At 36.9% G+C, this 144,179-nt stretch overlaps 2 protein-coding genes across 5 annotated transcripts; one reads left to right on the top strand and one right to left on the bottom strand.

Moving 5' to 3' along the window:
• Positions 1 to 51,598: 51,598 nt before the first annotated feature.
• Positions 51,599 to 138,030, bottom strand: SLC16A7 (solute carrier family 16 member 7). 4 transcript variants are annotated; one of them, XM_040552070.1, is made up of 6 exons: positions 137,804 to 138,026; positions 102,659 to 102,843; positions 89,543 to 89,785; positions 64,333 to 64,476; positions 61,950 to 62,762; positions 51,599 to 59,369 (listed from the first exon to the last, which is right to left on the bottom strand). In XM_040552070.1, exons 3-6 carry the CDS (start codon positions 89,754 to 89,756, stop codon positions 59,098 to 59,100), a joined length of 1,443 nt encoding a protein of 480 aa, XP_040408004.1. In that variant the 5' UTR covers positions 89,757 to 89,785; positions 102,659 to 102,843; positions 137,804 to 138,026; the 3' UTR covers positions 51,599 to 59,097. The 4 variants fall into 4 exon arrangements, with proteins under 4 accessions (XP_040408004.1, XP_040408022.1, XP_040407993.1 ...); XM_040552088.1 differs by lacking the exons at positions 102,659 to 102,843; positions 137,804 to 138,026 and adding exons at positions 81,205 to 81,303; positions 82,474 to 82,476 and having other exon boundaries at positions 89,543 to 89,673; XM_040552059.1 differs by lacking the exon at positions 102,659 to 102,843.
• Positions 135,630 to 140,449, top strand: LOC121067505 (basic salivary proline-rich protein 2-like). Its single transcript, XM_040552103.1, has 2 exons — positions 135,630 to 137,789; positions 139,114 to 140,449. Exons 1-2 carry the CDS (start codon positions 137,187 to 137,189, stop codon positions 139,126 to 139,128), a joined length of 618 nt encoding a protein of 205 aa, XP_040408037.1. The 5' UTR covers positions 135,630 to 137,186; the 3' UTR covers positions 139,129 to 140,449.
• Positions 140,450 to 144,179: the final 3,730 nt, after the last annotated feature.

The following is a 144,179-nucleotide window of genomic DNA, read 5'->3' as shown; positions in this document are numbered from 1 at the left end:
AACTGAAATATTTCTTCAGCTTGTAGCTGAATTCTGAAAATACAGTAATTAAGAACTCTTGAAAAGAATACAGTATAGTCAAAGCAGCCTTCTAGATACTTAAATGTAATTTTCATCATGTAGGATGTAATATACCTAAATGTAATTTTATCAGCAGATAACATGAATACTGCTGATTCAAGCAAAAATGGATTTTAGTACACAGAGGCAGTGACCATTGTTTTTCTGCAGTCTCTCTGTATGTATTACTTTTCCATGCTATTTCTATTTAAACTGATGCCTCTGTCATACAGTTCTCTGTCTTCAAAGTGCATTATGAAGATTAATGTAATTACTGATTAGATATAGGAACTGTCTTTCAACCAATTTTTAGATTGTTAGTGATACAGCTTCTAACATAGGTCCCCTTATTGGTTCTTCAGACAAAAATAAAAATGAAAGCAAAAAAAGTCCATTTGAACATTCTTCATTAGAAGCAGAAAGGTCCTTTCATAAGTTTTATTGAAAAATTGACATATAGATAAACACTGAGCTGCATAGTTATGTCTTTGAAGTTCTCATCTTTGATCCAATTTAACACATTCATCTAATTCCATTGCATCACTCATTTTAATAGCAGTGCTCAAACCATAAAACAATATATCCAAGTTTTCAGAGTTACTTTGGCACCGACAGATTTTTTCTTCTTTTTATTTAAGATGACAGATTGAAGTAAAAACTTGTTTTGGCAGCAGACATTGGGTATCTTAGCAGTAAATAAATAAAAGCCACAAGCAAGTGAGCATCATGACACTGAGGATTTTGCAGGAGATTTTTTTTTTTTTTTTTTTTAATAAAATTGTACAGACAGGTTTTCATTTTAAGATTTTGCTTTACCAGGTTAGGTCAACATGTATGGCTATCTTATGGGATTCTGTGCTAGACAGCTGTTGCAATGTTCACTGGTATAACTGAAGAGAAATTCATGAAGTCTTCAACTTTTTTTTTTTTTTAACTAGAAGTAATGTTACTTCGTGTTGTCATATAAGTGATTACATGAAATACAACTGAAAATATTTTCATTAATTGTAAAATCTTTGTAGAAATGTTTTAGTAAGAAGCAAAAATAAGTAATGGGTTATCCTGCCTAATTTTGTACTTGTTTTCTGTTGGTTAGTTATCATAGAATCGTAGAATTATTAAGGTTGGAAAAGACCTCCAAAATCATCTAGTCCACCCATCCCCCTATCACCAATATTACCCACTAAACCATGTCCCTAAGTACCACACACAACCTCTCCTTAAACATCCCCAGGGACGGTGACTCCACCACCTCCCTGGGCAACCCGTTCTAATGCCTAACCACTCTTTCTGAGAAGAAATGTCTCCTAATTTCTAACCTGAACCTCCCCTAGCACAACTTGAGGCCATTCCCTCTCGTCCTATCACTAGTTATCTGCGAGAAGAGGCTGACCCCCAGCTCCCCACACCTTCCTTTCAGGTAGTTGTAGAGAGCAATGTTCTTAAGTTCTTACACTGAATACCTGTTCTTAAGTTTTTACATTGAGAGAAATGTTTCTTTACAGATCATTCCTGGGGCTTTGACAATGCCTAGAATCTGAATAGGGTGCACTGGGCCAAGGGATGCAGAAGGAAGTTAGGCAATTTGGACTTCATCCTACATATCATTATATATAAAACAGTCTTTTGCTATCATATTTAGTTTGCTGACATGAATTTTATTGTTATTTTTACAATTTTATTAACCTGTTCCTGTGTAACTTTCCAAAGTGACAAAAGTAAAAATAAATTAAATAGAATATATCGACAAAAGTAAAAATAAATTAAATAGAATATATCTTTCTCTTTCTCATTAAATCAAGATAACTATGCTAGTGACCTTAATTTAAATAGCATTCCACAGTTTTTTCAAATCACAGTTTTTCCATCAATGTCATTCATCATATAACATAAGTATTCTTTTACCATTGTTTGTTAGTATTTCATGAAAGAACGGTCTTCTACTAATATTTAGCTTTATTAATAATTTTTCTTGCTAATTTTCAACATCAATAGCATACATATTTGAACATACATATTTATTTGCATTATAAGCTGCAGGCATAAAAGTGCTATACTACTACTAAAATATCTGAAAGCTGAAGTCTTCATTAAATTCTTTAATAAAGGAGTATTTGTAAGTTCCCAGTTGCATTCTTTCAAGGATTCTAGCTTCTGCTACTGCAGCAGGTGACTCTTACTCAAAGGGATAGCTATGCACGATCTATTTATTTAGGACATGGACAAGACAACTGATGCAGAGATAGCAGGTATTGCAAGTCTACCAGCCCTGGAAGTAACATATATCCTTCCCTTATGTTGTGGGTCTCTTTACTACTCCCCCAAGTAGGGAAATGGCAGTCACATAAAACTGAATAATTCTGACTTGAGAATGGATTTGAAAAATGCACCATTTGTGCATGATGGTGACTTCTCTACAGTTGTGTTGTCTCCTGAGGATGCTCCTGGAGCTGCCAGACTCATTGCCTGCCAAGTTTGGTTCTGTTTTATTAGTCTAACACATTGCCTGATGACAGTCTCAAGCCTTGTGTGTCTGAATTCTGTCTTTCAACATATTGCTTCAGGCCTGCGGTTTCTAACTTCCCATCAGGTGCTGTCATTTTCCAGTAGTCAGCTGTGGCGAAGTACCCTCTATGCTTACCTAGCTCCTGTTTACATTAAAGCAATCTGCACCACCTAGAATGTTGACCCACCCTCTTGGCAGAGTTTTATTTGATAACATATAAAAGTCAACTGTATAAATAAAAGCCTGCTCTGGAATGAAGCAGAGATTACATTAGGGTTTGTCCCAGAGAATTTTTTTCAATGAACTTAAATATGTGCTACTTTTCACAGTAAATGAATGTCTAGTTTATGCCTTGACTAATTTCCTGTCTCCAGAGATGGATATTACAATATAGCGTTGTGTAGGACAACTCACTTACTTCACCTAAATTAAGAGAAAGTTATCTACTTAGATTTGAAAAAAACGAATACATAAACACCAAAAACTGAAAAATACTGCATCACAACATGTTCTGAGATCATTTATTTTTTTATGTTGTTCACGTAACTGTAGTATTTCATAATTTACTAGTAAATGCAGCCAAGAAATGTTTGTAAATATTGTAAGTTCTGAATAATATGATTTTACATTGACACTTTCCCATGAGATCTTCCATTCTTATGGAGCAATGACTTTGTTTTACAGCTAGGCATTAGTTTTCAAAAGCTACTAGCTTTCATCTCATTTTGCCTAAGTTTCAAAAGTTAAAATTTCAGCTTTTAAGAGAGAGATGGTAGGATGGCTAGTATTTTACCCCTGCTTAATTACTATTGTTTTCTTGATTTCTTAGTCATCTGATGAGGAAGTGGATATATGCAAAAGTATGAATGAATTCAAGAAAGTATCAGAGATCTGCCATTAAGTGTCTATAAAATCCAATGTCTAGATGCAGCCTCCAGGTGAGTTTTACCAGAAGAGAGATAAATCAACACCTGTCTAGCTCTGGAAAATTAAAATTTAGTGAGGGGATTCCTTAAGCTACAGCATATTTTGTGTATGGATACTTTGTATTCCTGAACCTGTTCAGTCAAGAAAACAATGCCATCTTTCATATCACATCTTTATCAGCCATAGTGGTAAGCTCCACACCTAGCTTAACTAGACTAGTTAGGAGTTTGGTCTGACATCCAGTTGCATTCATTTTCTTCTTCTATGTTCTGCATTCCTCTCTCTGAAAGGTTTGAAAACACAGGATGGTTTCAAAATATCTTTTTTGTACGTTCATATTTAAGAGGTTGGTTCATCTACCTAAGACATTTTAAAGATTTACTGAGGCTTCTTGTGTAAATTGCAACAATGATTAAGTCTAATCTGAAAAAGTCCTCTGCTGGAAGGAGTGATCCTCAGGCTAAGTGGGACAGGACAGCCCATACTTACACTTCTGTGGGCTGCTCCTCTGGAGCAGGTCAGCTGCACCCGTGCTACACAGTGCTCTGGCCTGGGTATCCTCTGGGTTTTCCAAATCAATACTCTGTTTGGAAAACGCAGAGAATGCACCATCTACTATCTGAGTCTCATTGAAAAATATATTGTTAGTCATTACCGAAAAGTTTAACTCTGTATTTTGTGTTTCTTAAAGCTTATTTTTAACTGCTCTCCAGAAATGTTGAAATCACAATTGTGGTGCTGATCCACATTTGGGAATTTAGCTTTGAGATGTCTATTGTTATATTTGACTGAATACAAAACTCATAATTCCCGCATATCAACATTTTTTGTGCACCTGTTTTGAAATAAGAAAACAATTTTTCCTCGTCTGTCTTGCATTTATGCATTCTATATATACACATGTGTCATAAGACATAGACCAATAAGAATTAGCTGCACAATGCTTTTTCTCTGTATATTGCTGAGTCTTCAATAAAAAATGATAAGAAGCAAGAATAGCTAAAATCAATGTGCTGTCTACTGGGTTTTCTCTGGATAGTGGAAGTGGAATATTTGGAATCAGATTTACTGTTTCTTCTGTCCCTTATGCCCTACTAACCACCAAGTCTTTTTAAAAGAAATCACTATAAATATCCTCTATTCTAGTTCTGAAGGACACTTCTCAAGCAAATAAGGGTGTATGCACTGCACATAAATCAGAGAAGAGAACATCAGACATCAAAATGAGATATTAACTTCTCTGTTAGGGATAAACAAAGTAACTCCTAAATCAGACGTCTAACATTGTTAGCTGTTAGGGTTCAGCTTCCTCTGCCTCCAAAACCTGATTGTTTTGTATCTTAATATCTACAATTTAATGATAAATAATAAATGGAAACATGACTTTATTTAGAAGATGAATTATAATATGATGAGGTATACGGTAAAAGGTACTGAAATGAACAGATCAAAAAAAAAGAGACTGGGAGGTTGCAATATGAAAAAAATTTAGACTTAAAAAAAATAAACAACAAAAAAAAGCTTAAGTAATTTACTTACCAACCAGTTAACCTACTGCTTTGTTTTAGTAAAGCATGACCACATATGCCCAAATGATACAAAAATTTCTATTAATCACTTCACATTTAAGGGAAAAAAATCTTTGATAGCTACAGTATTGTACAGGATACATAAAGATTGTTATTGTTATTATTTAATTATTCACCTTTCTTCAACATATTGAGCGTTTTTTGTTTGTTTGTTTATTTGTTTGTTTCCAAAAAACACCTTTTCATTATTCCTTGAAGTTATAAAAAAGCCTTTCCCTCACAGAATACAGCTCTTTCCATGCAGGACTGAATGAATTAGCACATTTTAATATTTTTCACAGTTGCTCAGAATTTCATGATGTAAAAAGATGAGTCCTTACTGCTGGAGATAAAAGATGTATATCTGGTAAAAACCTGAAAGACTTAATTTTTAAAAAAGGAACATGAGCTATGTAAATCATATAAAAATAACAAAAATATAATTGAAGTCTTGCAGTGGGGTTGGTGGGATTTCATAAAACCAAGTAAATGCAGTCATGTCATATTGGTAATTTTCCCTTAAGTTTTGCCTTTAAAATTAGGTTTCTATAGATAGCTGGAAGTGATCAACTAATTTACAAGTACATAACTGTGCTAAAAACAATGCTTTTAGGGTGTTGTTCCTTTTCTATATTTTTTCTTTAGGGAAAGGCAGAAAGTCATGGATTGCTTTCCCATGCCACAGAAGGCTCTTCAACCTAATCAAGAGTGGGAAAAAAATCTATTCTTTCCAATCCTCAGTCTTTCAATTACTCAGATTTTTCAGCTTAGAAATTAGTTCCTACTAATCTAGAATAAAATAATTCTCTTGACATACGGATTCTTTTTGACAGTTCTCTTTTTGTTGTGAAAAAAATACCAATTTTCTGTTAGAAAAATCTAATTATAATTTCGATAATACACAAAAATAGATATTTTGTTTTTCTTATTTTTGTAAGAAATAAATTTAACAGTTTTTGTTTGTTTGCTTGTTTATTTTCAGTAGGCATGGCCCAATAGATTCTGGCTTGCCAGTGGTCTTGGAAGTAATTTATGGTATATAAATATGTTGTCCCAGTTCTTAATACTTCTTTTGAACTGGAGGCCATTACCTTCAAAACTGTCATAAAAGCATCTTTTCATTCTGCTATATAAGGAAACATAAGAAGTTGTCTAAAAATCTTACGTTCAACAGCTACAGACTGATTCATGTGGTTTTTAGCTATCCTAAAGTGTATCTATGTAGAGAATTACTTGGGATATTTTCCTTCATGAGGGAAAAATCATCAGTGTATAATGCTAACAAAGCAATGCCACTGTCTCTTAGCTGTTTTCTACACCAAACACAGCTAGTAGCAAGAACTCCATGGACTGATGTGAGGGGAGGCAGAAGAGCTGGGGGGCTGAAGGAGAATGGGAAAGTGATGTCACAACACTCATCTGAACTGAAACTGGTGAATGAATTGATAGCCCTAAGGATTTTCAGCCAGAAAGGCACGTGGTTTAAAGAAATACCAGTATGATACATGTCGGGATCTGCAAATCTCAAATCATTGTTTCGCAAAATAGAAATTGGAGGATGAAACATAGAGATTTAAATGCATCCCTCTTCTTGGTGTCTCAAAACATTGCCTGAAAATGTACTGGGCACCATATCCTTCTGTACTGACTGACTACCTCATATCCTATCTTCTATCTTCATTGAGCCTCCTGGCGAATGCAATAAAAATTAGAACAGCACAATTTAGGTTAATTTCAGAAACTCCTCCAAACCACCAAGCAATTCTTCATATTAGTACTGCCAGCATTTCATTTTCAATTCAAAACTTAATTGCTTTCAGTTTGCTCACTCTTCTGATTGTGTTAGTCTAATTTTCACAGTATTCTTCAAACACAGGGCTGATAGATAGTCACCCCAACTCCATTATCATCCTCAAAGGAGTGATTAACATTGTGTGTGATCTCCATGAAAAGTCAGTAGTAAACTGTGGTTATTAATCCTTTTTCTATTTTTGTAAAAAGTGGAAATGTTAATATACCTGTTTTATGATGAAAAGCCTCAAAGCCTTGAAAAGAGTGGTCCCACACACAAGCAGGTGGAGGCACCCCACATATTTCTAGCAGGACTATCAGTTTAGGAGTTTGCTATCCTGTTTATTTATTTATTTGGGGGCTGGAGGGAGAGTTGCTTTTTTTTTTTTTTTTTTTTTTCCCAGTTTGTTGTTTTTGTCATTGCTTTCTTTGTGTTTTTTGTTTGTTTGATTGATTGTTTATTTTACTATTTTGACCTATATTGTTCTTCACTTTAGACCCTCTCTAACAGTTACAGCAGCATAAGCAAGAATCAATGAATTAAATTGAGGGAGCAAAAAGGAAGTGGCAAGAAGACTGCTCTTAATGATATTTTGCCAGGAGATAAATTATAAAGCTAGATCACAGTGGAGTTTCTTGAATAAAGAGCATTCTATCCTTCAAAGAATTAAGTGCTTTCTAGCAGTTCTTTGGAGTAAATGAGGTATTTCTGTTAGCCCCAATAAACAGATAATCTTTAAAAAAGGGAAAGGCAGATGGTAGGCTTGGCTAAGGAGATTCAGAATGTCTCCTCATTAAGGGCAAGTAATCTCTGAGGAAGGGAAATCTTGAAATTGTAAACTCCATCTTCAAATCCCTCAAAAACATTGTGTTAAAAAAGCCAGTGTTCTACCTCAAGCAGATATTTCTTACAATGGCATAATGTCCATTAGGAAACTGTTTCTGGACTACACAGGGACTGAGTTAGGGTCCAGCCTGACCAATGGAAAAAGAGTGGTAGATGTTTGGGTTTGATTCTGATGGGGGTTTGCTTTCTTCCTTTTGTGTCATATAAATTATTGTACTTTCATCCCTATTTTAAGTTTTGGAAACAAACAAACAAAGATTTATTCTTATCTTCCATTGTTATGTAACCACCCATATGCTATGTTGTAAGCTAAAAATCAAAGCTCATCAGCTCTATGATACACCCTCAGTGAGGAAAGTGGGACTTACTGGCAGTTTGAACTCTTTCCAGTTTATGGCTCCAGAGAATCCCTAGGGTAATACGTTAGCTCAGTGGTAATATGTAGTATCTCAGCTGCATCAGGCAAAAGCTAGTGAAATAGGAGCCTTGTGGGGATAAGATTTTTACAGCCATACATGCAAGTGAAAAAGAAAAAGAAAAAGAAAATAAAATAAAAGAGAAGGAGAAAGTAGGGCAATAAAGAGCAAACCTGTATCCTAAAGTTCTCAGGCCAGCTTATGAGCCCAGTTTTCTGACTTTTGCCTTTATTATTGCCACTGAATTACATGATCACAGGAGTAAAATCACTCTTTCATTAAGGGCTTGTTATCACTGTCATTAAAAATAGTGATAATATCTGACAAAAATTTTCAACAGTCTGACAGTCAAGTGTCAAGGCTGATTTCAATCTCAAATAGAAAAAATAATTTAAAAAAATGTCAATTTGCTTGGAAAACGACAAGAAATAACTGGTTAAACTTCTTTCCCCTGTCTTTGGGGATAGCCAAAACACTTGGATTTGTTCACTATCATACTTACCAAATAATCTTATATGTTGTATAGACATTTTGCATTGTATGAAAGCCTGCAGTTTCTAGCTCTTGATGAATAATCATGTCTGGAACACAACTTTTCTTATTCCGTAGTTATATGATTGAGCCGTACACATATAAAAAACTTATTTGATGTGTTTCTGACAACTTAATATACCATCTCAGACCTGAAGTCACATTCATAAAGCAGATCAGCAAAAATTCATGAAAATCTTCATAAAAATTCTTTTAGAATCTTAGTAGCATTAACGAACAATTAGAAAGGTTCTATCAGGATTATGTTAGTACTCTCCTCCACTTGTAATCCTATCAGTGTGGTTAATTCTGCCTTATAAAATTATTCTCCTCTAACTTACAGTAGTTTAAAATCCATTTTGCCCTTACTCACATCACTAGCATTTTTTGCCATTCCTTGGTGTCTTGTCCTGCTCAGTGGGGGAGAAGATGTTTGTTTTGATCTCTGTGTCAGAAAGCAAGACTATATGAGTCTTTCAAGATCTCAACAGGGTTAAATTTTACTGATAATTTACCAAGGAATCATTAGAGGCCTGGCAAAAGCACATCCATTCTAAATAAAACAAAATAAATATAAGGATAGAGAGAAAAAGTACAGAGATAGAAACAGGGATAGAAATAGAGATAGAGATATCACTACCCGTGGATCCCACATTGACTTGTCCTCTTCAGGTTCTCCAGTGGCAGGTATGCACATGGGTGTTCTAGCATTGGAGTTTTAAAGCTTAGTTCCTGCCTGTTTGGGCAGGTTTGGGAGTCCTACACAACCCTTTCCTGGGTATGTGCATTTCATATCAGGAAATGTTTGAGAAATGAGTCATTGGGGTCTGTGGTGGTCTTCTACCTGGCCCTCTCCCTCCCCTCCCCCCCTTCCTATTTCAGGAGTAGTCAGCCGGGTTACTTTTGCCTATGTGCTGAAGTAGGAAAACATGTCAAGAGAGATGCTGCCATGCCTCCATGAGGTGAATTCCTCACCTTTGTTCCCTCTCAAGATAGTTAAGACATAATAAAAACTGTGTTGTGGTTGCTTGGGGGAGCTGGACTGCACACCAGGAACAAGAAGTTAGCTGAATGCTAGCAAGGTCTGGATCCCTTAATGATCACAGACTCACAGAAGGTTTAAGGTTGGAAGGGACCTCTGGAAGTCATGCGGTCCAACCGCCCTGCTTAAACAGGAACACCCAGAGCAAGTTGCCCAAGACCATGTAATATCTTTATTGATGACTTGGATGAGGGAATTGAATGCACCCTCAGTAAGTTTGCAGATGACACCAAGTTGGAGGGAAGTGTCGATCTGCTAGAGGGTAAGAAGGCCCTGCAGAGGGACTTGGACAGGTTTGGTCGATGGGCAGAGGCCAAGGGGATGAGGTTCAACATGGCTAAGTGCCGGATCCTGTACTTTGGTCACAATAACCCCATGCAGCACTACAGGCATGGGGCAGAGTCGCTCAAAAGCTGTGCAGAGGAAAAGGATCTGGGGGTGTTAATCGATGCTCGCCTGAACATGAGCCAGCAGTGTGCCCAGGTGGCCAAGAAGACCAACAGCATCCTGGCTTGTATGAGGAATTGTGTAGCCAGCAGAACCAGGGAGGTTATCGTCCCCCTGTATTCTGCTCTGGTGAGGCCACACCTCGAGTACTGTGTTCAGCCTTGGACCCCTCACTACAAGACATTGAGGCCCTGGAGCCCTTCCAGAGAAGGGCTACAAAGCTGATGAAGGGCCTGGAGCACAAGTCCTAAGAGGAGTGGCTGAGTGAACTGGGATTGTTTAGTCTGGAGAAGAGGAGGCTCAGGAGAGACCTTATTGCTCTCTACAACTACCTGAAAGGAAGGTGTGGGGAGCTGGGAGTCAGCCTCTTCTCGCAGATAACTAGTGATAGGACAAGAGGGAATGGCCTCAAATTGTGTCAGGGGAGATTCAAAATTAGGAGACATTTCTTCTCAGAAAGAGTAGTCAGGCATTGGAACGGGCTGCCCAGAGAAGTGGTGGCATCACCATCCCTTGGGGGTGTTCAAGGAAAGGTTGGACTTGGTGCTTAGGGACATGGTTTAGTGGGTGACATTGGTAGTAGTGTGATGGTTGGACCAGATGATCCTGAAGGTCTTTTCCAACCCTAATGATTCTATGTCCAGATGGCTTTTGAAAATCTGCAAGGAGGCAGACTCCACAGCTTCTCTCAGTAACCTGTGCCAGGGCTCAGTCACCTGCATGGTAAAAACACAGAATCATAGAATCATTAAGGTTGAAAAAGACCTCCAAGATCATCTAGTCCAACCTAGTAAAGAAGTACATCTTCCACAAGATGGAACCTCTTGTGTTCCAGTTTGTGCCTACTGCCTCTTGTCCTTTCACTGGTCATCACTGAAAAGGGACTGGCTCCACCTTCTTTGTATCTTTCCTTCAGGTATTTATACACATTGATTCCCCACTGAAATGATGTCCATGTATAAAGCTTTGATACAGGAAAAGTGTTTCCATCAGAGAAAACACTTACTTATTTTTTTATATATATTTAAATCCCATAAATCAGAATTACCTCCACACAGTTTTTATGGAAAAGAACACACAAGTAATGAGCACACCATAACATGAAGTTACCAAGTCAAGGTCAGACTTCTGGAAGATGAGTTTTAGTTATAAACAACTTGAAGAACTTAGCACACAAATAAGTACATAAAATTTTCCAGTTTTGTTACATAAGGTGTTGGGCTAGATGGTCTAACCACAGCTTTCAGGGTCAAAAGCTATGAACATGCTAATATGTTATCTTGATTTTTGACAAATTTAGGTATGTACCTAAGTACTTTTTAAACCAAACCAAAACCAAATCAAACAAACAGAACCCTTAATAACAATCAGTTTGGTCTTAATTGTAGCTAGTAAACACCATTTTAGAAGTAATTCCAAAGACTTTTAATTATGGAATCAGTAGAGAGATGTAAACATTTTTACTGTGATTACTTAAAAAGAACATAATGAGTAGTCTGAAGCAGTCTGCAAACCCAGAGACTGTGCAGAGCAGATAATTATATAATTGGGAATATGTCAGCACCCATACTCTGAATTAGAGAAAGGACCTGAAAAGGAAAACATCTTTCTTCTATTTGAATTTTATGGATTTTTTAAAAAAAGTAATCGGTCCTTGAGAATAGGTGTTGGGTTTCTTCCTCTGCAATTTATATTAAATTGTCCTCCGACATTTTATTTTGCTGTTTAAAGTTGTTGCAACTTTGAATAAAACACTTTTTGTGCATTGTGTGTTGTAAATTAATTGCTCCTGTCAGATGAACAGCTCATCTTGGGAATACAGCAAATTATTATATACTTGACAATGGCTTTTTTAGTACACCCATGAAAACTGAAGGGAACTGATGCAAAAGAAACCCCCCAAACAAAACAATGAGTCCCACTCCCCCTTGAACAAATAAAATAATAAGCAGAGCTCAGTTCATCTCATAAAGAGCCTCCAAGCAGTGTCATGTCAGATATTGAAGTGTAGAGTACATTCACCCTTCAGGAAAAACATTTTTAAATTCATTTCAGTCATTGCTCGTAATTGAGTTTAACAGCTGAAAATCCTTCAGTTGACCTCCTGTCTATCTTTGTTTCTTCTTCTAATACAATTGCTCAGAGAGAAAAAAAAAAAGTCTATCTAAACAATCTAGAATTTTGTTTACACCAATACACATACATACACACACATATGTATGTATATAACAATACCAGCTTTATATATATATACAGTACACATACATATATTTTACACACATGCATATATACCTACTATATACGTCTAATACATATATATAGTATTGTTGTTCAGTATATGTATTGTTTTTCAATATATATAGCAATATATATTTATATGTATCCACTATCTCTCTACATACACAAAGAATTAAAAAAAAAAAAAAGTCAAAGCCATCTGTTTTGGGAACATTAGAACTGATGCAGGCAAATAATTGCAATTGTTTAAATTGCTTCTTTTTCCATACACAAAGAAAGTCTCAGAGCCACATGGTACAAACAGATCACATATGGAAACTAATTAAAATGCTGTCAAAGTAAGCTTGTCATCTTCAACTGAAATGAGTGAACAGGAAAATGGAACAACACTGCTATAAAATTTGGCACAAAAAGTTGCTTTTATTTGAAAATATCTTGAAAGAATTTAGAAGCTGAAATAGCAAGCTCTTGAAAACACTGTTTTTAATCATATATATTTTATCACTCCCCTACTATTCTTTAGATATTTTGAAGTTTCTAGCCATGTAATTCCTCCAGCTTGACTGGAATGGTAACATCACAACTTTATCTGTTTTTGACTATATGCTTTTTTGACAAAAGCATATAGTATTTTGTTCCATCAAAGAAAGATACGTAAGCAAGTAGAAGAATATGGATAGGGAAAGAATGGTGAGGGGAAAAAAAATTAAAGGAGGAGGGTCCTTACAGATGCCCCTTGAGCACTCCTACTGCCTCTAAAGAAGTCCTACTGATCCATCAAATGTTTGATCAAAGGACCAAAAATGATCTAATTACCTAAATGGCTGATAGTCTGAAGCTCTACCTCATCCAAAACATTTTTTTTTCTTATTTAATTTGCTTTGGACAATTCCTTTAAAATGTTGGTTTTGCAGCTACCAAATCATTCCCTTTTAGCTTTGTCTCTGTCCCATCAACATTTCTTTTTGAAATCTGATCAGCATGTTTGACTAAGCTAATAAGAGTATGCACTTCTAAGGGAGACACTTACCACTGAACCACCAAACAGATGGAAAGGTAGGAAAACAGTAGTTTTCACTACGTGATTTCCGAAACCTGTTGTCATATTTTGTACCATTCTACTTCTACCTTCCTTGTTGTCTCATTTCTTTCTCAACTAGTAGAACAGAAAAACTTTCTCACCCCTATAGAAAGGTCAAATAAATTTTGACATCTACTGACGTTTTAATAATCTACTGAATACCTTAGATCCAGTTTACTGAAGGAAAAAAATATTCCCAGCTAGGTTTTCTACCTGCTCTGTTTCAGTACTTGCTGTCTGTCCAGCTCCACTTCTTATAACAAAACAAAACAAAACAAAAACTAACTTTTACTAACTTGGAGTTTATTTCTGTCAGGACCCCAACCAGCCTTGTCTGGAACCTCGACCCAAAACAGTCATCCCAGGAGCAGTATTTAAGATAAACCTGGGGGCATTTACTCTGCCTATAACAGAAATGAACTAGTCCACAACTTAGTATCTGTCCACAGCTTAGTATCTGTCTGGAAACTGCTGGACCTAATTCTGATCTGGAGGCTGACTTAATGGTTTGATCTTGGACCTGCTTCATCACTGTGAGGAGAAAAAAAAAATTTTTGCTTTAGTTCTCTCTTCCCCTCAGTTCCTTTGTTTTCTTTCCCATTCACCTGCTGGCTTCCAATGTTTCCTCACTTGCTTGAGTAACTTCCTCCGCTTCAGGACTGCCTTGTAGTGCTTGTCTATGCCCTTATGGTGAAGCCAGTTTGGATGTGGTAGGCCTTTTGTTCAAGACACTTAGCCTTCAACACTTCTAGGGAGGGGGCATCCAGAGCTTCCATGGGCAGCCTGTTCCAGTGCCTCATCACCCTCAGAGAAAAGAATTTCTTCCTAATATCTAATCTAAACCTGCCCTCTTTTAGTTTAAAGCCATTACCTCTTGTCCTAGCACTATACTCCCTGACAGAGAGTCCCTCTCCAACTTTCCTGTAGGCCCCTTTAGATACTGAGAGGCTGCTCTAAGGTCTCCCTGGAGTCTTCTCTTCTCCAGGCTGAACAACCCCAACTCCCTCAGCCTGTCTTCACAGGAGATGTGCTACAGCCCCCTGATCACCTTTGTGTCCCTGCTCTGGACTCGTTCTAATATTTCCATGTCCTTCTTGTGGTGGGGGCCCCAGAGCTGAACACAGAAACCCAGGTGGGGTCTCACAAGAGCAGAGTAGAGGGGGAGAACCACTTCCCTCAACCTGCTGGCCACTTTTCTTTTGATGCAGCCCAGGATATGGTTGACTTTCTGGGCTGCAAGCACATATTGCCAGCTCATGTTGAGCTTTTTGACAACCAACACTCCCAGGTCCTTCTCATCAGGGCTGCTATTCTACCATATATTCTTGGGTAGGTAATGTTTGTTTGTTTGCTTGTTTTCTGATAATTTGAGAAAACTAAAGGAAGAGTTAGGATAGAACTGAAAATCTTTTAGCATATTTACTTTATTTATGAAGTAAAGTAGAAGGCAGTCCTACTGTGGTGGCTTCACACCTACGACCAAATGAACTCCACCACACTGCTCTCTCATTCCCTGTCCTCAAAGGAAGAAAAGAAGAAAACACGATGAAAAAGGGATTAAGATTATTTTTCTCCGTAAAAACGGGGAGATTGCTTACCAACTATTCATGGGCAAAAGAGACAGCACAGGGAGATTAATATAATTTATTGATTATTACTAGCAGACTAGAGCAGTGAGAAACTAAAAGCAAGTGAAAAACACCTTCCCCCATATTCACCGTCTTCTGCTTTCTTCCCCTCAAGTGGCAGATGGGAATGGGGTTGTGGTCAGTCCATAACATTTCATCAACTGCTGTTCCTTCACGGTCACTCTCTGCCCATGCTCCACGTGGGGTTCCTCCCATGGGATGCCGTCCTTCCCAAATTGAGCCTGCGGGGGCTGCCCACAAGCAGCAGCTCTTCAAGAACTGCTCCCACATGGCTCCGTACCACAGGGCCCATCCCCCAGGAGCAAACTGCTCCAGCACGGGTCCCCCACGGGTGGCAGCTCCCCCCAGACCCCCTGCTCCTGCGGGGGCTCCTCTCCACGGGCTGCAGCTCCGGCCCGGGGCCTGCTCCTGCGGGGGCTCTCCATGGGCCGCAGCCTCCTCCAGGCCACATCCACCTGCTCCACCAGGGGCCCCTCCACAGGCTGCAGCGTGGAGATCTGCTCCATGTGGGACCCATGGGCTGCAGGGGGACAGCCTCCCCTCTCCCAGCTGCTCTTGTACAGCATTTTTTTCGCCCCTTCCTTAAATCTGGTCTCCCAGAGGCCCACCCAGCGTCTCTCACTGACTCAGCTCTGGCCAGCAGCAGGTCCCTTTTGGAGCTGACTGGAGCTGGCTCTGATCTGACATGGGGCAGCTGCTGGGCTCTGCTCACAGAGGCCACCCGTGCAGCCCACCCACTAAAAACCTTGCTGTGTAAGCCCAATGTGAGAAGAACCAAATAAAGGAACAAACATTCTATCCTGTTATTATGTAGAAGACCAGTCAAGGTTCAGGACTCTTATGTAAGTTTTAGTAAAAATCTTAAAGGATTTCTTTTAAGAAAGGAGCTTAAATTCATATGGATCATGAGCAGAGAATGGAAGGTTTTTATAACTAGCAATTGCTTATTTTGTATTCTGCACTGATAATTTCTGTATGCTTACTTCATTCACTGACAGAGTAGGAAGAGTTTGGAATTTGGCTTTAGCTTTTGATAGCCATTTTCCTTTCTACAGAATAGTTCAATGTGTACTGGTTAAATATAAATACATCATAAACTGTTTAAGGTAGGCAAAAGTGGACTTTATATGAGTACTGCATTCTGAATGGTGACTGAGAAGCAAATCAATGTGTGTGATTGTTTACACTATTTACCGTATAGAAGTGAGGCCTGAAAGGTGGTTTTGTATTTGGAAACAGGCTTATCTTCTCCCATTTATTTCTCATTGGAAATATAAACAAGATTGCTTTTTGTCTCCCTTGGTTGCAGGATTTCTGAATGTCCTATTAATATTTTAGATGCTCTTTGTGCTTACACTGGAAAGTTTATTCAGTAGCATGAAAGATACATTTATTCACTGCTGCCAGTGGATGTTTATATAAAAATTTCAAATATTATTTCTACTATTTAATATATGTAGTTTGACTGTGCCCATGAGCTCTGGCATAGAGAAAATATGATTAATTGATCTCTACAGCCTGCACTTAGTTTGGATATCTTCCATTGCAAAGACTGTGAATCCTGCTACCATGTAAGATTTCTCAGATCCAGCCTCTGTTCAGTAGTTACGCTGAAGCGGGACCAGAATAAATCATTGCAGACTCTCTAAGCCAACAGATATCATTAGGCTTGAAGTTATGAGCTTAGACAGATGTCCTGAGACTGCAGTACAGATCCATTTTTAATCAGTGAAAACGAAGAAGAAAAATTACAGTTGTACTTCTACAGTGAATATTAATCAAATCCCAAACTCCAGGTAGAAACAGGCAAGGTACTTTGGTCCCCTTCATTTGAGGAGCTCAGACATGACTTTATGCAGTGGTTCTAGATCTCAATTTGCATATTACTCTCCATGCCAAACATATTAATCCTGGAGAACTGCTAAGAAATCTAGATCTCACAGAAGACAGCAATTCAGTACTGCTTTCATACTCAGAACTTATTAGGAGAAAAGGGGGGAACAGGATTTTTTGCTTTCTTTTCATTGTGGTTTCAGAATAGTCAGCTGGAAAGAATTCATCACCTGCAGATTCTTCCTCCTTGAAAAATACTATAAGAAACAAAACTCAGGTAACTCTGCATTTCCTGTTCTAGCAGTAATGGGAGCACTAGAAGACCTGCTAAGTCTATACACCTATGGTATTTATTTATTTGGTTGTAGAACAAAAATCCTCAAAGCATAGACATGTTTGAGATGAAATGCAGATTCTGTCCTTCAAATTATAATTTCAATACCCTGCATTTTGTCCATTCAGCATTCCTGATTTTTCAGGCTGTTTCCTTGTAACCTTTCTATGGCATTTTCCTCAAATCTCTTGCTGTCTTCCAAATTCAATAACACTATACAGGTAGTGCTTGTAAGGTATATCTTGATTTGATTTTCTTGAAAGGTAACTCTTACAGTAGCTCTTAGAAGTGACTGTCAAGATAGGTGCAGAAAGTGCTTAAACAAACAATAATTGGAACCAATGAATCTAAATTTCTTTTGTTGTTGTTGTTCTATTTGATTTGTTGCCGTCATTTATGGAGTCAGACAAACATATTCATAAAATTTCATTCTCTCTTCCTCAGCTAAGTTATTGCTTCATTCACATGTTAAGAAAGCTTCAGCAAACAGACTTCCAAATCTTCAGAGCAGAATGGATAATTTATATAACACATTTCACTGAATGAATTTATGACGTTTTCTCCTTATCTTGTTGTTCTGAGTGTATCTGTCCAATAATGATGTTTTACACTCTCTGGATCAATTAAGAAAACTCTAAATTCAGCTACATTATAATAATATCCATATTGTAATGAAACTATCTAAATTGCAAAGAATTATTTCTGTTCCCTGGTTGGAAGAGAGATCAAACCACTTCAGCACAAATATTAAAAAGTAATTTAATACTGTTTTCCATAAGTATTGATGCCAATAAACTGCATTCCTTCAATGTTTGTGGAAAGCAAACAAACAAACAAACAAAAAAAACACACACACCTGGAATGTGGCCAGTTAGATTCACTTACAAGTCTAAAAAAATGCAACTAAGAGCTTTTATATTGTTCGTGATATTCTTTTTAACATTAGGAGCTGATGTTGATGCTGGAGACAGCTTGATCCTACAGTGGGAAAAGAGACTAAGCTACAAAGAAGTCGTTTCATCTAGTGGTTGTGCCTTTACAGGTGTATATTTTTAGTGTTTCTTCTAATAAAAGTTCTAATAACCCTTTTCCAAATAGTATGAAATAAATGTTATCCTGTTGTAACTTCTTTTTGAAAGGTTCTAGGTAGATTGCATTAGTTTTATTTTGTCAGTGCTCACCCAGAATATGGTTCGATGAACTTGTGTGAAAGAAGAGAATATAGAATATATCGAATGATTAATAGATAGACCTGGTTATGCAGATCTTATGGGTTGATTATATTACTGGAGGATGAAATATATGACACAGAAAGCATTAAATGCATTTTCTGATGCCATGTTTTAGAACTGACATTCTAAGTTTACACAAAAAATACTGTTATGAAAATACCAAGGAACTTGAATACAGAATGGAATAGTTTCAGTGTGTTTTAGACTGATTCATTAGTATGTATTCTTATTGCTGTTACAAATCTTGCTGTTTGACCATTAGCTGAAGAATTTAAATCAAAGGTTCATGATTTCCCCACAAGGACACTAAATGGATACCCTTATGTCTCATGCAGCTTGACAGAGTGCAATTCATCTCTTTCTTCAATTTGCCTTGCTGCCTCTATTTATAATATTAACAAGTCCCAGGCAGACCAGACAGGAATGTAGAAATTAAATGTAGCTCTGAAATCACTCAGATATTATTATTTTTTTATATTTTCTTATTATTATTATTTTGTTTTGTTTTCACACTTCCTCTGAGAGTAAACATTTGAAAATATTGTGGTACTGCAGTAGGAGGAGAACAACTTCTGAAGAGAAGGTGTAAGCAGAGCTGACGATCAGCAGAGGCAACTGTCAGTTTTTGGAACAGGGAAAACCCAAACACAGAGCAAATCCTGAGATGAACAGCACGCAGAACATGCACACATGATAAAGAATCAAGGAGGAAGGAAAAATTTGTTTAGAAGAAAAAAAAATATTTATCTAAATGTATATCTGACAGTCTAACTTCCTAGAATTGTTCCTGGTTCATATGTTGCTACTTCAGAATGCAGTGGCCTCTCAGTCCTATCCTGGAGAAACATATCTAAATTCTACAATACTGAACTGGAAGGGTGATAATGTTCACAGTCCTGACTCCTACACACAGCACAGTTCAACAATGTGTATGTGTCTATATTTAGTCATTTATACAAGAATTCCAATACACTGAGATAATAAGTTTCTTGCTATATATTGTACCAATCCATTCATCTCAGGACAAAACTTATGTCTTAGCTCAATTTTTAACCTGACACAAAACTTGAAAATAGATCAGGTATGGAGGTCTGCTCGGATCTCAGCAACTGGTCACATTATCTGCCTAATTTGGATGCCCTTTGCCATCCAAAATAATCTGGCTCATCCTGTTCTGACTATTCTACCCTATTTCATTTTTTTGTTTGTTTGTTTGTTAAATACAAATACACACGCAAGTGTGTATGTGTATACATCTCCCTCTCCTCCCCCTCCCCGCCACATGTATATCTGAGTGCTTCTGCCACTTCCAAAGATTTTGGCTTGAAGAAATATTTGGATTGCAGTTTTTTTATTGTCATTATATACTTTCTGAAATGTCTTTCAGGTTTGATTTTGACGACATCATCTATTTTGCCCTATGTGCTTCAGGCCACAATTTAAGCCTGAGAAAACTTTGTTGTCAAATAGTCTAAGGATGAAGTAGTATACCACAAGACATCAAACAGGAAAATGGGAAATACAAAGACCTCCCTGTCAGCTTCTGTTCAGTATCTTTACAAGGGTAGCGTTACCTCTGTTCTAATCTAACCTTAAGTATTTAAATTTCAATAAAACCTGTTTTGTTTGTTTATTTTAATTTTGAAATAACTAATCTTAGAGAATTGAGTTAAGGGGTTTTTTAATTTGTCCACTATTGGAGGTTTGCTCTAAACATTATTAGTATTCCATACTAATCACTTCTGGATCATACAATTATACCAGCTGTTTCTGTAAAAACAAATGAAAAGACTCCTCTAAAATAATATAGTTCTGTTCCCTCTCTATTCTGTAAAGAAAAACGAGAACAAAAGAGAAAATATGTATAAAATCCTGGAATTTTAATTGTGATAGCTAGTTCTGCTGCAATTTAACCAAAATAGGCATTTTATGTTCTGATAGAAATGTTCTGAGTTAATCTTGCAGCCTGACATATCCCAGCTTTCCCTGAATCTTTTTTATTTCATTTATTTATTTATTTATTTATTTATTTTGTCAGTGTAGCTATTTCTTTTGCCTTGTTGTTTGCCAAAGTTTGGGGGACAATATGGATTTATTTTTTTTCTGATATTGTTCTTCCATTCTTAAGTAGCCAAGTTCCACAGGACACAATGTAGTCTATTTTTCTTTCTTAGTTGAAGATTTTTAGCAAATATTCCTCTGGAATGTGTTAGCAGATTATATTATACACTTACGGTGTATAATGCACGCAGTGAATGGTGAAATACTCCCATTTCAGATCTTACATATAATTTAAAGTGTTGATTCCATTAGAGAAGGAAATGTAAGCTCCCTTTATTCACCTTACATATTTTTTCAAGTGCCTGTTTAGACTACTGAGGAAAAAACAGGTCTTTATTGTTGGTGTTGCAAAGTCAATACTTGAATCACAAAATGCAACTGATTTTTTTTTTTTTTTTTCTGATACATGGATCATTAAAACTAACTGCTTAATTGCAGTTTAGGAATATGTCAGTGTATGTAGTACCTGCCAAAGACATTTCTGGAGCTTCAGAGCAACACAGTATTTTTAAACAAGCTCTTCATATTTCATATTGAATGGTTTGATGCAATAAAAGGGAGATAGATGGGCAAGCAGGACAATCATTAACAAGTTTTTTAAACGCTAAGCATTTTCTTCATCAGTCTGCCTGCCCATTTTCCAAATTAATCATTGATATTGACTAATGAATATCAGACTCAGAAACCTGAGATATAATACAGAGTTGACCAAATTTCCAAGAAGGATTTCTTTTCTCTCTGTATTATCAAATATTTAGTTTACTCTTCTAGTTATAATATCAAAACTGAAGCAAAATATGTAGCCACTGAAAAGTCTGTCTGATAGTTTGAGTCAAATTTGGTTTTAAATTTTAAAATGCAGAAGGGAAAAAGGTAAAGAGTTTTCACCAAAACTATTAATGTTGGTTTCTTCAGAGAAATTTTTTAATCTCTTTAGAGTTTGAGATGTGGGTTTATGGGCAGAAGTGGACTGCAATCTTGGTGGCTTTGACATCAGTGAGATCAGAATTTCAACAGTTAATATGTTGGTGAAACAATATCTCTAGCACACATATGTTTTGGAGTTCTTCACATACCTGTACTGGAATATTGCCATAAGTTACAAGACTCAACTCAATAAATACTTAAGAATTGGCATATTTGAACATTTATCTGAAACCTTACAAAAATCTACTAGAACTCATTAAGTTCATTCCTACAGCTTTTCGGTAATATAGACTTCAATTAATATTGAAAAATTATCTCTGATGAGAGATCAAGTTTTGTAATTTTGCAGGTGCTATTGTAATTTATTTTTTTTTTTGGGGGGGTGAGGTGGCAGCATTCTTGAGTTTATGCCTATTCAATACTATTGTTAGCACACATAGACAGAATAAGATGTAACAGCCATGCATTATTTAAAAGCCACCCCCCATCCCTTGACAAGTGATGACAGTTGAACATGACAACTTTGGAGATGCTTATTTGTTAAGATTTCACAATAATCACTTTTCAGACTTCTTGCAAAATTCCTGTTAAATAATAGTTTGAGGCAGCTCAGAAACAGTACTTTATTCTATTAAACTAGAAAATTCCTCTGCAAACCATCTGGGCTGGCAGGTGTTCATCATCAGATCTAGGTTGCTATGAGACAAGAGATTGCTTATGCTAATTAGTCATGCAGCAAGAAACTCTAATTTTGCTCATTTAAAGCAACGTACATTTGCTAGGGTATATTATCAATACCTGTGAAGCTCAAGGTTTAAAACTCAAGGATGTGAAAAAGTAATGATTTCATCTTTGAAAAAGTCCCTCAGAGTAAGACCTGTGAGGGGGCTATGAGTATAAGAACATAAATGTTCACAGGTTTGTCCTTACCTCTCTGACCCATGGACATCTACATTGTACAAATGTGTTAGTGTTTACCTGCTTAAGATAGTCCCAAGTCTGGCTCAGTTATTCAGTTTAACAGAAATTTGCCGTGCTTCTCTGAGTTGGAGTTATTGTAGTGTTCGACTCCTGTGAACTTTCCTAAAGCTTCAAGGTGCAGGACAGTAGAAGGCAGGAAATGCCATGCAAAGCAGTATGAGAAGCTGAAAAGTCCTTGACTAAGTGTAAGCACTTCTCTGCAACGATTAAAACATCAGTATGTTATCAACTTCATTCTCATTGTAAATCCAAAACACATCACCATACCCACTATGAGGAAAATTTATTCTATCCTAGCTGAAACCAAGAGAATTCTCCATGCCACCTAACCCTGGTAGCACTCTAAGGAAGACTCCAATTTTGGATCCCCAATTTCTCTACCCACTGGCTCCCAGGTACTCTGCATATGATGTTCTAAACTCTTGGACTCTTTGTAAACACCATAAAAATTCAAAGTTAGGTTGAGAGTGGTATACAAGGATTGGTTATACCTCCACTAAGAGGTCAAGACTACTAGAAAAAGGCTGAGTTCAGTCTAAAGAATAATTGGCCAAGATTTCACCATCACCGTGGTCTCATTCAGGAGTGATAACTGCAAGAGACAATGTAACTTATGGTTCCACAGAATGGTTTCTAGAGTTTCTTCTGATCCTGGCGTCCAGGTTTATGCATGCATATTTTTCTTCACCACAAAAAAGTGTAAGGATTTCAAAGAAAACAGAACTCAGAGTCCTCATGCCACAGGAATGTTTTTTTGTTTGTTTGTTTGTTTTCTGCTTGTTGTTATTTTTGTCCCATAAATCTTGCAGAGCTTGTAGATGGGCCTATGGAGGGGAAAGGCAGTTTGTCACTGTCATTCACCATGATCGGTGAATAATATTGTAAACTATTAGTGAAAACTGAGAGTTTCAATTGTCTTGGACTGATAGAGTCCCCATTACCCTTGTATAATGGCAGTTTCTCTGTTTATCTAAAAAGCCAGATATTTTTCTCTTTAAGTTTCCTGTACCTGTTCTGAAACCTAGCTAAAACAAATTCCTAATGAGCAGCCCTTAGTCAACTGTCAAGGCACCTGAAATCACCTTAGATGTAGTCTTTGCCTACTCTTTCTCATTGGCTGGTTGTAGCTGCTCCCTGACAAACCTACAGGAGCACTGAATCACTCTTTGAAGATCTTGCTGTTAGAGGACTGAGACCATCACATCAGAGGCCATGCTGTCTCTGATTTTCTGTCCAAGGTCGTGAACCATGTTCTGGGCTGCATCAAAAGAAAAGTGGCCAGCAGGTTGAGGGAAGTGGTTCTCCCCCTCTACTCTGCTCTTGTGAGACCCCACCTGGGCTTCTGTGTTCAGCTCTGGGGCCCCCACCACAAGAAGGACATGGAAATATTAGAACGAGTCCAGAGCAGGGACACAAAGGTGATCAGAGTGCTGTAGCACATCTCCTGTGAAGACAGGCTGAGGGAGTTGGGGTTGTTCAGCCTGGAGAAGAGAAGACTCCAGGGAGACCTCAGAGCAGCCTCTCAGTATCTAAAGGGGCCTACAGGAAAGTTGGAGAGGGACTCTCTGTCAGGGAGTATAGTGCTAGGACAAGAGGTAATGGCTTTAAACTAAAAGAGGGCAGGTTTAGATTAGATATTAGGAAGAAATTCTTTTCTCTGAGGGTGATGAGGCACTGGAACAGGCTGCCCGTGGAAGCTGTGGATGCCCCCTCCCCAGAAGTGTTGAAGGCCATGTTGGATGGGGCTTTGGGCAACCTGATCTAGTGAGAGGTGTCCCTGCCCATGGCAGGGGTGTTGGAATTACATGATCTTTAAAGGTCCCTTCCAACCCAAACCATTCTATGATTCTATGAAATGAAGTCAGATCCAGAGACAACATCTACATCTTCTGATGCATGGCTTGCATTTTAGGTATGTAATTAGTTCAAACAGCATAACAAAGTATTTTTATTATTATTATTTTTTGTTTTATTTTTTTTCCAGTTGGAAGCTTTTTTCTCTCTTTCATCTCTGTCCTCTTGACTTTTAGTGTACTCGACAAAATGCATATGGATTAACTCCAGACGGCTTCTCCTGTAACTAATATGTGATCGTATCTGTTCTACAGCAAGCATCCTCCTGGCTTAATAAATATACAGGGGCTCAGATTTTATTTTTGTTTTTCTTGATTGCACACAACCACCCAGACAATGAAGAAAAAGAAATAGTGTGACAGACCAGTTTATGATGCAGAAAAATGCTTTAGACTTTTGATTCATAATGCTAATAAGCAGTAGTCAGCCTTCAACAGAAAGAGTAACTTGCAGTGTGCAGCTTATGTTCCTTTCTGTGATTCAATATTTCCACTCTATCCCCTTATCTTTTTTTAATCAGAAGAGCCCAGTTTCAATTAAACCGAACAGTCGGATTCTGCAAATTAAATTTTACTGTTAAAAATTCTTCACTCAGGCTTAATACTGCAAGCCCGGTTTTACTTAAGATAGTCCTGGGGGACCATAACCATCTCCAGCTCTATCTATATTTTCAAGTCACAGGAATAAAAGCAGTGGATCTTCAAGAATGAATCACATGATGATGAAGGCTTGATGTCCATATGCATTTTGGAGGTTGAGGTGGGGTTCTTACTTCAGACCAGAGTCTGATGTTATGGAATGAATGTTAATTGTTCGAGGTGCACTAGATATGTTCCTGAAGCATGACTTTCAGTTTATTTTTAATATGAAAACAATTGACTTCATGAACTCCAAGAATGTCCTGATATGAAAGACAGCAAAGAAGGCCAGTAGATTCACTTTCAGAAGCCTGTCTTGATCTGAACTAAAAGCTTCATACAGATGCATCTTTCATTTTTCAATTCTCCAGACATAAAATGTGAATCATATTGCAAATTTTCTACAGTATCTCTTTAAACCTCTTTAAACCATAAGTTATTTAGGTCTAAATCATCTTGAGTCTCTCTATTCTATGCATAACTTCAATAGGCTCTCACAGACTAACTGCATTAACATGAAAATAATAAAGATATGGTATACTCATTAAGTTCTAATGCTTGACTGGGGGTCTAATTGTGGTTCTTAGTCTATTCCTAAATTTTCATTTTCATTTTCAAAATATTAAAAGGCTCAAAACTTTTGATCTAGTAATTTAACTCTGAAGAGTAGAACTACTGTAAAGCCCCTCTGTTTCATGTTGAAAGTAAGCGTCATGTGTCGTTGTCCCCCCAACCCAATCCTATAAATCCTCATAATCAAAATTAAAAAAAAAAAAAAAAAGTGGGGGGGTGGGGAAGGAAAGAAGGGAAAGGAAAGAAGGGAAAGGAAAGAAGGGAAAGGAAAGAAGGGAAAGGAAAGAAGGGAAAGGAAAGAAGGGAAAGGGAGTTCATCTGAAGCTGACTTGAAAGGGATTCATTGCTTTCCCCACAGAGAAAAGTTTGTTGCAGCAAGAGATGAAGCAATGTAATGTGTTCCACTCAGTTGTTGAGTGGCCGGATTCATTAAAGTCTTATTCACTCATGCAACAAGCAAACTGAAGAACATGCTGATTCAAGGAAATGTTGATTATTTTTACATACATCATTCTACATCCAATTATGGAGAAACAAAGTTTTGTTCTGTCTTGGTATGGGGGACAGGAAAGCAGGCATTTTATTTTCTGGTAATGCAAACTTATAAACTGAGAATGTGGAAAAAAAAGCTCCTAATATTTTTGATGAACCAAGTACCCAATGCAGCTGCTCCTTTTTTTTTTTTTTCCTGTTTAATTCACCTGTTTGTTACCTGATTATGCCATGTGTTTTCCATTTATTTTGTTTGTTTGCAAGAATACCTAAGGAAGAGCTTTTATCTGCTATTTGTACATACCACAATATAAACACTGTTTTTATCACTGCGTACCTGCCTCAGGTGGTCTGAAATGTAAATATTGCAAAAAGAGCAGGAAGATAGATTTCCAAGCACTAAACAATCAATTAAAGTGAGTTAGAGGGTGGAGGAATGTGGGGAGTATCCTGCACACAGAAGGCTACTTTGCTGGAGAGCATTTGTTCTTCAAAGAGTGTCCACTGTATAGTTTGATGATAAGACAAGTTGAAAGACCAGATGTTGCACAACATTTGCTGCTTATAACCATATTTGTGTGAACATAAGTTAATAGGCTATGGGCTTCCAGACTAGTTTGACTAGTCAGAGGGGATGGGAAGGAGATATACCACACATGGTTCTTTGTTCCATGAAGAACAGAAGAGAAAGGAAGGAGGAAAGAGGGTCATAGATAAACACTACTTCTTATGACTTGTATAACACCCCTTTAACAATATAAAGGCTGTTGAACACTGTATCATACTGTCCTACTGTGTTCCTATCAGCATCTCATCTTACTAAGTGCAGGTCACTAAATTCCAAAATAGTCATTTAAGAAGCAAAGTTGTATGCTTTTTAAACAAAGTTTTGGGGTTAGAACAACATTTACACCGTGTCTTTGGAGAGCTGTGAATGCCCATTGTTACAAACACATAAAGTCAAAGAAATACTGCTTTCTCCATTGTCCTTTTAGATGGCTTTAAGCAATCATCTTTTCTATAAGTTTTTCTGTTAAATCAAAGCCATGAAGTTGAGATGATATGCATGTCCAAAAATAACCTGTCTGGACAGATGCCAGAAAAGGAACTAAAAAAGAAAATCTGATGATAAATATAATAATAATAAAGAATAAAAGAAAATCTGATAATAAAGAAAGTATAACCCATGGCTTTATTCACTCTAGACAAGTATTTGCATACACCATAACATGCACGCACCCTCCACAAAAAAAAAAGCACGAAAGTGGGATGTGGTAGCAGGTGTTGTGATAGTCACTACCACAAGAAGGATGAAGTAGGTGCTGTGGTGGGTTGTGCAAAACTTATCTGGTCACAGCTAAGAGACTGAGAAAAGGAGAATGGGGGAAGTGGGACAGAAAAGTTTTAACCTGGCGGGGGGGAAGGCAAACAAAAAGAAAAACAACTAAGAAATAGAATAGAAACCTGAGACATAATACAGAACCTGGACTTTTCTCTGGCAAAAGAGAGCAATCAGCTCAATCTGAACCACAGCTTTACTTACTTTCAGTAGAGGTTTAGGAAATACTGTGTCCTGAAATCTTTGGCGATGAAGTCATTCAGTGTGTCACCCTGCTTACACTTTTGAGTCAGTCACACTGTAAATCAGAATGGTTTCTACCCCCTCTTCCATTGCCCATGTCTTTAAAATACCTATTGATGAACAGACTAAAAGTCTGCTGGGTAGTCTGACTGCTGGGCTGACTGTTCCCACAGCTGGCAGTGAGGGTTGGTGTGGGCTGCAGCCCCCACCTCACACGAGGCTGTTGGAGGAGAGGGCTAGGTGTGGTACTCCTCAGCATGAGACTTTATGCAGCCCATGGGAAGGCTGAAGTAGCTGCCCCACAGCCCCATTCAGAAGCGGCAGCAGTGTGGAGTGAAGTGCCTGGTCAGCACCTGACCCGCTGCAGGGATAATGAGCTCTGCTTTGCCTGCTGATGCCTGGGACACGCCAGAGCCCCTGTGCTGTGCAGGGCAGCCTAGGGGCACCCTTCTGTGGCTGAACATAAAGAACATAGGTACTTCCTCTATGACGCAAAAGAGCAAGGTTAAGTTTTTCATTTCCAATAAAGACTTGAGAGTTTCCATGCCAGAGGACGTTTCCCTTGGACCTTTCTTGCTGTCCTTTGACACCCTTATGATTCATCAATGATGTAGAAGGCCTGAGTCACAAATGTGGCCCACACCTTGCATATAAATCACATTGCTCTGAGTACTTTGTCTCAAAGGATGCTGATAGAATTTTAAAATATCCTTCAAAGAGAAAAACAACCTCAAACACATACAAAATCCTATAAAACCAATTCCCTTAAATAAATGTCTAATTGGAAAGTGCTTAGTGCTTATGGTTCACAACTTATGACATTTAATTCTTTTTTTTTTTTTTTTTTAATAAATTAGTGAAAGTCGGTTGCTGAGTTAATTAGTCAACTGCTTTTCATTACAGTGTTGTTTCAGCTTCTTGCCAGCTTGGATTTTTATAAGTAAAATGAGCGTGATGATTACAGCTTACTTTCTAGCAACCTGATATACTGAATCCTTATATCTGGCATACCTCAGCAATTAGCATAATGTCCAAATGTAATGGGTTTGCTGGTACAGCATCTGAGCTCCACCTCTGGTAACTCATATAATTTACTAAACAAAATTAACCAAGCATGGCTTGTAGATGTTGAAGCTTATTGACAATAAGACATACAAAAGCTTAAACCCTTCTTTGCTTCAGCTGCGTGTTCTCTCCCACTAACATTGTACTCCTTCCCTGAATAATCAGGTTAACAGAACTGAGCAACATTGTGAGCAGAGGATTGTTATATATGTGTAGACGACAGGGTATATACTGGTAACAAGGACTTCATCATCAGTCTATGTGATGCAAATGGGTTGTACAAAAGACTCAATCATTAGAATGTCTGCATAAAATTCTTTAAACTACCAGTTACTCTCTGGAATAAATTTGTCCCTGTCCTGGTTTCAGTTAGGACAGAGTTAATTTTCCTCCTAGTAGCTGGCAGGGTGCTATGTTTTGGATTAGAATGAGAAGAGCGCTGATAACATGCTGATGTTTTAATTGTTGTAGAGCAGTGCTTACACCAAGCCAAGGACTTTTCAGCTTCTCTCTGTCCTGCTAGCGAGCAGGCTAGGGATGCAGCAGGAGCTGGGAGGGGACAGACCCAGGACAGCTGACCCAAACTGGCCAAAGGGGTATTCCATACCATCTGACGTCATGCTGAACAATATATAGGGGTGGCTAGCCGGGGTGGAGGGGGGGGCCGGCTGCTCGGGGATAGGCTGGGCATCGGTCAACGGGTGGTGAGCAATTGCATTGTGCATCACTTATTTCGTACACACTATTACTATTAATACTATTATTATTATTATTGTTGTTGTTATTCTTTTCCCTGTCTTAATAAACTGTCTTTATCTCAACTCACAGGCTTCACTTTCCCGTTTCTCTCCCCCATCCCGGAGAGGGAGGGGGGAGGGTGAGCGAACGGCTGTGTGGTGTTTGACTGCCAGCCGGGCTAAACCACAACAGTCCCAAAGTATGCTTATTCCTCATCTGGTCAGGTGCGAAACAGGGGGAATGGCTTTTCTGTATCTGTGAGCGTAAACACATTTTCAGGGCAGGGCAAAAGGATAAAATAGGTAGAGCAGTGCTGACAGCTAAAACAAACTTCTGATCCTTTCCACAACAAAGAAATAACTGCAGATAAATTCTGCACCAAGGCGGACATGAGATAAGATCCCCACAAAACTCCCTTTTTTAACCCACATTAGATTTATTTTTTTCATCTTTGAACTCATTGCAATAACAAAGCACTTCAGAAAAGCAAACAAACAAACAAGCAAAATTTAAGTCAAACCCTCTGCCCCTCAACCCAAAAAAAAAGTACTGCTGTTGTTTTCTTTGGATGAAAGAAACTGAAAAAAGTGAGGGAGTACACTACCAGTTGAGTAAAAAGCAAGCCCTCCACAATAAGTACACTTTGAAAGACTCAAAGCAAGATAACAGGATAAGAAGCCCTCTACAAAGCGATAATGGATACATTGTTCATGATAATACCAGCAATAACAGCAAGTTGCATTTTACAATAATGTATCGTCTTGTACAGATGATAGCGTTTGAACTCCTCTGTGCTCTTCTTTCTTGCTATGAAAAATGAACAGTAAACAATAATGAGTGCTTCTGCCTAACATCTTGATTCTCTGTTTGAAAGATGCCACTTTTAGGTAAAGAAAGCTTCAAAAGCCTGCCATTATCAAATGAAATAAAATCAGTACGAGTTGGGGTGTTTGTACTTGTTGGATTTGTAGCAGCATTAGTGCACACACACACACATACACAAAATAAATAAATAAACAAAACTAAAGCTATCTGATTTAATTTGTTTCTTGCTTTGGATGCAATTCTGTGTTGAAGCACACTAGTCAAGCCTTCTTACTCTTTACATTTTACTGTGGCTGATATAATGTATAAAGGCAAACACAGACCAGATCCTACTGTCATTAATCACTCTTCTAAAAGAGCAGCCCGTAGCTGTAGACTGCAGTTGGAGCCATGATCTCATTACAGGCTCAATGCCTGGATGAGGGCAAGTCCAAGGCAAACTGCAGATGTGTGAGGAGGTTGAGTGGATGCCATAGCTGCGACCCAACTGGCGCTTCTGCCTTGACGTGAGAATGGAATGGCCTTGGCATTAGGATGGAAGGTATAGATTAAAATGCTGCAGATGGTGTTCTTTTAGTAACTGAAGTAATTAACCCAAGAGTGGAAAGAAATGGAATATTCCAGAAGCCTGTGCAGGTATATTAAGTTGCTCACAGCTGGAAGTGGATGGATAGTGCAATAGGCTAAAAGGAAATTAAATGTAGTACTTCCAAGAATATGTAACACCTGTCTGCTGTTACCCTCTGTTCCACACAGAAGTGATCCCCCTGGTCTATGATGTTCAAAGGAGTCAAAACAGAAAAGTAGAAGCATCAGCTAGCCAAATAGAAAATGTCAATAAGTGCTAGGGAGAGGAAAGTCTACATTCTGCCCCTCAAAGGGCTGACCCCCACAAAAGCTGGCAAGCAGTCAGCAAAGGCCCTTCCCATTCTTCCTATGCCTCAGAGAAGGCATGAATTTCAATATTTTCCTGCACGAGTAGTTCACTCCATTTCATAGTAGTTCACCAGAAGCAATCCTCATTAGTTGCTCAGATGGTGACAACTGGAGTTCTGAATCTCTCTTTTTTTTTTTTTTTCCCTCCCTTAATGATACAGGGAGCCTGTCTCTCTAAAAGCAAACTCTCAGAGCATGCTGTGAGCAGTTGTTACAGGATTTGGCTCTTAGCTCAAGCTCTGATTTATTTCATGAGAGAATATAAAGTCTTACTTCCAATTTCTTTTTCATAATTTTTTTTTTGTTTGTTTTTTAAGTTAACAGAAAACATGCCAACTGATTTAGGGTAGGTTTAATTTTATCCAAGAAAGAAGGATTAAATGGTGAATTAATAGAGAAGGTTATAAAAATAAATTGCTTTTTATTTATAGCTCTTTTAGTACCTGGATATGGTAGGGTAAGCTCCTTCATTCACCTATTTATTACATTATTATTTTTATTATGATGATTTATTTTGTTTTGATTAAATGTTAATGATGGGAACTCTTCTCATACATCTGTCTCCAAATATCAGTCAGTGCTGGACCTGCAGACATTCAAAATTTAAGAAAAGAAGATGGTCATTTTCAGACGTTTAAAACTGTGAAGGTGCTTTTTTTTTTCCCACTTTTGGTGCTAACTGAAAAAGATTACCTTCATTTTTTCCAAGACTTTAACCTAAATTTTGCTATGGAATGAAACACCAATGAAATTAATGTCTGAAATTTCAGAGGCTTTTGAGTGTAGAAGAAAAAATGTACAATGAAATGTTAATACGTAGTGATATTCTAATTATTCCCATGGGCTTAAAATTGTGAGGGACTCCACAAAAATATAGTAAGTAAATAGAGCAGGTTTTGTGTATTGTTCTTTTGAACATATTTTTCAGGACAGCTCTCTTGGTATTAGCACTAGCTCCTTCCTGGTAAGATTTAAAAAAAGCAACTAACTTCAGTACACTGTCTATTACATGAACAGGACTTGGCATTCTTTACCTTTGGAAACAACTACTTAGTATGCTAGATGTTCTCTGAATGCAAAGACTCCATGAAAGTGTGTTAGCCCTTGAATCTGTGACTAGTAATGAGTTTTAGCTTTACTCTGCCTCAGTTCATGAACACTTCCGTATTACAATTTCGTATCAAAATGAACAAGGAAACATTATGACCTCGTTTTCTCTTAGATTTTTTTTCATGCTATCTTTTCATCTGGGAGTACTGAATAATGATCATAACTGTGGACACATATATATAATTGGTTGATATAATTGCACTGTTATCTGTATTTTTCTGTTCAAATTCAGTGAACTTTCTACAAAGGTTAGCTGATTCATATATGAGTTTTATTATTTCACGGTAAAGAAGCATTTTAAATACAGAGAAAAAATAAAATACATAAATTATGCAAACATGCACTTAAAAAAAAATTATCAGCAGCTAAAGATAAATCTGAATTTTGCATTCATAACTTTTTCAGGAACAGTTCAGAAAGCCATGAATATAGTAGTCAAAGGCTATATCTCTATGGACCTACATAGAGATATGTTGGTCTCATGCATGTTGGTCTACATGCATGAGAACTCCATACCGAAAGATACCTATCTCTCTCTATGGCACAATTTTTCAAATAATAACAATAGCAATAGCAATAACAATAATGACAGCTAGATCCTTGGAAGAGAAAACATTTTTTACAAATATATAATCCTCATTGTTATTTTTTTGTTTGTATCCACTGCTCACACAATCACAAATAAATATAAATTGACCAAAATAATTGATTTCTGTTATTAGGTAAAACAGTTATAGGTAAGGAAACTTTCTAATGAACTTCCCAATAAAGTTTTATTTTAAAAAGCACATTTCCATCACAAGCATACAAATATTTCAATGTCCCCATGTCCAAATGTGTAAGTCAAATACAGAGTAAGGTTTCTTCTCTCATTTTAAAAACCATCAGAAGTGTTGTCCCACAGACAGGAGCAGATTGAAAAAGTTTCTTGATACAAAGTATGTAGAATACATTGCCTTGCATTAAAATCTCAAATGTTTCCCATTATGTCAAATGTAATTTCCTTCTCCAACTCCTAGGAGGTTTTGAAGCAGATTCATTGCTATAAATTTTACAGGCATGTCAAGCTACCTTTTCTCAACAAAATAACTTTGCTTATTTGACTTCTGAGCCGCAACTCACAGCAACTTTTATCTTTCATGTAGTCTGTTTCTCTTAAAGTTCCAGTACAAGACATTAGGTCACATTTAATCACATTTAACCAAGAAACTCTTGCTTTTTAATGAAGTAAAAAAACAAAACAAAACAAAACAAAACAAAACAAAAAAACTGTAGCATTTTACTACTATAACTTATAATGTCAGTGGATTTAGTACTCACAGAAATAAAACTGAATTTCAGCAAGTCCGTCAGCGCACACTACCACACAGTGCAAACACTTGAAAGTATCCATGAGCCTCTGTCACTGTATGTGATTCATCGCTGGGACACACAGTAGGAGGCTAACAGTCACAAATGTCTTCTCAGGGTCTTTTGATGTAGTTGTGAAGAATGATTGAGTTGGAAACATTAACTTCTCTCATTTTCGTTTTGTAAACCAAGACAACATGTGAACAGAGGCTACATAGATTAAATAAAATGTATTGACTGACAGTGTCATTAGCCACCAGCATTGCATGTATGGAGTTGGAGAATCTTTCTGCTTGGAAAAATGCAGAGTTTTATAGAAAAATATGTAAATCAATGGAGTTAGAGTACTGTTGCATCATTCAACCACTGACAAATTGACTCAAGAAAGTTTGACTTTCATAGCCCTGTGTGACAACAGGAAAGTATTTTTGACCACTGTGGGATTTCTACCTTCACAGATTTGCAGCAGTACTGTCTGATCATTATATAGATCTGATGAAAACATGCAAGACAGAAAGTGAAAATAATATCTTAGTTTTGGTTTAGTTTTTTGTTGTCGTTGTTGTTGTTTCTGTTATAGTTTATTTTCCATTCTGAATCTTTTTATATAATTATTACTTTTTTTTTTTTCCTTGACAATGTATTCTTCTAAATAAACATTCTGTTTCTTTTCGTTCAGTAACAGGCAATTGTTTAGTGTTTTCTGGAGGTTAGAATTAGATATTTTCCTCTTCACCAAAATGATTATTAAAAAGGTTTGTTCTAGGGGAAAAAAAGTTTTCCTTTCCTTTGCTGTTTAGACCACTGACAAACAAAAGCAACCAGCAGATTTGGAATTGCATTGGTAAATATTTGTCAGCTAACACAAAAAGTAGGAAGTGTCAGTAGCACTCTTTCTTATTTCACATATGTTTACAGTATGTGGTGTCCCAGCTTGCTTCCACAAGAGGGACTTGAGAAGAATCGTGTGTATCTAAAGCTGACCATCATCATCAAGAAGTGCTGTCTGTCAGATTACAAGACAAAAGCTGCCAACCCTCCCAAAAGTGTAGTGGTTCTGAGTGCTGAAGTGGACCAAGGTGGGGTCTCACGTGCCCATGGTGCCAGCACATGGCACAATCAGGGTGTGCTGTCAGTGTGTGATGCTGGCTGGCACCGAGCTGGACCAGCTGGAGAGTGGGGCAGGTGCCTGGGGGCCAGGGGAGTGTGTCACTGGAACTGGGACATGTGGAGGCCTGGGGTGCTCAAGGGCCCCAGGCTGCTGGAGGCAGAGCAGGAGGCCCCTCAGACCCATTACAGGGGTATGTGACTGTGTGACTCGCTGGCCAAGAAAGAGCTCACCAAATGTCACCGGCACTGTGCCTGTGACAGACTTTTGGAATCAATCTTTGACTCATCTACGGTACTTTGACTCATCTGTAGTACTATTACAGAAATGGAACTTTATTTTCCAATGAAATGGAAATTACTGAAATAGGGAACTTTACATTTCAGATTTGAATCGACATGACAACATTTTAAATGGTGAGTAATGTCATCTTTCTGTATTCCATTTTATAAAGTGATTTCCATCTGTTTATGAAGATTTATGAAGTAATGGGGAAACTTTTGAATTAGATCAAGCCTCTCTAGGAAGAATTGGATTCAGATAAATCAAAATGGAACACTTTTTAAAGATTATAGGGAATTGAAAATAAAGGGTGGTGGAAAAGTGACAGATCACACTGATCTGTGTGATCTCTGGCCTTGAAGACATTCATGACCCAACTGGATAAAACCCTGAGCAACCTGTGCCCCAGAGCAGATGCTCAGGGTGCTGTGAGGCTGGTGGCTCCCATGGGCAGGCAGTGGCAGGGTCTCTCCACGGGGTCTGTCACGGCAGGGCCCCCCAACCAAGGCCTGTCCCACCACCAGCCCCAAAGGTTCCCAGCCCCAAAGCTGGCAATGGGGATGAGCCTAGGCCAGGCTGGGCCCACAGTTGAGCCTAGCTCAGAAGGGCCTATGGTCGGGCAGGGCAGGACTGTGGGGAGCTGCAGCCCAGCCCTGCTATGGCCTCACTGGGGCAGGGGCTGACAGTCCTGGTGACAGGCATGATGAAGGGCAGGGCAGGGGAGGGGAGGCCCTAGAAGAGCAGTCAGGACAGGTCAGAGACAGTCAGGACTGTGACAATGTTCAGGACCCAAACAATGACCCTGCTTTGAGCAGATTGGACTAAAGACATTTTAATTTGAACTATTTTAGGATCCTATGACCTTGGGAATATCAACTGCATTAATAGCAACGATTAGTACAACCATATTTTTATTTTTTTTGTTCTTATTTGTTTTGTTTTGTTTTCCACAAAAAGCTGAAAGAATTCTCTGTCGAACTACTCATAATCATTTTGTAGTTAGTGGTGTGTACTTGGTTCATTAAGTTGGCTTTGGTATGAGAGAATGGAAGTCAATAAAAAGTGATGACGATTATAAAAATGTTTAGGGACTTCTCAGAAATTACTGTTCAATAAATCTGACTCTTATACTGGAAAAGCTAACTGAAAATTTATATGTGACAATGGTTAGAAATAGAATACTTGGAAATATGAGCAGCTGCTCTGTGAATGGATATTTGAAAATATCCGTAATACTATTTCATTTCACAGAGAAACAAAAGAAAAACAGCAATACAAATGATGCTAATACATTCTGAATCATTAAAGAAAACCCACGACCTATTATAACTGATTCATTTTCACTGGTTAAAACGCAGAGTAACTTCAGTTGTTTAAAGTGCCTTCGATTTACACTGTCAGATATAGTAACTGGATTGGGAAAGCTATTGGATTTTGCATATAAATTTGTATTACATTATCTGCCTGATGCTCTAATATGATGAAAGAAAGTTAGAATGATAACCTTCTGTAAAAAGAAAATAAAGTCATTTTCTTCACTTTCTTTTTTTTTTTAATATTAATTATAGGTTTTAGATGTCTGGTTTAGTCAATGTAATGTCGTCACATGTTACTGGAAGAGAGGAAATTAAGTCTATTATTTGCTAATATTTGAGGTTTTATTTTCTCTCTCTCTCTCTTTTTTTTTTTTTTTTTTTTTGGTGTAATCTTTGCCTTAAGGCACTTGAGTAAAGTTTGGATATGTTCACAAAAAATGTTTAGTAAGGTTAAATTCAAAATATAACCTTGCTGTTTTAGCAGATTTAGGTGCTATAATGATTTCAGTCAGTAGCATGGGGACACTTTGAATGCACAATATTATTTAATTTTCCGGGGAAGAAGGCGGTGGTGGTAGGTGTGAAAATGGAAGCTTTCTCTGGAAGAAGTGGCAAATCAGTGGTGACTGTGGAGTAAATTTCTAGAGGCTCAGTGGTTGTTAACTGCATTACCAAGTTGATCTACATGTTGTACACTTACAATTACTTTTATAAGGGAGTCTGTGAGTTGAACTGACAGGAGAAGACATTTATTTTCTTTTCAAGTTTTTGTTTCCTCAAAGCATTTCTGATTTTCTTTGAGTTGCTTACCCACTAGGAATGTTTGTGACTAATAAAGGCTTTTTGACACTCTATACAATAACTGCACACAACCTTTTTTATGTTTTTAGTTTTCCATTAGACATGCATCCAGTCCCAGCTCTTTATCAAGCAAACAAACAAAAGATGATCTCATGGTTACATGAAGGTATCTAACATTGATCTTTCTAGAAAATTAACAACAACAACAACAAAAGTAAGATGACATTGAACTTAAGAATTACAAATGAAATGAAACTATATACAGTAGATGCTTGCATGTAAAGGTGTTTTTGCAGACATTATTTGATCTGAGAGTTCTTGATTTCTTCACTTCTCACTATTGTGCATGCACCTACAGGTTTGGACTTAACTTTCACCTAAGCGTCATTGAATATAATTCTAATTCTGACTATGGGAATGACCTAAACGTAACTTGAGTTGTTTCAGAGATATTTTTCCACACATTTAATGACCAAGAATAAGACATCCATGAATGAAAGGCAAAGCCACTACCTGTCTTACACATCCTGGTGATTAGAACACTCACCCTCAAAGTAGGAAGTATGTATTTAATTGCCTACTTAAATGGGGAGATCTACATTTACATTTCTCACTCTTATTTCCTCCAAAGTTTTTAGCAGGCTATTGGATAGCCTGGAAAAGCAATATTTTCCCTCCTCTTCCTCTGGAAATAGTGTCAAAAACTCCCATTTAGTGATTAGGCTACTGATCATCTTCAGTTCTACTAGACTCAAGCTCCTCAAGCAGTTCTGCAATTTGCGTTGCATTGCTATTGAATGAAACCGAAAATAATACTGGCTGATCAAAATCCAAGGCTCTTCGGTAGGGAATATAAAACTAAAGAATCAATTATTTCTTCCATTTTTTCTCATCTTCTGTCTACAGGGCAAGGATTCAACATCACAGGGATTACACAGGAGAGATATTAAACATTCCCAAGTCCCTCTTATGCTGGAAGTTAAGTTTTCCTAGGAAGCATAGATTTGAATTCCAGTTTCTCCCAGAACACTGAACCAGGGTTTTGCTCTTAGTGATCCTTCAGATAAAAGGATAAAAAAGACAACCTTCTTGTACCACTGCCATCAGACACAGACACAGAATAATTTGTATTCAGCTAAATTCTGACTAACAATCTTCTGAATTAATTTCAGGCTCCAGTTTCTAAGTAGTAGTTGTTATATTTGTAATACCAAGTAGTACTCAGTAGCCTGATTCTGATGATAAACTCTGCAGAAGATGAATTGTCTAAAGGCACCAAAAATATCTGCCTTATTTAAGCTGAAAGCACCTAAGCATGTAACAGAATTTAATCTAAGAAGATATTTGCAGGACTATCTTCTAATGTGTAACAGGCTGTTTAAATGTAAGACAAACAATGGGGCACAAAAAACTGGTATTACCTTAGTTAATAAGCTGCTCAAATTCTCAAAAAAGCTGGTTTGTATTTTTGTTTGTTTGCTTGTTTTTCATTTAATCCAGCAGCAAGTGGAGATTATCTAATTGTCTTGTTCAAAGGAAAAGTGATATTAAATAACCACCAGTACTATTTCCTATATCATGCATAGTTTACTTGAGGGTCTCCAATCCAGACTGAATGCCTCCACTTCTTTTTCCTTCCACACACCCTCAATTCATTTATAAGATCTGACAGGACAACAGTTGGGAGTAATATGGCTGTGAGGCATAAATTAATATTTAATATCTACTAAAGAGAAGATATTACCTTTGTAATATCACTGAATTTTACAGATGTAAGTCAAAAGAAGGTAAAGATTCTTCACAGCAGTAAATGAGGTTCCATTCACGTGATAGAACTTACTAATATTCTCTCCAAATGGAAAAATAAGCAAACATGCTCTTTAGAAGTTGTCTGAGTCACACTGTTCCAAGCACAAACTCTTACTACTGGCAGGACAGACTGCACTTGTATTCTGGAATCCCTCGGAGAGTCTCAGTGCTGTGTGATCAGGACAATTTATTCTTTTTTTTTTTTCTATTTGTCCTAAATGCAGAATATGGAGAGATGCTGCATTCGTGTACATCACAATACTACAAGTAACCAGTGTGTCTACATAGCTTATTATTTCTTTATTAACCTACCTTACCACCCCCGCCTTCTGCCTCTGATTTCCCATGCTTGTTCCTCTCCAAACCACCTTAATCCCTCCCTTTCCTCACCTTCACTACATCTTCTAACCATTCCACAGCAAGTCCTGTGCAGTCCCAATATCTCTTCCTTTCTCCTCACTGGGAGCCCTGTATCCCAGACAGTGTCCTTGGGCATGGGGGGAGAGCCTCCTTGCTGATGTTGGGGCACCTGGCTTGTGGGGCTGGGGCTCTTCTGGGACAGCTCTGGTGGGGGCTTCTGTCTCTAGACTAAGATAATGGGGTTCCCCCCACAATCACAGTTTTGTGGTCATGACATAAGAGAATGCTCCTTGAAATATTAACATTCTTTTTTTCTCTATTTACATTTGGCCATTCCTATTCAAATGGATGTTTTAATCTTGGCCTAGATATGTCACTCTTCTCAGATGCAATAATGGACAAATTTAAGCACCTGTTATTGAATGAAAGTTCAACAAATCATCAGGCACTTCAGTTTTCCTGCTGCCAGCCTTAGGTCATCGTGTTATCGATCCAGCTCTACTGCTCACAAACAAGGCTTCCATAGTCTGATATCACTGATAGTCTGTGTCACTGAGACACAATTATGCAACTTTGCCTCATGATGGGATACTTTATTTCCACTACAGTTCTGATGCAGTTATCCTGCATTCATTTTATTTTCCTTGCTCAAGAAAAAGAAAACCAAAACTTAGAATCTCCAAACCCTACAGGAGTTTGACTTACTGCTGAGAACTCTGTAGTAGAAGTTCCATAGGAATAAATTGAGAAGAAAATGATTTACTAGGAAAACAAAAACAATGAAACAAACAAACAAACAAACCCTGCAAGTAAAAAAAAATGAAGTTCTTAAGCTTGGGACTGATTCAAAGACATAGTATTTGACTCCTGTATTATTTTAGTGGTTTTGTTTGTTTGTTTGTTTGTTTGTTTGTTTTAATATTCCTGGTTCAGTGAATATTTTTTATTGATAATCAGGAGGAAAAAATAAGTACCATTATCTTCCTTCCACCTCTGAGATATTATAGTAAAGAGTGGCACATCCTTGAAGGGGTGAGAAGATGAAGTCCAAAAATAAAGACAGAAAAAAGAGATAGGCAATCATAGCAACATGACTGGGAGAGAAGGAATAATATCTACAAACTGGGAAAGATTGAAATAGTCACACAGATTTCAGTCATTTCTTTAGTGACAAAGAGAGTACATATGGCGCTAACCAGTTTTGTTTTTCCTTTGTCTTCCCTACCAAGGCTGACCCAGCCTCACACTTAGTAATTACATGTCTTTTATCACAAAAAAAAAAAAAAAAAAAAAAAAAAAAGTACATCTTTGAAGTATGATTTGATGAGACAGGCGAACTAATTTCAAAACACACAGGGTGTAGCAGTTCTCATTTGGTGACCCTTGGACATCTATGCTAATGGCTTTGTCTCTTGATTATCAGTGTATTAGCTCAATTACAGGTACTTTCATTACATATGTACGTGTGAGACTTAGGAACTTGATTAACTTTCCTAGCCTACCTGGAATATGTGGACTGACATACTAGTTGTGTCTTCTGTTGGTGAGCTTAAAAATCAAAGCTGAGTCAGTGAACTGGAGTGTCAGTCCAGGTCTAAATGCTCTTAAATGCGATCATTTTAGCTCACACTATGAACAGAAGTTTTCTTTGTAAATAGCGTGTTTAGTTTAGATTGGACCAACAAAATTGACAGAAAATATTTGTATTTTTCTCTTATTACATAAAGATGATGAATGAATTCTAGCTTGATTTTTTTTAGAATGTTTTTAATTTCTGTATTTTTTACTTTAAATATTGTGTATAAAGATACATACATTAATAAATATAAATATATAGAATCAAATGCAGTAGTCATTGTTCTTCAGTACTGTTATTCCGGTCTTGTCTTGGATTTTTAGAATTATTTGTAATAAGGTAATTTGTAACAAGGTAATGAATCTGCATATATCCCTTTCATGGGTAAAGTTATGGGGAATAGTAAACTTCCAAACAAAATGTAAGGCTTGCACTTTAATATTTCAAGAAGAATAACATAGCATATCATAACATCCTTTCAGGTTGCTGAATTTTAATATTGAATCTAGTAAAGGCCAAGAAAATAGCTAAGAGTTGAAACACGATAATTTTCAAAAGATACAGAACCTATGTGAAGGCTCTTACATCATTTCCTCTGTTTTCCACTACTGTTGTAGGGGAAAAGGCACCCAGACCAGACTTCTGCTGTCATATTGGTCCAGGTGGTCACTGTACTGAGAAATCCATGATGACAGTGAAAGTGAAAACAGCTTTGAAACAGACTGGTCTAAATAATAATAATAATAATAATAATAATAATAATAATAATAATAATTTTTTACTTTTTGCAGTAAAAAAAATACTTTTTATTTGAAAATAGCTCTTTTTATTTGAAAATAGTTCTTAAAGGATTTTTTTACTTTGGTGAGGTTTTTGTTTATTGTTGTTGTTGATGATGTTGAGTTTCTGGTATATTTTTTTCAGTGAAACCTGAACAGTGAAGAAAAATGAAAGATAGAAATTACAAAGATAGAATGAGTGTGGAAGAAGGAGAGAGAGGAAGAGGGAGATGTATTCCTTAGTCTCAGTTTGGAGAAGAGACAGATGTCTCTACAAGTAATTAATCTCACCTCACTTAGAGATATGAGGACAGCAAAAATCCCCTTTATTAATAGGATTAATAACCAGAAGGAGAAAAGGGGCTTATGTGTGAAATGAATTAAGTATCAAATACTAGCAGTTCAGAGAGAGAACTCTGAACAGAGCAGTTCAGAGAATAGTAGTGGTTATTTTCCAATAGTACAAAACTAGTTCAATAGCACAAGACATACATTAAAAATATTAGGTTTATTGTGAGTACACAGTCAGATTTATCGTGTAGCTAATGTATTTCTACTGAAAATGTTGTATTTGCTCTCATGGAGAGCAAGAGCTTCTGGGTTTTGTTGTTGTTGTTTGTTTTGTATTTTCATTTTTTCTTGGTGTTTTTTGTTTGTTTGCTTGGAATGTCTTCTACTACGACTAAAAATATTCCTTCATCAAATCCCATTGGTTCTAGATAGAACTTCTGCTCTTTTCCTTGTTTCCTTATTAATTGGGTGAAATTATTGTGTAGGAAAACAAACAAACAAACAACTTATTTTTAAAAAAGAAATATACTGTCTTTGTGCTCTGTAAAACTAATGTAATTGTTCTAATTCACATCAGACAAGAGTCTCAAAGACAGCATTACTTAAGCAAGTGTTAAGGATATGATTTTATCTAAATCTATTTTTGCTGTAACACATACTTTTGCTTTTCTGTCCATATTCAATCAGTTTCACAGTTTAAACATGTGACACATCAAATCCTGTTGTTTTTCCCTGAAATATTATTTATGACTAATTCACATCTCTTAGCATCAGGCTTGAAATGCTTTAGATGATATATGACTTACATGGTGAGATTTTCAAATGAACAAATATCAGGTGACATATCTCTTTTATACACCGGTCAAATCTCATTTAATTCTAAGAGTGTACTTTTATTTTTAAAGTTATGTCCTTTATTCTGACAAAAAAAATATTTTCCCTTGCATAGAACTCTGTAGAAGGAATAATCCAAAAATTTTTGTGGAAAAGTGTATGCTACTGGGGCTCAAGGAAACTTGTTACAAGATGGAAATATTCTCCATAATGCTACTGGAATAAAAGAATCAGAGCTGGAGGACCACTGACTTAGCACAGGTATTCACTGCAATGCGCTGTGCAGCACACTGGGAGATAAGGTGAACAGAAACACGCTGAAGGGTCAGAAATTTGTAGACGGCCATAAACTTTAAAATTCTCAGATAACTGCATAAAGTGTTATTCCAGCACATTAACATAGTCTTTGATGAGATTTAAATATGATTGTTTTGGAGTGGGTACACGTTGTTGTACTTGGGTGTGCCTTGTCAAATTATTTTAAAACATTTAGAGTCTGGATATCTTACAGGAAGACTTGAATCACTCTTTATAGGCTTAAACCTAACTTTTTTTTGTGTTCATTTCAATTCAAAGCTTAAGAGTCTTGAAGTCTGAGAAGTCCAAGGATGCCTTTCATTTCTTTTGTTAAAGTGTGGATTTCATGAACAGAGCAGCAAGTATGCTTTTTGACTTTACACAACTTCGATTACCAGGATGTTTCTGGGACATTCTTTTAATCTTCTGAGAAGATTCACCTGATGACTCAGATTGTAAGGATAGATCTCATTTAATGATCAGTGCAAGCAGACTAAATTTCTTATACTTTCAAATATTCCCCCCCCCCCCCCCCCCCGGCTTTTTTTTTTTTTTTTTTTTAATATAATCTTCCTTACAGAAGAGCTTAAGGAGCTGAAATATAAAATAGACAGTTAATTATGTATATAGAGAAACTGCCTGAATGAAATGAGGATTGTTCCCTATGAGCAGGAAAGCTTTAAAAGTTGAAATATGAAACATTTTATTTTTAATAATTAATATTTTAAAATTGAAATGAATCAAATGGAAATTCAGCTGAAAGTTACCTGGAGAGTTCTGCAGGTAGTATATACTCAGTACAGTGGATTCCTATGGACCTTTACACATACTTGCTAGGGAAAATGAAAGTGAAGAGATATAAAAGCTGTATTAAACAGTGGGATTTTTAATTTACTTGATTGGGATTTTTAACACTGATGGAAAACTTGCTTGATCTTTTCTATATACCAGTTTTCATTAAATGTGAAAGATCAAATTAAGCAAATGAGTTGTCGTTGTTTTTTTTTTTGGGGGGGGGGGGCAGAGGGGAGGAAGGGGAGAATATTTACAAGATTGAATACCAAGTAAAATGTGTAAATAAATGTGATAAAACATCTTTTATAAATGTATATGTATTTCTTTCTGTTTATAGATACATGTAATTGAAATATGTGTGTATATATATATATTACCTCTCTCTCCCTTTCCCCCCTAGGTCTTCATAGGTATTTAGAAATTCAGCTGTAAATCCAGGGCTAAGTTAGAACATGTATCAGAATGGACATGTCCTACCATAAAACACAACTGTAAAAGTGCTTCAACTAGCTTCCTAGAGGTTTGTTTCAGCTAGTCTATAATGTAATAGAAATAGTATTTAAATAAAGAGTAGCATTCAAAATTACACTGCAGCAGATAGAAACTCAAGATTGCAGCTGAGGGTCAGGCTTTCACGTAATGCAACTGAAGGCAGCAAATGTGATTTTCATCGGTTTACAATGAGTTTCATAAATACTATTGTTAACTGAAGTGAAGACACCACTACACTTTGAACTTCATATATCAGACTATAACTAACAAACAAACATAGCTTACCATGTCCTTTGTGGATTGCATCCATTGTTTCCTTTATCCCTTCTCCTTGCCTTTGCACTGTTGAAATTAAGGCTTTGGAGAACAGCTTATTTCCTGTTCCTGAGAAGACGCTGTATTGTTATTGTAGAGTCCCAACAGGCAATTCATCTATGACTGTCTCACAGACATATGTAGGTTGGTAAAGCTGAAGCAATAGCAGAATGTGACAATAGAAGACCTCCTCATTCTCTCTTCCCCTCTTGTAGCCTTATGAAGGAAGAGTCGGAGTCTGGTTTGAAGGACTGTTCATCAATCCGTTGCTGCCTGAAAGGACTCCACACACACACCTTCTTCAAAGTTTCTCACCTTCGTACAAAAAATTTTTGCTTTCAGGTGGGTAGAAACAGCAAAATGTAATGTGGTTTAGAGATAAATTTATTTGGTGATGTAGCCAGGCTACTTCTCCACCTTTAACATTGTGTAAATGAAAGGGCTTCTGTTTTTTTTTTTTTGTTGTTTTTTGTTTGTTTGTTTGTTTTTAGTGGTGTTTTTTTTTTTCTTTTTTAACATGTCTCTACAAATATGCCATGAAAATCCCAATTGCTACAGCATACATATGTCACAACCTGTCATGCAGCAGCAAAACTGTATTGCTGTGAAATTATTCCTATTCAGCAACTCTTATGTATGTTTTCAGGTAGATTGCACTTTGAGAGACACAATAGTGGATTGGGAAAGCCTCTGTGAAAGGAAACAGTGAGAGAAGAGCTAGCCCAGGTACTACCTTTCATGGTAGATGCTATTGACATGTCCCTGGGAAAGGTGTCTTACCCCTTCTGACCCTGACTGGGAACTCTGAGACACCATACTTTAACTTGTGAAATGGGGGGAAAGATGTAGTGGGAAAAGAAAACTTTATACCAACCTTGCAGCATTTGATCTTATCTTCAACTGTTGGTGACAAAAAGAAACTGTCTCATCACAGCAGCTTTGAATGCTCAAGGGAATAGGCAGCTGTATGAACTTTCCCTTGTTCCACATCCTCTAAGTTATGCAAGGCAGTATAGTGTTATCCAGTCAATACAATTTAGGGGCAATCATTTGGACTTACAGATGCTTGTTTTCATAGTAAAAAAAAAAAAAAAAAAAAAAAAAAAAAGGTGACTGTGAGCAAGGTAAGTTTTCATGCAGACTAGATATTGTTTCTGAGGTACTTGGCTTACATTTTCAGCTTTAAAGAGCATTATATATACTTTACCTAACGTATTAGCAGTATTACAAATATCCATATCTATTGTCTCCTATGATAATAAGCCTGACAGAAATAAGAAACTGAGCAGAGAAACAGTTGTCTTTAATTTAATATGTGGCTGTGAGTGTTCTGAACTATGAAGTTATTCCTAGCTTGGAGGTGTTAGAAAGTGAGTAGCTGTTCTGGTATTCTTTCTTCAGGGACGTTAGCAGCCTCATGCTGAGAACATATTGTCTGCAATTCTGTAGCAGGGAAAGTGGTTCTTCAGCTGCTACAAAGGTGACAAAGAAAACAGTATGTGTTTTGAGAACATAAAAATACCAGTAATCACTGATATTACACCTTGAATTCATAGGTCTCTCTCTCTCTCTCTCTCTTTTTTTTTTTTTTTCCCCAAAGGTCTTTAGACATCATTTCTTGTATGCTTAGAAATGTAGGATAATAGTCCAGAAAGTCACTAGGAAACTTCCTAAAATAATCCACTGGACAGATACAAATCAACTTCCAGTTATCTTGCATTTTAATCTTCATTTTATTTATTCTGTGGTCCTATTTTAAAGGTAAACTTTCTAAATATACAAGCTTTTCCAGAAAGTCTGTATGGACTTTCAAGAGAAATGATAATTTATAGGAATGGAGGAAAGACTCCTGGGTGTGCAAATTCTGATTCTCCTTAAATTCAGTCATTTTTTTTCATATTCCTTTCACCCACCCAAGATCCTGCCATCATGGGATAGTTAATGATTTTCACAGCTACATGTGATTGGTCAGAATTATTATCCCCAAATGTATTCTTCCATACAGTGACTAAAAATTTCTTGGCAGAGATGAAACTGTCGTAAGGACAGGTTGCCTGAAGTGGAAAAATCTATTCAGAAAGCTTTTTGATTTCTTCCAAGTGAAGTTCTTAAGGTCTTTGGCAAAATCTATCATAAAGAGAATTCCTCATATTTAAAAACCTGATGTTTTTTTCCAGTGGAATATAGTCGTGCACACTGAATCTCATGACTAACAGAGAGAGAACCCTCCCACCCCCCCCACACCCCCAAACTGTTTAGCCTAAAAGCTTTGTGTTTGTCCTTTGAGATGGTTTGGGGCAAAGAGAGGAAGAATTTGGACTGTGTTTAAAACAGATACTCTTTGACATAACTTTCAGTGAGCTGAGCCACTGAACTGAGCAATTTGCAGAGCTGATGTAAGGCATTGGTTAGTTATTTTGTATTGTGTATGCTTAGCTATAAGCTGGAGAAAGTGGAGAAAAAAAAAAAAGAAAAAAAAAAAACAGAGGCAAGTGATTTTCACCCCAGGCTCTCCAGGTAGCTGTCTGATCTGCACTTGGAGGAAAGTGAGAGAAAGGTTATCATGGAGGCCTCTCAGTGACTTGCTTTGGTAAACACACAACTCATTGCTAAGACTGATGACACAGATGTGGGAATAAGTTATTAACTGATATACAAAATAGAGCTGTAAATAGTTCCAAGGTGTTTCATGCTTGTTGATGATGCCCTGCAGCAAATGCAGAACTTCAAGCGGTCTGCTGGCTGCAAACTTGTGTTAATCTCAAATTTTTGAAGGCTATTAAGCATGTCACACTTTTGAAAGCCTGTGACTACATACTTCTGCCAAAAGCCCACTTGCCACCCTCTACCAGCTGCACTGAATCTCCAGGTTGCTGCTGCTGCTTTTGTTAAAGCAGAGTTTAGGAATGAGTTTTTAGTATCTTTTCACTTGATCCCTGAATTGAGATCATTTAGTGACGCTGCTAACTTGTGGGGAAAATCTTTCTAGACAGATTAAATCTCTTGGAAAATAATTGCTACTTTGGGGCAGTATTTCACATTTTTTTTTTTGGATTCTTTTTGTATACAGACTGAACTTCTACATCTCTAGATTTGAGGATGGGAAGAGAAATATCTAGTTGTGTGAGGTAGTCATTTTCAATCATCTCAGGCTCTGAGTTTGATACAACAAATCTAGTGTCCATGTAAATACAAAATATCTGACTGTGAATTTTATTAATATCCAAAAATTAAACCTTTTGTTTGCAATGTACATCAGCCAAGTAAAAGAAAGAGATCATCAATACAATCTATTTTTTTCATCTTTCAGAAGTGATGCATACTGTATCTTTCTAAAACAATGCATTTCCTACAATATTACCCAAACACAATTCCATAGGATTTTTCTGGCTGGAGAGTAACAGAAAGTTCTTTCACTGGTGCTCTTTCACTTGCATAAAATATTCACTGTTGGAAGACTTATAATCCAGGTGCTAGCGTTCATCCATGTGAAATGGAACAAAAGATTACCAGTCACTGTGGCAGTAAAAATTATGTAGAGCAGAGGACAGCAACTCACTCACTAATCCTCAATTTTTTTTTTTGGAAGAGGGGATCATGAGTACATTCACAGAATGTACAGGCAGAAGAACTGTATCCGTCTGTTTGTATGAATGAATAATATGATCATCAATGAATCCTGTTGTTTTATAAGTAGTATCCAAATCTTCCTTTATTTCCATTCAAAAGATCCAAAATGTAATTGAGAACATGTGTTTTGTAATTAAGGCAAAGAAACACATTTTCTGAAGGAAAAAAAAAAAAAAAAAGTTACATTCAACCTCAACCATTTTTTTCTCAATTATTCAGTTCATTGATTGAACTGAATAATTGCACTGCCTAAATGCTACTCATCTATCATTCAGGCAAAATGGAATTGCAGTTATTAATCAAAGTATATTATGATGGTTGGCAAAATGAATCACTGTTCTCCAAAATAAACTTTTTGTCAGTAAAAACTGATATATGTATGACACTTAAAAAAATTTGCCATTTCTTTTGATGCCTAACTATGGCTTTAGGGTTTAAAAGGACCATTTCTGTAAATATTTATTTGGTGGAAAATATGACCACATAAAATTTAGTTATTTCTTTTACTGCTTGGTTTAAACTTATTTTAATAGAAACTTTTTAGAGTGTTAAGATTTTGAATAATTCCTAAATATTTTCCTAAATATTTCACATGACTTTTATGCTCTGAATTTCAAATACTATTTAAATTAATTTTATTATATACAGCATTTTTTTTTCTTTTGCAGGCTTCCATGAATGTTGATGAAGACAATAAAATCAAAATAAATTGTGTTGATGAACTGGTGTCCGAATTAAATTAAGAAATAAGAAAAGATGTATTAGCAAGTTTTTCATTCCAATTCCATAGACATTAAAGAATTCAAATAGTTTGTGCACAATTCCAGCTTATGAAACTGATATGAAAGTAAAAAAGGAAGTGCAACAGCCGTAAGACCTGACTGGGAGTATGTATCATTGGTATAGAAGGCACCAAAACTTTTCTGGTTTCACAGTAAATTGGCAACAGTTTCATACAGAAAATGGACTCCCAGCTATTGCTTGATTTACTATAATTGAACAATTTACAGGGGGGGAAATATATATATACATACATACATATATATATATAATCAAATTCAGAAAAAAAAAAAAAAAAAAAAAAAAAAACAGACATTAAAAGAAAGAAACTTCATATATTTTGTAAGAAAACACAGCCTTGCAAAATACTGATAGATTCTGTTGAATATAAGTCAACAATGTGCCCTGGCGGCCGAAAGAGCCAACTATACCCTGCATCAAGCACGACACTGCTAGCCAGTCGAGAGAAGGGATTGTCCCGCTCTGCTCTACACTGGTGTGACCTCACCTTGAGTACTGTGTGCAGTTTTGGGAGCCAAAGCGTAAGAAGGACATAAAGAGTGTCCAAATGATATTGTGCGGAACCAGAAGTTGAACTTGATGATCCTTGTGGCTCCCCTTGAAGGGGATATACCAAGATGGGGATGATACTACCACTTGAAAGCATTCAAATTAAAATTGGAAAAAAATCAAAGCAATAGCATCTAATCTTTACTATATTATAAATATATTTCAGTATATAAGGATGGCATTTACAAAAGCTGAACAATACGTCCTCCAGTCATGCTTTTTTTTTTTTTTTTTTTTTTTTTTTTCCTTTATGGAGTCTTGGCCATTTCCAAGAAATTTCTGAGAGATGCTTTTTATCACATGACACTTCTTCTTAATTTTCCAAGATGTTGAAAAAGCAACAATATTTTTTCTTACTGTTGTTATTTAGGTGTTTGTGCTTTTTGTTGTTGTTGTTTCATTTTGTTTAGCTTTGATTTGCTTTTTAAATAAAATCAATGTCTAGCAGCTAAAATGTATCACTTTACTTGATGGGTGTTTCAGCATGGCCAGTGTGGAAAAGTCAGGAGGAGAAGAGCACATGAAAGAGGAGAAACAACTTGATTACCCTCCAGGTCCATTTACATATTACAGCTCTAAACAGATGACCTTAGAGAAAGAAAAATACAGACTGAGGTCTCCATCTGTCTTGCCACTGAACTATCAAAATACAAATGCTCAGAAACAAGTATGTTTGGTCAAGTATGTCAGTGTCTATTAATCAGAAATGTATTTTAGTCAAGCAACTGGATTCATTGAGGCAACATACGTTTAGCCATGGAAGTGATAGCAACAATGTCTTTGATTAAGGTTAAATATTATATTCACATGGAAAACAAATGGGAAAGAGCAGTATTGGACTACATTCATTCTGCCGTTTCTTTTACCACTCTGTATTTTCAATTTTAATTTTAGTCTTTGGTCTATGTCTCAAAATTGATTATTTATGAATATTACACATATTCAAATATGTAAATATTACACGAGGCTAGAATCTAAACAAAATCTAAATATACTCTGATAGCTGAATCAACATTTCCATATCAAGAGAATTATTGATAACATTATTTGAAAATTGGTTTTGCAGTTATTAGAAATCTAAAAATAAAGGTCATTTGCTTTCATATTCGGTTATTTTTTTGTATTCAATAGTTCAACTTTCTTAAAAAATTTGGCACCTTTGTTTCCTACTAGCTTATTGTTCTTCTGTGTAGAAGGTTCATAAACTGTATGCAAAGGATATTAATCAATATCTCTAATTTTAAATACCCAATCACATTCTGTAAATAGACACTAATTTAACTGGGGCAAGCAACCATAACCTTAAGCCAATAGACAAATACATAAGACCTGGAAACACTTAGAAAGATGAGAAGGAATAGAGTTTTCTATATCCACTATTTCAAGCCATATGGACAAATTCCTCTTCTGTATGAAAATGACTGATAGTGATAAATGAATGATATTGCATGTACATGGAATATAGAAAAATGTCCCAACCAGACTAATGGGTGTCCAGATGTTTTCTGAGTAATTTATAAGATTTAGTTGTAATTACAGAGAAGTTAGGGATAGCAAAGGGCTGGTAGCACATTCTACGGCTCGTAGTATCCTTCCGACATAGGAAAATTTTTAGTTCTGTTTCTGTATGCAAATATAAGTGATTTTGAGATCTTAGCTAAATCTGAATAGTGACTCTATGAATATATCTATGAATATCTGCACATTTTAAAATTGCAAAACATTTACTACTAAAAAAATAAATAATTAAAAAAAGAAGCTCTTACATTTTCAGAAACTTTACATGGAAATTTTATTTTAATTTCTCTCTCTCTTTTTTTTAATTGCTTATCATACACATTTTTCCTTGTACTTTTCCATAAATATATATGGACAAACTGGACATTAGACACTAGTACAGGCCTAGAATAAAGGTTCATGAGCAAGAATGCATTTAAATACAATTTAATGCAGTGCATAAGCATTTTACAGGGTTAATATACATTATGAACAATGAATTTTGTCAGGTCAAAAATGCATTTGGCATGTAGAAAGAGAATGTTACCATCCACCCAGATCTCTTTGGAACATAAATAGCACCTCTAGCTAATAAATGATTGTCAAAACAAAACAAAACAAAAAGCCTAGCCAATATATTCAAGTAAAAACCATACAGTGTTGCGAAATACAAAAAGGAAGAAAAAAATCTGTTAGTCAACAACAATGGCTACTGCATGTTGAATTATTGCATAGCAATACCAAGTTCTATTGGTAGATTGTAGACATGGTAAACTTTCCACGTAAGCAGTAAGTGGAAAATACACCTATGTCACACTTAAGGAAGGGTATTTATTTAAATGCTTTATGTACCACTCTGAAAATTTTCTCAAAAAAGCTTTAAGGTAGAATGTTTTAAGAGTCAGAGACAAATGTAGACATTTCACTGACTTGCCTACTTGCAGACAAAATAAAAACAAAATGTGGAAAAGATACAAAAAATTGTCAGTTTTTTTATAGCCTCGTGTTCTGGAGAGTTTCCCATAATAATTTTATGGGAGTATTGTTTGCAGGGACTTTAGTATCCTCATTTTCCATAGTTTTTACAAAAGTATCATGTCCATCACTATTTCATATGATCTTGACCTTCAGAAAAAAATCAGTCTACATTTTACAGTCTATTCAGAGATCAAGTAGATAATACTTCCACAGCAAAACCAACCAACCAACATCTCTACAATGGAGGATTTCTGCAGTCTAACAACAATGAAAATTCGCAATTATTTTAAGCCAACTTTGAAGTGAGTCATGATTGAAATATTAGTGTTACGGAATATTTCAGTTTTCTGAATGAATTTCTAATATAAATGAAACCACCAGGAACTGAGAAATAATAAAATATACTCTTGTAGAAAACATTTAAAATTTTCTGTCATTTGCTGCAGTCTTTTATCTGTTTACAAATATGTTTATCAGGCACAGTATGCAACTTACTCTAAAACATTATATATATTTTATATACACACAAATATATATAATATATATAAATTAGAGTTGTATATATAGGGGAATACATATATACACACATACACATGTGTGCGTCTATATTCCCTTATATATATATTTTAATATGTACATTCCAAAAGACACAAACTAATTGCTCTGGAAAGAAAAACAAGGAAAAAAAATAATAATAATAAAAAAGGATTTTAAACTGTTGAAGGAAGGCTTGAAAGGAAATAGATAATTTCCTTAGGGGTTGAACAGATTTGATCAGATATATATTCAAATATATCCCCTATATTTATAATCTACATTCAGAATGGTTTTTGTTTGTTTTTGTTTATTTACAGACTATTAAAACAATACATATTGTGCGTTAACTTAAGAACTGATTCATTAGGAATATTATGCAGGGATAGCTAAATTTGCCAGTTGCAACAAATCCTGCATTTGCTGTTTTATATCTGACATTCCTGAGATTTGATATGGAGAAAATAAGGCTGAAGCCTCCACTGCAGCCAGATCATTTCCAATGTTTCATAAAGTTCTTTCATTTTGATAGTTTGTTTATATTGGCTTCAGTGGACTCTGTACTAGGTCCTAGAAGGCAAGAATGGTTTGCAGACTAAAAAGAGTATCTCTGAAGAAACAATCATCTCTGTTTTTGTAAAGAGGATATGAACAACAATCATTTTTCCTTGGCCCCGGTGCAATGTTTTGTGATCATCTTCCCCAACTACCCCACAAAGAGAAAGAAAGTTAAAATTCTGTATGACTTCTAAATCAAATAATTTTATTTATTTATTTTTAGGGGTGACGAAGAATGTGAAGTATTCTGTAATACTTTTTAAAACTCTGTGGATGTATTAATGATGTAATGTTTCCATTTAGTTGATTCCATTAATTCAGATATCGGGGGAAAAAAAAAAAAAAAAAAAAAAAAGGCAGCTTCATCTCACAGAAAGGGCAGTAGACTTTGGATACTTAAATGACACTTTTTACACTTCTTTTTCTTTTTATGACACTTTGAATTTTTACACCAGTTCAGTAATGTAAAAACTATACCAGTATGGCTTAATTCATACTTACTAAAAACTATTCCAATTGATTCAAAGAATTTGGTCATCAGTATGCACTGCCTTAGAATATAACAGACTATAACTGTAAGCCAAAAATATTGGGGAGACTTTATAACAATCTGTATGTTTTACCACTATGCTTTTGTTAGCTGTATTCTTCCAGGGTCATGCAAATCTCCAAACTGTAATTGAGAGGTAGATGACAGAGAAAAAAATGATTTGCAAAATAATAACATACAATTTATGTTGAAATTATATAGCAATACTTATGCAAATTGTGATTTAAAAGGTGTCTATACATGCAAAGGCTTTTAAAGTATATATGCACAAATATCAGAAAAGTACCCGCTCCCCCAAAAAATCCAGAGAGCCTTGTTAAAATTGATGTCATCTCTGATAATAATAAGTATTTTTTAAAATTCCCTTTATATCCCTCATTGTGAGTAGAAAAATAGTAATCTATAGAGAAACTAACAAAAATTGCCAGTTTTGTTTTAGGCAAAATTGTCAGTATCAGTTACAGCAAGTTCATCTAAAAAAAAAATGATAATTTGCTTTGTTTAATGAAATCCTGATGACTGCACCCAATTTAGCTATGTTGTATCTGTAGGTTACCAAATATCTGAATAATAACTCCCCACAACCATACAGACCTGAAAGTAGCAAGTGAAAAACATTACTCAGGCAATTGAGGAAAGACAATGAAAAGAAAGCATTTAACAAAAGTCAGTACATGCCAGGTCCGAGATCTTTGTGTCACATCAGAATGGAAAATTGGGGGTGGGGAGAACCTTCAAGAGCAATGAGAGTGGAAATGAAATTATAAAAATTGCAATTAGGTATGCATTTCTAATGGGAAATAAAATCAATATGATTTCTACATTGGTAAAACTAAGTAAGATTAATCCTGATTCTTAAGTGAGTATACGATGCATTGTTGCTTCATGGAATCTTTATGAACAGTTGTACAAAAAACATTTGAAACTCCTCATTTGCCAGCACAGCTTGTGACTCTTTACAGACTTCTCTGGAAGAAACAATTATGTACACACTGTCAAGTGTTGTTTTTTTTTTTTTTTTAAGTACACTGGATGCTGGCATGAAAAAAAAAATAATTAAAATTAATGTGAATTTTGAATCACGAAGTCAGTGAAATTGCTGTCATTAACTTCAGCACCAAGTAACATTGAATTTATTCTCATAAGGAGAAAGTAAATAAAAAACAAACAAACAAAAATCTATTTGAAGATAACTTTTTCCAAAACAGTTCACAAATCACACTCCTGAAATAAAAGTATTGCAGTCTAACTACTTATGCTACAACATTTCTTATAAAAAAAAATACTTTTGTGAACTTCAGGGAGATACAGAACTGGTAACAATTGCAAGCACAGTTGAATGGTGAGAGGTGGCAAGGGTGAACGTTTGTTCTTGAACAAGTACTGAGAATTATTGGTGAGAAGTCTTTCTCCAGAGTTGGAAAGGGCAATGCAGAAGAACCCTCCAGCTACTAGAGAAGTATGCTGTCAAAAAAAACCTAAGGAGATAAAAGTACCTGGATATGTAGTCTGAAAGTGTTTGAAATTTAACCTTGATGTTAAAAAGGAAAAATATGATTGATGTAGGTTGATCAATCTCCTTTCCTACCAATTTTAAGATTTTGGCATTACTTGATTGATCAGATACAATTAAGATGATAATTTAACTCAGTGACACTATGGCAGAGGTTTGAAGAGGCTGAAGTATAAAGGAGACTAAGACCAACTCAGGATTTGCTTGCATTGACTGACAGAGACTACAGACTCCGTACTGCCTAACAGATGCATGTGGTACATCTTCAAATTTGAGAGCACATTTCTTGATTGTAGGGCAGAGGCATCTCTTAATCTTGACCCTGCAGTGGTCCACACTGGAGGCTGAGGTAACTAAAAGAAACTAGGAGGATTTAGAGAGACAGTGTATAACCAGGTCTCATTCTGAAAGCAGAATTATGATCAAATGAGATGCAGTAAAAATTAGTGCTAGTAAGAATGATATTCAGCGGGTTGTAAGCAAGTTATACTCATTTTGAGACTTTGCTGCTTAGTATAGAATTGATGCAAGGCTATTTGTTATTATTATTACTTTTAGAAATAAGAGAAATAAGACCTACATATTCAAAGCAATTGCCTCTTTAGAACCTGTTACTTGGAAGACATATTTTTTTAATTCCAGGCAGTGTTTGCATAGATATGGTTCCAATCTTCTTCATCCCACTCTGGATTCAGAATTCCATAATACTCATTGAATGGCTCAGGTTGGAAGGGACCTCAAAGATCATGTAGTTCCAACCCCCTGCCATAGGATGGGATGCCCCCACTAGATCAGGTTGCTCAGGGCCTCTATATCAAGTGTATTCTGATTTTTTGTTTTGTTTTGTTTTGTTGCCAGTTTTAAGAGGAAAAATAATGAAAGAGGTGTAAGGAAATGTTTCACTTGAGTCAGTTCACACTTCATATTGTTTCAGTTGCTTGTTACAGCATTTTACCTTATTATATGACTAAAAATTGTATATTGGTGAGTGGTGGTGAAGCAGCTCTTTCATTCGTAACATAATTGACTGGTAATAAAAGAGCAGGAGCTCTGCAGAGGGTTGTGTTTATATAAATTTTGATTTCCTCTGAGACAGTAACATCATTTTTGTTACTCATGGTCAGGTGTGTCTATGGCTCAAAGAAGCTTATTTTTCCCTTATTTCCTATGCCACGTGTATTCTGCAATCCTACAGAGAACAGGTTAGTTGCCTGCATGTTTCCTAAGAGCCTTTTTGCCTTTTTTTTATCATCTTTCTTCTGAGTCTCTTATTTACCCAACAGCAACTTTTAACAGGCTTAAATCAAAAGATGACACTTGCTGTCTTCTACCCTGTATTTTTAATCATTTTTTTATTTTTTTTTATTTTTTCCAAAGAGATAATGAGCACCTCAGTCATTTTGGCTCTGCCTCTATATTCAACTCCTTTCAAATAATCTCTGCCTTCCTACCACTTGCTGTCAAGAACAGAAAGAACAGAGTGATGTTCCTGATGACTACTCTTTAGCTGAAGTTTCAGTTCATCTTTTGCAATCCAACATTTATAACTGATATTCCTAACTGTATGAAAGTTTAGTGTTTATGAAACTCTTCCTCTCTTTCTGATTCTGGGCATGTAGGGCCTTCACAGACTGGATCCTGGAATTCACCCATTAAGCCCATATAGCCAAAATCAGAGAAATGCTTTTACCTCATGGGGTGTTGGCAGGACTACATCTTGGAAAGAGGTGCAATGTATTTATTTCTTCTCTGAAACAGAGGGTTGTCAAAGGAACTGGAATTTTACTGAGATTAAATCATTCTCCTTTACACAGTTCACTGCTCAAATCTGAGCATGTAACCCTTATTTTCTCCCAAAACTCTGAAATGCAACTATTTTCTTGCTGGTGTACCTACAGAACTTGTAGGAGGTGTTTCATTTTCCTGCACATAATTAGGTAAAGACATTTATTTCTGTACCATGTTGCCAGTAGATTCATGATGTCTCTTCCCCAAAACTGCTGAGATAATGAAAAAGATCAGCACTACTGTGGAAAATCATAGTAAATATGATGATAACCCTGCAAAACAGAGGCAAGCACTATCAATATTTTTAGGACAAAAAAAAAAAGGAAAAAAAAAAAGAATGAAATTAATTGTATTGAACACTATTCTTAAGAAACTGCTCTCTCAAAAGCAGTAACATCTGCTAGTTTTTACTATTCTTCTTTTGTTATTGGCACTTCAAAGTGTGTTTAAAACATCTGTCAGTCCAACATATTTGCAACTTTTTGAGATTTAAAAGAGGGCTAAAATGAAAGATATTATTTTTTCCTAAACTGAATGTATGTGTATCCTGCATAAACAGTGCATGTTTTAGGAATCAGACCCTTAATTTTCACAACGTCCCAAGTATTTATATACAACTCTCCAAAACAAATACCACCTTTCCTTACCTACAAATAGAATAGAAGTACTTTAATTTAATACCTTCAGAAGATTGCAATGCTAAATCATTTTTGTAAAGTAAAATTTTAGGCTTTGTTTTCCTTTACATAAATGATAAGGAAAAATTGTGTACATTTTAATTGGTGTAAGTGAATGTGTGAAACCATAGACACAAGATCAAATACCCTGCACAAAAAACTGGTATGTTGATACAAAGCTCCCAGACTGGCACTGTCAATGTGCCTTGCAGCATTCTTGTTTAAACCAGCAATATGAAAAAGAAGTAGCTTTTCACTAAATGCATGGGAAAAGGAGATGAGAACTAGTATGAAGTTACCTGTCTGCAAGGATCAGGATCAGTTAGACCTTACATCTCCTCTTAGGAGACCATCAACCGATGACTTGCCAATAAACCCAAGCATTTACACTGATGTCACTGCCATGAAACTGATTCAGGCCACAAAAGCCAAGGGTGGCCTGGATCCTTTTAACATCAGCAGGTTAAATCTAGTCAGCAGGGTTAATCTAGTCCCTGTAGAAAGAAAGCTTCACAGTCTGGTCCAGTTCCTTCGACCATACAGGAATATGCAACTGAACAAACTAATTGATGCTCCTGTTAGCAATGTAAATCCTGGTTCAAAATTGTTTCATTTAGGTTAGTTCAAATTAGTGAGCCGTGTTCAAATGTATCTGTTGAAGTACAACATAGCCACCTATCACAGGAGGAAATAACCTCCAGAACGTATTCTAATTCAGCTGTTTATTGCATTTTAGAGATGGTACCCACCAGTTGTTTGTCTTCCAACCTTAACTTTTATATCCACATTATAATTCTTTATACAGGCATAATGTATATTTTGATCTAGTGGGCATACAAATGAGAAAAAAAGTTTCCATTGTGCTTCATTCAGGTACTCCTGTGTCCTTTGAAACAGACCTTTGAGCTTATATTGTTTTTTGACATAAGTGGTAAGTACAGTTTGGGCAGATTTTTTTTTGCAGACATTAACAATAAGGATGAACAAAAAGTATCCTCCCATATAAGAGTAAGAGATACTTTTGCATTAGATGTATTTTTGAAACAAAACCGTCACTGGAAGTCTTATGTGTGGTTTACCTGACTCTTGATTGTCCAGAGTCATAGTTTGGATGGGCTCATTGCATGGAGTCACTACCTCTGCAACCTCAATTTTGTATCTCTGAAATAAATAAACTGTAGATAGTAATTTAACTTGGAGTCTTGCCATGGGGCAAAAATCTGTTCCCATCCAATATTGTGACTGATCATTATTACCAGAAAACCTGGCCTGTGTGTTGAAGGCATATTTCTAATGGAAGTCATAAATGTTGCCTTCTGAGCTACATTGCAGATTAAATATTGGTTTCTCTTTCTGAAGGATCTTCAAGAGCTTTGTCTGCTCTGCTGGCAGCATCTTCGTTCTCATTATTTGTTAATGGCTCTGCCTCCTTCGAGTCAGTGTTCTTCTCAGCTTTCTGCTTCTCATCTTCTAACTTCTTTTCTTTTGCCAAAAGCCTATAGTTAATGGCATTGCCAATGAACAACCAGATGCTGGCCACAATCACAATCACTCCACAGACAAAATACATGTATTGATATTCACCAGTAACATCCACTAACCAACCTGGAATAGAAAAACAAGAGGAGAGAAAAGCATTTTTAGAATAGAATACTCAATACAATCCAAATATTTCTCTAGGAAAATATTTATATATGGCCTGGATTTGAAGTTGGAGCAGAAAAGCATTTTCAATGCATTCAAATTCTATAGAACACAGAGTGGACCTCTAACAAAACCTGTATTGGTTAAACTACCGATTGTCACTGGAATCAAACACAACAATAAAATATTGAAGAATGAAATAAGTAAAGCTTAATGAATAATGACAGACAGTTTCAGTTCTTTCATTTTCGTTCTTTCATTGTCTTATTATTTTATTCACCTCCTAATTTTGTTTCCTATTGTTTTGGAGTGACTGTCTGACACTCACAGAAGCTGCATACAGACAATAGGATGAGGAGGAATGTGCCTTCTTAGGCTGCTGTCACTGTGAATCCAGTGCTTGCTTTTCATTTTTATTTTCCAGTGAGTGAGATAGGCTTGTCCCTTCAGCCATCATCTTCAGCTGCTGAGTTTTGATGAAGCCTGTACCTTAAAATTATATTCACAATTCTCAGATTAGTTTGGTCACAACAAGGAAAATAAAATCTAAGTGTGGTTCCACTTTATGAGCCATTCTTTCTGATTTTTCCAACTCCCTAATCAACATTTGTACATACCCAAGTATTTAGCTCTGAACTCAGCTACACTAGCACTGAAATTCAAAAGATAACCTGTCCATTACAATGTATCTATTTAGATGCTTTTACTGGGTTGCAGCCATAATGCCATAATTCACCTGAGACACATTTACAAACCATCAAACTATTTTAGTCTTTTCTTTATTTCACAAGCCTAGTATTAGGAAAAACTCAAGTAGCACTGCAAGTGTATATTTCACCTATTAGTGTAAATAGTACTATTTACCAGTTTTTATCTCTAAACAGTCTTGCAAAACATTAAAAATGAGATTCAGCATAGTATTTTAAAGGATATGAACTAGCCGAAACTGGAATTTAGCTTTTCCCCATTGTCTCTATTTAACAAAAGAAATCAATTACTCATACAGTTATAGCACAAATGCATGCCTTTCAAAACGTCTGCAAACCTAATATATTGAAAAATACTCACATATGCTATTGCAGCATTAATATTAGATTTGATATCCTTAGAGTTAATATTAATATCAATTCACAGCTGGAATGAAAAGGCTGGACTCTATAACTCACAGGCTCACTCCCCCCACTAGGTGGCATAGGAAGAGTCTGTGTGAGAAGAATGCATTTCTTCTGCCATTAACACAATGAACTCATATGTTAAAAGACGAGGAAAATACGGAATATCTTGTGGACTATTGAACATTTACTTTTACACATATTATTTTATTGAAGTAAATGGAATAGCTTTGGCTTATTTAAAATTTCACTCAAGAATGCTATTTTCATACAGATACTGAGAATAATCCTTAAAATACGTGGACGTGTGTAATGGCTTTTAGGCACATATGGTCTTGCTAACCTTTCTGGCATTGCTTATTTGTGTGTGGTGTATGTTCACAGGACTGGGAATCTCAGTATCTTTGTGGTTTTTTATTGTTGGGCTTACACTGCAACACATACACACACATTTAACCTATACTTTTTAACAAGATTTGAGCATCTATGTCTTTAGTCTTTTATATGCTAAGAAACCTTATGATTATAAAGCTCACTAACAGCATTACTAAATACTTACCAAAAAATAAACTAGCAAAGAGAAAATAATCTAAGAGAAGATGCTTTTCATCATTTTTGGTGCCAGAAGCCCCAAAATTACAAATAGCTATACACCAAGCTATACACCTAAGTTCCTTTTGAGATCTCCTTACTTACAGTGAAAAGAGAAGTCAGTAATGTTAAGATCTTCCAATCCAGGCAGGATGATTGAATTGTCTTAAACATATCTACTGGCTATAGAAACAGGCTGAACAACTGATGATGGTTGGAGGTGTGGTGTGAAGTCCATGCCAGGGCACAACGCTCCACAGCACAGCACTTGGAACCCCGCCTGGGCTGGTGAGCCTGCCCCTGTCCTTTCCAGCACCTCTCTACTGGTCTCTTCTGTCTAGATACACAAATCCTCTTCATTCAGAAAAACTAAAGTTGCTACTTTAAACGTACGCATGTGCTCCTCTAGCTGTGATGAGGTTGGAGGTTTTACTGAGATCTTCATAAAAACTGAGCAGTGGATTTGATCAATTCAGGAGAGTAACAATTGTGCTGCTGAAAAACAAAGCGGAACTGAATACATGTAAATTAAGGCCGCAAAGATAGCACTAAGTGCTATCAGGAAAGCATACATCTATCACTCGGATTTATGGGCCAGTCGAGATATGCTCTTAATCTATCTATTGCATATGCATGCAATACACCTTTAGATTTTCCCTTGGGTCTGAAACTGTAAAGTGCAAAGTTAATAGATGTAGTGCAGTGTTCCTATAGTGCATTCCTAGTCACAGAGAAAGTGTTACATAACACTAGGTACAAGTTTTATATTAATTCAGTACTAAACTGCAAAGATTATGCTGTCATGTCTGGAAAAAAAAATAATAAAAGAAATTCTTACCTCCTAGAGGAGGGCCTATGAGCACAGGGCAGCATTCCACAATGGTGACCAGTCCAACCGCACTGGAAAATCTGGCAGCCCCAACGAGGTCCATCAGTGTCTCAAAGAGAACACTGCTAACCATTCCAAATGCAAACCCAAAAAATACAGCATATATCACCAAGCCAGTGTAGTTTGTTGCCAGAGGACACAAGATATGACAAACGCCATTGTAGAAGACGGCAAAACTAAAAAAGTACTGGATCTTTGGCCGGATAAATTTGGAGTTTGCTACAAGTCCCATTGAAGGCCTAGCAAACATGTCTACAAAGGCTAAAATAGATAGTAAAAAAGCAGCAGAATATTCATCAATTCCCTTGTGCTTGGCATAAGGAGCCAAGAATACTATTGGAGCAAAGAAACCAATAAACATAATGACATTTCCTGACAAATAGATCAGAAACCCTCTGTGTTTGAATAGGGATAGATCTAGGTATTTATTGATAGTTTGCCAAAAAGACTTCTTGTTGTTTTTGTGCAAGGTAGAATCTCCTGTGCCTTTTTCAACATCTTTTTTCACAGGAGGGATTGGTTTTGGTCCAACAGGTCTCATAAGTGACCCAGCCACACAGCAGTTCAAAAGAAGTCCTCCCAGAATGAGAAAGCTTCCCTTCCAGCCAAATGCATTAAAGAGGAATTGATTGAGAGGTGCCAATGTGCTCAAAAACACTGGACTTCCAGCCATGGCCAGTCCATTAGCAATGGGACGCTTTTTATAGAAATACTTGCCGATCATGGTCAAGGCAGGTTGTAAGTTGAATGCCAAACCCAGACCTAAACAACACATAAAACAAAGTATTATTGCATGCCATGCACTAAACAAAATATATCATACATTTGCCAAGCTATTTTTAAAATGACCAGTATCTAATCTAGTGATTTTCAGTGAAGATGAAAACCAACTAGCATAAGAGAATGAAAAATGCAACTTCTTCATGGCTTTCCGTGTGTGTAAATGCCAAGACTATGTCACAGTGATATTCTGTCATTTCCCCATGTAGCATTGCAATAAAAGCCCAAATTCCTTGCTGTGTTTCAGCAATGATAGAGACAGTGGAATGACAGAGGAATGATGGTGTCAGTGCCGTGACTCTCTGTTTTTTATTTACTAAGCTATAATTCTCTCTTGGCTCATTTCACAAAAGTTATTAAATGTCATCTCAGCTACAATGAAAGTAGGGTGAATTTAAATGCGTAAATCTCCTCACTTTATATTTCCCAGCCTATTTAAGATTGAACTTGTGTGTAAAAGTAGAATTTAAAATGGCTAATTCTTTTGGAACACGTTCAGCTCTACTTCCTCAGGTATTGAAGTCCCCACTAAAGGTGGAAGAGTTGCAGAAGAGGGCGACAAGTATGGGAGCTGACCACACATCCACATCAGCCAAGTGCATGAGCTGCACCTCCAGGCCTTCTCTCCACATTAAGACGTCTAGGCAATAAAGGCTAAGTAGCTATGAAACTGCTTGATGGCACAGGAAAGAAGTATTCTTCTCCGACAGACCCATTCCTGGGCCCAGACTTTACTCTTTAACTGGGAGCAAGTTTAAAATGTAGTAAATTAGAACTTTAAAAAAAAAAAATTGAAAAAAGGAGGAATCCTTTAGGCCCAGTGTAGAGAAAGGTAAGCTGGAACACAAGAATAAGTATTATTCATTCATTACATGCCAATATTTCACCTCTAATCTCATTTGCCTTCCTTATTCTGAGGAGATAGTTCTTTTAAGGTACTTCTGGTAAAGAGGTTACTTAATTTACTGGCTTTATGACTACTTTAGTTCATCGCTTTTGGCAATATCCATGTCTTTAATGACACTTGAATAATTTTATTTGGGGTTTGACTTGGATTTTAAACAGAAAGCCATTGAGCTGAAAGTTGTCATGTTTTCTATGGGAGTATATGTATGTATAAACCTACAGAAAGCTGGGAGTGGGTTTTTGCATTTTCACTAGAATTCTGCTAGCCTCTGCCATCCCATTTGACATGTAGTGTGATTGAAAGCTAAAACAATGAATGTGAAATTCCACACAAATTACTGTAATAAGTGCTGTCACAAGCCAATCAATTTTTATACTATAATTACAGTGAAGCATGGAACAGTACATACATACAACATCTATTGAATAAAATCATCAGTTATTCCTGGAATATCCTATGAAATAATTTAACATCATACCAGCTAATTTAAAAAATTAGGTAGTTCAGCTAGCTAAAGTGAACTGATCTTGCTACCTTCTTGTTTTGCATTTGTACAATGCCTTGCACAGTGGGTTCTTGCTCAGTAAGGTAAAACAGCATGAGAAAAAATAAAATATAATAACACATTTTAAGGAACACTCTTACCTCCAACGACCCCAATACATAGATAAAGCTCCAAGACGCTATTGCAGAAAGAGGAAGCAATCATGCCAAATGAACACAGGATACCCCCTGCTATCATAACTGGCCGGCTACCATACTTATTGACCAAAATGCTGCTTATGGGACCTGTTGGTAGAAACAAAAAAACATTAGCAGGTAACAAGTAACTCCATCATACATGTCATTTTCTTCAGGATATGTTGGAATGTTTTACTATTCCATCCTACAAAATGTTTAGCTGTTTCTATGCCAATTTGTTGAACAAAAACTGTTTGCGGACACACAAGCCTGGATATGGATATATATACTGCCTCCATGACAATATAAATATTGATTAGTCATGGAGATGGATCAAAAGATTAAAGACATCAGACAAGCAAGAGGGATTGTTACAGTTCACAAGGAATCAATACTGAGATCAGTCAATGGAGGTTTTGAAAGTGCAAGGACTGAAGAATTTCACATATGAGACGGATATCGAAACTCCAGTTAACAGAGCAGAGGGAATCTCCAGGCACGCAAACTAACAGATCTTGTTGATACTGTAGCATGTCTTGGACCCCTACTTAAAACTACACATAGACATAGAAACACCATCAAATCAGAACGTAAATCTCTGGCCCCTGAGGCTCATTTCCCTTACCTGACCCAGAGAGGAGCATTAAGGGGAAGTAAAATGACTATAGGCTGTCTGAGAAAATCTAAGATGTGGTTTAGCAAAAAGACCTATAAACTTTAAAAATATTGCTACAAGTCTGTTTTTCAACTGCAGTTCAGTTTATAGTGTAATTATGTCCACACTAAACAAACAGCTAGTGTGCAATTTAGCATGACATGCATTATGTTTTTTAAACGACCGTGACTAGAATAGATGGCATGCTACATATCAAGATTAAGAGGTTGTCAAAGCTTTTAGGTAAACCTGCACACCATCTGATTGCACTATATTTGACCCAAACCATTATGAATAGTCTTGTTTTTACAGTAACTAAACTTACTCAATTCAAAAATAAAAATACCTGTAATAAAAACTAACACATCTCAAATATAAAACGGGTAGCTGGCACAAACTGGAGAGCCAAGCACTGAACCAGATTTCACTGCAAAACAGTTTTAAATCTCTCTCTATAAATATATTACTATTTAGGAATAAATGCCAGAGTTTCCATGATGTAAAGAAGCCAAATTCCAACAAATTTAAGAATGTGCGCTTCACAGGTACACTGGCATTTTAGACTCCGTTGCTTGAATTGCTTTAAATATATTAAATTACTATATCTACAACAAAAGTCTTAAGCATACTCCAGATGATCAAAATTTAGCTTTCTTCCTTAAGGAAATAAGCTTCTACCATAGTGTTGCCCTGTGCCTGTCCCCCTTTTGTGAATCCAGAGGTCAGTTTGAAATTAACTTGACTGACAAACTTTTCAGCTTGACTGACTGAACATTTAAAGTTCTATTTTACTACAAGATTTCAGTGATGTTTAGATCTTACAATCTGTGCATTCATTCAATAGTATAGGTCCCAAGGAGCCCGGGGTCCTAGGGAAGCCTCTGTTAATAAAAGGGCAGCACAGACACTGGGAAATGTACTCAGCTCTGCCCAAGTAAAAGCACTGTATGTAAAAGCACTTTATCTTCTTGCCCTGGCAGCTGGGCAAGGCTGATAGGTGGGGGCATGGATGATAAACTGGATGGCTATTTTACTGGGAAGGTAAAAGATACTCAAAGTGAGGGTGTTAGGGCTCATCTTGAAGACATATAAAACGAGAGCAGGTTCTGTTAGCTCTGCTGCTCACTGAATTCTAAGTTAAGCATAACTGTATTGAAACCAACACACAGAATCCCACAGCACAGAATGACCCACCAAATATATAACAGCCCAGAGATTTAATAAAAGACTTTAAATCACATAAGAAGCACCAAAACATTTAGCTGACATGACACCTTACAGAGACACCCAACACTTTTTTATTTCTACTTGAAGAACTACTACTTTCATTTCTACCAAGAAGAACTGTAGTGAGGTGGGGTTTCTCCCTGGAAGGTGTATGCAGAAGGCAGTGAAAGATGAAGGACTGACAACTTATGTCCAGAGCACTTGCTAAAAGCACCATTCTTACCTCTCATCTTAATAAACTTGTACACCTATAACTACACATAAGGATAACTTTGATCATTAATTTTTCAATAAAGATATGTTTGGACAATTGCTACTTTGGCCCATGTTTGAATTAGATAGAAAGCCCTTTTAAAATACATGAATGGTATAAATATATTCTCTGGGTCAAGGAAAAAAAAAAAAAAAAAAAAAACTTTTAATTCAACTCTGTTTAACTAAAAGCAAAATGTTTCATCCCAATATCAATGATATTCAGTATTATTTCAATATTATTGAAAAAAATGAATTTTAATGCAATTTCCTGACAGAAAAAGTTTAATTGTTCTCATTGCTAATCGCAGTAACAGTATTTCACTTCAAACATACCAAAATAATTATTTTTTATTATTTTCAAGATCCTTTTCTTATGATGAGACGGAAGTACTTCTCAAATTGATCTGAGCACATGAACATTTTTTTTTAGTATTTGTTAATATTTTGACCTCCCCTCAAATTATGGCAGTATTAAATGTTGCCTTTCTGTACTCATACTTAAAATGTTCCTTACCTCATCCTTAGGGGGAAAAAAAATCTACAGAAGAGGCATGACAGTAGGAATATTTGGCCATACTATTTACAGATTTATTCACCACAGGCAGCACATTGAATTGTACCTTTATGTAAGTACTTAGGAAATTATCCAGATAGCAAAAGACCTGTTAGCAATCTGTTTCTTTTCTCGTTAAACAAAGACAGCATGAATAGCCAGGACAAGTGTGAGACCACATGAAAAAGATGAGGCAAATCCACACATAGTAGACAATGAACTGTTGGAAAGAGAGGAATGGTAATAAAAAAGATTGTTGAATAATATTGCTAAATTGCAAACTTATTTTCAGCAAAACTATTGATCAAAAACAAAGCATTGCACAGCACTGATAAAGTTTTCCAAACATAACCAAGGACAAAAATAAACTCTGCTGTAGTATTTACCCCCAAATAATACCAACTGTAGTATCCATATTCTTTAATACTGTTCCATCAATCCTTCCTTCCTTCTATAAGCCAGGAAAATGAGTCAGACTCTTGTTTGTTTAGGGGGTTAGGGAAGATATTTGCTTTTGGATTTTTTTATTTAGGGGGTGGAGGGTATCCAGAAATGGCAATTTTCATAGCACACAATTCTTTCAGGGAGATAGTTTAGAAATAGTTTAGGAACAAGAAAACTGCATCTCTGTGGATCGCAACTGTGGCAGCAGGGCCAGGATTGTAAGTTACAGCTTTTCAGATGACATGCATGCAACATCAGCCTCACTTACAAGATCTGTTAGCTACAGGTCAAATATAGATGTATTAATTTAGGTAGGTAGTGGATGAAGACACCAGAGGAAAGACAAAGCTGCCTCATGTGTCTGAGCTCTGCCCTTTCAAATTACCTAAATCTGGACTGTATTATAAATTGAAAATTATTTTAAACATTAGACTCTCTTTGAGATGTTCTCTTCAAGGTAATGATGTGTATTGACTAAAACAGCTCAATTTTTATTTCTATTTTTTGCATATTCTGGTCATTGGTTTAAAATTTGTGTATTTGGGAAATATTGTTTTATAAGCCATTATATTAGTTTAAGCTAACTCCATAAGTTATCTAGAAACACTTTTAACCTGATGAGTAGGTTAAATATTTTCTTGTGACATCTGTGTACATACTTGGTTTTGAGTCTCATAAAATCATGCATATTCATAGAGAAATGTATATGAATCTACATTAAATTCCAGATGTTCGCCCGTCATCATATGTTTTATAGCTATACACAAATTTCACTTCACATTTAACAGCTTGTACAATTACTTAAGCAATGCTCACATGCAGCAGTTACCTTGGTTGTTGTTTTGCTTGTTTGTTCATTTGTTTTGAGAAGCAGCATTAAGCTATTTAAATAATGTATCACTGCCAAAATCATGCTATACATTAACATATGTTAATGCACTAATGGACTACTGGATCTGTGACTCTACTTTCCTGAAGCCTGAAGTAACTACCTAACAGATGTTAAGTCAGGAAGCTCATAAGAATATTTACTCTGATCTCTCCCTTACCACCTACAAACCACTGGCCACATAAGACTGTGTACTCCCTAAACTAAACTTAAGGCCATTATCATAATATGCTAATGGTCCCCTGGCTGTATTTTTGTTTTATATCTATCTGTTTGAAGTAATGACCAGACCCTAAGAAGGAGTAAGATAGCAACCGTAACTGTGCCACTCAGGAACAAACACCTTAGAGGAGGATGAAAAAAAAAACGGAAGCTTTTCATATTCTTCATCATATGTCAAGGGAAAGATGGCAAAAGCTATTTCAGCTATGTGGGCAGAAATTGGCTCATGCATTTGGGAACTGTTCATGATGCTTATACATCATAAGTTTGTTTGTTGTTGTTTTGTTTGTTTATTTGTTTGTTTCTCCCTAAGGAACAGCTAAGGAACATTATGACTACAGCAAGGCAACATTTACTACTACCATAATTTGAGGGGAGGTCAAAATGTTAACAAATACTAAACATATGCTTGTACATACATAATACAAAGCTTATAATAACATGCCACCTATTTTGATGGCTAAGTAAAACATTTACTTGTCTACCTGTACTGTGGAAAATGTGAGGACAAAGCTGCTTTGACTGGCCTTCAGTGAATACCAAAATAGAAATATATTGCTTAGAAATAAAATTTATTATTACTTGTAATAGCAGTGGTAGCAATAATCTCTTTTCCTCTCACTTCCAAGTTAAACTTTTCACTCACCATTTAAATCTTCCTTCTTCTGTTAAGCAATACTGTCGTAAATAAAAAGCAATAAAAAAGACTACCTAACTGAATAGATTTTAAAAGCAGATGCCTGAAGAAATAATCACTTTTTTCTCTTAAAAGATGTCTATTGTGCTAATATGTATTAAACAGAACTTGAACAATAGAGTTTTCTTTTGACAGAAATGTATTCCCTGCTTTTTTTTTTTTTTTTTTTGTGGAAATGAATACAGAGCTCAAATTATGCACTATACGTTTAATAGTCTCTCTCTCATAAGTTACATTCTGAGACACATACACATACACACTCATGTACACATGTATTTATTTGCTTTTTCCAGTCCTAGGAAAATATACATATAAAAAATGATCTGAATCTGGCTTTATATCTAATATCTCTAAAAGCTTAAAGGATGCAAAACAGATGATAACAATATTTCCACTTCTTAGTACCTACAGGTAATACCATCAGATCAGTTTGAAGGCCATGAAATAGAATACAGGAAGATTTACTTGGCATAAAATCTATATCTTGCTCAGCTCTCTGGTAGAGTAACATTTATCAGTCCAAATGTATTAGGTACACTCCATTAATTTATAAGAGGAAGAGAATCTAGGGCACTAGATTTCTTGCTGGCTTCTCTCTTTTCCACCATTTTTTTTTCTTACTAAAAGGAAAAATAAAATATATTTACCTTAGTTCTCCCCTAAATAGACAGCACTTTCTGTGAGGGATGAAAAGAATGATCTGCTGCTTAAAAATGTAATAACTAGTCAGAACAATTCCAACACGGTTTGTAGCAGTATACTACAGGATCCAACAAGATATTTGTAGCAGTATCAAGCTGCCACAATTATATTTTATTTCAATAATGAAGTCATCCTTGGGTCTTTTCTACATTTATATTCACTGGAGTGACATTTTTTAAAAAGTATATAAAAAGCTAGGTTTTAGAATTTAATTTATTTGTTCTTGGTTGATTTCTTGATGATATAATGAAAGATGCAATTGAAGATAATTCACATCTGTAATTTTTTTCATACACAGCCCCTGCATTTATGTTTTTTACTTTCCTACCTGCATTATCTTTAGTAGGCAACTACAGAAGAACCTTTTTTGATATAAATGTAATTTTTTAACATAAATTGACAATGTCATACAGTGTTCATAGTGTCATTGACCCAGAGCAATCTGAAATGACTCAGTCTGAACAATCTGACATCTATTCAAATAAAGTGAAATCCTGAAAGAAGCTGAAAATAAATGGAATAATATTTGAAGTTGCACAAATGCAGTATCGGAGATTGCATCCTGTCAAGTCAAATGATTTCAACACACATACATTTTTGGCACCTGCAGAGTATTGCACCAGCTATCCTTCCAGTCTGGCTAGATTTTGTTTCTGTTTCCTACAAGGCTGGAAAACCCAGAGGAGTTCCAAGAATTAAAATGAGGACAAGCTACTTGCTAATATCAGTCAGACTTGTATTTTTTCTATTTCTTACTACATGGAAAATCCACTTTCTGGAGCTGATTTGCTTTGTTTGGCAAAGAGTTTCCAGTATTTTACTAAAGTAGAGTATTACCCTTCGTTTTAAAACTATTCCTTCAACCACAAATGCTTTATGCTAGTACTTAGTACTACTCTCAGAATGTCATCTCTGTCATTCAGAGGAAAAGCAAGTCAAAATTGATTCTGATACTGTTGAAAATCTGTTCATGAAGGTGGAAAGTGTTTTAAAAATACTTTGTTTTTCTCAAGGTGGACTAACTCAGAATACTGAGCAATCTATGACACTTTTGTTTCTAGTTCAAAAACCTTTGGCTAAATACTATCACTACTCTCATTACTCTTTGGGTTGTATTTACAGAGGGCTGTAGTGGATAGGTAAAAAAAAAAAAAAATGTATGCATGTTAAAAAGTCAGCAAACCTTTGTTGTATTAGATTCTTTATCACATTTGTGGGAATGGTAACTCCTTTTGAACACAGTCTATGTGTTTGTGTAACAGCAACAGAGGTAACATAGTTCAACAATGGCTCTAAAGCTTTCTCTGTAGCTCCTCTATGCATTTGGCAGTATTTTCTTTCTTGTTTCATACAACGTGTACAACTGGCTGCACTGATTCCATAAAACCAGATAATATAGTAACTTTGACAGAAAGCAAAGAGGAAAAAAATGTTCTTGCAATAAATAGCACCAAAAAGAAATGGCTAATACCGATTTCAGGTAGCTGAAGTATGAGTTAAATAGCTCAGCCGCCCAAAGCACTACATGACAGGAAGCAAGCAGTCAATGGCTCAACCATCCACTGCCATGGTGAGCTTTGCTCATCACTTCCCCATCTCAGACTATGTTTCCTCAGTGTCATCACCTTATGTCCTGAAAGAACAATGAATTTTATGAAGTTTCTATAAATCTGACCTTCAGATATTTTTTAGGACTTTTATAAGAAATACAATAATCATGTGTGTGGTATCCCATAGAAGCCTGGGTGATAGCAGAGTGCCTACAACTTTTCTCAAGTTTATTCCCCTTCAGAAAAAAAAAAAAAAAAAAAAAAAAAAAAAGGTTACAGCTCGAAATTTTGAACTGATGTACTTATTCAATAACATATACATCCAGCTGTAAATATGAGAATTTCCTGAAATATTCAGAAGAAACATAAATAAGTGATGAACACTGCTGGTGCATACTCCTAATGAACTACTTTTATGTAGAAATTACAGATCCTTGTACTTGTTTTTATTTTGTTTTATTTATTATTTTCACAGATATATCAGAGGCATTACGTACTTTGATGAAAGCTGTTGACTGGCTTGTAGTTTTTTTTCTTGTTTGCCAGGGTACTGACGTATATGGAACTATGGACCACATAATTCAGAAAACCCATCTCCAAGTTAATGAACTGCTCTACACATATGAATTTTAAAAAGTTGGAAAAGTACCCATTTTTAATCAAGGGGTAGGCATGCTTATTATTATTTAAATGGATATATATCAATGCTTGATATTAATTATCTTTTGTATGCTCTGCTATGTGTTTTTTTTTCATGAAAGGTTCAAAGAGTCAATCACAAAGCTGAAGTCTTGAAGATGATTTATGATTTTTTTTTGAAACTAGCAATACGAAACTTCATCACATTTAATCAGAAATGAGTGTAAATCTGTGTGTTGCTGAACACTGAGCAGTTTTCAGAAACATTTATGGTCACTGACTACCCAAAAGGAAAAAAAAAAAAAAGTTAAAATTAGTTGTCCAAATTTTGCATTAACATATTTATTTTGAGAGAGGTCAGAAGCACCAAAACATTTCAGCATTTTTTAAAACTTCACTTATATTTGTATTCCTGTTAACTTCAGTATCCTGGAGTAAACTGAAGTAAACTGAAGCACATGGGTAGATATTTGCAAATAAATGAGTTTTCCAACTTGGAAAAAGGAAAGAAACAAGAAAGAAAGGATGGAACAAGTCAATGATAAGATGGAACAAAAGCACCTGTAAGGGAAATGTATTTAAATAGAGACATTGTAACACCAGGCACATACTTCTCACACAGTAGCCTGCATGCTTCTGTAATGCTGATAGCTGGAAATAGAACCAGCACATGGTAAGTGAATCCCAAACAGTCTTCTCAGAAACCTGTTGTTTTCTTCTCAGAAAACCATTGCAACCAGCTTGTAACTTAGTAAGCAGTAAATGTAATGTAGTGCATCAACATGAACATTAGAAAACTCAATTGCAAATGTGAGTCTCCTGGGAGACTTAATGAAAGTTTCCTGCAGAACAAAAGATGACGAGTTTTTCCAGAGTGGTATTTAACAGCAATCAGCTTAGCTACTCAGTAGCTCATGTACTTTTGTGAATCTGAAGTTAACACATCTTTTTCAAACTTAAAAATGTGCTGGAAATTCCACCTAAATAATACTACTGGTGACATGCACAATGAACCCATGCCACAAAAGGTTATTTCTCTTTCAAATGAAAACAAACAAACAAACAAAGACTTAATCATTTTGCCTCTCAAAAAACGAGATAATAATACTAATACATAAATATTAATTAAAATAATTATCTATAGCAAATAGTTAACATGAAGGTATTAATAGTAAACTTCATTAAATTTTTGTCCTTTTTAGGGTTTCAGCAGGAATTTCAGGAGGTACAGAAGTACAGGAATACTCCAATGGACATATTTAATGGTTTTCTTGCAGAGGTCTTATCTTTGAAATATTATTCATTCATGTCAGTGGCTGCTCCTTCTTTCTCTGTGGATGTTTACAGCCAAAAGACTGTTTACTTTGGTAATAGCTGTGTTTGAGCACTTGTACTAAAAGCAGCATCACCTTTCTGAAAAGATTAAAATAAATCCTATTTAATTTGTCTACTTTCAGGGAGCAAAGGAAAAATAATACCAATCTAAACTGAAGGATAGCATAGTTACACAGTATTTATAGTACCTATATCTCAAAGATATAAACTATTGCTAAAAATGCTATGCCCAGATACAGAAACTACGTATTCAGATATTCAGATAATATAAAACAAATAAACAAACAACAACAACAACAAAGCAGTATTCATCAAGAATTAATCATAAAAATATGAAGAAATAAATATAAACACTTATTTAAGATAACACTTTAAACCATTTTTCCTCATTTGGTTGTGGGACTCCAAACGGCACAAATGAATTGTTTTCACCTGGGATAATAGAGAGTATTAATCCAATTTAAAAGTATTTTTTTTTACCTGGAAACTTCTGAACTCACTAGTGAGTTCAAAGAACTTGAAAATTCGTAACTAAAGGTCAACATGCAGACTTCTGCATGTCAATGCAGATCACAATTCTTAGCAATACAATTTGTCTTTACATCTTGCTACCTGTATGAATCAGATTGCCAGACAAGTTCTGTATATTCTGATGCTACAAAGGGGGGATGATTTTCTGTATTGTTGCACATCACAACACTGAAAAGACAGCAATTACAGTATACCATTGTTGCAGCTACAATTATAGCAACTTGAAAGTAAGAGCTATGTTGTTAATTTCAGAGCTAATCACTGAAAAAAAAAAAAAAAAAAAAAAAACATTCCTTGCTAATATTTAAATTCTTCACAGATATTTTTGCAAACCATGTTATTAACTTTCAAATATATAGTTACAAATATTTCCCTAGATTTTTTCTTTATTTCCTCTTTGAGTAACAACTGTCTTTTCTCTCTCTGCATATGTGCATGCACACATGAGCACAATATTCAGAAATGTTTGTTATTCAACACTTTCTATTTATAATTCCCTATTATGATTCATTATTTTTTTATACACTTTCTTAAAAATCACTGGCTACTTTTCCTGAAAACAGAACAAAACTTTGTCATTTGGAAGCCAAGCAGACATCACAGAGAGCAAAAAGTCAAAGCAAACTCTTTCAGAAGACCTTGAACAGGCTATTTAGTAGTTCTTATGAATGTAAGATACATTCTCTGCAACCCAATTCAGTATGTTTTTCAGGTAATGCATTCACCGTGAAAAATTCAGCCAACTTCAGTTAAGATTAATATTGCCATTTGGACTTCTCTGTCTTCTTCAAACTGCCCATTGTATTTATATTCATACAATATCCCATTTTCTCCCTACACATCATCCTATGGTTTGTTTTCTTCCAGAACAATATTACATCTAACTCAACTTTGAAATGACTCCCTACACATAGTAACAGACAATAATACATAATTTCAAAGAGAGCACAAGATACATGCTTCCTCTGCCTAGTTCCTTTGTTATCATATTCCTGTCTGGTCTCAATCTTGCACTGTATAATTATATTTGAAACTGAAAATACTCAATCTACTGGCCACGATGTTTCTGTGGACCACTTACTGTGAATTATGGATCATGAGTGGATCATTAAATGTCACTAATGATATCAATGTCATGAATGTCATATTCAGAATATATGCAATGAGAAGTATAAATCTGGATTTATTTAGAATGGGAAGTCCTGAGAAGTCATCATATGTAGGTCATTGTCGATAATACTGTTAGATTAGTTCCAAATGCATTTGTTATTTAACACATATGTAACGCTATATTTAATATATACTTTATATAAAATCTTTCTAAAATATTATTTTACCATTATTTTCATTATAATTGTATTCTTAATAATATCTGATAAAACGCATATGGTGACTTTCAGTGGTAACAATTTTAAAAGCTTAAAAGTGGGAATTTCCCAAGTTCCTTGACAGCCTGTAAACTAGCTCACGTCTGAAAATTTGTATAAGGTAAATAAATATATCTGAATAATATTTAGGTCACAAAGTACTAGGGGAAGGGGGGAAAGGGAAGGGAATTTATTTGTTGTTCAGAGACATTGTACAAAATGGGAACTGGGTGTTCTCATTAGATTTTGGCATCCAAGATATTTAGAGTGTAAATGCAGGAGATAGCAATATATTAATGGGATCACAACACATGCAGAATTTGCATTTTTCCCACTATTTTGCAAAAGAGGAGACTGAGCAGTCAGGGTAGTGGAGTGGCAGGGGATGGGGTAGAGGCACGACTACATGCAGTTGTCAACTTAAAGTGAGAATACTTTTTTATTTTTTTCTTCCTGTTTTCAGACAAGTGAAAACTAAGATAGAGAAAACTTAATGAACAATTCCAGAATTTTAGAAGTGTTCCATGGGTTCAGAACACTTTCCAATTCACTTAAAATTTAGACACCCAAAATTATTATTATTTTTTAATATGAATATTTAAGAAAATATTTTCCAGTCAGTAAGTAATTTAAGAATGAGCTCTTTTCTCTCTTAGTTCTTTTTCTCTCATTTCTCCTTATCCTTTTACAGCAAAATATACATACATGACAATAACATTCTGCTCAATAGAGCTGAAAGTGAAATCATATCCAAGACATTAAAAGTCAAGCAGGAAGGGCAGAAGGCCAGCTTGGTTGAGCAAGGATTTTCTTCAAGAGCTTTGGCAGAAAAAGAAAGTGTATGGCATCTGGAAGCAAGGTCAGGCAACATGGGAGGACTACAGGGATGCTGCTCACCATTGTAGAGAGAGAATCTGTACAGCCAAATCTCAATTAGAGTTGGAGCTGGACAGTAGTGTTGGGGACAATAAAAAAGTATTTTTTAAGTATTCTAACAGGAAAAGGAGGACCAGAGCAAACGTTGGTCCGATACTTGATGAGGATGGTCACTTATCAAACAGGGACATATACAAAGCAGAGACATTTAATGCATTTCTCACCTGTCTTTCACACCAGTGATGGGCTTTGGGACCCCAGCTGTCCTAAGTTGGAGGACTGTGACTGCGGGAACAATAAACTCCCAGTTAACCCTGAACTTGTGCAGGATTTGCAGCTCCACCTGGATGCATACAAGTCCATGGGGCCTGATGGGATTCATCCCAGGGTACTCAGAGAGCTGGCTGATGTCATTGCAGGACCTCTCTCAAATATTCTTCAGAGGTCTTAGAAATCTGGAGAGGTTCCAGTTGACTGGAAGCCAGCAAACATAGTTCCAGTTTTCAAGAAGGGTAAGAAAGAAGATCCTGACAATTACAGGCCTGTCAGTCTCACCTCAGTGCCTGGTAAAATTATGGAGAAGATTATTCTGGGAGTTATTGAAAAACACCTAAATGACAACACAGTCACCGGTCACAGCCAACATGGGCTCACAAGGGGAAGGTCATTTCTAACAAACTTAATTTCCTTCTACGACAAGATCACCCAGCTAGTTGACCAAAGGAAGCCAGTCAATGTAATCTTTCTGGACTTCAGTGAAGCTTTTGATACTATCTCTTGCAGCATCCCTCTAGACAAAATGACCAGAATACAGTTAGATAAAAGCATAATAAGATGGGTGAACAATTATCTGACGGGTCAGGCCCAGAGGGTTCTTGTAAATGGGGTTACATCAGGCTGGCAACCTGTCACCAGTGGGGTTCCCAAGGGCTCCATTTTAAGACCTGTCCTCCTCAATGTTTTCAAAAACGATTTGGATGAAGGACTTGAAGGTATTTTTGAGCAAGTTAGTGGACAATACTAAACTGGGTGGAGCTGTGGAGCTGTTGACTCCGTCAAGGGTGGTGAGGCCTTGCAAAGAGATCTGGACAAATCTGAAAGCTGGGCAATCACTAACAATATGCGGTTCAACAAGAACAACTGCCAGATTCTGCACCTGGGAAGGGCAACCCTGGTTATATGTACAGACTGGGAGACAAGATGCTGGAGAGCAGCCCCGCAGAAAGGGATCCGGTGTTTTGATTGACAGCAAGCTGAGCATGAGCCAGCAGTGTGCCCTGGCAGCCAGGAGGGCCAACTGTATCCTGGGGTGCATCAAGAATGGCATTGCTAGCTGGTTGACAGAAGTGATTGTCGTGCTCTGTTCTGTGCTGGTGTGGCCTCACCTCGAGTACGGTGTGCAGTTTGGGGTGCCACAGTATAAGATATAAAACTATTAGAGAGTGTCCAAAGGAGGGCTACAAAGATGGTGAAGAGTCTGGAGGGGAAGATGTATGCGAAGCCGCTGAAGTCACTTGGATTGCTCAGCCTGGAGGAGACATCACAGAGTGAACATCACAGTCTACACCTTCCTCACAAGGGGGAGTGGAGGGGCAGGTGCCGCTTTTCTCTGGTGACCAGTGGTAGGATCCAAGGGAATGGCTTGAAGCTACTACAGGGGAGGTTCATGCTGGATATCAGGAAAAGGTTTTTCACCAAGAGGGTGGTCGAGCACTGGAACAGGCTCCCCAGGGCAGTGGTCAAGGCACTGAGTCTGCCAGAGTTCAAGACGTGCTTGGACAACGCTCTCAGACATATGACCTGATTTATTTATTTTTTAATTCTATGGTTCTATGATTCTATGATATACCTGTATATTTTATCTATATATTATATGAGCAGATGTCAGTTTATCTTTGCATATTCCCATACCTACCTCACATATGTTTTGTCATCTGATTTGAGTTTGTCATCAGACTGACACTTTTTGATTTCCTTCTACAATAAGAGCTTTGTATAATGTGTATTTCAAATTTTTAGAAGTTTCCTATGCATATTAGCCATATGCCATTTCTTTCGTGGACTTGTTCAACACATACTCTTTCCACAGACCGCAATCAACCAAAACATGATGACTTCCTTTAATGTGGGGGAAAGTATGCTTTCCCCTATAAAAAGAATATTTCATAAAATATGACCAAGTAAGGAGTGTAAGAGTCATGAAAAAATGAGTAGAGGAAGCCTGGGACTTAACAAGTGGAAAAAAGAAGATATTAGCAGGGAGCTGGGCAAAGTTATTTATGGCATTTGTGTTTTGCCTGGACTACAATGGAAACAACATGCATAATGTTCTCTACAAAGTCCCTTCCTTTATAGCAACAGAGAATATATCCCCGTAGACAAGGTTCTCTTAAAATGGGAGGGGCTGGGGAGGTCTAAATCAAGTTTGCTCATATGAATAAGGATTATTTGAGCTCTGCTGCAAGCAGCAACATAAAGTGTCTTTACAATAGCCATCTTACTGCACTTGAAGATAATATTTGTATGGCTTTTGAAACAGTCATATTTCCTTACCTTTTGTGAAGAAATAAAACAACCTAGCACTGGCAGAAACCTTATTCTCTACCAAATAATGTAAAGCAGCTTAGTTCTAATGATTGTAATGCATCATAAATTCAAAATAAATTAGTGGCCATTAAAATAGAGGCTTGCTATGATTTGTATTACAGATGCTGCCTAGTTATCATGTATTCCTGGATCCACCTTTCATCTAAGGAGTTATGCTGATATTTTTCAGCCAGAACATATTAAAATGATCCAGTGAAATACACCTTCCTCTGCAACGATTTAACATATGTGCTTGTGAGGAGAATATTACTTATGTTTCCTAATAAAATAATTATTTTCTTCCTTCAGGAGGAACTATGCTTCTCTAGTAAGTTTTAATACATCTTACTGAAAAGCTATTTCTTAGAAAATTGAGAAAATTGACTTATTTAGGCAGTATGTGTATCTGAACACCCTGTCGTTTTTGTCTGGTTGGTTGGTTGTTTTTTTGTTGTTGTTGTTGTTTTTAATAATATCTGGAGAAATGATCAAGAAGAAATTACATGATCCAGATTTGTTCCTGTCTTAATCCCACCTGCCACTTCAACTGGTTCTGAGTATAGGGTCTAGTGCTGTGCACTCAAGTTACTGTTTATATTTGAGTAAGTAAATATGAAAAGCTTCTGAACCAGAATAACAATGGATTATATATCTTTGCACACTCTTTGCACAGGTATAAATTCCCTGGGTGAAGCACAAAAAATCACTCAAAAATGTATTACCTTTGTGAAATACTATTTGATTTTTAAGGAACAATACATAAATTAGAACTAGCACTCTTACACTTTAACTTCCATTTTATTCCTAAAATGAAATAAAAAATGCAAATCTCAGAATTCTCAGCTGAGTTAAATCTGTTAAAAATCTTCAAATAACTCACTCTGAATTATCTCAAACTTCTTCTGTGGTACTAACTAAAGAAATTAGAAATAAAACTATGCAGCATTCCCATGTTCCAGGTCACTCAATAGTATTTTGCATTTCTAAACATTACCAAATCATCTAAAAAAAATGTTGCAGCTCTACAGTTTGTTAACTGCAGCTTAGTGTATGACCAGCTACAGGACTGCATTGCTCATTATTGTACATAAAGTCACGAAATGTACAGTGGACATAGCTCTGGGATGAACCCCCGTCACATTCTCAGAGGTGTAGTCTTTGTGTAAGTCCAACCAATTGGAAGGAGGGATTTTATTTATTTATTTATTTATTTATTTATTTAGAGATTTTCTGTAAGTTTCTATTACACTATGTGTTAATTAGAAATGGTTGTTCAGGCTATCAACAGCTTAAAACCATCTCTCATGTCAACTGTATTCTCACTTGAGAATCATACAGTTTCAGGTCATTACCGGTGGATATTTTGTTACACTGTGTGTTACATCAATAAATATCAGAACAATCCTTACAGTCAGGGTGCCTGATTGCCCACTGCTCAGCCCACTTCGCAATACTGGAACTACACAGAATCCAAATAATTAACATTTATGTTAGGAGAAAGACTCATACTTAAGGTCAAATTGTACTGCGTCCTTGAATTTTTATTTTTTTAATTTATTTATGAAGCAGAGATAAGACTACTGACAAATAAGTCATACCAAAAAGGTTGATCAAATGATTACTTTAATAAAGTGAATACTCCCATTTTTTCTTAAATGCTATACACCCTCAAAACTAATCTTGTATATTTTATATTTTATTTGGGGGAAAGAATCATTTATGTATAATGTATTTTTAAGGTTGATATTAATAAAAATGAGATTTTAATAAGTGCTTGTGGGAGCACTTACGTCATTGAAGGTACACTGCCAAAGGACATTTATGTCACAAACACCTATACATAAACATATTAGCATATGTTTATATGTTGACTTGAAGCAAGCGAGAAATAAATCTTAACTTTGAACTTCATGAGATCACTTAGGCATTTGAAATTAAGCACATATTGCAGGATTAGCATCATGGAGACCATACTTGGAACAGAGTCCCAGGCAGTTATTTTGCATATCTCTGATAACAGCATAACATTGTCACTGAAACATGTAATTCATCACTACATATTTTATGTTTTAAGTTCTCCTACTGACTCCATCCCCGCCCCCCCCCCCCCCCCCAATGATTCTAGAGTATCTGGCCATAGATTCAAAAAAGACCTGCAGATTCATCATATGTTGAGCATGAACTAAAGTTGTTTATCAATAATGTATCTATTTACCTAGTTTAGTTATTTTATTTTACTGCATTTTCCTCAGGAGATGTCCAGGGAAACTAAAATAAATAAATAAATGAATAAATAAATCTTATTCACCATATGTAATGCCATGCTGCTTCTCACCAGCTTCAATACTTCATGTGTCTTAATTAAATCTTTCATGGCAACAGTCTTGGTTTCTTACGGATTAAATAGCTCCCGCAAAGAGAGTTTTTAAATAGAAGATCCAAAAGTAAAGCCTCCTGCTCTTTGCTTATTTACTTGCTGCTTTGAAAATTACAACTATTCCGATTAGGCAAATAACAACATCTTAATTAGAGACATTCAAGGCTTAGCAACATCACAATAAGGAGGGATTAATTCTGCCATTTACGTATATGATAATAATTCAGGCAATTTAGAACAGAACTGGTCTTGAAGCGTTTCTGAGTGAAATTTGACTTCCAAGGACACAAGATTACTCCACTTCTAGGGAAGGCCGAATAGGAAACCTCTCTTCCTGAATCGTGCCTACTCTGAGAGCCATTGCAAAGAGTCCTTAGGAAGTCCTGACATTAAGCTGCTCCTCTGAGTAAGTTATATTCTACTATGTAGAAAATAACAAGAAGATGAAATCTAGGCTACATCTTCAAATCTGGAAGCAGCATGTGTGGGACAGCAAAGCTTGTTCTTGTAAAAGAGGAAAAAAATAATCACTCACATAATTACTGCTCCTGGAAAAGCAAAGGCATTCCTCCATAGGAGAGCGGTATGAGCAAGATTTGTAGCAAAACACATTTAGTACTGCCAGCTGATACTGATAGGGAAGTGTTTGGGGAACTTACTTCAAAAAGACTGAAATGTTTTCGACTTTCAGATCATTCACAGAGCATAGGAAAACATAACATAGATTACAGATTTCTATGCATAGATTTCTATCAGCTTATAATCAGCTACAGAAGAATGTAGACCTAGTCAATTATTAAGCAAACAACCTTTTCTCCCAGCTGGGTTTTTTGTTTAGCTAATGATGGAAGCTGAGGAATTATGGGTTTGAGGAAAGATTAGATATTTACAAGCTAATAAATAATTTTAAGATTAGCAGAGAGTTTTAATAGTATCAAAACTAGTACAACATAAACAGTGTCATTGAAACATGGAAGAATTACAACCTATGCAACATTCAAGAGATCTAGAAAGACTAAAAATATTAATAAAACCTTTAGCAGGACAAGTTCAAAATCACTATCAATTGGGTGCATATCTCTGCAGGAACATACTTAGATTTTGAAGTCTCTAGAGAGTGAAATATAACGTATTGGTATAGGGCAACAATTGTGTAGGGTAGCATCACATAAGATGTGTGCAAAATAGAGATCTGAAAACTTCCTCTAGGTTCCTTTAGCACTGAAAAGACAGCCAGTCTTTCTAAAACATGATTCATCTGTCGTGTTTTGGACATTTAACATAGCAAAGGATGAATCAGAAATTTCCATTTTTATTGACTGACAACACAAGTTGTCTAGACAACTGGTTCAGATGTAGGTACCTATGCTGAGGAAGACTAAACAACACATGAATCCCATCCATACGATCTCTAGTTACTATTGTTAAAAAGCTGTAAGGGTAGCACTATTTCCTTTATAATTTTCTAAGAGTCAAAGCGGTTAATGAAAAGTGTTTCAAAGCAGTACATACAGAATACCCAAGGCGGCACAATTAATGTAAAACATGTCCATGGAAAAGTGCTACAAGAATTGTTTGAACTAGATGATGAAATGAACAACTTATTTCAATCACAATCTTCACATTTAACTCCATGCCATTCAGTTGTCTCATTATAGTTCATATTAATCTGAACAAAAGTCAGGTAAAATTGCAGCCATAGCACTTACCTGTTTCTTGATAATTAAATAAAAATGCCAAAATTTGTGAAAAATAAAGGTAAACTTTTTTTCTGCTTATATGCTCCAATGAAACACATATTATTACTGAAGCTGTAGTTGTATGTGCTCTTTGACATGGGCAATCTTAGTAGCAATCTTAATAATCTTCATGGTAATAGCAATCTTAATAAACTTCAGTTAGATGAAAAGGTTCTGACTGATTAGAAAACTCCTTGCGTGGTATGTGTGTTTACATGCAATCTCTGCAAAAATCGTCAAAATCAGTTAATCAATTAAGATTGTTTGAAGTAATCTTGAAAGACAATTTAAAACCACCTCATTCTTTGATTTTTGTAGTTCCCCTGGCATCAGAATAAACCTGTCACTAAGTTCAGTTACCTCTGTTAACAACTATGTATCTGCATACCATTACGAATGTCAGTAAAAACCTCAGTTGTTGCCAATTTATACTGGTTTATAATATCTTATAAATATCGCAGTTCATCTCTGTTTCCCTTGGCTATACCTTTCAAAATAAACAAGGGAATAGTTCTTAGACATTCCAAAACAATGGACCAGTAAAATTCTATAATAAGTTCTTTGTAAAGTGCTAGGTTTATTATTTCATTTGAATTGCTGGTGTGATGACAATGGTATACACAGCATGAGTAGATAGACTTTTCCTTCCCCACAGAACTTCTCTGGTATCTGCTTAAATATCTCATGATTCCCAGTTGTGCTACACCATTGTCTCATTACCTTTGAATTACGCGACACACATCACAAATGCAGCCATTGTACGATCCAGTGATATGAAAAACTATATGGGAACTGATCCAACATTATTAGTATACAGAAAGAAGAATAAAAAAAAAAAAAAAAAGCATTCCTTCGTCTAAGTTTTACAAGCTCAATGAACATATCAAAGGCCTAAGTTAGTCCCTTGATATTTTTTTAAAACAAACCCAAAGTTTTAGTCCCTTAGAAAATGTATTTTATAATGCATGCTATTTATTATTGTTTGCCTTTGACTCGTTACTTGAAATGAAGTGGGAGAGAAAAAAGAATCTTCTTTAGGGATAAAAAAGCTGTCAATATTGATTACTTTTACTTATAGAAATGAAGATCAAGAAAAATGCAAAGCCTTAAATGGGAAAAAAGAACTTAACTATGTTAATTATGTAGTCTATTATGTTGCCTGCTTGTATATAAATGAGAATTGTTTTCCTTACAGGATTGAATTAATTTAAGTCACCACAAATATTTCTATGATAATCATTACTATTAACCTATGTCGTGGACATTGAAAATGTTAGTAAAAGTACAGGGGGAATTTTCTTGTAAATGTCTTTCTGTCAATTATTGAAAAGACAAAAATATTTCTCTCAATGGCAGCATGTCCTTAACTTTAAGATTGGCTTCTTGAGTGTGGCTAAACAGATCCCAGTAAAAACTGTTTCATGAAAACTTGACAAAATTGGATTCCCAAAAGGCACTGAATAACAATTACATCTTGTCTGTTCAGCCAAACATAACAAGCTGAAGAGTAAAAAAGCAGCTAGCTCCTGTACACAGAATGATACTCCTGTTCAAAAAAATATATTTTATATACATATATATATATATATATATAAAACCATCTACACCAGGTGTTTTTTCTCATCCTTCTTCCCACATCCAACTTTAGGGGTGCTTACTAACACTCTATTAGGGTAGAGACAGAAACCTCTTTTTGTTTAAAACACTCATTACTACCAGAGAACATTGACCTACAAGGTACAGTTTTATTAAATCTCAAAGGCTTCCAAGAAATGTAAGAAGTGGCTGTACTACCCTTCAGAGGCTTTATCAGAACTCCTTAGCATTCAGGTCTTCTTTTAAAAACTGAACTACTGTAAGTTTGCAACATTTTTGTTACTCTTGATACTTCTTTTTTGTACTTATCTCCATTTGTTAGTAAGATTCAAAATGCTCTGTTCCTGTGTCACCTCATTACGACTTCTTTTCCTTTATCTGGGAGTCTCAAATTAACTTGACATAGATGTTTTACATATATTTTAGGCTAAATGTGAAGTATTCCCTCATGCCCATGAGGCATTTGGAAAGTTGATAAGTTCTGCTTTCAAGGACACTCTAAATGAGGTTATTAAAATTCAACACTTTGCATATTCTGATGGAGAAAAACGTTTGTCCCTGACTACAAAGGACATAGGTCAGTTCAAGAAAGTTTCTCAATCTTCTTATCCATGGGCACTGAAGGCCTTGTTCCAGTATTTGTAAAATCAAAATAAGAAAACGTTACCAGGGAGGGAGAAAAGTGTAGGAGCCTAGATTCTGTCCAAAAGTAAAAATCCATAACCATCTGTTGTTTGTGTTGCATGCATTTCGCAACTGTCATCTCCACTGTGCACGCCATTTCATCTTCACAGCAATATCTCTGAAACACCCACTGAGATAAAATCACAAATATTTTGAACATACCATATGATACGTTATTTTCCAAATTAATATTCAACAAAGTCATAATGAGAACTTTTTTTAGGTTACTTTGTGTTGTCCCCTGAAAAATCTTTTAAGAGTTTGTTACTACCTGATAGTTTAGCTCAAACTTGAACAATTAAAGAAACACAGAAAAAAAAAAAGAGAGAGGAAACTATTAAATGCTGCATTTTTTTTAATTGTAGGCATGTTTTCAAAAATAGTAATGACCACTACTTACAATTCTACAGCACTTTTTTCTTCAAAAAGGGTTCCCAAATGCTTTTTTAATCATTTACTTGGAAAAATCATCTAGAATTTAAATGGTCACTGTCCCTTGGGTGGTTTAAGAAAAGGTTGCATGTGGTACTTAGTGACATGATTTAGTGAGTAGTATTGGTGGTAGGGAGATGCTTGGACCAGATGAACTTGGAGGTCTTTTCCAACCTTAATGATTCTATGATTCTAAGACAATCCTACATTTCGCAGCTGAGTCTGGCTTGGAGAATTTAACAGCTCTCAAGCTAATTCCTACAATGCAACGTCACGCCCAAGAAGTAATTTTTGAAAACAAACAAAACACCAACAACAACCAAAACCAAAACCAAGCAAACAAATAAAAAACACCAAATAGAAATTTGCCCTTGGAAAAATGACAGAAAAAGAGTTAAAGACAAATAAGTAAACCAACTGCTTTTTCCTTAAGGAAATCTAAAACCCAAAGTCAACTGCGTCTGAAATCAACAGACCTGTCACGCAGCTTTCCTGGCTGCCACTAAGGCTCCCATCAAAACTACACTGAAAGCAATAAAAAAATTTTGTGCTGTGTTTTTGTTTTGTTTTGTTTTTTGCTGGAAACAGATTGAGCTCTGACAAGAAGCTCTCTAATCATCTTTGGCTGGTTAATGATGCACAAAGCGAAAGGTGAAGTTTAGAAAAAGAGAATGAACTGAGAGAACTTGATATCAAATATATTTGGTCTTCTTCAATTCCTTAATGCTTGCATGCATCAGAGCATACATACAGCTCTGTAAGTATGCATACATAGTCGATATATATATATAAGAATACATATATGCACGCATATCATACATACCTACGTGTTCATATACATACACAAACACAGGGTACCCTGTCAAGATAGCTCAACTAATTTCATCTTATCCCAGATTCTGTCCTCCAGCATAAAAAGTTTGGTGGTCTCAGTCACAGTCCCTTGTGTGTAGGAGTCCATCACAAAACCATCACCCCTAATCTAATACAATTGACAGTCTCTGCTCAAGAGAGGCAGAAGAAGGAGTTGCCATGGAGACTGAACTATTGCTCTTCTCCAGAGGATGCTTCTTTCAAGCACAGGCTAACAGCGGAGGCTGTCCAATATCTGTAACCTTGATCACATTACAGGATCTTGCATTTTGGGAAGGCTTTTTAGTAAACTCTAACAAATATCCAGGAGACAAGAAGGGGGGAGAAAACAGAGAGCTTGAGGGAAAAAAAAATAAAAACAATAAAAACAAACAAACAACAACAAAACACCACCACAACAAGAACTGTATGAAAGTGCATATTATGCTAGATTGAGAGAGGGAAAAGAGTTTCATATTGACTTGATGTATCAGATTTGTCACCTCTGCTTAGTGCTTTCCTAACGGGGTGAATGCTGTGCTTGACCTATTTGCTGGAATTAACCAGGACTGCAGGAGACCATATGGATTGCCAGATGGTCTGCTATAATTTAATGCCATTTATTCTAAGTATGAAGTAAGTGATAAACATAATTAACATTCTTTTAGCTCCTTACTGGATGACTTTTATTAGCTTCCTTTTTTTTTTTTTTTCCTCAGGAATTGAAAGGTAAGTTAATACCTTGTTACTGAAACACAGATGCCAGCTAATTACTGCAAGAGGCTGCAGCCTCCAAAGCAGAGTGTCGGCACAGACTCTTACTTATTCACTGACCCCACTGTGATGATTAATAGGTTGAATGCTAAGCTCTAATGAGGATGACAGATCTTAGATGTTTTCAAGTTACCTTAATTAATAGCATGATGTACAGAGTGTTCATGCAGACATATCACACTTCATAGTAAACACTACACCCTGTACTCATGGTCTTAATGTGTCTTTCACATTACAGCACATCAAATACTAAGGAATCAAACCACCTTCAGACAGTAAAAACAATGCAGTGATTTCCTTCAGATATGTTTTTCCTGATTGCTATTTCATACTCTGCCAGTGATTGTCTAAAAGGCCTATTTTTTAGGAAGTGGTTCTAGAGAAGCTATGGCTTCAAAGAGTGTTTATATCAGGCAGGATCGTCATTCTCAGCATTTCAAAACCATGAGTCCATAACAAGATATGCAAACAACTTTGCCTACTGTTCCTGTGCTGACAGTCTTCATAGGGACTGGGCTAGGTCTTAGCAGAATGAATAGTCAACTGTTTTGTAATGTTTAACATCAATGTACAGGTGAAGTTAGCATGCTGGTACTCATAACACTGAAGGAAGTACTAGAGAAAAGGCAGCAGTACTGAATGCTTTGCATTTTACATTAAATGTTGTGTACATTGAACCTGGTATATAAACATGACCACAGATGAACGCCCTTTGATTTGCATCTGTACTGTTATTAAAACTTAGATGAACTTTGATATGACAGAAATGGCATAAATTAAATGTTATTCAGAGATTAAAACAAACAAACAACACCTGTGCTATAAAGCAAATTTCCCCTTAGAAAATTTAGCTGATTAAAAAATACAGTGAAATAGGGTCCAGACCAAAAGTCACAGCATAAGGCAAGTGGAAGCAAAACCCAGCTCTTCATCATCTGTGTTCTTCCCTTCTTCCATATGGGTCCACACTTGTTCAGGGGCTTCCACAGTTACACATGTATACTCTATAGTGCAAATCTACTCAAATGTAGATATGCATCCTTCGGAGAAGCTAATTTAGAGGGGACTTGAACATGACATGCTGTCCATCCCCACAGCTGCCATGCACACTGACTGCCTCTGGATTGCTTGTAGACAGTCTGTCCAGATGTGCCTGGCAGAGTCCTAGTCAAGCATGCCTGGGCACAAGAAATGCCACATCACAGGGAAACTCATTTCTAGGCTTGCAGTACCCATAAAAGCCAGTCTGGTTTGAGAGTGACCTGGTCACACATAGCAGGGACATACATGATCCTTTACCCTGCTTTTGAAGGCATTAATTCAAGTTACTCCTTCATTTGGTGAATTTTCTCATGACTGTTGCTGTTCCTATAAATTCCTTCAGGATTCTCCATATGAATAGATATAGGATCAAAATATCTTAACAGCAAACTTTTATTGCTATTGACACCACTTGTCACGTCATCTTTATTGGGTCTCTGCCTCTGCCACCATTTGAAAAAAAACATTCACTTTTCATTCCATTAACCGAAAAATATTTACCTGCAGTGCTTAAGCCAACACTGTGATGGCTGCACGATCTTTTTTATAGTCAGAGGTGAAAAACAGGTACTTAGAGAAACTCCCATAGCCTGAATTCTCTTCTATGTGTACCTACCTCTCTTCCTGGACTGCTAAAGCAGCTATGACAATTCAAGTGCCAAGACTTAGGCACTTAGGCTGAAATCAGTGCACTTAGGCTGAAATCAGTGATAAAAGAATTACCATGATAAAAATGAGACCATGCACCTTTCAACAAGTTGTTTACTGGACCTGATAATACCATAATTTATTATAGATACCACTTCTGAAAAATATTGGAGTGATGCTTTTCAGTGAGTAAAGATACAGTGCTATTGGCACAATGTTTTCAGTTTCTCTGTATACACTTTTATACATATGTACATATGCACATATAATATATGCATTTAATACCTCCATTACTGCAAAGAGTCAAATGTTCCAGGTGGTTACCTCATAACATTTTTATTTTAAAAAGGGCATTACGTAAATTCTTACCTGATCTTAAAATTATTACCTAATAAATTTAGGTAATAATGATAAAATCAGGTAGTAATTAACTTCAACTGCTTTAAGATCATAGGGAAAAAAATAGACAAACACAATATTTGCAAATTTCACAAACATCTTACCTCCTGCATACATGACAGCCAACATTATTGATGATATCCAAGCTATCTCGCTATATGATGTGTGGAAGATTTCCTGTATTTCTTTGAAGAATACTGTGATGGCTTTAGGGAATGCATAGGAAAATCCAATGGAAATAAAAGCCCCAAAGACCACAACCCATCCCCAGCCTCCATCTGGAGGAGGGTATTGTGGTGCTCCTGTTGCTGGTGGCATTTCTGGTCTTTGTCTCTTCTCCAACTAGGCTGAAAAAGAAGAGAAGAGACAAAGTTTCAAACAGTTTTCCTTTTTTATCAAACTGCAGTATTCTGTCATCATCTGCAGAATCTTCAAAGCTGAGACCAATTTCCAGTTTACATGGGACTACATGGGACCTGTTTTTAGAAGCAAAACCTGTTCTGAAAAACAAACAAACAAAAATATTTGTCAAGAATATTTGAAATATCCCATTCAGTATGTGCCACTACTACAAAGGACTGACCTCAGTCACTGAAGTTGTGCTTGCAATTAGTCACTTAGAAAATTAGTCACTTGGAAAGCAAATGTGCCTCTATGGGTAAATTTATGTAGCTTTATGCTCTACAGTATGGATTTAGGATAGGTATGAAACAGAAAAAAAAATGAAATCAGATGTACAGGAAACAATGGAAAAAAGTTATAGTAAATTATTCATAAATGCTATTTTGTTAGCAACATTTGCACGTACTTCAGAAAAATCATCAGCAATGACAGCAAGTCATAGCACAGTGCTTTATCATATGCTGCCATTTTCCAGTTGTTGACAATTGTTAATATTTCTTGCTTAACTCATGAGAACATTTTAAAAGCATGTTTAAAAAAAAAGACAAAATTCCTTGTGTATCCATAAAATAAACATAAAATATTACAATTCCAAATTGTATTGTTTTTAACGCTTTCATCTGTGAATTGGTAGATGTTGCTATTACTTGCAGGAACAAGGTGGTGGTACTCTTTTTGCTGTTTCCACATGTTTAAAGACATCAGGAAGTCTTTCACTAACAAACTTGCAAACTTTCCACAACTATTCTCTAATTTAGAGTTCACCATAATAGAGGACAGCAGAGTGATTTTTTGTAGAGGTTCTGAGACGTGCAATCAAGAAATTCAGGGAGCTCAAGAAATCATAAGTAATTCACATAGAACTCCTAAGGCCTGAAATGAATTTTATACTTTTATTATCACCTTGATATCTAAATACTTAAGATGACTACATTACCCATTACCTTTCTAGAAAACATGTAGTAGCAAGAATCCATTTTGTAGTTCTGAGATTTTTCCAACATAAAACCCCTTTACTACTAAACAGAGTTGGGAGTCTACTGTGTTTTCTTCTGTGCAATCCAGACATGCCGCCTACACAGACAGCGTGAACTGAAAATTCCTCCTTCCTCTGTGTTCCTTCCTTGGGCATTTAGATAACTTAGTACTCTTGATTGGTCTCCAACCACAACAGTACAAAAAGCTGTGATTTATAACAGTATGTAGGTTTTTGTTATGTTTATGATTAACAGCGAGTCTCTGTAAGACTTCTTCTATGCCACTTATGCCATATCCCAGTTTCTCACAGCAAACTGCATTAGCAGTGGGATGATATAATTACCTTAACAAAAAAAAATAAAAAACGAACTGTGTCAGCTATTATTAACCTCTCAGGATAGCGTCTAGAGTACTCTCAGGGTAAATGTCATGCAGTACTGCCTACAACACATGACAAAACTAGCAAAGTGTTGCTTTTCAGATTATCACAAGGCCACTCCTGTGATAGAAACCTCTGTAATTCTGATTCTCCAATTTACTGCTGTTGGTTGTAGACATCACGTTCATATTGGCAGACCTCCAAAGGGGCTAAATCAACCACTAAACATCTGGCTTCTATGCAAGGTTGCAGAAACCCAGGCAATTTGGCTTCTGCATCATATCATACAGATTTTCTGCTGGCAGCAATACATACTTACCACTCTGTACCCAGACTGCAGACATATTTTTATATGCACATCTAGAAAGAACCCTTGGCATGTACTTTGTTTCCAGCTACCCTGGTCTCAACTTAGTCCATTGACATGCATCAGTGAGGAAAACCCGGGTCTGCCCGTAGAAGATGTACAAGTAGAGACAATTCTGGTTGCTGAAACTTAACACTGGCAAAGCAGTTAAACATCCATTTGCTGTTGCTGAATCAGGACCCATTGGTAGGAAGAGTATCTCAAAAAAAACACTGTACTTGAAAAAACATGTAGCAATTGATTGCCCCCACAAACACCAAAACACAAATTGGCACGAAAAGCAGAGCCTATTTCTGTAACCTAACTGGTAGTAAAAAACAGAGTTTTCTATCTGTCCCAGAAAGCTGTTTTTCTGCTCATCAGAGAAAACTTTTGGTTATATCCTAAAAAAAAAGGCTAACTATTATTTTCTTACACTTCAAAGTTTGAGCATATTTGTTTTCATATTTCATATTCATATGAAAACACTTCTATCTTTATTATAAATTTTAGTAATGCAACACAACATCAATGCATTGCTCCCCATAAAAATGGGAAGTGCTTACCAATTTATTGAGGAAGTACTCCTTTTTCTAAAAACAACACACAACTGTTTTGCAAAATCACTGCCACCAAATTGGTCAGAAGAACTCCAATGGTTCCTGAGTGTTATAACAACCCAATGCAGATACAGGCTTGGGGAAGGGTGGCTGGAAAGCTGACCAGCAGAAGACCTGGTGGTGCTGGTCGAAAGCCGGCTGAACATGAGCCAGCAGTGTGCCCAGGCAGCCAAGAAGGCCAAGGGCATCCTGACCTGCGTTAGAAATAGCACGGCCAGCAGCACTAGGGAAGTGGTTGTCCACCTGTAAGTGGCAGTGGTGAGACAGCACCTTGAATAGTTTTGGGCACCTCACTATAATAAGGATACTGAGTTGTCCAAGCATGTACAGAGAAGAGCAACAAAGACAAGCTGTTTGGAAAGATCCCATTATATCTGCTTTTGCAGAGGAGCAGAACAGGCTCTGACAATTCAATGCTTTCCTCTCTTAAAAAGCTTCACAGTAAACTAAGAAGGCATCACGGAAAAGAGCAAAGGGGCAGTGGCTGTTCCTATGCCTAAGCCTAGAGGTAACCTGCTGCAAAGCCAACTGCACTGCCAGCTTCTAGCACTGCTACAGTAAAAGACTCCCTGCTAATGTATGCCAGGCGTTACCCTGCCACAAAGAGGAGTCTGGATCATCATATCTCACACCTCCTGTTTATCCCACAGAGTACAGTTAATAATAGCTTCCCTGATATTTCTTTATGATTGTGATAGCCAATTTTAGCACCAGTTAAAAGGTAAAAAGGAAATAAATAAATAAATAAATACATTTGCACCAAAAGGAAAAAAGTATTCATTTTGTCAGAAACATTAAGTCCAACATTTCAAGTATCCTTCTTAGCAGCTAAAGCAGCTTTCTTCTGTAAAATTTTCATTTAATATCCCTGAAACTGAATTTCTAGAACAGTCTAGCATGTTAACATCCCCATCTCTTATCTAAGCCTAACTGTAAAGATCTGGATAGTATAGGAAGTATACAGACAAATGCAAAATCCTTAAGCAACCAAAACAAAGCAGTGTTTTAGATGAGTGGATGTAGATGCTGAGAAGGTGAGAGACAGAAGAGGGAGGACTGAAGCAGCGACAAGTGAAATGTCTTCCCAGAGCTCTCAGGGCTTATTATGGGCTATGAGAAGAATAAAAAGACATAGGGTAGAAAATGTAAAAACAGGCACATGTGAAGATGTTCAAGTGAAGGACATGGTGCCTGAATAACAACAACAACAAAAGCTGCATCTGAGTAAATAAAGGTCACCAGCAGAATCCCTAGTCAGTCACGTGAATTCCACCGTGTGCTCAGGGCTCACACGAGAGCGCTGCTAATACCCCTCCTTTTACAGGCAGGCTGTGGGTGAGGGACGCTGCTTGCCATCCGTACAGAGTGGCAGCAGAGCAACAGTGACTGAAGCATGTCCCTGGTAAAGCCATCAACCCCTCTTCTCTCTGTCAGGTACAGAGACGCTGCTCAGCCTTTCCATACCCTGAATCAGGCTGTGCACAAGGATCTTCTCCTCTGTATAAATCCCATTTATGAAAGCAGTGAACAAATACATAGCTTACAGTAATCAGAGCTCCATGTGTTTACTAAGAAATAGTAGAAAGAGGACAAGAGGACACTTTAAAAACATGTGACGTGCTACACTATTATTATGTGGGTCTCTCATCACAACAACATTTAATTGGGCAAATGAGAACCGAATTATAAAGAGAGAGGTGGAGAGAAAGCGAGGGAAGGAGGAAAGAAAAAGGAGGAAGGAAAAAGAAAAAGAAAGGAAGAAGGAAAAATGGAACACAGGGAAAGGAAGAAGGAAAGGAGGAAGGAATGGAGAGAGTGAGAAGCAAGCAAGCAAGCAGCAAGGTCAAACTAAGAGCAAATGCTACAGACAAATAATGCACCTTGATGCGACTTCATTCAGTCATGATCAACGTGTTCAGACTGCTCTTGTACCAATGCTTTGTTAATATTCTGCAGCTGCCAGCTGCCAGAACCAGCTGTCAATACAACAGCTTGTCAAAGACTCTTCTCAAAAGGAGTTGTGTTGTTCTCATGTTTACAGAGATGCTGATTTTACTGGGAGTTTTAGTTTTGTGTTTCTGCAACATTAGAGTAACTGTTTTCTTTTCCATTCCTGTTTTGTCTGCCTTGTCCTCAACATGCCCTATCACCTTAACTCAGCAGCCATTAGCCATTTGTCCCAGAGGAAAAGAACTGGTATGAGAAGAATCTGTCCCTAGTTGTAGAGTAAGAATATTTGGCATGTGTGTAGGGCATTCCAGCTCCATGTGGTAAGCCAAGGACTGCGAAGTTTTAAAAATTTGAGCAAATTCAGTCTTTTAATATTCCTGTGGGGTGACTCAGAAGTATCATCCACTTTCAGACACGGGAAACAAATACAGCAACAGGTTAAATAACTTGACTAAGTCTTGAAACAAATGAATGGCAGAGCTGGGACGTGGACTCATGTCTAAGTAAATTGTCAGTTAAGCCTGAGATTTTTAAGAACATGTGTGTTTTAACAGTTCATTAGGTAATAAATGCTGATTGATCGTACAGCTTGATACCTGAGTTGGAAGCACAGGTGTGGTACAGTTTTTGCTTTATAGGTTTGGAGAGTCTGCTGCTCTAGCTCAAACTTAATGAATATAAATTGCATTTCTATATTTGAAATCAATGATTTTGTGGTAGCATTACCTAAAGAATGAGCTATACAGGAATTACACTTTTATAAAATACCCTTGTTTTAAAGATGTAAAAAAAAAAAAAAACAAGCCCAAGAAGGGAAAGGGGTATCATCTCACCAAATGGTACTGCCTCAGCAACTTCTACAAGCTCTTCCCATTATTCTGTGAGCAACATTCAGTATTTGAAAAAAATATATATATATCTTATTAGTTTTGAGAGATGGTGTTGCTCTGATGACTTGGGATTTTGTTGTGGGGAAAGGGAGGATGTGGAAAGACTTGGGCTGAGGGACCAAGAGAGATTGTTCTTTGCTCTTATCTCTAACTACACACTTCTGGAGGCAAAACAGCTCCTAATGAGCACTGGTACCCAGACTGCCAATCTTTCTGAAAGAGAAAAATAGGCTACATTTTGTGTGAATATCTGTATTCAGAGACTGAAGGGCATGTGATAAATAAAACCCAGGTATATTACACATACACTCAGAATCTGAGTTTACTGCACTTTTTCCACTGGGGTCTAACCCGCAGGATAAACACTCCCCGTGAGAGAACAAACCTGCTAAAATGTACCCATGTTAACAAGCATTATCAAAAGCTGCTGGATTTTGTAAAATTTCTCCAACATGCTTGAATTGAAAGGCAATGTCTGTGAATGCGTTCCAGTCAGCAAAATGTGACAATAAAGTACATTATACTATAACTATAGTATACTATATTCATTTGTATTTATGGGGCTTATGTTAGGATTTGTTATTTCTGATAAAAGTCTAGGCAAATCTTAAAAACAAAAAATCACTGGCCTTAATTGATTTTAAACCCTATTTCACATCAGTCTCCAAAAGCACAATAACCAACAAAGTTAAAATATATTACCATGGTTATTCTAAATACCCAGTTTTATCTTACTAAAAAAAAGACAAATTATTTTTTCCCTTGAAGAGGGGATGAAGGAGTAGTTCTAAATTTTCATATTTATGAAAGAAACATGCCGTTAGTCAACCCATCCATAATTTATAGTTGAGAATCAATATTGTAGAATACTTTTCATCCCACTGAAGCAGTACCAAGACAAGTATGTGCCTGAAGACAGCGTGGGAAAGTAACAGCCCCTCACACAGCCAAAGCAGGCATAGCAGTATTTTTCTTCCAAATGCGTGGAAGGTTAACAGAGGCAGGCTCTGTGGAAGGAGGCAGAAGGAAGGGAAAGCTACTTCCTGTCAGATAAAATAAATGAACAATCCTGGTAACTTTCTTTCCTCTTAGGGTTTGGTGTTGTAATGGACTGAGTCTTAGTAACAGCACCAGCTGAGCAGATAATTGGATGGAAAAGCAAGAACTGTTTGTTGAGTAAAACAAGCATGATTACAGATGTGAGTTCCTGATGCCCGGGGGAATAATGAAAGGTCTAATTCACTCTTACCAAGAATACTGGAATAAAGGCACGTCCTCTGTTTGTCCCAGTTTGAGGACTCAAAATAGGACTACTGAGACAGAAGTGAGTCCTGTGTGGTAAGATATTGTCCTATAAAAAGCAGAAGTGTATAAATTGCACTGGGAGAGAGTAGCAAATCCCATTCACGCTAAGGCACTGTTTAACCGATGTTTAAACAAAGTCTGAGGCCAAAGGCTGTTACTAAGTCACTTAAGTCAGGTTTTTACAGAACTGGGACCTCCATCTGACAAAATTACATTGAAACTACTGTTGCTACATGATTGAGATCAGATTGTGAGCACTACTGAGTCAGCAGTGAGATGAATAACAATTTCTCAAAACTAATATTAATGCAGCATTTATAATTACTTGGATTTAGTTTGCTGTTGATGTTGTTGTTGCTGCCTCTTCCTTCTAGGAAATCATATTTAAAACTTTAGAAACCAGTTCTGTATTCACAGTCATTCTGGGTAGGACTTCCATTCATCACGCCTTCTGTTACTACCTTTTTTCTTTGACTTTATGGGAAAACTAAATGACTGGCTTACTCTGGATGACTAAATGCCTGGATGAGTAAAGTTAAGTGAAATGAATTCCAACCAAAGAGATTGCAATTCTGTTTTAATTACTTCAAAAAAGCAGTCAATAGAATATCTAACCCAGAGGAGCTGGCATCCCACCCAAATTGGAGCACACTGAAATGAAATGTTGATGGCTACATTGAAAATGACAGTGATACAGTCCGAAGAATTAATTAGTTTTAACAGTAAGTTGATTGAGGCTGATGAAAAATTCTGTGCACTTGAAAAAATCCCCAAACTAATCAACCTTTAAAAAACAAGAACAGCAACAACAAAAAACAACCTCTGTTGTACCATTAAAGAACAAGTTTTAATAAGCTCAGCTAAACTTGTTTGTTATAGCTCAAAGTGTCAGCTCTCTGCACTGCAAGAATATTGATCTGCTTATTAGTTTATTTCTAACCACCCCTACCATCCTTTCAATTCTGGGAGTACTCCATCATATTTATCTATAAGCTTATTATTTTAACACTTTAGAAACCAGTTTTGAACCACTGGCAATATAAGCCTTTTTGGTACATCAGCACATGTATATTCTTTAAAATTTACATTGAATGAATGTTATAAAAAAGAATATCCAGAATAACAGAAATGGCTTTGTATAAATCTGGAGCTGTATGTTTGATAGATATTTTTAAGAGTTCTGATATCTGGAGGGAGGAGAGTTATATATTCACTTATTCGTAATATTTTATAAATATAAGAACAAAGGTTTCAAGTCAGTGTTAATGGAGTTATCTGCACTGCTGCTGCACGTTATTTGAAAAATAAATAGCATAATCTTTCCAAAGTAGCAGATTTTCCATTATCAATAATAACATATATTCATTTTAATATAATTCTCTCGGTGCTAGGCTGGAGGCAAAATATTGATCATGGGGAAAAAAATAGTCTATTCTTAGTCTGTGCAACTAGTTAAAGTTTTTAAAATCAAGATTCATATCTTTTTACATAATTATATAATTCAGAAGTGGCAATATTTAATTCATTTCCTACTGAAGATAATATTCACATCCATCTATCAGTTTAATATTTAATGTTATGAAGATGCAATAGATTCCAATTCAAATTCTGCTGACATAAATTTCTGTAAATGCTATCAAAGTTGATCTCTGCTCTTGAGGCTAGAATCCAAGCCCTGGCTGTCTTCTTTACTTCTACGTTACTGCCCAGGGTACTTTCTGCATATGTCCTAGCACTCACCTAAATCCTGTTCTGGAAACATCATCTCAGACATAATAAGAAAACATTTTTCTTCAATGCTTGTGCAGCACATGACTCCCATGGGTGGAAATAGTTACTAATATTTAAGTCTCAGTGACAACTACTTAGATTATGTAACAGGAACCAAACTGATCTGGATTCTGTTCCTAGGAACATATGACTGGGATCAAATAACAGTCCAAGCCCGGAAAGTATCTCCAGACTGCAAAAGCTTATGAAGGGTTCACACTTCAAGTATTCCTGCCAGTTTGGAAATTGTTACTGGTTTAAGAAATGTTTTCTATATTATTAATAAAATGGAAAAAGTTAGTAATGTTTCTGATGAGACAGAAACAAAAGTGTGAACTGAGAGATCTAAAGAATTATACATTACCTTAGCTACAGTTAACTTTTGTACTGTACTGAAACTTACCACTTAGGCAGGTAAGAAGGAAATGGACAGAACCATCAAAACTTACAATGAGGAAAATACCTTTTAAAAGAAATTATTTGGGAACTACTGGATCTTGGAAAAGCCAGAATATTTTCTGCAGTTGTAGATATCTGGTCTAAAAACTTGCAAAGAATTTAGGTCATAAGTAAGAAGCTATTCAGTTAATGTAGAATTTTTAAAGCTTTGTGGAAGCTAAGAAAGTGAGCCATCTATTTGTACGAAATAAAATTAAAAACATATAGTTAATTCAAACTGAAATATTAAATCAATATAGCTCTGCCCATAAAGGCTTGATGCCTGAGCTCTTTCTGAGAGTGAAGGTTAAAATGTGAGCCACTGATTCCAAGCACAATAGAATCAAGAGATAAATTAATCCAGACGTCATTCAAGAATTACTGAAACCTATAAGGCCAGTAGAAATTACAAAAATAATTATTTCATCCATGTGCCTTAACAGAATTTAGCAGAGATTAAAACTTTTTATACATTTATTTAAAAAAAAAAAAAAAGATTTGAGAATTGAATCAGAGTGAGATCATAAAATAAAGTGGAAGAATTCTGAAAATGTCAACACTTTTCTTACAGTCACTATTTACCCAGGAGTCTTCTCAAGATGGAGACACTAATTACCATTGTATTTATCTTATGACCAGTGCTTCCCAGGGCTCTGGAAAAGCAAAACTTGAGAGCAAGGTATGCTCACTACAACCACCTCCAGTTCCATGCAATAGATTAGCAAGCAGATATACTAATATGATGTCTGTGTTGTGGCCATGCAGAACCCATCCTTGCAGATGCACTTGCCATTCCTTTAGTATGGAAATTGGATTTTAATAGCACTTTGAGGACTGTGCAGGGGGAAGGTAACATCTCTAACCACCTAGCACTAAACAAGACAGCAATGTCCAGCACATCCAATTTACTGCCTCTCTCATACTGATATTTATGTTAGTAAAAGATTGTAAAAGAAGATCTATTTTTATTTGATAAGCTCTAACTGAATAGACAGCTAAGTAAATGGGGAGTTATATATTTACATGAAACAGTGTAGTATTATGCAGAGATACTCACACTCTTGATGACTAAACGTGGCTAGTAGGAGCAGAACAGCTATATTAGCTTATTACCCCTTCTAGGCAAATTAGTTCTCCTCCGGTATCATGGCACTGTGCTACATAAAGTAGGTACATGTATGACGATTATTTGTCCAGTCTGGAACATGATGATAAAAAATTCGTTTGAAGTATGTACCAAAACTAATATAATTTAGGCAATGACAATGTTTTAGCATAAACAAATACAGGGAAGGACGAAGATAGGATTGTATTTGATTTCCATGGTAAGGAAGAGGATGTTTAATTACAAACTTACTATGTACTTTGTCCAAGTGTTAATGAGGTGACCTGCTGATATATATACAACATAACTTTAAAGACCAAGACGATTTAATCAAATTCTAATGTGTACTCTGCCACCCACTGTGAGAAATTGGACATGGGGAGATCAAAAAACCTCTCATGTCTATTATGGGGGACACCTTCCTAGCACAGTACACATTGTCCAGAGAGTGTATCATACAGCTGTACCTCTCACAGAGCTGTTCTACAATGGTGGAACTAAAACATTCTTTGAATACTTTGCAGAAAGTTTTAGAATTCATCAAGAGTTAATCATACTGTTTATACCTGTATCATTTGCAACTTTTACATTCTGCCTTCATTGAATGTCCAGAATACATGTATGAAGACTGTGCCTCTGCTCTGGCACAGTGTCAGTGAAAAGTCGTTGCTTGGCACTGCTTGACGCACTTAACAAGATGAAGAGATGACCAGCCACTAAAGGGATCAAGAGAAGCACTACACAATTCTGAAACCCCTTCCCTCTCATGCTGACATGAGAAATGACGAAGACTCTCGAAATCAAGTATTTACTTTTCCCTCTTTTTCAGATTTTTCTGTATTTGTCCAGATTTGATTCTCTGATAAGATTTTTCCCACTAAGCCCAGAACAGTGTTTACCTTATACACCACCTGTTTCCCTTGCTTATGGTGGCTCTGCAGCTTTTTCCAGAACTTAAGCCTTTTGATCAGAACTTATCAAGCATCTTAGCCTGTTACAAAAGGGCTCCTTTCAAACATTAAGAGTAACTCCTTTCCTTAATACAAATGGACAGTCTAAAGAGACCATCGTCTGGGTTACAGGCCCAAAAAGATATGCAAATAGGAGTTCTGAAGTGTGGCAGCCTATTAATTATGTGGTATGAAATTGCTATTGTGATAGTTCTGTTTTAGCTGATAAATTACTCATTTTGGACACAGCACATGAACAAGGGCCAGCATTGTTTCATTACTCGAAAGCAACCTGATAAATCCACAACTAGAAGAACTTTTGTGCCGAGCTCTAATAGTAATATATCAGGTGCTGTAATTTGTGAATTGCTCTTAGATATAAAATAAACATACTGAAGCTCCACACTCAGAATCAGTTTGGTTGTAATGAATTTGTATGGCTACAGTGGCCAAACATTGCTGTGGGTTGCTCCTACATTAGTGTTCTGAAAGGCTGCTCTGACCATAACCTGAGTCTTGAATCATCCACACTTTAAAGCTTTTACATCACTCAGTGAAATTCACTGTATCCTGGCTTCTGCAAATGGAACATCTCCCAAGGTTCATTAAAGTAGATTAAAAAAAAAAAAAAGTACAAAAAAGCATAATTCTTTACAGATTAACACAGTCTGAAAGAACTGAAAGAAAAATTTTACAAATTACCTTTCTCTGAAAACCTAAGAAAGCGAAGTAAGACTTAACATCCTCTGTGAATAACTATATAATGCCAAAAAAACACATTCCAATTATGAAAATCGACTTAAAAATAGCAATGATGTTGACATGAGCTAGATAATAAGGTTTTACTTGTACCTCCTCCAGAATTGCATAAGGAAAAGATAACTTGCAGTTATGTACCTCACATACACAACATAGCTGCAAGTCTTTACGATGAAGATATATGCATAGGTGCACCTCACTTTGAGAAAATTATTTGTCTCTTAACACAGCAAAGCACAGTTTTATTTGCTCTAATATGTCATACATACCTGTTCTGATGTGCAACAACGTGATATTGCTCCACCATATGCTGTCATGTAGCTACAAAATCATTGTTAATTGCCAATAAAGCACTTGAAATAAAGTGCTTATTTAAGCAAAGCAAAGCAAAGATGGCTCTAGGGCATATTTGCACCATGGGACTGACACAAAATGGCTACTATACAATCCCAGATAGAATCTTTATCCTCATCAATTATATATATATATATATATATATAATATAAATAAATAAATAAATATCCAAAATAGAATTATTATGTGCATTCTAGGGTACTCCACTTACTTCACAGAAAAATGATACACACAGATGAATTTAGGTATAATAACTGGTTGTAGGTTTTTGTTTCTTCTGAATAACAATGCTGTCTGAGCAGCTGAATTTGAAAAATATGCAGTATGATGTTTATTTTGCAAATAGGTTGATGTAACCAGGACAAGGAACATGAAGCAGAAAGACATTAAAGTCTTCAAAGGCATACATTAGTTCTCTCACCACGGCACATGCTTCTACTCCAGTATGAGTTGATTGGTATGTGTCGAGTTGATTGACACATTTAATTCCTTCTTTGAAATGTCTTGCATTTAGTTGGTTCCGTTATATTTATTCTTTCATCTTAATGATTTTCTTAATTTTATATATATTATATATATATTATTATTATATTATATAATTATATATATAATTATAGATTATTTTCATAATCTATATTTATAATATGAGTGTACTACTAATAATAAGTATACACCTGACTTATTTTTAACTCCCTGCATTACACAAAAGCATATTCTTCTAGTCAAGGAAATGACTTACATTTCAGGTGACCTGTAGCCATTCTCTCATTCTGCATCAAACCTTCTAGTAATTTTAGGGAAGGCTTTCATGTTTCATTTCAACAAAATGCTTAAGAATTAGGATAAATTTATTTTTATTTCAAAGAAAACATTTAGGCTTAAGACCTTTGCAAACTGGTTGTGAGTTACACGTGCCTAACATGTCTGTATCAGAAAGAAACCACTACAGGAAAACCTCTAGAGCTTCAACTCACCTCAAAAGCAGCAACTTCTCTAGCTCAAGCTAAATTTTGTTTGTAGTTACATTTTCAGCAGCCATGGAAAATGAGATTATTTCCTCCAAAACTGAACAATTTGATTAGATGGAGCAGCAGTGTTCTCCTGAACAGTCTCACAACTGAAGTACTCTCTTGAAATAGAAAAGACACTGGCTAGAATTCTGTTTGAAAGAAAACAAACTTGAATGTTAGGTAATGCTCTGATCACCGTGAAAGCAGCTAAAAATGAAGTGACAGGGTCACCTGACATGGCCAACAATGTGACACCGTACCGACTAGGTGTACTCTACTAATGTCTAACAGCCCAGACCTATCAAATAACCTCATGTTGTTTACTTAACAGACCCCAAAGGCAGAAAAACATCTAGCACAATCAAGACAGGGCATTTTTGACCATGCTAAGCAGTAGAATTTTAGAACCCTGAATCAACTAGAAAAAGAAATTTAAGGGCCTTCATTGATGCAGTGGCTGTTTGAGGTTTTGATTATTGAAGTTTATATACTTGCTAATAAATATAGGCTTATATGTATGAAGCTTGTATATCAAGCTTACATGTGAAGCTTGTACTCCTTTTTGTATCAATTGTATTGTATTAAGGGATGATGAGAACTAGCCAAATACATTTCTACATGGCAAATAGCAATGATGACCATTTATTCAGGTCATGAACAGCTCTCAGTGTAACTGCTTATATATTAGCAGTTCTGTTAGCTTTGTTTTGTCCATTAGAGGAATTCAATGATTCTATTGTTGTAGTATATATTGTTTATGGGCTTCTTTTCTCTTTCAGTCTTCAGTAAAAGAATATGCATTCTTGATGGCAAGGTCTTTAACACTGTATTATCACTGCCCTTGAAAACTGCCTTTTGTGCAAGCCAATGTCAAATCCTGTTTAATCTATCTGCATTTTTAAGTGTTTATCGCCATGGCACAGTACCGGGAGTTATGCACAAAGATTAAAATGCAACAGGCAAGCTACCTGCAGGTAGGTAGTGGCATCTGTGTGTTTTGAGAGCTATGATACCATGAAGTTTCTCTGGAACAAGCATGGCCGACAGAAAAAGACCAGGCACAGCAGACAGAAAAAGACCAGAAAAAGATCAGTGCACAAAACTTTCCGAAATGAGAGTGGTAGTAAGGTTGAACTCCATATTTCAGAAGGCCTTTTTTTTTTCCCCCCCAGATTCTTGTGACAGCATTAAAGGTTTGTTTATGCAAATAACCTTACATGTAAAATGATAAAAATAAACTGATAACTTTCAGCAATTTAGGTAATAGTTACCAAAAACATTCCATACAATAAAGCCTAAAAAGATTCCTCCTGAACTCAATGAGAGAAAGGTTATTTCAGAAACACTCTTTCTCACCCTCTCTTTTCTAAAAAATAAATAAATAAATAAACCCACAGATTTTTAAATGCAACTTTCTTATTTGGTCTAGCATACACATTCAAAATTTACAAATTTATTTTGCAAGGAAAACAATAATAAGCCTTTTTTTTTTTTTTTTAGCTGAAAAAGAGGCAAAACAAATATTGAAGTCAACATCTCATATGAAGAGAATTTTTTGTAATATGAGATACTATAAAATATTAAGGCCAACGTATACTTTGCAAAAATATTTCCCTATGTCTTCAGTATAAACTTGGCAATTTCAATGACAATCACTATTTTAATTGGGAGTGAATGAAGCCTAATAGCAATGCTAATTTATTGATTATATGATAGCAACAGTCTCTCTACAGTTCATCCCAGATTACTTCTCTCTCCTAGGCAAAGAAACGTATCTCCTTTATTATTATTACTTCAACAGATTCCATCTTTAGCAGGTCAAGTCAGAATCCATGTCCAAGCTCTTCTATTGGAAAAGTATGACATCTTGATTTTGAAAATCTGAAATCATTATGTAGCCATAACCTCCCCTTTTTACTTGTTGCAAATGAAAAGAGGCTAATCTGTAAAAGACCCAGTATTCATCCCCATCTCCAAATGTATGGATTTACTGGAAAACTTGAAGTCAGTGCTGCCTTTGTGTCATATGTCACTTAGCTGAAATTGTATATCCAAATTCCATACATTCTGCACTAACAAAGTTACTGAAAATCTGTATTTTGCAGCATGAGCAAACACTTGTTAAAGGACATGAGAAGAAGAGCATATCAGCCTATTTTTTGTGTGCCAAAATACAATTTACTTTTAAAAAATAAAAGTTGCTATAAACAAAACAGTAACTCATTTGAAGGGAATAGCATGCTATGCATAGTATTATTATTAATTTTTTTTTTTGAAGCCTCGATTCTCATCCATTCTGGTTTCTATATTGCCACACTCAGCTTATTTAAACTTATTTATTTTTCCAATACTTTACTAACTGTGCTAACACTCAAGGATATAGCAAGAGGACTAAGTTCAGGTTTCAGATAAAATATTTGGCAACACAGCACAAGGTCACCTTTTAGCCTTATGACTAGAGGTTTTGGTTCTCCATCATTGACCCTGCCTGTACTATATTCTGTGTTAAGTCATGCATGGAGGTGAAGAATTGTGTAAGAAAATGCAGACAGACTCAGCAGTGTGTATAGTCACATACACCTGCTACAAAACAAGTACTCAACTCTCTCCTCTCAATGGGGTTTGCTTCTCTTTATGGCCTTACAGATTTTTCTTCCTTTCTCCTCTTTTCTAGTCAATCCAGAGGAAACTTCTGTACTTTCACACAAATAGTTAGGGCATGTTTCTTTTGTATAGTATCGACAGAGACAGGTATTTTAAAATTATTCATGGCTTGCTATCACACTGCAGCACTTTTTCCAAGAGCCACTCTCACCTCAGATGACCAGCTCTGAATGCCACAGCATTTCTGGAGAACTGGTATGCCAAAAAGCTTTCAACAGCGACATCATTCAATGGATCTTGGAAAGGAAGTAGATCTGGGCCAAGCTGCTGAGTGTTAAATAGAACTTATCAACAAAGAATTTCATGAAGGTTTGTAAGAAAATTTAAGTTTTCAGCTTCTTCATCAGATGGTCTAATTAAACAGTATTTCAAGGAGCAAATATAATTTCTGTGGTGTGGCATCCAGCACACAACCAGTTGTTTCTTTGGAATTATCAGGTTCATTATCTCCTGCAAGAAATACAGACACGTGGGCTTGATCCCTTTCTCAAAAATAGTTCTGGCCAGTAGAGCACTGTCAGTACAGCAAAGATCAGGTACAATGAAGAAAACTCATGGTTTTTATCTTAGAACAATCAAAATCTGAATCAAATTAGAGAAGGACAGGTGAGTTTAAAACTAGACTCAGAGGATAGTAATACCTTTCTTCCTCCCCCTTCCCACCCCCCACCCCCCACCCCCCAAGTTTCAGAGGCTTTATACATGGGGGAAGGGGGGTAAGAATAAAAAATTCAGTATATCATTGAAAGAAAATTACATAAAACTTTTCATAATTCTCTTTAAGAAGTTTCCAACAATCAAATAGATAGGAAACTGGGAGGGGGCTTGGTTTGGTTTACCCCAACATCAGGTTATAAATATCTGTCATAAATACTCAACTAAGCCATAACCCAATTGCAATGAAATATTTATGTGAAACCTTCCTCTGTTTATTCTAATATTCTGAATAATATTAGTATGTTTCATATTATCATGTGTGTTTTAATTTGCCTTTAGTAATCCCATTTCCCATAATTCATTTTTTCTTCATCATATCATCATAGAAAAAATAAATAGCATTTAGAAAGAATTCACTTATATCTGTTTCAATTCCTTATGGTTTCTTTCCTTCTTTCCTTTTTTCTTTTTCTTTTTTTTCTCTTTTTCTTTTTTGAGTAGGCAGAATAATCTTATTTAGAAATGATCTATTAATTCAGAGTTCATCAAGCAGTAATGGAGTACATTTCCCACAGATGTTTCAAATGCCAGTGATTTTTTTTTTCTAAAAACGTTAAAGGAAAGTGTCAGCTTTACTAGCAATGAATGGAAATTACTGAGAACAATCAGCTGACAATGTAGAAAAGGAAACAGACAATATTTCCATATCCTTAAAAGTTTACCCTGTCAAACCTTACAGCTCTGAGGACTGAACAATATGTACTTCAGCCAAAGGAAAAACTTCCAGTGAGTTAAACTAAGAGAATGAGGACTCTAAATTATTCCACTAAAAACGTTATTCTTTTTAAAAAATTGAAATTTTAGTTCTGTGGAAATATATAAAACTTCACACTGATACTGAAAATGAAGAATGGGATCAAACTATCTCATATCCATGATGTTGATTTATGTGATATAATTAGCAAAGCCTATTTAACCATGTCATATATGGTACGTAATAGTTTATGAAACACAAGCAATAAAGCAACTAACACACAATGGCAAGCATTGGAAATTATGTCAAAATGAGTCAAACCAAACCACACCAAAGCCTCATTTTAGTTTTACTCCACACACTGCCTCTGAGAAATTTCAGGACTCAAACTACAAATCCCTTTGCTACTCCTTGACAGGGGTAATTAATGGTCTATCAAAAATTACAAGGAAGTAAATTTTATACTAACAGAGTAACTTGCTGAACCACCCCCAGCTAGCTGAATCCAGATAAATGAACCAAGTCATTCTGCACTATGTCAAAGCTTAAGTACAATTTTCCTACTTGCATGGTATGCCTGCAACAAATACAACTTGAGGTTTCCAACAACAGACATGCTGTTATTATGGCAACTACACAGGGTAATAAAAGAAACCCTGTGAAAGTCACATGTAACAAAAGTTGAAAGGAAAGTCACAGTAAATGACTGAGTCCCAAAAGCTGGGCCTATTGCTGTTATTTCAAGTATTTCCATGATTATTTGGTAGTTTGCAGGTTACATAAATTTCATAAAAAAGGAATTTTTTATCGATATTGCAGGCAAGCAGATGACACAACATTTTGTAAAGCAGGTTTTAGACTAGAAGGATGTCTTGATTTTTGATTGCTATATCATGACAGCATCAATCTATTATCTCTAATTGACTTCATCCTCCCTTACAGGGCATAGGAAAGAAACAAAGTTGGTTCTCTAGTCACAGAGATGATAAGATCTTAAAAAAACAGCAAGAGATGTGTCTCTTGCATCTCAAAGATGTGTCTTTGAATCTTCTGTGAAACAAAATAGCATTTTATCCTTATACTTATTTAAATAAATAAGGCATTTGTGGTTATTGATATAAAGATTTATGAACTTGACTGGAAGAGAAGAAATCAAGGTAAAAATATGCATAGAAATTTAATGGATGACTTTCAGCATTTAAAAAAAAATGCAAAGCAACTTTTATAATTTGTAACGATATAAGATATTTCCATGACATCTCCACTCAGAAATAATGTCTATGGTGACATAAGGATCTTCTGGAAATCTAGCATTTCTAAAGTTGGATGAATCTTTTCAGTTCTGAGTAGGCAGAATCACGTTTGTGCTGTTCATACAGTGGAACGAAAGAAAAGATTGAGAAGTAGCTAAAAGTCTGTAGCTAGGCATTTCCGCTATAGGTTCAGAAAAAATCCTCCTTCCAGTTCAGTACAGTTGTGGTGCTCATAATGAACAGATAAGCAAGCTGTGCTCTGAAAGCAAGCTCAGACACTATTGTCATATGAAATGAGGAAACAGTGGAAGCAAGCCTTCTTGTGAGAGTACACCCCTCTGACCTGCCATTTTAGACACTGAAACTATTTTTCGGAGCTCACCAGTTTTAAATTACCCACAAATTCAACAGCCAATGTTTTTTTTGTCCAATGCCATGTACAGGTGGCCATCAGGCATGTGGCCATCAGGCCAGTCTACGCTTTCTGCTCATATCTCAGGTTTTGTATAAGAAGCCACCAACATACATCTCTTCATGGCACTGGTCCTGTTAGCAGGTACCCACACATTAGGCTATCTTGCATCTTGAAAAACAGTTATTGTCTGCTACCATGGAGAACATCTGAGATAAATACTGTGCTGTTGCTGGATTCACTTACTACCTGAGTGATGCAGAGACACCTACACACCCCTAACCCCTCTGTGGGGAACTGCAGATGCCTCCAACTAAAAAATGTGCTCTAGGCTTCCAAAACACACAAGATATCCCTTGATTTCTCTAATACCAATGCTTGGAAAGCAAGCCTTAGATGTCATACAGATAACTAGACAAACCGAGAGATCTTACACTAGCTGCAGAACCAAACCATGACAAATTTGGGGTTAAAGAATTAAAGACTGCACCAAAGTCAAAATAATTATTTAGAGAGACTTTGGGGAGATGCCATGGTCAGTGCTGCTTAGGATCTCAAAGTCAGTGCTTGCCACCTTGAGCTTCTTTCTTGAAAGTGAGGGATGTTACAAACCTTCAGTAGAATCTTGTCTGGAGAAGGACAAAATGAATTGTGTGTCAGATGAAGGGGAAGAAAGAAAGAAGGGGAGGGAGAGAGAGAGGGATGGATGGATGGATGGATGGATGGATGGATGGATGGATGGATGGATGATGGATGGATAAATTAATACCTGGGAGACAAAAAAAAATAGTAATTGCTTTTCTTGAATATTGGCAGACAAGAAAAAAACAGTTTCAGCTTCTGCACTCTTATGGTTAGCACAGAAGGAGAGATGAAGAATTTATATTTAGCTAAAGGACAACATTTTCCTAGTGAGATAACGAAATTCAGGCATACCTACTTCTCCATGAACGTAAGGTTAACTTGCCCTTCAGACACCTCTGTGTCTGAAACGAAATGTTCCTCAAGAACAGATATCAATTGTTACCCTAGTCTTTAGATGCAATTTTGTGACTCAGCCGATAGGACAACTGCAATAACTAACAAAGACACATTTTTGTTGTTGATATATTTCATTGTGATGACATATAATACATCTACCGGTGAAAGATTTGTTTCTGTAATTTCTTTTTGAAACTTCTATTTCAACTGTACGATACCCAGCAAATCACCAGCCTTACAGTATGATTTGAATACATACAGGCCTAGCACAATTTTTCCTGTTTATATCTGCTGCTTAAATTACAGTAACTTTTATTTTGGAACTAATTACATTTTCCCATATTAACACATCTCAAACTGTCTCTGCTTTGTTGGTCTGTTTAACCAGCATTGCACAAGAATACTGGGCCCTTGAGCCTAAAATTATGTATATTTGCTTGCCATTTTCTTCTCTTACTGCTATCGCATGAGTAATTCAGCTGCACTATGCAGCCAGATGTTAGTACATACAGTTGATCTAAATCATTCTTGCCAAGTCAGAAATGAATACCATGGGATCATTTTGAACAAATAAAGTACTTACTGTGGGATGGAAAACAATGTGTCTTATGTGAAGGATACAATGCATCCCACAAGGGTTTTCAATAGACTGTAATTAACTCTTTATATTTTCATATATTATAGTAAGTCTTCCTTGTGAGTCAGAGATGAATTACTAAGCAAAAAATATTAATATTTGCTCCAATGGTGCATTTCATACTTATGGATACAAATGAGTTTCCTAATAACATGTGAAAGAGAGTTCATTACTAATGGAAAAATTCCTGATCTATGGAGTTACCTTCCTGCTTTTGTCTTTTCTTATTTCCAAGTTAAAAATGAGTCATTTTGAATTTCAGACTGAGGACATATCAGTAACTTTATATATCACAGTGCTATTAAAATTCAATTCATCATCTCTGAAAAGCCCATCTTACTAAATCAATAGATAGACAGACAGACAGATAATCCAAGCCACTTAAGATACAGCAATGAACACGCCGAAGCATTTAAATGGTTGTTTCATTATACCAGTCATTTTAATACAGTGATGGTCTTTATATAAGTAAGTAAAAGTGTCTGTAGCACCAGATTTGGTTAAAATACATTTTATAGATTCTTGATTTGTCATTAAGCAAGATTTCTTCTTTTCCCATCTTTCTTTATTTCACTATTCAATATATTTTTGAACTGCCTGTTTTGTGGGGACGAAGGTGCATAAAATGAAAAATTGCTTCCTCCTGAAACTATGCTTTGTCTTCTGATTTGCAGAGGGTGTAATTTTGCCCTCATTCAAACAGATCTTTTCAAATGTTAATGATGTCTACTTTTAAGATGAGTGGTTGTTATAAAACTATTTGAGGTAAAGGCTTTCTGTTTCACAGCTTAAAGATTTCTGCATTTGAGTAGATAATCTTAGGTAACGATGCTCAAAAAGAGCCAGTTCATCTTCCTGTAGCCACATCTCAATTGTCCTAATCCAAAAAAAACAGCAAAATGAAGGGTTTTCTGGCTGCCCCTCATGCAAACTTCTCAATTTAGTACAGTCAGTTGTCCCCCACATCATATTCTCTTCATCACAGACACCTCCTTAGTCCTGCCTTTGTATTGCATGTCTCAAGGTCTCACATCACTTAGGACTGCCACAAATCCCATTGCGCACAAGGACAAAACCAAAGTGTGTCAGAGACTTTCTTCCCCACAGAGCAACTGTTCTATTTTTGCTTTTCTAACACCTCTCCACCTAGCACACTAGCCGTACTGATTGCTTGAGCTGTGCACCACCATCACATTACAATGATCTCAGGCTGATGGTGTATCCACCTGCCATTTCAAATGTAGATTAAGTTTTTCGTCTGGAGCCGTAACTCAGACAACTTTAGCAAGGGCCAGCCAGCAGCATAGGTATGAATTACCTCCCTAACTGTTCTGGGAGCACTGGCTGCTGTGTGCAGCCTGCCAGGGGCTTTCCTTCCGACAGTGGCCTGAGTACCAGGCTACACCAGAATTTCTCTGTGTCTGCATTCCCAAGAAAGTGAAGGCTGTGAAACAAACACAAAGACCAAGCCAAAAACGTTCATACTGTATTATCAAATGAGTATCCTTTTTCTTTTTTTTTTTCTCAAAATCCATTTGTATCATACTCTTCTTTCACAAATACCTGAAGTTTACTGTCAGCCAAGGCAAGAGCTTCAATGACTCTGACAGGAATGGGGGAGAAGAGAAAAAACGACATAACACTTCACACGGTCACCAGAGACAACTGTGAATGAAGTAAAACACATGAGATGGCTCTTCCCAGGCAGTCTGAAGATGATGTAATGATATTAATCACATATTTTTGCTGTTCTGTGTCTGTGACACTATAAAATCTGAATGATGTAATGAAGGAAGGTAAGAACCACTTGCTGTTTCTCACAATACAAAGAGGGGGCACACAAAGAAAGGATTAGGTAGATTTAAAATTAGCATTTTTTTTACAAACACTTCTCAGATTGACAAGGGAAACTTGTCAAGGAACATGGTGGACATCAAACCACCAAATGTTTATTACAAGATCATACTAGACACTTCCAGTTTCTTATAGTCTATGCATATCCAGCTAAACACTTTTGGAAACAGGATACTGGGCTGACTGGAACATTAATTTGGCATCATTTGTTAGCTTTCATGTTCTTGCAAGGGACACAGACTATAAAAAGTGGTGTAAAACCAGTGAACCTAGCTTCCATTAGGAAAGTAGTCTATAGAATGAAGGATTCTCAATTGTACAACCAATATAATTATTAGAGTTTTAGTGAAGATTTCTCTTAATGCACATATATATATATATACTTTTGCATATATATTTAAAGCTAATAACAAACTACTTACTCATTACTATTCCTGCTCCTTTGAAAAGGTTTCAAAGGAAGAACTAAGGACACAAAAATCAACAATATGTTTCAGAAGATGATTTATAAGAATTTCCTATAAATTTCCTACAATATTTTAATTCTTCTTTTCCTGTGCATCTACACTGTAAAGTTTGTTTTCTTTAATGATGCCTGTTTTTAAGGCAAATCCAGAAGGAGTGAATTGCATCCCATTCTACCTTCCTAAAATGCACTTTGAACCTTTTCTAAAAGGTTTCCAAAATGTGGAAAAAAAGTCCTATTCCTCAAATAGACGTATAGCAACGCCACTATTCCTTTCTCTTAGAACAAGCATTAAAGAGGTAGTTTGTTATTATCTCATCTTTCTCCCACAGATCTAGATATAAGAAGACACTGTGTGGACTGGAACATTTTGCAGTTACTGTCAGTAGTGTGAGTATTTCCTGAACATATTGCAAAATTAACCATTCTGAAGAAGGGAGAGCAATTATTATTCCCAAATGCAGGAGTTAGTCTTTGGAGGCTAAGTGATAAGAGCTTTCTTGACATAAGGCAATGATAAATTTAATGAAATGTAAAATAGTTCATTATTAAGCATTGTAAAATGGTAGTTACCAGGAAAATACTAATTTCTTCAGACAATATTCCCTAAAAAAATATTCAATAAACAATGTTATTATCTCTCCCAACAAGGACTGTAGCTTGCCTCTAGGAAAAGACTCTTCAGTGGTTCAGTGGCACAAACAGAGGCTAATTATCTTTTTCTGGATCAGAGCTAGAAAGCCCAACACACACAGGGACTGATTTCTGGACAGGCCAAATGACTACTAAGTTCATCTTCCCCTTTTTGCTTCCTGTTTGCAGCTCAGCTGCATCATGGCTTGGGAGCATAACTACTGCTGTCAGGCTGATCTCATGAAAATGAGGGAGATGTACAGGACAGCTGGCCAGCAACAGATGGGGATATGCTGTTCCATCTCACAGCTCCTTTTGCATCACATGCTGTCCAGAAGGAATCCTAACTAATGCAGCACTGGTCTTCCAAAGGGGACCTGGCTTTAAACCACAGTTGAGTCCTAGAATTCAAAGCACTTCTTAAATTGCCTATCCACTACTTTAATAGTCCAGTTCATTTAAGTTCAGATCAGTTGTTTGTGCTGGAATTTAATTATTGAGTTCTTTAAAATCCTTTTTGTTTAAGACAAGGTGAAAGAATGCCATAAAGTTTTCCAGTTTTGCGAACAGAGCTTGATACACCTGTTGACACTTTAAAGTATCTTGTCCTTGAAGGAGAAAGTTCTTTGCACTTTTAATCACATGATAAATGCAAAAAGGTCATCATCTGTCCCATTTAACACAAGGATGACTGCTTCCACTCACTGCTTTACAGCAATATTGGCTTTGACCATCAAATGACTTCTGAAATAGTTAAGCTGCATTAAAATTAGACTGTTGTTATTGAAATTTACAATGAACAGAAATTATCTTTTATTCATACTCATCTTTGTATAGACACCTAGAATTTAATTTTGTTCTTTTGATATTTCAAATTAAGTATTACTTGAAAACAAAAAAGTAAAACTAATTTGAAAACTTATAGAAGCAGAAATGAAGATACCAGTTCATTTTGACTTTCCAAGTGAAAAGAAATGAATAAATTAAACATTGATGCTGGTTCTCATTATCTAAGGGAACTGTAGGGTTCTTATTCTATACAAAATCCCACTGACCCAACTAGTGATTGTGTGTCAATTTAAAAAATCACCACCTTGTTTTATTGCCTTAAAACATATATACTGTTTATTATGGATAAAGTTATCTATACATACTGTAGACACAACATCAGAGCACAGTAATCTTCTGTGATAGGTTTACGCCAGGGTTTAAATTGCAAGGCACTATTATATACTAATGTAAAAACTGAACACAAGTATATAAAATGTAACAAGCAAATTAAAGGGGATTGAAAAATAGGATTTGGCTGAGAAATACTGCTTCATTGCATTACTGTCTGTGGCACTGCATCTTTATACAAAAAGTGTTATAACATCTCAGCATATGACTAGACACATTGAGCTCATATTTGGCAGCTTCTAAGAAATTTTATGCAAAAGACACTTGTCAGTCCCATACAGATCCACAAGTGTTGGTAGGACATTTTGTTCTTTATGTGTTTTTCTTCTTTTAAAGTGGATTTTAAATTAAAAAAAAAAAATCTATATTAACAGCAGTGTATAAACAGAGCTCTGTATTAAATCCTTTTTAAACATACAAATTATGAATTAGAAAAATTGATTTTGAATAAAATTCATTACATGTTATTTTCGTACTACTTATTTTTAACTAAAGTGTCGGTTTTACAGAAATACATGTACAATCTGACCCTTTTAATTCATTGTTTACTGATTTCAAAGAGAATCTGTCAAAGAACAGAAGTGCATTTTTACAGCTTCCACCTCATTATCAACAAATATTTCAGTTTTTGAACTAAAGGAGCAATTCTTGTGAATTCTTACACACAGCACTTTAGTACTTGTGCATATTCTTAATAGGCCCTACAGTATAAAGTTTCACTATGATGAGCCTCTTAAAGGAAGTACTGATGGAAAAAAAAAAAAACAACTTCACATAATGTGCTCTATGAAAAACAACTAAATATTCTTTCATATGAATAAAATTAATATTCAGATTAAATTTTTTCGGATGTGAGCCTTTATACAAATGCAGTGAACTACAGTTGAGTTTACCTTACTCTTAGCTACTATTCACCCTCACCGATAAACAGAGCATAAATCAGATGGAGTTTCACCCAGAAAAAGGAGTTACCTCACTGAATAAAATTTTGCCATTTTTACATCTTGTCTTTCTTTCCAAAGTCACAGCCCATTCTTTCCCTTTTTTGATCTTTCTGTGCTTAAACTTGAGTCCTGCAGTTAAAAGTTCATTATCAGCTTACCAGCTGTCAACTTACTATTACTAATACTAAAATGATTAGAATTGTTATTATAACCTACTACTCCTTCTCCAGTTTCTTCATACACCAGATATTTATTGCTAGTTTTATATGTGCATTATTATCCATGTAAATCACAATCCCCACATCAGAGTTCAAAATGCAGTGCAAAACCACAACTATAGATAAAATTACACAGTTTATAATTTTCATACCTTATTTAATTTGCATATGTATAGTTCCTAGCTTGTGCATCAGTGTACATCACATACAGTGACATTTTTATGATCAAAGAAATGCATCAATTATAATACACTGTTTCTAAACCTATAATACTAATTTGTTGCAGTATAATGAAAGTACAGAATTTTAAATGTGACAATGCAGACAGCTGAGTGTTATGCCAGAATTTTCAGGACCTTCAGGATCATGCATCACATATGGTAATTTTATTTGAGGTTGACGGCCATATCCATTTGTCATCTACAAGAACTTGATTCCATCAGTTTTGTATTGTTTTGAATCACCAGATGCCACTTTTCCCTTCTCTAAAGACTTGCCATCTGAGTGTGTAGGAGTAAGATCTGGTAGAAACACTGTCAGATGAACTGAGATGCTTTACAGATCTTGAGCACCTTACCAGTAAAATATAATAAAATAATAATAATAATATAAAACACTTCTCTCAATCTCCCTCTTTAGCTGGGAATATTATTTCTCAAATTAGTTGCTGTAGGTAAGCTATGTCTACAGAAATGGAAAAAAATAAGAAAAAAAAAAACACTCTTGTCAACACATATGCACTGCCCAGGGACATTTTTAAAGGCATTCTTTCACATTCCCTACAAGATTATATTTAAAGTTGCACTTCTAACTTGAATAAAATAATATTCACAAGTTCAAATAAAATTGTGTTGAAAAGTTTGCCTGCATCTAAGTGCCAATATAATTTTGCCACTTCTATTTTAGTTATTTTCTTCAAGTAATTTCTCTCCCTTGTTTCCATGAGCAATCCACAAAAAAACATAACAAAACAAAACAAAAAAATTAGAGAAGTATGCAGTCATGGCAAGAGCTCTTAGTGAAGTTCAATCATGATTCATTATCATCACATAGTAATGGAATATCTCAGTGGAAACACCATAAAGCAATGTTTAAACATCATGCAGTGATTGTTTTATAATGTCTGCAACTACACTGCACACGTCTTTCACTCTCCTGCATTCTTCTGTTATGTGGGTCAAGCACAGTGCTTCCTTTCTCTGTGACTTTTGGGAGAAAAGGCAGGCTGATTTTTTTATTTTTTTTTCTACTCTATTTCTTTCCATTTTCTAACTCTTTAAGGGGACAGAGAGGTGTATTAGCAAGTCAACTTTGTGTAACAATCTGAAAAACAGTTTTAGGAGGTAAGCTAAAGCAAAAGGAATTGTCATCATATTGAAGCTTCACTAAGGTTGCATGTTGCATCACACTTGTTCAAACACGACTCCTTTATGTAACGATTCAGTGGCCTCTCTACCTTTATCCTCTTCGAACACCATTCTGTTATCTTCTTTTATTTTTACTAATACCAAATGACTGTTTTTACTGTTGGAGAGTTACAATACATCAGTTGTACATCAGGATGGGACTACGTGAAAAAACACTGGGGTTCCAGCGCCTGTTGAAAAACAATATTTTTTTCTAATCTTCCCAATATTTCTTTTTTTCAGAAACAGTTTATGTATAATGCATCACGAAGATTTAATGAGAAACATATAATGAACAAATAAGAATCAAAAACATATAAAGAGAGGTATAAAAATACTCAATGTAAGTTAAGTGTGAAAACTGTCACCACTGACCAGTTGAGTAATTTTTGATTTTGTAGTCTGACCTAGTTATTATGCTTTACTATATGGGAAGCCATTAGAGTGCTTCAGAAGAGCTGTGAAGATGACAATGAAATTCTGGTCTCTGAGCCATCTCTGGTGAAATCTAAGACAGTTTTGCGCTCTGATTTGAGCTCAGTAAGCACCAAATTAGACCTTGAAGCTGTAAACATTGATAACAGAGGTAAAATAAAAACAGAACTTAAAAACACCATCCTATCTCCATGAAATGAGCTCAGTAAACACTTGTCCACAATGTTGTATAAACAGCCACTGTAAAACTGCTAATGCATCAACCACTAGCAAAACTGTTTAGGTTGGTTGGAGGTTTTTTGGGGGGGAGTTTGTTATATATGAAAAACATAACGGGAAATTACTATTTCATTTGCTTCAAAGGAATCTAATAATTTTAAAGTGCCTACAGCTAAACCCAGTCATAGGACATTGAGTTCTGAGGTTGCAAAAGACTGAAACAAAGTTACTTGTGTCAGTGAAATAGACACCCATAGTGCTTGCTTTAAAAGCAGTCCATCATTCTTTATATAATCCCTGGCACTGCGGAAGAACCAACTGTGTAAGGGCTCAGCAAGGCGGAATAGCCTTCATTCCATTACTTGGTTCCATGCAAGGGGCTTATGTTATTGCTGCCCTCCCAAATGCTTATGAAAATAAGATGTATATGATAAAGACTTTTCTTGTAAGTAAAATTGATATTGCATTTATAAATTGTATGTTACTTCAGAACATATGAGATTAATTTTCCCTGTCAGCCTAGGCTCTACTCTTTATTACCACACGTGTTGCCACAGAGATCATCTACCTTGCCTGTTGACTCAGCCGTGTCCAACTTGTCTTCAAATCTTCTTCCTGCCCTCATTCATCTTTTTGTATATGAGTTGTGAGGTTCTTGAGTTTCCTAAAAGCTGTGCTTCTGCCAAACACTTTGCTTGTGCTCTTTACCACCATCTTATCACTCCGCTAATTCAGTCCAAGTCACATAGCCACATAGCAACTTCCATCACATCCTTCATTCTAACTCCAATTTACATTTCACGTCCATCAGTTCTGAAATCTGACCTGAGCTACACTGATCTGAGCTACTTCTTCAAGTTCCTCGTTAGAAGTCTCTTCTTTGAACTCTATTTTCTCAGGAATGTTGGCAAAATACATGAAGAAAAAATGCCAATCAAATCTATAAAGCCTGACAAGACCAGGGAGTTTCACCATTCAGTTGTATTACTCCTTGTTACAAATCTTTAGAGGTAGGAAGAGTGTAAGAATATTTCTTCTTTAAAGCACTTCACTCTTTTTTTGTCAATATATGCTATATAATCATTAAAAAGCCGATAGCAAATATTGTGCAACGTATGCTGGTGCATTGACTTGTCTTGCATTTAATTAGTCAATTAGTTTTGCATGGATTACCACAGTAATCTGAAACTATCTATTACACAAAGTAAAGCTAAAAGGAAATAGAAAAACAGCACATTACCTGGCAGGGAGCTGCTGTCCAAGACAATAATCTGAACTTGGTAGATACAGAGCCTTTGTTCAGTTTGAACATTTAAAGACTCTTTGGAGACCTGATTGGCTGATGATCACACATGATGTTTGGATGGTTTATTTCGTGTGACCAACTGCCAAACCAACAAGCATCTCAAAATTACTGAGGCACAAGAGGTTATGGTGAAGCTCAAGACTCAGAACATGATCCCACAGCAGTGCATCCTTTGTTTATGAACTCTGCATAGGGTTTCTTTCACAGTTTCTTTGTGTGACATACAGGACTTTTCTTTATCATCCCCTGTAGAAATGTGTGCATTCAAAAGTGCATTTAAATGCTATAGCCTCTAAAATGACTGCTACTATCTGGGGACATCTGCATATCGCTTATTCCTAATGCTGCAGGAGTTCAGCATTTACAGAGACGGTGGGTGTGAACTTGACATTTAAAATGTAGAGCATTAATATGATTTTGTTCAACCAATTAAAAATTTAATACAAAATGCTCTAAAGATCATAAGCAGAAACTTAAAAGCAAAATGCAGGCACTCAATCCAGCTAATAAGTTCCAAAAGTCTAATATTTTTTCTCATTTGAAGAAAATTGTCCAGCAATTGACTATAAATATGCAATTAACTTAGACTTTTTTAGACTGTTCCATTTACAGGCATAGTAAAATTCCACATTAGGCTTTGTAGAGTAATTAGAAACTTCTTTGTATTAATAACCAATACTAGCCACTACATTAATCAAAAAGCTGTGCTTTGCTGACAATAATGCAGAATTTGCTTCAGAGCTCCAGAATTTATTTTTTATTATTTCTTAAATTGTACAAGAACTCACCATTTTTGTATAGGAAAAAAAAAATATAATTATTTGCCATACTGATGACAAAATAAATGCGCATATAAAAGGCAAGTTGTATCTTGGAACAAATCACAACTCCACTCATGAATTCTAAGCAAAATGCATATACAAGTTCACTTCAAAACATCTTCCTTTCTAATTCAATAATGACCTTAACTATTTTGCTGAAGAAGCAAACAAAAAGTGTACATGTTGTTACAGTTGTTTTTTTTTCACCAGTCTCATTCATCGCACACTGAAGTGAAATGGAAAAAAAAAAAACATTCTGATGACTCAGCTTAAAAAAAATGAAACTTCTTGTCCCAAATATCCATTGTGCAACAAATATCGAAGTCTCAAAGGTCTTAGAAGTGCATTGTTTATGAATTTTAGGCAGTCTCTGGGACGGATTATATGAGAAAACTGTTGCAACTTTCACAGCCCAGCACTTGGAATATTCATAGGGAAAGAAGCAATTCTTACACCATTTTTTTTTATTTATCTGAAAATAAGGATGCTAATGATGAGCAGTATTCATAAGAGCTGTGGCTATCTGTCATGGAAATTGAGACAATTTTTAGAACTCCTGTAAAGGCACCCAATGCAAGGGTTACTCAAAGAAAAAGACCGGCCTAAACATGAGAAAATATTATCATTTAATTGATCTCTGTACTGTCTAAAACTTTAATTTGAAGCCGAAATGGCTCCTTCAGGAAGGATGAAATATAGTGGAGATAATATGTAGCAGGGATAGGTAAGTCTCTAATGTAGAACTGCAGGGAGGGCTCTTCGCAAGGGGCATTCATCTCAGCACTGAGGGCAACGGCAGGAAGGGAACGTGTTTGCTGACAGAAGCACATAAGAGGAAAAAAGGGAAGTAAACACGGGTTGTTGAACTCTGACAGAGAGCATGTGGTAACAACAATACCGCGTTTCCTATTATTGGGAAGAAATAGGAAGCGAGCCATTGTCTGTGCTGGACACCCTCTGTTAAGATTTTGACAACTTGCATGTAGTTCTGGGTGCAGCATCTCACTTGTGTCAGCAAAGCTGTTCCCCCACAACTGTGGCCTTCAGCGGGGGCCCTTCCTTTCACAGGCTCCCCGTCCCACCCAAGGAGAGACAGGGCCGGGGAAGATAAATCAGCTGCAACCTCAAGATCTCTGCAACCATCAACAGCAGATGCAGAAAAGAGCATCAACACTGAGTACCACTTCAGTGTCCCTAGAAGGTGAATCCGCAGCTGACCTCTGGAGACACTCACTGCACAGTCAACACCAGCAAGCACAGAACAGAACAGCATTAACTTGGCACCACGGTGGTGGATCAGAACCGGCTTTTGTCCACCCACTTCAGATAGCAAACAGAATGGCTTAAATCCGCTCCTACAACAATCCTAATCTTCTAAATTCAGGGAACTGAGCATGAGGTAGAAGGTCAGAGCTCACATTAAAGCGTGCTTCTGAGTGACAGAGCTAATTGGCACAGGGCACAAAGGTGGCAGACAGCTGGCCTCCAGCTCACTGCCAGCTTGAACTTGACTAAAATAAAGTTAATACTGTTTTGGATTGTTGTCTATAAAAATGTATAGATAGTAGGGCTACTGCTCAACTCAATGTACAGGACTAATCTAGCAGGGTATTTTGTGAATAATAATTGCAGTAGATTTTTAAATATGGATCTAGCTACTTGAGAGCATCTCTGATATGGATGCCTTGATGTAGCTGCCTTACTGCACCTTGTTGCCCACTCACACATACGCACATACTCATTAAATTTAACCACTCACTCCTGGAAGAGATCCAGACCCCAGAAAGAGGCTGAGATTTTATTCTTAGATCATGAGATTAAACTGTAAAAATCTAAGTAGGTTCACAATGTTTATTTACTTCAGATGCTCGCCTTGCACTCTGGTTTGCAACTCACTAATGTCTGTTCCAGTACAATGCCTGCTTATTTACAGACACTTAAAAACTAATCCCATTTGCATACAGCCAGGTGATATTTTAATACTCCAGCACAATTTGTCCTTCAATCACAATTTAAGGATGTCGGCTTTCTTGAATGCTTTATGTTAGCAGTATTAATAGTGCTTAAAGCTAAATAATGGTTTGTTCTAATAACAGGGATTTGGTCACAGTGTTTTCTGTTATTTATTTATTTATTCATTTTGGTCTGATTCCCTCCAACACCTCACATATTGGTGGAGAGTCTCAATTTCTCCTGCATATTCTACTGCTGTATAATTTTAGCTTTTCGTATTTTAGGAAAGATTAAGATTTGTAATAAAGCACTTCCAGGTATTCTTTGGCTTACACACAATGTGTCACTCTTTCTGATTTAAGGAAGGGATTCATCACAGACATTGACATTGACAGTGCTGACATTTACATGTGATCTCAGTATCTGCGTTCCGCTTATAGTCAATGGGCAGAAATGGGCTTTTGGGATGTATCTCACTGACCTTTTTAGATGTCTAAGCTACAGTGAAAGAATTTGTTGCCTAAAAGTGCCTATATCTCACCATTATATAAAGTGAGTTTAGATAACTAGCTCAATTATAGCTATCTATGCTGATGAACTCTGCATTCGATCAGATGAAACCAGGCCTACATGCTCATAATACATTTTCTTGGTATGGCAGGAGACTGAAATAATGACCCATTTGCTTATTCCAGTCAAATGCTTTTAAATCTTAAGTTTTGGGGAGTAGGAGGTGATTTTTCTTGTTTATTCACCTCCTAATAAAATAAGAAATTGAAAAGTATGTGTTCTGGATTCTAAAAATGGTTCTTGTGATCTTCCTTGAAATAGAACCACAGCTTGACAGCATGGTGTTGAAAACTGAAATTTTGCAATCTTTTCTGTATTGCTCAGAAAAAAAGTAAGTTCATTTGGGCTGAGTAAGGAGTCTCTGAACAGCATGTTCTACAATACTCATATTTTGTGCAGGATTTTCTTTTGCTGCGTTTATAAAATGTGCAACTCAGAAATGCTACGTTTTAAAATGTGCAACTCAGAAATGCTGCATTACTAATGTTTTTGTGGCTATCGTGGCTACACAGAAGAAAATGTATGGAAAGGGAAAGTAAAGATACACTACCTCATGCTTTATGTACATACCATAGTCAACTAATACTATCCTCTTTGAAAGTAAATCTTCAGGTCAAGTCTTATATAGCAAAAGCAAATCTCTAGCTGTCTTTAGACAAAAAAAAAAAAAAGTGACAAATTTCATATGTGCCATATTAATTCACAATTTACTCAACCAAGTCATCACATAAACCATCCAAACACACACCAATTATAACTTGAAAAAAATGTTCAATGCTTTACAGAAAAACATAGAGGACAGCTTACCTTATGTAAAGACTGGACAGTTGCCCAGAGCTGCAAAATTGGAGAGGCAGCATTTTAGAGACAATTTGTGACTGCACTGATTAAACTGCTAATAAGGCATTAATTTGCATAAGGTACAAATACTTTGTCTCATATTTTTTTCTGGGATTTTGTGAGACTGTACTTTGTAATAGCTGAATATGTATCATTCTTAAAGTCTATAAAATGTGTGGTACTAAATATAATTTCTTGTGAATGTTGAAGTAGAAGCAACAGAATATATTTTATTCAAGGCAACAAAACAGCGAAGGATGTTCCTGATGATATAGATATTGGATATGCATGAGAAAGAGCTCACTACTGACCAGAAAAAGAGTAACGGTTTGCCAGATAAAGTGGCAAACTTTTTGAATGAGGCCAAGAATTTCCTAGTAAATCAATTTGCAGAAAAAAAAAAAAAAAGGTAATATTCAGTTATTCTCTGTGAATTATATAAAAAGTGTTATCATTCAGGCCTGACATTTTGTTATTTTGTTGACTTAGATAACTGCAGATACACAAGAGCTTGAGTAATAAGACATGCCTTAAGGCATGATAGTACTTAATAAAAACAAGTTTGAGTGTGTTAGGTATGAAGAAAATGCTAATCTGAGAGTTACGTTGCCCAACACTGTGTGAACTCACAGCCTCTTGGGCTGGTTCTTGCTCGATTCTCTGCAGGCACTCGTTTTTAGTGGTTAGCATTAAGAGATAGCAAGAAGTGAATGGAGAAGACCGTAATCAACCATGAAGAGACAACAGCAGGACCAGGCAGAGCTGCTGTACCTGGGCAGTGGAAAAAAAAAAAAAAAGGGTTTTCATCTGCCTCCAAGGTGAGGAATGGGGAAGAGGCAGTGGTAGCAACTCTCCCTCTTGCACATCACCCTTCAGAATGAGTCAAACACATTGGTGGGTTGGTTACAAGCTGCAGCACACTGAGGGCTGCGTGCCTTTGTGCACAAGTTGCAAACGCTCTGGCTGAAGAGAAATATCAGTAGCTTCCTTCTCACTACCTCTAATTTGGCACTCACAGCAATGGCACTGCTGCGAAAACACATGCTCCCTACCAGTCTGCCAGCCCTCCACAGCAGTCACCACTGTGTCCGCCTGCCCCACAGGAGCACATGCTGCCAGCCTGCCATCCACTCTGCCTTCCTAATCCACCAACCTCCAAGGCTGGTAGGTTCACCCCTCTTACTGTTACAGCTCTAGTAATTCAAGCACACATTCAAGCCAGCATACAAAGTCCAAGTGAACAAAAACTCCACAACTGACTTCAGGCTTGTTCACCACAAGAGTGATGTTTAATGTTTCCCCTAGTCTTCTGACCATCTTACATTATCTATACGAATGTATACACAATCATACACAAGATAAAAGAATGCACTACCTCCAAAATTATTTTTAAGGCTATGGATGGCTGTAACTCTACAAGGGCAGAGCTAACAGCTGTTCTTATCTCAGTATCACCTAATGCATTAAATAAAGCAGTATAAACATAGCCACTAACTTTATGGTTTTTTTGTGTTTTTTTTTTTTGTTTGTTTGTATTTTGTTTTGTTTTTAAATAGATCATGAAGGACATAGATGAACAAATCATTAATATGTTTGCAGTTTTCCTGTTTTACTCAGGTCACTTCAAATTCCGGTATTGAATCCCTTCATTTATCTTTCATGGATTATTGCGTTTGCAGGCAAGTGTATTTTTTTAGAGTAGAAAAATATCTTTTTGTAGTCAGATCAGATAATGTATTGAGCCTAATTCTGTAGAACCGAGTGTGTGTACATGAGGATTAGTGAGTTATAGAAAATAAAAGGTGTTCTTCAGAGGGGAGACTATGCTGTGAGAGTATGCAAAATATATGGGAAAACGAAAATGAGCTTGAATAGAATTGTATCACTGTCTTTTCTGGCAACTTAACTTTTAATGGTATTAGTCTTGTGAAAGTCTCCTGTAACTCTTAGTTTTAACTTGGCAAGTATTTGTAGTTGCATAATTATGTTAAAGAAAAACACTTGTGTCCAGCCTGTAAGAAAATACAAACGGTCTACAGTTTTTAGGCTTACAATTTACATACATAAATCTTTAAATATGTGTTATATTTGTTGGAAGTTCACTCAGTTTTCATCCAAATGATGAAAAACAATAAGCAGTAAGTGTAGGTGTACATTATAGTGCCTACGTGATAGTTGTACTTGGGTATGTATTACTTCACATAACCATAGTGACAAAAGTACTCGGCAATTGATGAAGTAATTTTATTTAAAGAAAAGAAGGAGGTATACCGCTTACTGATTAAAGTATAATTTATTTCTACTTTGCCTAGAGGGGCAGCTGTGCTGGCAGAAGCCCTCAGCCCTGAGGGATAGACTCTTGGCTGTAGTATCTACCAGGGTAAAGCAGGTTTATTTTTATGGGCAGAAATCCACACAAGTCCTGCCAACACAGACTCCTCAAGAGAGATGTAAATTTTATGCAACTCCCAGCTGGCCTGAATACTGCCACAGCAGCACCTTTCCCTCACAGCTCACTTTTCTTTTTTCTTTCTCTCTGAACTAATCAGCTTCTTTCAAGCCACCCTGAGTATTTGAGAGAAATATAACAGCTTTAACAACCACAGACAAAAGATTCAGATTGTACAACTTTGTTATAGCTCTACAGCAGCTATTTTGTGCATGTATGTGCTTTTTAAAGATGGTAAACTTAGCAAAAACAGCCTCTCAAAAGTCAACCTATGGTCCACAAAAGAACTGCTCAATCTGATCTAATATTTATTCTGCTGCATTTTAGGGTTTAAATTAAAGCCAGTTCTCTGACAGTACAGGATGTCCTTTCCCTTTGAGGCACACAGCTTTTTTAGGTATCTTGGGCTACAATGCCTTCCCTTAAGAGCAGGGCAGCAAATGAGTTGATGCATTGCTGGACTGCCTGAGAATGAAATCCCAGCAGCCTGATGTAATAGATCATGTACCTTTCCTTCCTTTCTCTACTTTCAAAACCTTGCATCTTCTCACTGCTGTCACCAGCATTCCTATTCCTGCTTGAAGAATCACTGCAACAATATCCAGACAAGAAATTGCCAATTCTCTGAAGGGAAGAAAAAAAAAAAAGAAAAAAAAAGTCTTACATAAGCTCTTCTCTCTTTTGGACAAACAATAGCTTCTCTTGGTTCCCTTTTGCAGCAGAAAGTAGGCAGCCCATATCCCCCCAGCAGGCCCCAGGTAAACTTGTCTACCAAGTGAAGAAATAAACAGGGATTCCCTCAGGCAAGGTCCGTGGGACAGATGAAATTGACCATGGGAGCATGAGTTCAATCAAATACAAAAGGTTCCACACTGTGTGGGGTTCGGATAAATAACTCAGGTCTAGTCTTTTAGGAACACAAATGCAAACCGTTCCCTTCCTGATTGGCGTAACAAAAAAGAACACACAAAATTAATGAACTTAGCAGGGACTGACCAAATAGTTCAACCTCAGAGCAGTGAGAATAGCCATGAAGTAAGTGTTAGCCACTTGGCGCTGGAAAACAGAACCTGCTCTGCTTTGGTTGGATCAATAAAAACTTCCTTCGTTACTAGAGTCCTTCATTCTTTAGGAGGCTAAATTTACTATTAAGTCACGTCTAAAGGGTCATCAATTGAGTTCTGACAGTTCATGGGGTAAGACAAAGCAATGGCAGTGAAACATCTTCTCCAAGTATTCAATACTTTCGTGTTCTTACTAGGTCTAGAATCTACATCTCCTTACTCTCCAGTACTGACAACACGCAGAGCAAGTTCCCCTCCTTCACCCCCATGCCTTCTTTCACATTGTTCTCCTTGAAAGAAATATTCTTCCTTTTCTATCTATTATCTATTAGTCCTCCTATGAACCTGGTCATAGAAATGTTCCAAACATCCTCTGCTTATAGAACTGTATCTGCTTTACAACGTACTTTTAAACTAGGCTGTTCGGACTATGGTTGTAACTTCTGATTTCATCCTGTAAGAGTGTTAGTTAGATGAGAGGATTGGCTTGAAAGTAGGATTTAAGCTCCAGTTATTAAGAGATAACAACCTCCTTATCCAGGACCCAATAACACTGAAATTAAAGAACCCAATTTAGGTGCCTAATTTAGGTTTGATGAGACTATTTTTCTGCATTTAAAAAAAAAAAAAAAGTATTTATACAACTGGGATAAAGCTGGTAAATGGAAAAAAAAGTGTAACTACCTTATTAGGGTCAAAAACATATTCTCTGTCCTCAATAAAAAGTATAATTCAATATTCTGAAAGAACCCTATTCTATTAGACTAGCAATTTTAGTATAATAATTTTAAAATAAGCTTGTACGTGTCAACTACAATACTTCTGCTAATTTTTCAGGAAATAGGTACAAGGAAAAGAAAAAGAAAAAAAATGGCTCTGTATATGCATTCATGAGTGAGAACAATAGGATTTAAATCATTATTTTAGATATACAGCTTCTAAGCAATACTTAAATACACCCAGAAATGCAAGCTGATTACCTAGTTAAGCAAGAATGTCTAGTTTCATTAACAGCTGTTAATGCTGTCAGAGTCAGAAGAACTTATTTTAATCATGGAAATGACAGGTTTTTTATATCCGATTACAGTATAAATACAATATAACTGTATTTTTCAGATTGCATAAAACAATCAGCTTTATTATTAAACGGAATACTGGAAGTAATTTCTTCATTTTTTAATCACAAAAATAATTCTGAGTTGGAAACCTTCAATTGGATCAACACTCCCTTATGCATTTGGGCAGTATAGGACATGGCAATGTACCCATGACATTTCTTCATTTCATATGTCAGAGCACTTTTTTCATGGCACTGAGGGACAGCCACCTGTTCATGTGCAGACGAACCTAGAAAACACGCACTGTAGAATGAGTTCACAGGCTGCATGCAGTTACCTGGCTTCACAGTGCCGTACAAGCAGTAAGTAGAGAATAATGCCTGTTTCACCCGCCCACCGCTAAAGCACCTAAACAAATCCATACTGCAGAGTCCACACCTCCCACTCCTGAGGTCACCAGCTATTATTACTCAAGGAAATCTTAAAGATCTTTAATCATTTTTACAGTGTTAAGTGTAATGTTTTTGAATGTATATTTTTGCAAAGTACTTCTGGAATCCAAGATATTCTCAACCACTAGGCTAAACAACGACCATAAAACTCAACACTTTTTATTTTCAAGATTTTAGTATTACTGTTTGTGAATTGTATTGTTTTATTGTTAACCCTTCTCATATTGTATTTGGTATTCAATCTTTTATTAGCATTCTGTTTGACAGATATACTGGTATACAAGACAGCACAGCCAAGACTGTGAGCCCACTGTGAACAGATAACACAACAGTTCATCAAAAACAAAAACCTTGCTAGCTATGGCCTACAATTACCACACAGATGTAATAAAAGAAAAAGCCAACGTTCTTTCCACTCCTTTCCCAGTAAATAAATACATAAGTAAATATCTGAAGATAAATAAATACAACTCAGAAAATATGATCCCTTATTCTACTTCTCCTAGCTTGAAGATTTTTGCCTCTGTGAAATTCCTCAAAGTAATATTTCCTCAGGTTAACATCTCTTGCCCTTCTACTCTATTTTCACCTCTTACACTTGTCATCCTTCTCAGGCTACCTATTTTTCTTTATCCTCACCATAAGGAGGCAGAATATGAAAGGCAGAATTAAAAAAAAAAAATGGTAAAGAATGTAAACACTTGTAAGCCTAAAGATAGCATGAAAAAATACATAAATACTTGTTACTATGGAAGAGCATCAACTATGCCATATAAAAGCTGTCTTACAAGTGAGCATGTTTGTGACAGTTTCCAGTTTTAAACACAGTATGCTTGTAAGATGAGCAGAGTAGAATAGTAACTTCACCTTTTACCTTGAGGTATTATTATCATATATAATATATAATATATATTATTATAAAGGGGGAGAAGGAAAATGCTCTTACAGAAAGAAAGAGGACAAAGAAAGACACATGACACATCGAAGGACAAAGAAGATGGATATACGAAAGTATTTGTCTGGAAACAGAGAAATCATTTCTCCTTCTCCAAGTGATACAGAAGCCAACAAGGAGAGGTGCTATGCTGAATCTCATTCTCATCAAGGAGGAGAGGCTGTTGGGTAATGTGAAACTTGAGGGCAGCCTTGGCTGTAGTGACTATGAAATGGTGCACTTTGGGATCCAGAGGGCAGGGAGGAGGGAGTACAGCAAGCTCGCTACCCGGGACTTTGGGAGAGCAGACTTCGCCCTCCTCAGGCATCCACTTAGTAGAGTATCATGGGACGAAGCCCTGGATAGAAGAGTGGCCCAAGAAAGACAGTTAATGTTCAAGGATCACCTCCACTAAGCTCAGGAGTGATGCATTCCAACCAAGAGGAAGTCAGGCAAAAATGCCACGAGGCCTCCAAGGATGAACAAGGAGCTTGTGGCCAAACTCAAACAGAAAAAGGAGGCCTACAGATGGTGGAAGCAGGGTGGACAGATAGCCTGGGAGGGATACAGAGACATTGTCCAAGCATCCAGGGAACAGGTCAGAAAAGCCAACACTCTATTAGAATTAAATTTGGACTGGGACATCAAGGGCTACAAGAAAGGCTTTTGTAGATACATCAGTGATAAAAGAAAGACTTAGGAAATTGTGGACCCTCTTTGGAAGGAAACAGGAGACCTGGTCACCCGGGATATGGAGAAGACTGAGGTACTCAATGACTTTTTTGCCTCAGTCTTCACTGGCAAGAGCTCAAGCCACATAGCCTGGGCCCAAGAAGGCAAAGGCAAGGACTGAAAGAATGATAGGAGGGACACTACAGGCCCACTGTAGGAGATCAGGTTCGAGACCAGCTAAGGAACCTAAAGATGCACAAGTCCATGGGATACATCCATGGGTGGATGTAACCACCATGGGATACATCCAAGACATACATCCAAGGGTCCTGAGGGAACTGGCGGATGTCATTGCTAAGCCACTATCCATCATATTTGAGAAGTTATGGCAGTCCAGTGAAGTTCCTACTGACTGAAGAGGGGAAACATAACTCTCATTTTTAAAAAAGGAAAAAAATAAGACCCAGGAAACTACAGGCCAGTCAGTCTCACCTCTGTGCCTGGCAAGATCATGGAGCAGATCCTCCTGGAAACTATGCTAAGGCACACAGAAAACAAGGAGGTGACTGGTGACAGCCAACATGGCTTCACCAAGGGTAGTCAATACCTTTAGTCATGCCTGACAAATCTGGTGGCCTTCTACGACAGATTTACAGCATTGATGGATAGGGGAAGAGCAACTGACATCATCTACCTGGACTTGTGCAAAGCACTTAACACTGTCCCCCATGATATCCATGTCTCTAAACTGGAGACATGGATTTGACAGATGGACCACTCGGTGGGTAAGGAATTATCTGGATGGTTGCACTCAAAGAGTTGCAGTCAACCACTCAATGTGCAGGTGGAGATAAGTAACAAGCAGCGTTCCTAGGGTTCAGCATTGGGACCAGTGCTGTTTAACTTCTTTGTCGGTGACAGGGACAGCGGGGTTGGGTTTGCTGATGACACCAGGCTGTGTGGTGGGGTCAACACACTGGATGGAAAGGATGTCATCTAGAGGGACCTGGACAGGCTTCAGCAGTGGGCCTGTGCAAACCTCAGGAAGTTGAACAAGTGCAAGTCCTGCACATGGACTGGGGCAATCCCAAGCACAAACACAGGCTGGGTGGAGAATGGATTGAGAGCAGCCCTGAGGAGAAAGATCTGGGGGTGTTGGTTGATGAGAAACTCAACACAAGCCAGCAATGTGTGTTTGCAGCCCAGAAAGCCAACTGTATCCTGGGCTGCATCAAAAGAAAAGTGGCCAGCAGGTCGAGGGAGGTGATTCTCCCCCTCTGCTCTGCTCTTGTGAGACCCCACCTGGGGTGCTGTGTTCAGCTCTGGGGCCCCCAGCACAAGAAGGACATGGAAGTATTAGAACAAGTTCAGAGGAGGGCCACGAAGCTGATCAAGGGGCTGGAGCACCTCTCCTATGAAGACAGGCTGAGGGAGTTGGGGTTGTTCAGCCTGGAGAAGAAAAGGCTCTGGGGAGACCTTAGAGCAGCCTTTCAATACCTAAAGGGAGCCTACAAGAAAACTGGGGAGTGACTCTTTGCCAGGGAGTATAGTGCTAGGATAAGGAGTAATGGCTTTAAACTAAATGAGGGTAGATTTAGATTAGATTTTAGGAAGAAATTTTTCACTCAAGAGGGTGGTGAGGCACTGGAACAGGTTGCTCAGACAAGTTGTGGATGCCCCATTCCTGGAACTGCTGAAGGTCAGATTGTATGGGGCTTTCAGCAACCTGGTCTGGTGGGAGGTGTCTCTGCCCATGGGAGGAGGGCTGGAATTAGATGTTTTTTAAGGTCCCTTCCAATTCTATGATTCTATGATTTTGGTAATAATTACAAGAAATATTTTTTATTTAAAAAAATAAGGCAAGTCAAAGCAAGTGATCCAAAAGGCTGAGTCTTCAGAAGAAATCAGAAGAGTCTCTTAACCCTTACTGTGTGCAAACCAAGAGTAACACAGTGCAACAGCACCAAGGAATGCAGATCAAGATTCAGAACTGGAGTCACAGAAACAGAGGAATTGCCAATTTAGCAGTACTGTTGAATTGTTTGAGTGCATCTCTAAACATAATTGACAGAAAATACCACAGTGTGTTTAGGTGTCAATTTTAAATGCCCTTCCTTGATTTTTCCGCCTCATGTCAGTTTGACCCTTACATTCATCAGCTTTGCTTATAAACCTCTTCCACTATTCTAATATAGCTAAAAGCGAAACGGGCCATGTACGGCACTCATAATGATGTAGTATTGTGTATGAATGAGAAATAAGCTAAATTGAAATAATACTCTCGTATCCAGCATAACCATATCAAAACATCTCTTTTTGGATAACTATAGCAGAAAAACATGAGAACAAAAGCCCATACGCCTCTAGCCAACATAATTATATCTGCACAAGAACAAGAGAAAAGGATCTCTTTTCCCATTATTCTTCACCAATACAATGCATACTTCATGCTTTATACATACAGGCTATTATGGCATATTCTTTTCTATGCATTTTCCTGAAATATACAACCCAGAGGTCGCAAAATATACAAGCTTTTGTCACTCCTTGCTAAAACCTGGTGTTGTGACTTCTAATCATGGGCTACTGCGTCCCCTTTTATAGTGCTGATGAGAGGAAGAGAAAGAGGATGCCTAATGGAAGACAGCCAGTTAGGACCTGTGTGTGATACAATGAGCAGAGATCTCATATATTCCTCAGCGCAGAAAGGAAGGCCTTAGTTTAATAGTATGTACAAATTACTACAAAGATGTATATCTTTAAAAGTGTTTGGTAATGGGTTGATAGGCTCATTGCCTTCTTCAGACTCCAGCACCAACTTCCCTCTACAGTCCATTCTGTTCTCTCCACCTGCTCTCAGATGCAATCTCCTTGCTGAGCCAGCTTGAGTCTCTGTCTCAGGCATATTTTTTTCTGACCTTTAAATCAGTCATCAGTTCTAGGCTGCAGTTTATGTCTCCTTGGTCTCTATTTCTAACATCAGCAGAAGGCATTGTTAGATGCTGAAAACACAGGGTCCAGCATCAAGTTTCTGATCCAAATCCAGCCCTGGCTTAGCATGCAAAAGCAGTCGACTTCTAGAAGAGACCTGTTCAGTGGAGAACTTACACACCAATAGGAGAATCATCAAAGAATTTAGCACGTACAATTCCAATTGTTAAGAAATCAGACACCTACATTCCCATGGGGAGCTTATCTGCATCAAGTTGTTTTTTTTTCCCTTCTGTTTGAAATTTGTCCTGAGGGCCACATTAAGAATGCAAACTATAGGAGCCCAATTTAGTAACTGCAACTCCTATGGCATTTTAATTCAATAGTGTTGCAAAACATTAAATGTCCTTCATGTTAAGGCTTTCAATTTCTGTCTCCCAATGTGGTCAGCAGAGAAAAGCAGCAGTGTCTAAGAAACCAAGTTGTTAGAACTGGTAGTTCTAACACAGCCCTGTCACTTCAAAAATTCTAACCCTCACTGCCAAATATTTATATAATTATCCCAGAGAATAGAAAAAAGGCAACAAGATACTTCATTTCTAGTGTTAAAAAAGTTCTAATACATTTTTTCTATCTGCAATACTAACCAAATAAGATATAAGAGAAACCAATTTTGTTTAAAAAAATAAAATATGCATGTTGCATGTGTGCTTTTTTCTAAGCAATGGTAAATTCTTTTTGGCTTGTTTCTTCTAGTACTGCAATGTACGCATTTGTTTTCAATATTTTTTTAATTTGGAAAACAAGCACTGAGAAGTATAAGCCTGAAAGTTGACAGTATAATGTTGAAACAATTTGAGATTTCATCCTTTATTTTCTCCTTTTTGCTTGTTCCATAGACTTCAAGAATATCTAAATGATTGGTAGCTTCTTATACTTGGAAGCATGTTGTTAAGCATGAATGTGAAAATATAAATTAAAAATATATTTATTTGAAAATAAAATCACTTCTATGCTTAGGGATTATGTAGTGCTGTTTTCTGACTCATTTTACCAATTTCTGTTGCATGGACCACATGCATGAGGCAACATACATCATCGTACTATCATTATCACCATCATAGTGACAGCAAATGGTAAAAGTTCTTTGATGCTGAATACACTTTGAACACAATTACAACTCTGTGTTATACTTGTTATCCCTGTGTGCCAAAACCGGGAATGCTGCCAACAGTCTGCTACCACTGAGGCCATAGGATGGGAGGGACATGCACATGCCTGAAGGAACAGCAGGAGTCTGCTAGCAGGTGCGGGAAGCTATTCTAAAGGATCAGAACACCTTAAAAATATAGAGAAAGATAAGAGAAACCACGAATACAGGAGATGTCCTGAGCTGTCTTCTGCGTAGCATGTGCTTTCTGAATGTTCCCACATTGATTATCACCTTGATCATTACCTACAGCTGTGTCCTCCGTAAGAAAACCTGAAAGAGAGCTAAAAGTGAAATAACTACTGATCTTCCTGTCAAAACAACTGGAAAGTGTTCTTTTGAGGGGTATTCAGAATGAAGGAAAGCAAGCACCATTTAAATAACCCTGCATGTGTTTGGGCAACTCTAGTCTGCAGAGGTTTATACTTTAACTGTTCAAATCACACACTGTCATTATCTTTCATGGTAACCATATGAACGGAATGTCACATCCACCTACTCTGAAATATTCCTGTTCATGCAATGTTTGGGCTTTCTACAGTTTGTCAATAGTTGGCTTGCAGTACAAGTTTCCTGCTGTATAAAGTTATTCGCCAATTCTGTATGTTTTCCACCATTATTCAGAACACCACTTTCTTGTTGGGTAGGACTGAAATGCATTCAGTACTTCACGTTGAATAACCATGACGCCAAGTTAAAACAGAACACATCAGCAGCTAAACTTAAATATATATATATGTATATATTAATAATAATTTCAGGCTTAAGTTTATTCTCTAGTGCTTCCTGATTTCGTGAATTAAGATCAATTTCATTTCTTAAGATCTTATGTCTTACAGCCACCAAGGGGAAGAGTATACCATGAAGTGTCAAGCTAAGGTCCCATTCTTTTCCAACAGTTTTCCGCTTTCTTTTGGGGGAACTTTTTTAATTGCCCTAGTTATTATGTCAATATTCTTTGGGAAATTGTTATTCTTTTTTTTTTTTTTTCACCCCCAGCAAACACTCTTCATGCACATGCCTGATTACATGTTACTGCAACTGTCACGAGACAGGAAAGCTCCATCTCCTGAAAATAAAAAAATATTAGGAAGTAACTGGTGACTTGACCTTGATGATAACAAATAAAGGAACTATTTAGCACTACTGTATAAACTAAAATCAAAAATATAATCAACAAAAGAAGGAGATGATGAATCACCTCCCTCCAGACATAAATGAGAGAGAGAAAGTGTTTGTCAGCCACCATGATCTGGTGAGCTAACATTTTGTTCTTCAAAGCTTAAGGCTGTTTTGATCACTTAACTTTTTAACTTTAAGAACAACAGCTATAAGAAATCTTGGAAGCACACAATAGATTGTAAAGCTAAGCGGTGTTCCCCAGTCAGTAAGTTCAACAGCCTGTACTCCTGAAGTCATGGATATTATCCCCTTACTCCTATAACCCCATTACTTTTGTTTGACTGTTCCAAGGTTCGCAATAAAATTATGAAAGTTGGCACAATGGCTCGCAAATACATACAAGCCAAGGAATGCAGGTTTGGACTGGGATGCATATGTGGAACGCAGCCTGTTTCTCACTTGATACATAAAACAGTTGGTCAGTGAGGTCCTATTTTCCTATGTAATCTACTCCTTGGTGTTGTGCAAACTTTAGGCCACATATGTATTACATGATCAGGAACAGAAACTAGTAACATTCTCTATCAGTGATTAATGGCAATGACCTAACCCTTTTTTTTTGAAACATGAAATTCATTTAACATCACAGATAATTAGCATAACCAAATACTATTCTTCTTTTTCTTGATTTTCAAATAATAAAATGAACAGCATTAACTCCAGCAAAGAGTTTAAGGGATAGAGATAATTCAGAATTGTATACAGACACTGTATTTGCTAAAGCGGGAATCTACTCAAGAAAAATTCAACTCTTCACAAGTATCCCCTGATGTTGCAACAGGAAAAAAATCAGGTGAGCTGTAATATCTTTCCTTAAACTGGAAAGGGCCCAATAATAATCAGAGTTACTGGAAGTAAAACCACCTGCTTGTCATAAAAAGAAGACAAGATAATTTACTTAAGAAACAAGGACTACTGAAGAGGATATTTAAAAAAAAAATCTCCCCAAAAAGTTTCTATCTACTGTTCCTTTATCACTTTGCATGTAAAATACCTCTTCAGATCAGTTGTATCAGTATGCAATCCAGAGTCTTCTTATCCATAAAATGTAGGAATTCAGTTTTCTGCAATCCATTAAGACCCACATTTCTATCACATTCAAAAAATAATGCTGAATTCATCAACCAAAATCACTCAGTGCAACCACAAGAAAAGGAAAAACAAAACAAAACAAAAACATAACCTCCAGCTACCACTCTCTGCCCTACTCAAAACAATTAGCTGATGTGCTCTGAAGCCACTTACATTAAAGGACTGTGTTCCAAACTAAGTTAGCTGAGTGATTACAGATATGTGCAGTTCTGTAATAACTTGCACAAATAATAAAAATATTGGAATATAATTTCTTCCTCTGTGTGGAAGGAGCAGATATTCAGAACCCATTCTCACATAAAATATTCGAAGTAGGCAATCATGGAAGGAGAGAGGAGAGTGCTGTCTTTAAAAATAAGAAGGGAATCATTTATACTTTATTCCCAGATTTAAAATGTATACATAAAAGCATTTGCAAGCTTTACTGAACTACTTGTCAGTTTTCTGTTTCCTTTAGATATAAGTCTACCTCCCTCTGTCTTGAAGACTAACTTTCTTATCATGATTCATCTGGACAGAGCTGAGGCAATATTTTGTTGGCGCGACTGGTGTGCAGTTAAGTTTATGGCCCCATTCGTGCAATGGAAGCTGCAAGCACCTCTTTCATTACTATTTGATAAGTAACTTGAGGCCCACAGGTGGATGTCACTATGGAAACATGAGTGATTATTATAGACACCAACAAAACAGGAATGGACGCTTCCATGAGGCATCAGCATCCCTCAGATTATTGAAGGCTGTTTTGGGGAAAAGCAAGAATAATTTCAATAACATTTCTTCTTTGCTGAAAGCTCAGGCTGGTGCCTGAAAAAAACTGCTCTCTCTAAATGTTATTTTACTTTGGTTTATTTTCTTGTGCACCTCTGACTTGAGAAGCAGTGGGGAATCCGCATGAATGCTGCGGGCCTTCAGGACTGCGTGGCAACCTGCCCTCCCAGGAGCACTGGGGGACACTTTGGTCTTCAAAGTGCGAACAGCATAGCTTCTTGGGCTGTCGTATGATTGTTTCTAGTGTCTTGTTGGGGACACTTCAGCAACCACAAAGCCAGGGCACAGAAATCACTGTGGGCATGGAAAAATGCTTTTCTCTCGGGACAAGCCTACGACTGCCCCTGGCCAGAGTCCCCTCTGTGCTACAGAGGCCAAGTAGAAATAACGATGAAGAAAGGGCACTCTCCCTGCGCCAGCAACAGCCTCGCAGGCAGCTCGCCGCACGGCCCCCAACCAGACCCAGCAGCCTTTGGGGATGTCACCACCAGCGCTGCGCGGCTCGGAGCTGCCCGGCCCGGGGCCACCGGGGGCCACCACCGGGGTCCGCCCGGATCCCCCTGCCCAAGGTCACCCCGACCGCCGCGCTGTGACGTCACGGCCCCTCACTCACGGCGCTGATGACGCCACACGGGGCAGCCCCACTGCCGGCACTCCCCCCCCCCACTCCCCGCCCGCGCTGCCCCCCGCGCCTGGCGGAGCCGGGGAGGGACGGGGCCACGCTCCCCACCCCCGCAGCCGCGGCCTCGGCACCGCTGTCAGAGCCCGGAGCCCGCCGGGGCGTCTCTCTGGCAGCAGATGCTTCGGTACCGCGGGGTGGGGGGTGGGAGGCAGCGCATCCGTCCGTCCTTCTGTCTGTCTGTCCATCCGTCCGTCCCTGCGTGGGCGGCGGCTCGTGGGCGTGTGTGTGACTGACACTGCGGCGGGGCAACCGCCCTCCCGCGGGGAACCGGGGGGCTGGGAGGGGGGACGACGACAACGCCGGCGCCCCCCGGCTGCGGCAGCCCCGTCTCCGTCCCCCGCAGCCCTCCCCGGCGGGAGCAACCTCAGCGGCCTCGCTGCTCCTCCTCCCTCCTGGCGGGTAGGTTACGTTACCTGCTCTCTAGCTCGGGCTGGATCTAATCCCGCGGCCGCCGGCTCCCTTTCGCGCTGCCGCGGGGGGGTGGGGGGTGAGCGGGGCTATTAATTTATTTATTCCCCCATGAGGCGTCCTCGGCAGCACAGCCGCGGGGAGGGAGGCCCGAGTGCTGCTGCTGCTGCGGGGCCGACGGGGCGCCGCTATCCCGGGGGTGCCGCGGGGGAGCGGCCGAGGCGCTTCGGCACCGGCGCGGCGGGGCGGGGGCTACCGAGGAGACGCCTCCCGGGCTGCCCAACCCGGCTCCGCGGGGCCGGCGGGGGCGCGGCGCCCAGCCCGGCGACACCGAGCCAGCGCCCGGCCCCGCCCGACAGCATCACCCCCCCCGCCGCCGCCACCTGCCACGCTGGGTCGCGGAGTCGCCCCCTCCGACCTCGCCGCGGGTGGCGGCCGCGGCACCATGCGCGCCCCAGCCGGCCGCGTACCGCGCTGTGCACCTCGCTGTGCACGGCGAGTCGGGTCCGGCCCCCCCGCGGCTGGCACCACCCCGTTCTCCGCCCCTCCGGGGCGCGGGGTGCCGAGGAGTTTGCGTTATGGGGCTGTTTGAGATCGCTTGCTGTTCCACGCGGAGGTTGCAGAAAGGAGCACTCAGTTTGTATGTTAAAAAAAAATAAATCTCAGCGAGCGTTTTGTCCAAAATATGGGAACTTCATCTTATCAAACAGGCCAGTCAACAATGAGTTCTTGATGAAAATCTTTGTCATCTCTCCCTTCAATCCCCTTTTCTTCCTCCCCTCCAAAAGTCAATCCTCTCTTCTCTTCCCCCCCCCCCCGAAAAAGTTACAAGAACTTTTTTGTGTATGTCATGAACATATTAATGAGAGTGGCCACTAAATTCTCTGAAAATCCTATCCTTGAGGCAAAAAGTCTTATGGGGAAATCTGCAGAACATAATGACATAATTACATAATTAGAACCTTTACCATAATGCCTACTCACACAGGTAGGGGTTGCACGTTATGCGGAACGTTTAAAGTAGTCTACGAAGCATAGAGAGTAATTAGAGTTGTTGATGTGGTGTTGCAAAAGTAAATATGGTTATCAGGATTCTTTTATATATATATATATAACTTTATTGCATGTGCATTGTTTGGTGTGAGCTTTATGAATAGGATCTTTACAGGCTTACCAGGAACTGAGGCTACATCTAGGAAGGAAGAGAGAGAACTGGGGTTGGGAATATTCCAGTTTGCTGAACAGCTGTTGAACAGGGCAAGGACTTGATAGGCTAGTCTATTTTCCGGTAATAACATTTGCATCCCTTTGATAGCATCAGCCAAAATGAACAAAGAAGTTTGGAAAATAATCTGCAAAGGAGCATGGCACCCCAGAAAAGGCTGCAGCATGAACGGCGATGCCTATTACATGTCAAAGAATCCAAGCACAGAGGACTGCCATCTTGAAGCACACAAGTTCATAAAAATCAGGTTTCTTTGGGTCCATTGCTTATTTGCTTTGTTTGCTTTTATGTGAGAAATGTGATGAACTTTTCTATTTTAACCAAACATTAAACCAGAAGACAGACTCAAAAAGCTCAGTAATGTAATATTTTATCATTTCCTTCTTTCTCTAAGATATTATTGTTATAATGCATCATCAGCTTCCACTGCCAGTTCTTTAGATTCAGAAGGAGAGAGTAATTTGTCATGTGCTTGTAAAGCAGCCAGTACACTCCAGTCTCCAGGCAGATCCTGGCACGGTAGTCATATAAGGAGTAGTAAGTAGTTCTCTGGGCGACACAGCAAACACTTTTGTTGCTGTGTTGACCAAAAAACAGACCAAAAAATTACAAGCCATTTTTGTGGCATCGCATAAGCTGAGTAGTACCTGAGCTACTTCCCTGAGTCCATGGACGTTTTTAGAGGCAAACATCCACGGTGACTGCCAGGGCAGCTTGTGAAAGTCACAGTTGCTTTGATGTAGGTAGCGGTGTCAGTCATCTCTTGTGCAACTGTGGGAAGGGAGCCTGTGCCCAGAATCCCCAGTCACAGTGTCTGTCCCGGCATCGGGTTGCACTGCAGGCTTTGGAAGACCAAAAAGCAATTGAGAGAGGCCCACTACACCAAGCAGAGGGGAGAGTGAACACCAAGCAGTGACTCTTGGGTCTACGAGCAAAGGGGACTTTGGTACAAATGCCCATGGTCAAACTGATGGTCACTTCCAGGCAGGCCCACAATTACAGGACTGCAATTGTTTAAATTAGGGTCTTTCAAGCTGCTGTTGCTGAAATCAAAACTTTATGCTTGGCATTATAGCAGTGGTAAGCTGTCTTCAATATTGAAACACTTTGTGTGCCCTGAAGAAAATCATAGGCCATAGAGGATCTCAGATGGTTCATGTAAAATGCAGAAGAACATGGCTGAATTGTCTTTTACAGTGAAATATTCACAGTTCACATACTGTTATGTAGAATGTCAAAAGTTCAAAAGGAGAGCTGAAACAATAGATGCATGAAGATATAACTGATACTGTTTTTTCATTGCATAGTTCTATTTCCATCACTGATGTGCCTTAACTTCAATGAATGTCATTATAGAATTTCTTCATTTATAAACGTATACAATACATATTACAGACAAATTTTACAGTGATGTATGTAATAAATCATGTATAGTATTTGCTGTGCATAGTACATACAACTCACTATACAGTACAATGCCACATGCAGTACAAACAGATATACTTTGTGTGTATATATAATAAATATTTATACATTACCATAGTTATACAGAAATAGTAGGTGATATTAACCTGTTAACCATTATATAGATATACACATATTCTGTGTATACATATATGCCCCATGCAGTTTCGTTCTACACCTCTTTTCAGAACAGCTTCTCTAGGAAACGTATGTGCATCTTAATTGACTTACTGTTTCTGTCTGCTTCATCACATTTTGAATTTTCTAATCTGAGGCAGAAATTGAACATAAGCTACCTGCAATTATAGCTGTGATTCTGGCCTACAGTCTGCACAAGTTTTGATACAGCTTAGTGTCCTGCTTAAAGTGACAAAAAGCTATGATTTGCCCTTAGATTAAAAGTTGGTGTATGGTTTTATTTTTTATGCAGACCCTGGTTTCAGTGGCACCATTTTTTTAAAGCAAATGAACTCCTTTGTGAGTGCTGCAGAACAAGGGCTCAGGAGTGAGTCAGGTCCCTGATCCAGGTACAGCTGTCATCATCCTACATCCTTCCAGCCTCTGAGCACCTTCAGTGTAGGAAGCCCATTATTCAAAGTAAAAATGTTCACAGCCACCCTCGAAGGGTAAGAATAAAAAATGTATTAGTGATAGTGATTAATAATTTACATGTGAATTTCAAGAAGCTAGCAAAGATTCAGAGCTGTGTGTGCACGTGTGTATGTGTCAAGGGGGAGGGGGAATTGTGTACTTTTCAGTGATATAATTGAAGAAATTAAACAAACTTACCCATCTAGTGTATGTGTGAAAAGAAGTCACACATTTCACAGAATCACAGAATCACAGAATCATCCAGGTTGGAAGAGACCTCCAAGATCACTGAGTCCAACCTCTGACCTAACACTAACAAGTCCTCCACGAAACCATATCACTAAGCATTTGGTTATTCATTCCACATACATTTGATAGTGAGATAGATTTTGGGGAGGCTGCATGTTATACACTTTCCCCTTTGGGTTCATAACAGTTTGAGGTCTTTTTAGTGATTTTAATGGAAAATGTTTTTACGTATTTTTTCTTCGTCAGAGAAAAAAGAAAATGCTTCAAATGTTGAATAACTAAAGGTATTTCTGTGTCCACTGACAGTTTGGGTAAGTCTCCTACTGAATTAGGCCATATTCCCCACCACCACTTGTACTGCAGTTTCATTTGAATGCAAAATTTTTCACTTTCCTCTGCTACATTACATATTATGTCTTCTAATCACAGAATCTGTATCTAAAGGATCTATGCATCATTCTGGCCTACAGCATACATAAGATTACATTCTGATTACATTTTTTCTGGACTGATTCCTGTTCCACACACACACTGCTCATACTTCTGTCATGTACATATGTAAGCTGCTGTGGTCTGCGTGCTCCCCATTTCCAGCAAATATTCAGTGTTATCATTAAAATCATATCGGTAATTCACCTCAGCCACTTTCTGACTAATTGTCAGCCTGTGTCCCACTGCGCCTTCACTCGTGCACGCAGAAAGCCCAGTCACCAACAAAAAACTTTCAACCTAGTTTTGTTAGTGAAACAGATATGTACACTTTTTTTGTGTGCGTGATAAAATTCATATGATTACGATTAGACTGTAAAATTTCTAATGATAAAATACAGCCAATGGGTGTCTTTCCATTGAGGTCAGTTTTCTCTACAAGCATCAACCACACTTGTTCCAGGCCCAATGAAATTCTTGTCTTTTACAGCTCCTGGGGACAGAGAACACAGCACATCGTAACAACAGCAACAGACTCAGCTGCGAAAGATCTCTATCACACATCAGAGAGAATTTGAGGCAGCTGGCAGTTATCAGCTGAAGCAGGTAGTCAGTAGAAGTGTAGAAGATAAATAGATAATAGAAAAGCAATCTGGAAACCTGGGAGATATAATAAACCTCTGTTCTAGAGGGCAGGTAACAACTCAGGTCACTGATGAACTCAACTCCCAGATCAGTGCTGCATCTAATACTGCTGAAAATACAGCAGCAGTTTGCTGTTTGTGCCTGTGAGGTCTGAAGTAGTATTTAGGATGTTGTTGGAAACACAGTTTGATATATTCATTTATAGAAGTTGCTATCACAGTTAAGTGAAGATAGATCATGCTGCTGAAAAGCAGCTGACCACAATCCCAGGGACACCATGACCCTGTATTAAATTATGCTTGCCAAAACAGAAAGATACTTACACCCACTTCTTATTCTACATGCTGTTGTGTCTATGCTGCAAGCGCAACCATTACATAATGTTCCTGTCATTGATCATGGTTCTCTGTGAAGAACATGATTTTATTTTTTTTCTTGTGAGTAATTTCTGGTTCTCTAAAAATAGTTGAACCATTATATTTTCCTTAATATGAGCACAGAGAAGAGAGAGTCCATCTCTATGAGTAGGAGAAGAATGAGGCATTCTTAGTAGCTGTAATTAAAATAGCCTACAAAAAATCTTTTGCTTCAAGTCACTTTATAGTTCCCAAATTCATACCTATGGAAAGCGTGAAATCCTGCATGAACACACAAGGAAAATGATACCATATGATCTTCTCTTGCTGTTTTCTGAGGTGTCATTGAAAAATGGTGGTAGGGAGATAACATCAGATGTTGATCTGTCAAGGTGGCCATAGAATAGAAATCTGTTAGTGGCATCTTTCTACCAAAAAAAGTGTTAGAATGACATCTTTCTCGATTTGTTAACACACTTAGGTGGGTCACATAAAGCAGCTGATATCAGTGAAATGTGAATTCTTATGCAGGTGAACACACATGGGGTGGGGCTGGGGGGAGGCTTTTGCCCCATTTGCTTAGAAATATGCTTTAAAAAAACTGTCTGTATAACAGGAATTATAAATCATTCTATGCTTTTACACTGAAAGAGCAAAAAACAAGACATGCATCAAATGTTTTTTTAGATGTTAGCTACCACTATTAAGTAAAATCCTAACTTTCGTTATGAATGCAGCATATTATATTCACAAAACCCCTTAACAAAATTTGGATGTGTCCATGTTGCTGGTTATTTAAATAATGAGTCCTTTGAACAGTCTTCTCTGTAATTCTTTAAAAGTAACTGCAATAAGTGTTTTTATATTTAATGTCTTGTTTTAATGTGTTTTACTATGCCACTGAATGTGAATTAATTGTGTGCCTCTGTAAGTTCCAACTCTGAGTGGTGATTGCTTAGGATATTTTCCTTTCATATCTTATCTGATGACTGCTAAAATAAGAAAATAATAACAGACCAAATTTTCAAAGCTTACACACGTTACAAGTCTAAAATGACCATGAGATATTAGTTTGAAACTTGATTGGTCTTGTAGTTGTAGGAATATAATCCTAGAGATAGACTTTGGGCCAGTCTAAATCCATTTTTTATATCACTTACTTAGTTCAGCTGTTATAGAAATGTAAGTTACTATCATTGTGTTACAAGCTATACCTATCTTCATTAGATTACAAAACTTTTTAAGTAGCGGGAGACTTTTCTTTCTGACTTATTTTAAGCAGATGACAGAGAAATAGTCAAAAATAACTTACTCGATAAAATTCTAGAATGTACCTAATTTTTTTCATATAAAATTCCAATATATGAGGAATTATCAGCTAACAAGATGTTGACATGTTGTCCTAAACAGTGCAAATAATAC

This window comes from Cygnus olor, chromosome 1, assembly GCF_009769625.2.
Source record: "Cygnus olor isolate bCygOlo1 chromosome 1, bCygOlo1.pri.v2, whole genome shotgun sequence".
In the NCBI taxonomy this organism is placed as follows: domain Eukaryota; kingdom Metazoa; phylum Chordata; class Aves; order Anseriformes; family Anatidae; genus Cygnus; species Cygnus olor.
The sequence above is the reverse complement of the archived record's forward strand: the minus strand, read 5'-3'. Positions and strand labels throughout refer to the sequence as shown.

Coding starts and splice junctions, on each gene's coding strand:
- SLC16A7 (XM_040552070.1), bottom strand. CDS start 89,756: ATGCCACCAGCAACAGGAGCACCACAATACCCTCCTCCAGATGGAGGC. Junction 64,477..89,542: donor GGCTGTCATGTATGCAGGAG/GTAAGATGTTTG, acceptor TTCTACCAACAG/GTCCCATAAGCAGCATTTTG. Junction 59,370..61,949: donor CATAGGCCCTCCTCTAGGAG/GTAAGAATTTCT, acceptor TTTCTATTCCAG/GTTGGTTAGTGGATGTTACT.
- LOC121067505 (XM_040552103.1), top strand. CDS start 137,187: ATGTCACCACCAGCGCTGCGCGGCTCGGAGCTGCCCGGCCCGGGGCCA.